Source organism: Heteronotia binoei, chromosome 3 (genome assembly GCF_032191835.1).
Source record: "Heteronotia binoei isolate CCM8104 ecotype False Entrance Well chromosome 3, APGP_CSIRO_Hbin_v1, whole genome shotgun sequence".
NCBI classification, from domain to species: Eukaryota; Metazoa; Chordata; class Lepidosauria; order Squamata; family Gekkonidae; genus Heteronotia; species Heteronotia binoei.
The window spans coordinates 110,174,847-110,319,025 of record NC_083225.1 but is presented as its reverse complement, the minus strand read 5'-3'; positions in this window follow the sequence as shown (position 1 = coordinate 110,319,025).

Genomic DNA, 144,179 nt, shown 5'->3' with positions numbered 1-144,179 from the left:
TCACTGTTCTGACATTTCTTGCCTGTGCACCCACTATGCCTCTGGATCCTCAAGTTAAATTTTTTTCACAAATGTGACCAGCAGCCATTCATATACATTGGAGAAAGTAAAGGTATTAATTTGGTGGTGATATAGGGCTGAGGACTAATCCTGTTCTTTCCCAATGAGGGCCCCAACCACTGAAAACTCTTTACTCCATGCTGATTCTATTTTTTTCTACTATATTGGTTTGTGATAAAATTCTGAATGGTACAAGAGGTCATCAATCAAGAAGGCAATATGGATCACCAACTGCACTTAGTATCTCCCATGTCAAATGTTCAGAGCAAACATTTAGTCTGCACAATGGATTTTCATCATTTAACTATTGCATGACAACCAATGTTATGTAGTGGTTAGAATGTTAGATTAGGATCTGTGAGACTCAATTGGGTGGACAGGCTACGTTCTGTATCTCCCTAAGAACAGCCAGTGATAGTGGACAGAATGTTGAGAGTGGGAGTTGGAAAAACAGCAGTTGCAAATGGCAGGAGTTAGCAGCAGAGGACCTGACAGCTTAGGAATTGGGTGGGAGAAGGGAAAATTATTGTCAGAGTTGAACTGTGAAGAATAGCTGCTTGGAGCTGGTGGAAAATAGTGCATTAATAACTAAAGAATCCTAATTATAGGAATATGACCTTAATTTAGAAGTTCAATTGAATGGAAATGTTGTTACTTATACTGTACTTTCTTCAATGTTTTGTTCATATCATAAAGAAAAGTTTCTTGTTTGGATTAAACCTGTGGGCTTCATGTCTAAGGAAAAGAAACACAATTTAATATCTTGTCCATATACATATAGGATATGAATAAATAGTGACAGTGAGTGATTGAAACAATATTTGAACCCCAATTCCAGTAGATGTGTGAAGACTTATCATTAAAGGGGGCTGGGCTATCCTTTCTGTAACTGAGAGAATCAAAGATGTGAAATGGTCATGGTTCACTGTATATTTTAAAGGAGACAGAAGAGTAGCTTGTGATATCCTGATCTACATATAACCCATAACCCAAGAGAGAGTTTTACGAGGGTGTTAAGTGGTTTGTGTGAGTGGACAAGAGGTGTGACACCAGGTTCAAATCCCCATACTACCATGTAGGCTTGCAGGGTGATCTTGAGCCAGTCATGCCTTCTCAGTCAAAACTACCACACAAGACTCTTGTTGTGAGGATACAATGGAGAGGAGAACAATGTATGCTGATTTGGGTCCCTAGTGGTAAGGAACATAGGCTATAAATGAAAGAGATAAATATAAATAATAGATTTGGCAAGATAAGTAACAGTTGTAATACACTGTGATTATTAAACAAAAAAAGAAAGTTTGGTAAATTAGGTAAGGGAGTTGTCATTCTGCAGACCTATCATTTGTACTTAACACTGTTTTACTGAATTGGCCAGCTGGAGCCAGAGAGCTGAGAGGGAATGTAGTGTTTGTTTATTTACTTCATTTTGAGTTGACTTTTCCTGCTTGCAAAAGTAGTATTTATATAGGAATACTTCAACACCTGACAATTCTGTTTGCTGATTACAACTAGGGGTGTGCAAAAAAAAAAAAAATCAGAATTAATTGGATTAGGAAATATACAGAGCCAAAATATTTGGAATACCGTATATTTCTGAATGCCGGTATTTGGAATAGCCATATATATGGGAGATATACGGCTATTTCCGAATATACAACCCAATTATACCCTATGGGCCATTGAAATCAATGGTAAAATAGGGTATATTGGGAGCCTCCTGGAGGGAAGGGGGCTTGGGGGAGAGCTCCCAAATTTGCAGTAGACCTGCAGGGGACTCTTCTGTATGAACCTCCCAAGTCCCAAAAAGATTGGGCCAGGGGTTCCCATTCCAGGGGCACCCAAAGAGGGTGCCCCTATCCCACCATGATACCCTATGGGCCATTGAACTCGATGGCAAAATAGGGTATAATCACAGGCTACTGAGGGGCAAGGGGTTTGAAGGAGAACCCCCAAAACTGCATGGAACCCTCAGACTCCAAAAATAGCTCTATAAAACCTCCCTCACACCAACCAGAGGTAATTAAAAAAACCCAAAAACGTGATGGAAAGAAACTTAACTTTTAACACGCACACACCCCAAAACCAGAAACAGGAAAAGGGACAACAGGTCAGGATGCAAAACCAACAACAGATTCAAACAACTCACTGAGAAAAGGTCAAGCAACTCAACTGTTAAAAAACTGATGTTTTAACAATGAAAATTAGGCAAAACAGCCCCCCCCCCAAGAACCAGAACAGAAAAGGAACAACAGCAGCACAACACAGCAGCAACAAATCAAACAAAGAATCCTTTTAAAACAGTAAAAAACTTGACTTTTAACAATACAGGAACTTAACCAACCCCTCCCCCCAATAAAACCCTTCACCCTAACCCCAAGAAATCCAAGCCATCCAAATCAGGAAAAGTAAAAGGACACTGCACTTTTAAAAGTCCTCTCACTAAAGTGGACTTTAGTCCAACCCCCCCACCCCAGGCCCCCACCCCCCAGCAGAACCCCCTAACCCCAAATAAACTACCCAGTACCCACCCACTCAAATCTGGATAAGTGAAGGGACTCTGAGTCTTAAAAAGTCCTTTTACTTTTATCCTAACTAAAATAAAAACAAGAACCCCAAGACTGTCTTACCTTAGACGTCTTCTCTTCTCCAGGCAGGTCAGGCAAGAGAGCAGCAACAGCTGAGGCCAAGGGCCAGCACAGCACAATCTCTCTCACACACCAACACCAACACAGCAGCAATGGAATGGAGTCCAGCCAGGTAGACTCTTTAAAAAGGTTCTCTGGCCCTATACAGAGCAATTTCAAAAAATACCACTACTCTGTGATTGTCCAGAGAACAGTAAACAAAAGAACAACAATGTTGTTGATGGCTGGGGGATTAGCCCAGCCATCAGCTACACAACAGCCCTGCAAAGCATGCATTTGCAATGCATTTTGCAAATGCATGCTTTGGATTGGCTGCTGGGGCTCCTCTTCCCCTCCCTCCCTGATCCCAGGGAGGCTATGGGAGAGCCGGGAAAAGGCTTCCAAAGGCGGGAAAGGAGGCAAGCAGCTTCCTTGAGGCTGCAGAAACTCCTTTCCCACCTTTTACATTGAGTTCCGTATACTTTCGAATATTAATTCGGAAGTATACAGGGAGCCGTATATGGCTCCCATATAATGGCTTCTAATTGGATTTGGAAGTATACGACGCCGTATACTTCCAAATCAGGGGGTATTCGGTAGTCTATTTGGTTCAGCCGAACCAAATGCACACCCCTAATTACAACCAGGGCAATAGTTAGCATTTCATATGCCAGTATGTAAGTCAGCATACCAGTCAATCAGCAGTAATCATAAATAAAAGGACTTACTATTTGGTGTTTGTTTATACCTGTGTTGTCAATTTTATTTCACATGTGTTTTTTGCATAGTGGAGACATATTTCCAGGCCTCAGATTCAGTGGGAGCTCACAAGAGCACAGCTCCTGAACCTTTCTGAGAGTTCCACCTCCTCCTTCTGAGAGTTCTACCTCCTTGTCCATTGAATAGTATTGCAGCTGCATAAAAATTCCTGGATGAGCTCCACCACCTATTTTTCTACATATTTCCCTTCCCCCACATCAATACCATCCATGACTCTTTAGTAGAATCAATTTCACCTACTTTGCAGATTTAAAAGCAGTTACAAGGCTGAAGGAAATGAAGCTGCTCTATTGCTACTTGAGTTGGAAGGCAAGGAGATCCACTGTTCCTCTCACATATAATCACAGATTGTCAAAATGGTATGTCCTCCAGCTAAAGGTGTTAACCAGGGCTTTTTTGTAGAAAAAGCCCAGCAAAAACTTATTTGCATATCAGGCTACTGTCAAGCATGCTATTTCTAAGTGCTGGTTTATCCATACCTTTCTTCTCTTCCCCCCTCCCTTCCACCCTGTAGATGCATAATAAATCCCTCTGAAACCAGGATGTTTAGTGTAACCTTGTATTAATGGTGTAAAGTGCCTCTCCCCGAGATTCACACAGCCATGTCTTATCAGCTAGCAGAGAATGTGTGAGAAATGGAGATGTTAGCATTCCTTAGTCATGAAAGAGATACTAGTGAGTAGTCTTTGAACCTTCAACCCAATTTGCATCTTTATGTTATTCTTTTGAAGTTATCTGTAACCCTGCCTTTTGAAGTAGTCTATAAGATACTATTCAATACAATGTTGAGTATTACTTCCAAGGAAACCATCCTTCGAACAAGTCATAGAGTTTTCAATAAAGCAAGTCTTTGATTAAAAACAAAAGCTTGATTATTGAGAAATATCGATGCTTGACAGCTACACTTCCTGATGCCAAGTCAGCCAGAACTGTGTTCCTGTATGTTTCTGCTCAAAAAAAGCTCTGGTGTTAACTATGGTACTTATATTTCTTCTTTATATGCTCTTGTGATGTACTGAAACTGTTATATGATATTTGCATGTTGATGTTTCCTTTTACTGTTGTAAGCTGCCCTGAGTCCACTTGCAGGATAGGGCAGGGTATAAATAAAAAAATTAAATTAAATTAATCTGTAATTTTATGATGAGCTGCAACAAACACCTGTTTTAGAAAACAATTATTGTAACTTATGGATAAATAATTGATGAAATCGTTTAATTAGCATTAATTACAAATACATGAGAGAGAAACCTGAAAGATTGCATCCAGATATGACCTGATATGAGCAAGAATCTGATAAATTACAGAAAGTAAATGGTAGAATTAATATTCTGGATGAGCTGGAAGAGTGTGCAAGCTATGAACATTTTTTTTAAAAAAAATCTTATATTGTAATAATTTTATTTTTTTAAAAAAAGTTAATATCAGTGGAGAATGCTATATAGCATGTCAAGTCATAAGAAGCAAAGAAAAATTAGATTTTACAGATATTTTATTATTTCAGCAGAACATCGACAGATTGCTGTTATGGACAATTTTCAGGGAAATAAACATAATCAGTTTGATATTTAGGTGGTAATTTCTTGTATGATAGCCATTTTTATATTTATCATTTTAACCAAAGGGGCAAAACACTTTTGATTTAAGTTTCATAATGATTGCTGTGGTGTCTACTGCACTGTAACTTTTTGTGTCAACTTTATCTCAGAAGAAAGTATATCAGAGATTCCATTCCCATTCTTGCATTTTGGAAATGCTAAGTCTGTTAACAGCTATGTGTTTGCTATAATTATAGGTACAGTAATGCATTTGTAAATATGGAAACATTTAATGAAGAATTTATATTATTTCATTTATATATTGCAGGACCATCTTCTTGTCTCACTCTTACCAGTTCAGTGGTCACCCAAACAGGTTTTTCTCTTAACATGTCAGGCTCCATTCCTCTTGGCTCTATTTGTAACTAAGAAATGAGTGCCTACCCTCTTCAGTATCTCATTTCCTCACAAGCTGAATATATTTGAAACTAAAAGACAGAAATAGTATTTTAAGTCTGATTTATTTATATATTTGCACACTTATTTTCATATGATGATGACAATGATTACCTTCCCTTCTCCAAATTCAGGGCTACAACAGTGTACCTCTGCATGCAAAATGTTCCTCCAGTTTGAGGCTATCTCCTTCACTACAATGGAAAAGGAATCTCTTTCAAAAGGATTCTACTTGACCATGCAGTGAGGTAAACACCAGAGGTCCTTTTCTGAATAACTGATTTCAGATATTTCTTGTGGGGAGTCCTTTTATAAATTCCTAAATGGTGGGTTAATCTTTTCTCACGTTTTCTACTGCTTGTTGATACTGCTGGATTATGTATGATCGTTAATTAGTTATTTTATTATTTATTATTGCTGATATCTATATTTGTTTTAAAAATAATTTTTTGTGAACTGCCTTCTGTTGGAAAGATGTTTCGAATAAATAAATGACGCATAAATAAACACAATTCCATACTGGACAATAATTTCTGTATTAAGTAAAATGAGCATATTTTAATATATGCGCATTTTAACTTACACTTCCAAAATAACCCTCTTCAATTTACTTATTTATTAGCTATCTCAATAATATAGCTGTACCCCAAAATAACGTTTAGGTTATGACTGTGTATGTAGTTAAAATATTGTTCATAATTACTGTTAAGCAAGCTTAAACAAGCCAGTTTGGTGTGAGAGCCAGTTTGATGTAGTGGTTAAGAGCACAGATGCTGATCTGGGAGAACCAGGTTTGATTCCCCACTTCTTCACATGCACTGGTATGATCTTGGGTCAGTCACAAATTCTCAGAGATGTTCTCTTAAAGAGCAGTTCTCTCAGAGTTCTCTCAACACCACCTACCTAACAAGGTGTCTGTTGTGGGGAGAAGAAGAAGAAAATAGATTATAACTCCAAGTGAACAGCAGGGTATAAATCCTATCTCTTCTGCTTAAGAGAATGAATGTAAAATGTATATAAAAGAGACGGTTAATTAGAATAATTTCCAGATGATGGGATGATAACAGGAATCCTGACATAAAAGCTACCCTTCATTTAACATGTGTGCTGGCTCCTAATTGTTCATGTATAGTTTACAATCCCGCCCTCCAGTGTTGCAAATATCACAGTAGACAAGAGATCTTATGTTATTAAATTATTTCTGAGGTACATCTTCACAGCTAAAGAGGGATGTGAAAACATTTTACACTGGAGAAACTGCAATAAATCTCTGCAAACAAAATATGATGAAGAAACAACACAAGCATCAGAAGAAGATAATGTGATGTGGTTTTACTAGTTTAATATGAACAAGAAATTGGTTGTTCACTGCAGAAAAAATATCACTAAAATAAGAAACTGTATCATATCATGGAGAAAAAAATGCACTTTGTTAGAATTCAAGTTGTTTTTTCTCATAATTTGTTTCCACTGGCCATAGACATGCAAGTTTTTAAATCTTTGATTTTGTGCAAACATGCTGTTGAGTTCGATCAGCACTCGTGGTGCAGTGGTAAAGCCGCAGTACTGAAGTCCTAAGCTCTGCTTACGACCTGAGTTCAATCCCGGTGGAAGCTGGTTCAGGTAGCCAGCTTGAGGTTGACTCAGCCCTCCATCCTTCCAAGGTCGGTAAAATGAGTACCCAGCTTGCTGGAGGGGGGAAATGTAGATGACTGGGGAAGGCAGTGGCAAACCACCCCTCTGTGTGCGTGTGTGTATGTGTACCCCTTTATGGTGGCAAATGGAGCACCCTGATTGGTTGGGACTGTGCTGCATCAATCTTTAGCCTATCAAATCATTAATTAAGGTATGTTACATACTTTTGGCTGAGGGTGGGAAGAAGGGAAACAGCCGCAGAAAGCCTTTCCCCAATTGGCTGAGGGCTTCTGGGTCTTCCTGGTGATTGTGTAAAAGGAAGAGAAGCAAGCAGAGCCCCTCTGTTTGTTTGGAGCTGTTCTATTTTCATTTTCTTCTTCGTCTTAAGAAGTTGGTTGAAATACAGCAGATGGTTACATTCAGCAGTTCCAGTGAGTAAACAGTTCCAGTGAGTAAATTGCCCCAGTGAGATCACAAAAGTGTGTGCTTGTAAACTGTGTTTATTTGGCTGCTTGTAAGTGTGTGCTTGTAAACTGTGTTTATTTGGCTGCTTTGTGTGTGTTCACTTTCATTTAGTGGAAGTATAGTCAGCTGCCGGGGGACAAGGTAATGAAGACTGTATTCAGGGGAATGGCATTGTTGTATTTTTATTTGGGGAGGATGGAAAAGTCTTCTGGCTCCACCCCCAAAGTCCCTAGGTATTTTTTGAGTTGGACCTAGCAACTTTACAGCCAAGCTTGGTTGTGTTAGTAAAAGGCTGAAGGAGAGGCCCTTTCCAGACCTATTTTGGCCTTTGAGGAGAACTCATTAGGGCCAGTTCTGACCAATAATCCCTCTAAACTATGGAGTCTTGTGAGCAAAAATTCTGCTTTGTGAGCTATTGACATTAAAGTTGTGAGCTACTGCATAAATTAGTTTGCTCTGGGACCCTTTTTCCTGAGCTAAGACAAAAATGTGTGAGCCAGAGGCTAACAAACACTAACTCAGCTTAGAGAGAGCACTGATCTTGACTAGGGCTCCCAGTTCCAGATTGGTGGGAAATTCCTGGAGTCTATGGAAGATTTTGTGGTGGAGTCTATGGAAGCCAGACTTTGGGGAGGGGAAAGGCCCTAGCTAAATAGAATGCCATAGAGTCCACCCTCCAAAGTAGTTATTTTATCCAAGGGGAAAGAGATCTGTCATGATACCAGGATATCTTCAGTCTCCTCCTGAAGGTTTCCTACTCTAGGCCTGGTAGCACCCTCTAGGTTACTTGATGCCACCTGACTGGCATGACTTAACTAGACCTGGCTGTTTGCTCCTGTTCAGAAAATACAAAACAAAACAAAAACTTTGTGATGTACTGGCTAACAATATTTAGTAAAAGATTTTTCAAAAGTCATTTACATCCTTTTAAACACATTATAAAGAAGTTAAACTTTACAAATTGCAAAGAAAAGTCCATCCAATGAGCACCTGGATGTAGTCTCATTTCATCAAAACTATCCTTCTGGAGTATTTATATTTTCTTCAAAGTTATCAGCTTCTTATTACAATTCAGCCATGCCTTAACATCTCTAAACAGGTGCAAAAGCCTTCTGAATTTAGCTGGCAAAATGTTTTTCAGAACCTCTTTATTTTCTTCAGAATTTCTCATCCTGGAATAAACCATGGTGATGATAGTGAAATACAACACAAAGCTGAATGGAAGTGAATAATTTTTTAAAAAATTGATTCTTGATTTTTATCAAGAATTTACCACTCAATCTCACTGAAGTGTTTATGTTTATACTAGGAGCAAGCCAGTTCTAAACCTCTTCCCTAACCAGATGCAAAAGCCTTCTGGATTTGGCAGGCCAAATGCTGTCTGCATTACATTTATAATAGGAGCCAGCAATTCCTGAACCTCTTTTCTAACCAGATGTAAACGCCTTCTGAATTTTGATGGCAAAATGTTCTCAATACCACTTAAGTGTTTAATTTAGGAGCAAGCCAGTCCTGAACCTCTTCTCTAATGAGATGCAAACGCCTTCTGAATTTTACTGGCAAAATGCTCTCTTCAAAAAGCTTGAAAACTAACTCTACTTAAAGAAAACTATTCTAGATAACCCCATGCAGCTATGTCTTGGATATCTCTTTCTTAAAGCTATAAGATACAGTGATGTCGTAAAGATTCAATGATATAGTAGGATTCATAAATGGTGTTCCTACTGTGGAAGCTGATTGGCTGATTTTGGAGCAGTCACAGACTTTCAGGCTAACCTACCTCATGGGCAGTGTTCCCTCTTAGCTGAGTTAGTGTGAACTAGCTCACAGTTTTTTAGGCTCTGTCTCACACATTTTTGTCTTAGTTCAGGAAAAATTGCTCCAGAGCAAACTAATTTATGCAGTAACTCACAACTTTAATACCTGTAGTTCATGAAGTAGAATTTTTTGTTCACAAGACTCCACAGCTTCAAGGAGCATTGTTCACAGGGTTGCACAGATCAAAAAGGTGAGAGGAAAATGATGTAAGCTGCTTTGGTCCCCATTGTTGAGAAAGACTGGGAGGGGGAGGAGATGGAAAGCTGAAGTCAGAAGGGCAGATAAAGGTAGGTTGATGGTTGGTTGGGAAGGAAAGAGGTTGGGAAATTCTTGGAGATTTGAGGGGTGGAGCCTGGTGAAGTTTGAGGAAAAGTAGGAACTCAGACAGGTACAATGCCATAGGCTCCACCTCCAAACCAGCCAATTCCTCCTGGGGAACCATTCTTGCCAATCTCCAGCGGAGGTCTGGAGATAATAATAATAATAATAATAATACATAATAATAAATCGGAGTGGCTTACAACATATAAAATTACAATTTATAATATAAAACATCAATACAGTTCAATACATAATTCATAAATAAAACCAACACAATTAAAACCATCATTTGCAATTAAAATTAACATTTTCGGTGCTACATCTCAAATACCTTCCTCAGTGGGCGTGGAGGATGGATATAGTAGATTATATCTACTGCAGGTCTACATTAAGCCTTCATTTAGGCGAAGGCCATTTTAAAAAGAGTGGTCTTGCAGGCCCTACAGAATTGGTCAAGACTCCGCAGGGCCCGCACGTCATTCAGTAGTTGATTCCACTAGTGCGGAGTGACAATCGAAAAGGCCCGTTCACACGTGCTCTTCAATTTGGCCTCTTTCGGCCCGGGGATTGTTAACCAGTTCTTTCCCCCTGATCTCAGTACTCTCTGGTGCACATATGGGGAGAGACAGTCTCTAAGGTAAGCAGGCCCTTCACCATATAGGGCTTTAAAGGTAATGACCAGCACTTTGTAACGAACCCAGTATATAACTGGCAGCCAGTGCAGCTTGCGCAGCCCCAGTCGTATGTGCTCCCACTTCGGGAGCCCTAGTAACAGCCTAGCCGCCGCATTCTGCACCAGCTGCAGCTTCTGGGTTCGGCAAAAAGGCAGCCCCATGTAGAGGGTGTTACAGTAATCCAGTCTCGAGGTGACCGTTGCATGGATCACTGTTGCCAAGTCATGATGCTCCAGGAAGGGGGCCAACTGCCTCGCCCGTCTAAGATGGAAGAACGCAGATTGGCAGTGGCCGCTATCTTGGCCTCCATTGACAAGGAAGGCTCCAGTAGAACCCCCAAGCTTTTGACCCTGTCGAAAACTGGGAAGGGGATTTCTCTTCCTAGAGCACCATGACCAAGCTGGCCAAGCACAACAGGCATGCTGGTTCTGGGTCTCCCACCCAGATGCCAGCTTCCCTGCCACAGAACACACAATCTACAGATGCCAGCTCTCCAGCCCTGCCCCAAACAGCACAACTCTCAAACAAGAGAAGCAGTGGACTACACCTAGCTCCACATCATTCTGTGTCTGACAAAAAGCAAGAAGCATTTAGACTTATCTTGAGTGATGGATGGTTGGCTGGTCCAGGCTCTTTTGTATTACCCAGGGTGCACCACGAGGAGGCGAGCCAGAGTTGCACCCCAAATAAGGAAGATCACTGGGAGGACCTCAGATTGTGTGAGAGGAAGGGAACCATTCCTTCTCTCTCAGCTGAGCAGCAACACACCAGCTATCACTGCCCCATCAGAGGGACCTCAGCATTGGTATGGCTGCTGGCTGCCTGTCATCATCACTGGCATCTCTCTCTTTCTTCCTCCTGCCCCTGAAAAAACACTGGGTTATCCTGGCTGGGCCTGTGGGTGCTGTTGGTTACAGTTGGGGGCTGCAATGGCCCTTTCAGTATTATTAGGCATGTGTGGATGGGGACTGGGGAAATTTGGATTGCTTTGCAGATTTTAAATCAGCATTCACTTTTGGTTTGGGGATGGATGAGGGGGGGGGGTGCACTGCCAATCAATTTGTGAGTGAGTTTTTGGGCTGTCTTTGGATTCTAGTATGTGTTTAGTGGGAGAGCGTTTTACAATCACCTTCCAAGCGTGGGCCAAGAGTAGATGCAGGCACAAGTAGGTGCTCACTTCATTCACTCTCAAAGTCTACATTCAGGGAGCCGAACAGAGGCAAGTTGACCTTCAGGAAGACCAACTGCTCAACTGTCCAGGGTTGCAGGCAATTGTGATGTGGGCAATATTGCCCATATGCGAAAAGACATGCTTGCTCTGCATGCTCGTCGGTGGGCATGAGAGAACGCCTTGGCCATGGAGGATAGGGCCGGCCAGACTCCCTCCTTATCGACCCAGTAGTCCAAAGGAGACATTTCCTGCAACTCGTTGGGCTCCGAAAGATAGTCCCTCACCATCGCAGAACCCATCTCCACTCTCAGGGGCCTACCGTTCCCAGAGGGGCCAACGAGCTGCCCGATGAGTGCCACCTCAGCACTCTTTTTGGCGTGAGTCTGGTGGGAAACACTGCCTAGCCAAGGAGGTTGGGGATGAACAGCAGTGGAAGTGGCAGATGAGGAGCTTCCACTCCCCCTCCTCCTCAGCTACCGGCACTGGGCCCACCCTGACTCTGCAGTGCTCGACCTTCTGGGAGAGCTCATCTCACCAGCGATCGAGCCCGTTGACCAACTGGGCAATTGTTCCCTTAAGGCACGGGTCTAACATGGTCGCTATCATGCAGACCTTATCCTGGGTAAAAGTCTGAAAGTAGGCCTCAAGCCCTTCCTGTAGCCTAACAACCAGAGTGCGCACCTCTGGAAGAACGTCTGCACAGCCTTGAGCTGGCACTAGAAACGAGGCCAGGTCCTCATGGGGACAACCAATGTGATGCTCGCTGTGTCAGACGAGAGCATTTCTGTGTAGGTCTTGAAGGGCCCAAGAACCACCACAGTCTGAGAAATGATCACCCAATTCTCTTGGGTGAGACGGTTCTCATCCCAAAAGACCCTCATCTCAGAGAGAAAGGCATCCAGGGCTGCTCTCTGCTCCACCATGCGCTCCAGCATGGCACAGGTGGAATTCCAACGTGTGCTGACATCACCGATCAGGCGGTGCCCTGGCACGCCTGTCAGTGTTTTTTTCTCATGCAGCAGATACGAGTCCGTATTGCTGCATGAGACGTGACCCGTGATGTGCCAACCCTTCTGGAGCAGAAGACGATACTCATGGGTTGTGGCTAGATACCGACGATCCTGGCTTTTTGTCTGGCCTAATTTGTCCTTAACCACGAGGTGGAGAAGGTGGGCCATGCAAGGAAGGCGTTTTAGGCCCTGACGCTGGACAGCCTTGAAGTTGGAGCCACCATCAGTCACCACGTAGCCCATGGCTATGTCCCTGCCTACCCAGACCTCTAACCGCCATGAGAGGATGGCTCCAAGAGTGTCCACCGTGTGCAGCGCATCGACTGCTTCAGCGTGCAGCAAGGCCCAGTGTAAGATGGCCTAGCGGCCCTGACCCTACTTACCACTGCTTCCACCCCCACCCTGCAGCTCACTGGTTTGCCTCCAATGCACAGTCAGGGAGCGATACCCCTTGAATGCATGTTGGGAGCTCCAGATATCTGAGGTAAAATGAACAGTCTCCCCGACAGCACGGGACGAATGTTCCTTCACCACAGATCTGGTCGCCCTGAAAACAGATGGCACAATGGTCCTGCTAATGGTGGTTCTGCCAGGAACTTTGTACTAGGGCTCCAGATAAGAACATAAGAACAAAAGAGAAGCCATGTTGGATCAGGGCAATGGCCCATCCAGTCCAACACTCTGTGTCACACTGTGGCCAAAAAAATTATATATATATACATACACACACTGTGGCTAATAGCCACTGATGGACCTTTGCTCCATATTTTTATCTAACCCTCTCTTGAAGCTATCTATGCTTGTAACCACCACCACCTCCTGTGGCAGTGAATTCCACATGTTAATCACCCTTTGGATGAAGAAGTACTTCCTTTTATCTGTTTTAACCTGACTGCTCAGCAATTCATCGAATGCCTAAGAGTTCTTGTATTGTGAGAAAGGTACTTCTTTCTATACGTTCTCCAACCCATGCATTATCTTGTAAACCTCTATCATGTCACCCCGCAGTAAACATAATAGAGGAGCCCCAAGCGTTTTAACCTTTTTAAAGAGCCCCAAGCGTTTTAACCTTTCTTCATAGGGAAAGTGTTCCAACCCTTTAATCATTCTAGTTGCCCTTTTCTGGACTTTTTTCTTTTCTTTTCTTTTTAAATTTTTAAGGTTTTATTAAGAAGAAATAATACAAGTAAAAGAAGAGACAAAGAGATAAGATAAAAAATGAACATAGAATACATAAACAATCATCTCTCGCAAACCACAAACAAGATAGATACAAACAATCAACTGTGATCTAACATCTAACAACTAACATCTACCCAACCATACACACTGGGAGATGGAGAGAGTTAAGCATCAAAAAAGACAAAGGGGGAAAAACCCCATAGTTACTCCGATCCGACACATCTGCTTTTAACCCATTTATAAATAGGGTCCCATTCCTCTTGACATTTTTGCACATTACCGTTTCTTAATCTTGTGGACATTAGGTCAGATTCTGCGGCTACCAACAATTTGTTAATAAATTCATCTCTATTGGGAGTTTTCCCATTTTTCCAATATTTGGCATACAGAATTCTAGCTGTGGTAACTATATACAGTAACAGTTTCAATTTAGAAAGAGGCAAGCTTTGTCTACAGATATTTAACAAATACAATTCCGGCACATGGTTAATTTGCATTTTTAAATTTTTTTGGATCCAAATATTAACTTGTGACCAATATTTTTTAGCATGTTTACATTTCCACCATATATGAAACAGGGAGCCTTTAGCTTCTAGACATTTCCAACATTTGTTGGAGTATGTGGGATAGATTTTTGCCAACCTATCCGGCGTAAGGTACCATCTATAAACCATTTTATATAAATTTTCTTTCAGTTCTGCTGGTTTCATCAGTTTTATGTTACGCTTCCATAGTTTTTCCCATTCTTCCAAATCTATGTTGTAACCAAAGTCCTTCAACCAACGTATCCATGCTTCTTTCACAACCTCGTCCTGCATCTTAATTTGAAGTAACCAGTCATATACTTTAGAAATTATCTTCTGTTTGGATTCTAGTATAAGATCTAGATCAATTGGTGTGTTCGTGAAACCCTTTTCTTTATCTTTACGAAATCTTGACTTAAGTTGGCACTGGAGCCACCAACTTAACTTAGGAAGCTCCTCCTCAATCAGCTCATTCTGGCTGTTTAACAAGAAAGCATAGTCTTGTAAGATGTCCCAGTTGTACAAGTTTGGATGGGTCAGAGCTTCTATCGGAGATAACCACCTTGGAGTATAAGTATAATGTACTTTAATTTCTTCCCAGGTCTTGTACAAAGATCTTCTTATTTCGTGTCTAAGGAACCGGCCAGTTTTAATAGGAGCATGATACCACATATAGTTGTGCCAGCCTTCCCCCAGGCCAGCACCCTCAATAGTCAATAATTTTTTATTGTCTAGCTTGCACCAGACTCTCAGCCAAGCAATACAACAAGCTTTGTAATACAAGTTCCAGTCAGGTAAGGCTAGACCACCTCTTAGTTTACTATCTTGTAAAACTTTCAATTTGATTCTAGCTTTCTTGCCTTGCCAAATAAACGTCTTGGTCATAGAGTTGAGTTGTTGGAAGAATAATTTGGGTAAGATAATTGGGATTGTTTGAAACAAAAACAAAATTCTTGGAAGAATGTTCATTTTTATTGTAGCAATCCTGCCTAGTAGTGAAATTTGTAAGTCTTTCCAGTTGGTTAAGTCATTGCGGATTTCTTTCAATATTTTTTCATAGTTGTCTCTATATAAAGACTTTAAATCGCTTGTAAGCTGAATTCCCAAATATTTTATCTTTTTTTCATGCTTGAAGCCTGAAAGTTGCTCTAATGTTTCGATTTGATCTTTTTCCATATTTTTCGTTAAAATTTTGGTCTTGGCGACGTTCAATTTAAATCCGGATACTTCTCCAAACTCTCTTAATCTTTGCTTTAAAGAAACTATCGAGGAAGAGGGTTGTTCCAAGGTAAACACAAGATCATCCGCAAACGCCATAGTCTTAAACTCTATGTTGTTTATTCTGGTTCCTCGTATTTGAGAATCTTCCCTGATCTTCTTAATCAACGGTTCTAGTGTCAGAATGAAGAGCAAAGGGGATAACGGACACCCCTGTCTGGTACCTTGTTCTATCTCTATTGAGTCAGTCATTACTCCATTAAAGCTCACTTTTGCAGCCTGCTTTGAGTAAACCGCTTCAACCATTCTGGAATATCTCTCACCACAACCGACTGCAGACAATGTCGCTTTAATAAAATTCCAGTTAACATTATCAAAGGCCTTCTCTGCGTCCACAAAGATGGCGGCAAGTTCTTTGTCAGGATGTTCTCTATAGTATTCAAACGCGTTCAATAATAGCCTCACATTCTGGTTCATTAATCGACCTGGAACAAAACCAGTCTGATCTTCATGAATTAAACCAGCAATTACTTTCTTCAACCTATTTGCTAATATAGCTGCGTATATCTTGTAATCACTGTTCAAAAGCGAAATTGGTCTATAATTTTTAATTTCTAAAGGATCTGTACCTTCCTTATGAATAAGCGTAATTAAAGCTTCTTTCCAAGAGTCTGGGATCTCAGCTGTATTGTAGGCATTCTCAACTACTTTCTTGAAGGGTAGCAATAATGAATCTTCGAAGGCTCTAAAAAACTCAATCAGGAGTCCGTCCGGACCTGGAGTCTTGTTACTTTTTTGAATTCTGATTACGTCCACAATCTCCTGTATTGAGATGGGATTCTCCAAACTTGCTTGCTGTTTTAATTGCTTCATTTCTACCCCCTTTATATAATCTTCTTGTTTTGGCAAATCAATCCTCTGCTTTTTATAAAGATTCCGATAGAAATCTTGAATAATTTCTTTCATCTGGGAGTTTTGAAACACTTCCTCCTTAGCTTGATTTTTCAACATTTTTATAATCTTTTTCTCCTTCTCCTTTCGCAGCCTATAAGCCAACCATCTACTCACTTTGTTGGCATTTTCAAAATAGTTTTGTCTTGCCCACTTCAATTTTTTCTCAATTTCTTCCGCCAAAAGAGTATTTATTTGATGTTGAATAAAGGTAATTCTAGTCTTCCTCTCCCCGGAATTTCCCGTTTTCTATTGTCTCTCGCAATACTTCAATTCTGTTATAAGTTCGTTGTAGACTTTCCTTTGTTCTCTCTTTCTCTCCGTTGAGTATCCGATCGCAACTCCTCTAAAAAAAGCCTTAAAAGCATCCCAGATAATTGGGATTTTCGTATCTTTTTCCACATTGAGTTTAAAAAATTCCTGAATCTCTTTTTTGGCCGCATCCAAAAAAACGAGTCTCTTTTAAAATTTGTAGATTTAAGGACCACCGAGGACTTCTTGGCTGTTCCTGTAATGTCAACACAATTGGGTTATGATCAGCATAAGACTGAGGAAGAATATCAGCTTGGTTAACAGACAATATCATACTCAAAGATATCCAAGACATATCTATTCTTGACCAAGATTTATGTGCATGAGAATAAAAAGTAAAATCCATTGTGGTCGGGTTTTTTGTTCTCCAGGCGTCCACTAAATTTAGTTCTTCTGCCATCTTCAAAAAGGAACTAGGTAGTAAATTCTGGTTCTTCTTCTTTTTTCGGGGATCATCATATTTTTTGTCCATTTTAATATCAAATATTGCATTAAAATCCCCAACAATACAGTATCTATCCGAATTAAGTTCTCTAAGCTTGAGATACAGATCTTGGTAAAATTTCTCTTGATTTTCATTTGGAGCGTAGATGTTCCCCACGATTGTTTTGAGGCCATTTAGTTCCAATTCAACAATGATAATTCTTCCTTGTTCATCCGAGTATAAACAATTCGACTTAATGTGGTGAGATATAAATATAGCTACCCCCTTCTTCTTTTTAAGAGGATCGCATGATGAATATAAAATACCTAATTTCTTGTTTTCCAAATACTTCACATTATCTCTCCTAATGTGGGTTTCTTGCAGGCAAATAATTTGCGCACCAGATTTAATCAATTGTTGGAAGGTCCTGTTTCTCTTGCCAGGTTCATTTAAGCCATTAACATTCAGGGAGAGAATCTTAGTTCCCAACTTTGAGTTCATTTTGCCAGGTCAATACTATCAGGTATCTTGGCTAAGTCTTTCTTGCTCTGAAGTCTGGTTTTAACCTTCTCACGTTGCTTTTTGGGAGACTCACCATCAAAAGGATTCTTAGCACCTTCTTGTTCTTCTCCTGACTCAGAACCATTTCGCTTCACACAGTCTTCCCAAAATTCTTCCATTTTTGCCTCGGTAGTGATGTTATATCTCTTAGCTTGATATGTAAAAAATAAGCCTTGTGGAATGAGCCATCTAAATTGAATTTCATGTTTGACCAGCCAGGTAGACAATTTCTTGAATTTAAATCTCCGCTGTCGCACACTCCAAGGTATCTATTTCAAAATTTTAATCTTGGTTCCCTTCCAGTTCATTTCAAACTCTCTTGCTTTCCGCAAAATTCTCTCCGTAGTTTCAGGGCGGATGAACTTTACTTGAACTTCCCTGGGAAGTTTAAATTTCCTTATATAGCTTGAGGATACTCTTTTGGCCCAAAGGATGTCCTTTGGTCCTTCTTCCAATAAATCTTCATCATCCACTATCAGGATATCAGTAATTTTACTAATCAGATCTTCCTCTTTCTCTTCTGGTAGATTTTGAAATCGAAGAATAGTTGCGGCTTTTTCCATTTCAAGCCTCATCACACGATCTTCCAACTCCATCAATTCTGTTTGGTTTTCTCTAACTATATTACATGTTCGCTTATCTCGATCTTCCATTCTCTCAACCTTGGCAGTTAAGTGATGAACTTGTTGCGTGTTGGCCAATAATTGTTTTTGGAATTCTGCCAGCTGGTCATTAGTTTTTTTAATCTGGCTCATCAAATCTGTTTTCATCCCGTCAAGAGCTTCTTGGTTCTTTTTAAATCCAGCTGTAACAATATTCTGCAATTTTTCCAAAGCATCATGGTTGGCAGAGCCTGGGGCTACTTTACCTCCCCCCGCCGGGGGGGTACCTTGTGGATACTTTTTAATCTTGGTTTCTGTCATGTTAAAATACTGCCACGTCCTAATACCTTTAACCCAATTTTGAGATTGCCAACCCTAGGGAATATATACTGCAATGGTATTCACAATCAAAACAATGGATTTGCAAGTTAAATCAACTATACCAAAATTCAAACTCCCCACCCCACAAAAAGGGAACACAATAGAAAGCAACGGAGATTAATTAAAGTCAACAGCAATTCAATTAATTAAAGATTGCTAGAAGATTGCTAAATAAAAAAAAAAACAGCCATTAAAATTATGAACACAGTCTTATCTTATTTTATCTTCTCTCTTCCTTCTTCTCTCTTCCCTTTCCAATTCTTTCTTCTTCCAAATCCCCAGTCTTAATGTCCTGGTCACTAGTAGTAAAGATTGTAAACAGTGTCCAGTATCCAAGAATTTGTCTTTTAATAATATAAAAACCAATTTAGTCCAAGCAGCTCCAACACTCTAGTTATCTGGTCTTCTGAAATTCCTAAAAGAAAAAAGTTATTATATAATCCACAGGTCTAGCGTCTGTCTCAATGTCAATTTCACTGTCTGTCTCTGTCTCTGATCTCTGTTCTTGGGATGACAGTTACAGTTACAGTTATAGCACTAGGACCCAGAATCTTCAGTAAAGTGCAGCCGCGGCTAAGCCGCTCAGAACTGCTACTTTACCCTTTAGATTGTGGCATAATCATCCCGGAAGTACTCCAATCAGAAGACAAAACAAGCCCCTTCCAAAACACAGCCCCTTCCAAAACAAAATATAAAAAACGTAAACAAGTAAAAAAAAATCAAATCAGCACAGAAGCCAGAAGAAACGAAGCGGAGCGGAAAAGAATTAAAGCGCAAGGGTCTCACACAGCCTTTAGAATGCGAACACCTCCAGTGCTTCAGACCCCGTCCGCGTCCGCCATTACAGGGCGCCCTCTACTCCGGTCCAGTCGAATTCCCCACACTTCGCACGAGACGCCGACTGCAGCGGCGGCAGATGCCGATCCCGCAAGGGCGGAAACACTTTTTACTCCCTCACTCTCTCACAACTTCACCTCCAATGCTTCACAGTAACATCAATCCACTCGACCTCGGCTTCTGCGTGCTTCCCCTCGATCACTCGCCCAAGCACCTTTCAGCCGTTCGCTCCTCCGGCAGCATTCACAAGCCGCGCCTCCGCTCCACGCCACACAGACCGTCAGGAATAAACACCACAGTTCTCCAAATACGCTTCCAAGGTAAGACGACTCTACTAAAGTAGAACGCTAGTGGGTATGGTATAGTTAAAGGAGATTAACGGTATCTCTCCAATCTCCCTCTCCGGCGGCACAGTTGGGCACCGAAGTGTTGGGAGGGTAATGGCCAGGAGGAAGCTGGCTCTGGGTGAGGAACCTCCATTCCTCACTCATGTCCAGAATGCCCCCCAGGCTTCGGAGCATCACCTGACAGCTCCTTAAGAGGTGCCTCCCAGCCGGGAAGCCCCCTCAGTTACCCCCCAAACAGAGTTCCCTCCTCAGACAAGGAAAAGAGCTCCGCGTCACCCCGCCATCTTGCCGGAAGCCTCTCTGGACTTTTTTCAATGCTATAATATCCTTTTTGAGGTGCGGTGACCAGAACTGCACACAGTATTCCAAATGAGACCGCACCATCGATTTATCAGGGGCATTATGATACTGGCTGATTTGTTTTCAATTCCCTTCCTAATAATTCCCAGCATGGTGTTGGCCTTTTTTATTGCAATCGAACACAGTCTTGACATTTTCAGTGAGTTATCTACCACGACCCCAAGATCTCTCTCTTGGTCAATCTCTGCCAGTTCACAACCCATCAACTTGTATTTGTAGCTGGGATTCTTGGCCCCAATGTGCATATAGGGCTTTAAAGGTAATAACCAGCACCTTGTAATGAATCCGGTACACAATTGGAAGCCAGTGCAATTTCCGCAGCCTCAGCTGTATGTGCTCCCACTTAGGGAGTTCAAATAACAGTCTGGCTGCCGCGTTCTGCACTAGCTGCAGTTTCTGGGTTCGGCACAGGGGCAGCCCCATGTAGAGGGCATTACAGTAGTCTAACCTTGAGGTGACCGTTGCATGGATCACTATTGCCAGGTCGTCGCGCTCCAGGAAGGGGGCCAACTGCCTCGCCCGCCTAAGATGAAAAAAGGCGAATTTAGCAGTGGCTGCTATCTGGGCCTCCATTGACAAGGAAGGCTCCAGTAGCACCCCCAAGCTCTTGACCTTGCACGCTGTTTTTAATGATGCACCATCAAAAACTGGTAGGGGGATTTCCCTTCCCAGACTGCAATGGCTCTGTCTTCACTGGATTCAACTTCAACCTACTCAGCCTGAGCCATTCTGCCACAGCGTGCAACGCTAGGTCAAGATTTTCTGGGACGCCGCCAGGCCATCCATCCATCAGTAGAGCTGGGTGTCATCAGCATACTGGTGACAACCCAGCCCATATCGCCAGGCAATCTGGGCAAGGGGGCGCATGTAGATGTTAAACAACATTGGGGAGAGGACCACCCCCTGAGGCACCCCACAATTAAGTGGACGCCTCTTGGACAGTTATCCCCCAATCACCACCCTTTGTCCCTGACCATCAAGGAAAGAGGAAAGCCATTGCAAGGCCAGCCCAAATCCCCGCATCGGCGAGGCGGCAGATCAGTAACTGATGGTCGACCGTATCGAACACAGCCATTAGATCTTACAACATCAGCACCGCTGAACTGCCTCGATGCAGATGCCGCTGGAGATAATCCACCAGGGTGACCAGTACTGTCTCCATCCCATGGCCCCGGGCGAAAGCTGGACTGATGGGGATCTAGGACAGAAGCGTCATCCAGACTCTGCAACTGTAACACTACTGCTCTCTCAATAATTTTGCCCAAAAAGGGCAAATTTGAGACCAGCCGGTAATGTGCCAATTTGGTCGGAACTGATGTAACCTTTTTCAGGAGAGGGCTGACCACAGCCTCTTTAAGAGGCATTGGAAAAAGTCCCTCCGAGAGGAATCTATTCACGATGTCCCATATAGGACACCTAAGCTCTCTCTGGCAAGCTTTAATTAGCCAGGAGGGGCACGGGTCCAGATCACAAGTTGTTGGGCGTACAGTAGAGAGGATTTTGTCAACTTCCTCCAAGCTGAGTGTGTCGAAGCAATCCAGGACTGGACCAGAAGACAGGCATAAGGCCTCAAGTTCACATACTGTATTCAATGTGGTGCGGAGGTCGTGGCAGAGCAACATGATCTTATCTGCAAAGAATTTCGCAAAAGCCTGGGAGCCTATCTCTAATTCCTTAGCATTTGGCCTGCTTTGCGGCAATGTTGTAAGATTTCGAATCGTCCTAAACAATTGCACCAGGCATGAATTTGCAGACGCAACCTTGGCCGCAAAGTAAGTCTTCTTTGCCATCTCATAGGACCTCATAAACTCTCTATAACATGTTCTAGTCGCTTCGTCTTGAGTACGCCGCCATTGCCTCTCTAACCGTCTGAGTCCTTGTTTCAGCTGTCGCAGCTCTGGGGTATACCACAGGGCCAGCTTAACGTGAGGGCACAGATGGCGTCGAGGTGTGATCTCATCAATGACTTTGGAGAGCTGACCATGCCAGGACTCAACCAGATCATCAAGAGAGTTGCCAGGGGGCCAGGGATCCCATAGAGCCATTTGGAACTGTTCAGGATCTATCAGATTCTGCGAGCGAGCCAAAATAAGCTCACCACCCAAACGGGCTTGGGGTGGAACATCCACATGAGCCTTGAGGGCAAAGTGGTCCGACCATGGCACCGCCTCCGCAGTAATATCGTCCACCAAAAGAATAATGCAAAAGAATAATGGACACAAATCTTACATTAAAAAAATGTCAGAATCCCCTAACCAGTAGGAGAACACTTCAGTCTACCAGGACATTCCATCAAGGACTAAAAGGTCACCATAGTTCAATAGAAACATTTCAAAAACAAAATCCAACAGGAAGCTGCTGACATGGAATTCATCTGTAAATTTGATTCAGTCAGACTTGTATTGAATAAGGACATTGGATCTCATTACCAGAAGCAGCTTCCTTTCCCTTTCAAGTATTCCATTAAGATTCATCAATAGAAGGAAATGGGCAGCTTGGATTGCACATTCTACATTTTTCATGGCACTCACTTTCTGCATCCACTCCCCCCATCTCTTATCACCTTTATCAGGGGTGTTCAATGGTAGCTCTCCAGATGTTTTTTGCCTACAACTCCCATCAGCCCCAGCCAGCATGGCCAATGGCTGGGGCTGATGGGAGTTGTAGGCAAAAACATCTGGAGAGCTACCATTGGCCACCCCTGACTATATATCTCTGGCTATTTTCTACATACCCTCTGTGCATCTGACGAAGACAGTTATGTTTCTTGAAAGTTTATATTACAATAAAATTTGTTAGTCTTAAAGATGCTACTGGATTCTTTATTAGTCTACAACAGACTAACATGGCTAACTCCTCTGGGTAATTTGCTGTAACCTGGTATTAAAGATAAAATTAGTTTAAAAGCTACTGAGGAAGAATCAGCATAAATTTTGTAAGGGACGATCTTGTCTCACTAACCTTTTAGAGTTCTTTGAGGAGGTGAACAAACATGTGGACAAGGGGCATTCAATAAATGTTGTTTATCTAGATTTCCAGAAATCTTTTGATAAAGTTCCTCATCAAAGGCTCCTATGCAAACTCAGCAGTTTTGTGATAAGAAGACAAGACCTCTTGTGGATTAGAAACCAATTAATTAACAGGAAACAGAGAGTGAGTATAAAAGGGCAGCTTTCTCAGTGGAAAGTGGTAAGCACTGGGGTACCATAACGCATGGTTCTAGCTCTGGTGTTTTTTATCTTGTTGTTGCCCAAGGACTATGAGTTTCAGTAATCCCCCATGTTTACAATGGACTCTAATGGACTGCCAGTTATGTGACATGCCAATTATGGGCAGCTGGCCCTTTGAACTGTTGCCATGCTGACCAAGCCAGGCTCAGAGAAACCCCTGCTTGGATTACTACACATCTGGTAGCTCTTGCTCAGAGAGCCATGAGGACTCCAGATCATGCTTCACCTCAGCTGCATAATCACTGAAGACAGAGAACTGCAACCCCCATCTTCATGGAGACACAAACAGCTACACACCAAGGGGAAGCAAAGCTCCTGGAGGTTTCCAAAAGGACAACATATTTTCCTGTTTCAGCCATGAAGGAGCTTCTGCTATTCCACATTCTGCACTCCAGTGTTTTTGTACAAGCTTTAGTTATGTAAATGAAAACTACCAAGCCTAAGACAATGGAGCATATGCAGCATTTGCGGATGAACAAAATACTCTTCCTGCCATCTATTCGGGAAATCATTTCTGTCAATAAATCCTCATTGGATCAATCTTTCACAATCAGCCAGATCCTGTCACTCATCTCTCATCCCAATTCCTTTGTTTTCCCTATGTTTCACAAAAAGGGACCACAAAAGCAAACATTATATTCTAAATTGCCCAACATAGTTTTCTTTGTTTTAGCATGTGATCCACTCAGAGAAACTATTATCACTCTCTAGGTGTCTTTTGTCAAATGTATTGGGAATCATTAATCACAGGTTCCTGCCTCAGGTTATGAATTTGGCTATTTAAGCCAGGCCCTTCTGCCATTCAGTTCACCCTAAAAATATATTAAGAGTGTAAATAATTATGATACAGATCATTCATTCACTTTAACTATTTAATAAACTGGCTGAATAGTGCATTCATGAAGGGCGCCAGTGACAAATCATTCCAAGAATTTTTTGAAATAGAGCTTTTTAGTGCATTCTTAAAAGAAACATAGCCCCATAAGAAACCCCAGATTTCAGAATTATGAATTCTACTCTAGTAAACATTTATGGTTACACAGGCCCCAGAAACTAGGAAGAAGTTCAATGGAGGAATTCTTGGGAAGGATCCCTAATCTCTCACAAAAGTACAGCAGAATCTGCAGCAGCTGCACTTTCTAGTTCTTTTTAGAAAAGCCGTTATAGTAAAACTATTATAGCACTGATACAAGTTTTCAGTGTAAATAAGTCTTAAAAATCAGATCCAATTACTGGCTAAATGATCATAGTTGAATTGCTGGGTACTTGCACACACCAAAGATTCAATCACTTAAATAAATAAAGGTAAAGCATGCTGTGGTAAACATAAGAACATAAGAGAAGCCATGTTGGATCAGGCCAACGGCCCATCCAGTCCAACACTCTGTGTCACACAGTGGCAAAAAAATTTATATATACACACACACTGTGGCTAATAGCCACTGATGGACCTGTGCTCCATATTTTTATCTAAACCCCTCTTGAAGGTGGCTATACTTGTGGCCGCCGCCACCTCCTGTGGCAGTGAATTCCACATGTTAATCACCCTTTGGGTGAAGAAGTACTTCCTTTTCTCCGTTTTAACCTGTCTGCTCAGCAATTTCATCAAATGCCCACGAGTTCTTGTATTGTGAGAAAGGGAGAAAAGTACCTCTTTCTCTACTTTCTCCATCCCATGCATTATCTTGTAAACCTCTATCATGTCACCCCGCAGTCGACGTTTCTCCAAGCTAAAGAGTCCCAAGCGTTTCAACCTTTCTTCATAGGGAAAGTGCTCCAGCCCTTTAATCATTCTAGTTGCCCTTCTCTGGACTTTCTCCAATGCTATAATATCCTTTTTGAGGTGCGGCGACCAGAACTGCACACAGTACTCCAAATGAGACCGCACCATCGATTTATACAGGGTCATTATGATACTGGCTGATTTGTTTTCAATTCCCTTCCTAATAATTCCCAGCATGGTGTTGGCCTTTTTTATTGCAAATGCACACTGTCTTGACATTTTCAGTGAGTTATCTACCACGACCCCAAGATCTCTCTCTTCGTCAATCTCTGCCAGTTCACACCCCATCAACTTGTATTTGTAGCTGGGATTCTTGGCCCCGATGTGCATTACTTTGCACTTGGCCACATTGAACGGCATCTGCCACGTTGACGCCCACTCACCCAGCCTCAACAGATCCCTTTGGAGTTCCTCACAATCCTCTCTGGTTTTCACCACCCTGAGCAATTTAGTGTCATCCGCAAACTTGGCCACTTCACTGCTCACTCCCAACTCTAAATCATTTATGAACAAGTTAAAGAGCATGGGACCCAGTACCGAGCCCTGCGGCACCCCACTGCTTACCGTCCTCTACTGCAAAGACTGCCCATTTATACTCACTCTCTGCTTCCTATTACTCAGCCAGTTTTTGATCCACAAGAGGACCTGTCCTTTTACTCCATGAATATTCCTGCTCTGGCCTGCAGGCCCGGTGCCACCCTGCCATCAAAGGTTTCCTCAACACCTGGAGAGCCTTCTTTCTCTCTCTGATACCCTCTGACCACCACCTGACTTTTGTAGGAATTGCTTGCTGGAAGGGTCAGGACTCCCAGCTTCCCTTCCAAGTTCTGAGGACTTGCCTCTGTGTCTCCCACTGCCCAGTGTCTGGTCACCTTGGGGCCATTTACTGCCTTGCGCACTACTGGGGAAATAGCTGCTTACCAACAGATGCTTCCTCTTTTAAAATAGTGTATCAAGGATGGTGGAAGTCTATATGGTACAGAGAACCACTACCAGCATCAAAAGTTATAAAATTATTTATTAAAAATGTTCACAATCATAATCTTGTGAGAGCCAGCTTGGTGTAGGTGGTTATGTGCATGGACTCTTATCTTGGAGAACTGGGTTTGATTCCCCACTCCTCCACTTGCACCTGCTGGAATTGCCTTGGTTTAGCCGTAGCTCTCACAAGAGTTGTCCTTGAAAGGGCAGTTTCTGTAAAAACTCTCTCAGCCCCACCCACCTCACAGGGTGTCTGTTGTGGAGGAGGAAGATAATGGAGATTGTAAGCCGCTCTGAGTATCTGATTCAGAGAGAAGGGCAGGGTATAAATCTGCAATTCTTCTTCTTCTCTTAGCACAGCATCAAATTGAACAAGGGATTAAAAAGAAAAGGGTAAAACTCAATTCCTCTGTTCCTCCCTCTATACATGTCCTATCTGTTGTTAAATATTGGATTTAGCTTAGTTTAGAATGTTATAAATCTTTCTTCAGCTTTCTAGGACAGCACACGGAAATGACCACGTCCTCCAGACTTCAGTTAAAAGTTCTGCCTGCTCTGATGGACTCAGCACAAAAGAGATCCTTCTCCTTGCTCCCAGGAGTTTTATTACCTATCTTTTACCATCCACTGACCAGGTTAGGCTGGGTCAAAGAAGCTTTTCCTGAGTTCTTCTAGTCTTAATTCCTCCAAATCTCCTTCTAGTCCTTCTAGTCTTAATTCCTCCAAATCTCTATTCCCTGTTTGGGAGGAGAGGGGAGAGTGGACCATCCTATTGTCTTTAGCTGGACCTATTAATATTTCTTAAGAGCTAGTTGAGGTGAGGCTGGAAAGCCACTGAACTGACTTCTCCCTTCCTGTCTGTTTTTAAACTTTTAAGACTTCCTGATAAAGGTTTTACTTAGGTCAGACCTCTACACAAAAAAATTATTTCTTCACACATACCTTAATGCCAGTTATGGCTTTCTACCAACATAATCCCCAACAAACCAGTCAGGAGCTGCTTCTTCAGTTTTGTTTCAAGGTTAGTCAGGCACAGCTGACTTCAAACCAAATACTGTCAGGCTCCCTGATCTAATGCAACCAACCCTTTCCTGCTCCTTACAGCTGCTGAACTAGAGATGTTTTTTCCACATGAATTTTCCATCATAACTTTTCATTCAAAAGTTCAATTTAAACAATTCTCAAGCTTAGAAAAGACTTTTTAAAAAAAACCCAAAAAAACCCAACAACTCTCTGTCACATTTTAAGAGTATGAAACCCACTTGGGAAATACAAATGTCTTTTAATACATCTTAAAATAACATGAAGATGTGCATTATAGCCACTTAAAAAGAATATACCACTACACAAAAATGTGGATTTCCCCAATAAACTCTAGAGAAAGAATAACATTTACAGTTTACACCTACATATTTATTGCAGCTTATTAGAGAGAAGTAAATATATAGCTGTGAGGGGGACTCCTTTATTCCCAGAATGTTTATTGAGCAGAATGGAATTGCTGGACTTTGTCATATATTTTGTGTTTTCCATTCTGCTGGGGGGAAAAGTATTGAAGCTCAGAAGTGCTATTTAGAAAGGTAGTTGGTATGTGCCTTCCTGTGGTTCAGAGCCAGTTTGGTGTAGTGGTTAAGTGTGCGGACTCTTATCTAGGAGAACCAGGTTTGATTCCCCACTCCTCCACCTGCACCTGCTGGAATGGCCTTGGGTCAGCCATAGCTCTGGCAGAGGTTGTCCTTGAAAGGGCAGCTGCTGTGAGAGCCCTTTCCAGCCCCACACCTCCCAGGGTGTCTGTTGTGGGGGAGGAAGGTAAAGGAGATTGTGAGCCACTCTGAGACTCTTCAAAGAAGAGGGCGGGATATAAATCCAATATCTTCTTCTTCTCTAAGCTGCAGAGTCTTATGAGCAAAAATTCTACTTTGTGAGCTACTGGCATTAAAGTTGTGAGCTACTGGCATTAAAGTTGTGAGCTACTGCATATATTAGTGCGCTCTGCAGTCGTCCTTCCTGAGCTAAGACAAAAATGTGTGAGCTGGAGGCTAAAAATCTGTGAGCTAGCTCACGTTAACTCAGCTTAGAGGGAGCACTGGTTCAGACCACACATGATTACTCCTAATCACCAATTCCTGTTGATAAATTCATAGGATATCTGTTTGTCTGTCTGTCTGTCTATTTATATTTATATCCCACCCTTCTCGTGAATGGGCTACTAGAGAACTGTAGTAGGAGGCTGGTGTTAAGCTAAGATTCTATAGGACATGTAAGAAAGATACAAAGTTGAACAAGCCAGAAACCCAGTTTAATTTATTATAAAAGAATAAACATCACATGGAATAAAGCTCTACGCAGCTAGGATCCACGTATCTCAGCGACCGTCTCTTCCCATATGTGCCCCACAAAGCTTTGTGCTCAGTTGACCAACATCTTCTGGTTTTCCCTGACTTGAAGGACATCCAGCAAGCCTCAGCTAGTGCCACAGCTTTTTCAGTCCTGGCCCCAGTCTGGTGGAACAAGCTCCCAAGTCAGATCAGGACCCTGTGGGATCTGTTACAATTCTGCAAGGCCTGTAAAATGCAGCTGTTCTGCCAGACTTTTTCCTGAGACAGCGGGCCTACAAATTCTTCCATTTTTGGCCTCATTTACCAGTAGCCCTGGCCTTGTGATCAGCAGCCAATACCTATCAACACCACTTGGAAGGGCTTACCAGAACATCACTACCAAGGCAACACCTTACTCTGGTTCGCCATTACCATTTCAATTTTAACTTTCTGATTGTATATGGTTAAATTTGATATTGCTTTATTGTCACAATATATGTGACCTTGTAACACACTCTGAACCTGCTTGCAAGGAGGGAGGGTTATAAATTGTAGAAAAAATAGTTAGTCAGTTAATTAGTTAGTTACCAAAATTCACCTTCAGGGCTTACTTCCTGAAAAAAAAAAGTGTTTTTATGATTGTACTGTTTGCATGCCAAAAATACGGAGGGTGTGGCTCAGTTGTAGTACACGATTAGCATGCAATTGGTTCAGTTAAATTTATGGTGTCACCAATGAAAGGATCTCAGCTAGCAAATACTGCCAAAGACCTTTCTCTACCTGAGACCCTGGATAGCTACTTTCAGTCAGTCAGTGTTAGAATTGTACACATGGATACATCCAGTCCAAATATATTAACACAAAAAAAAGAATATTGGTATTTCTTTGTATATTTGGATTTCTGGAGTAGTAGTGGGGATTCTCAGGAATGTCAGTTTCCAAATCCTGTATATTTCCATACATATTCAGGAATTTCCAGGGCCAGCATTTTAATGATTCCAGGCTCCCCCCACTTCAGGCTTCCCATGCAAAAGCAACAATGCTTCCAGTCAGCATGAATCTCATCCAGACTCAGGGTGGTAGCTTCTGACTGGAATGTATCTCTCCTGTCCCAAAGAATGTGGCTCAAGTTGGCACAACTCTTGTTGGTTTGCAGTTGACAGCTTTCAAAGACACAAGCCAGGTCCAAAACACAGCAAAGCTGCTGGTGCCTCTCTTCAACTTCCCCCAAGTTTTAAAAAGGTTGGACCAGGGGTCCAATTCTATGACCCAAAGAAGGTGCCTAAACCTTCCATTACCTTTCTGAGTTCACTCATAAGAACATAAGAGAAGCCATGTTGGATCAGGCCAACGGCCCATCCAGTCCAACACTCTGTGTCACACAGTGGCAAAAATTTTTTATATATACACACAAACTGTGGCTAATAGCCACTGATGGACCTCTGCTCCATATTTTTATCTAAACCCCTCTTGAAGGTGGCTATACATGTGGCCGCCACCACATCCTGTGGCAGTGAATTCCACATGTTAATCACCCTTTGGGTGAAGAACTACTTCCTTTTATCCGTTTTAACCTGTCTGCTCAGCAATTTCATCGAATGCCCACGAGTTCTTGTATTGTGAGAAAGGGAGAAAAGTACTTCTTTCTCTACTTTCTCCATCCCATGCATTATCTTGTAAACCTCTATCATGTCACCCCGCAGTCAACGTTTCTCCAAGCTAAAGAGCCCCAAGCGTTTCAACCTTTCTTCATAAGGAAAGTGCTCCAGCCCTTTAATCATTCTAGTTGCCCTTTTCTGGACTTTCTCCAATGCTATACTATCCTTTTTGAGGTGCGGCGACCAGAACTGCACACAGTACTCCAAATGAGACCACACCATCGATTTATACAGGGGCATTATGATACTGGTTGATTTATTTTCAATTCCCTTCCTAATAATTCCGAGCATGGTGTTGGCCGTTTTATTGCAAACGCACACTGTCTTGACATTTTCAGTGAGTTATCTACCATGACCCCAAGATCTCTCTCTTCGTCAGTCTCTGCCAATTCACACCCCATCAACTTGTATTTGTAGCTGGGATTCTTGGCCCCAGTGTGCATTACTTTGCACTTGGCCACATTGAACCGCATCTGCCATGTTGACGCCCACTCACCCAGCCTCAACAGATCCCTTTGGAGTTCCTCACAATCCTCTCTGGTTCTCACCACCCTGAACTATTTAGTGTCACCCGCAAACTTGTCCACTTCACCACTCACTCCCAACTCTAAATCATTTATGAACAAGTTAAAGAGCATGGGACCCAGTACCGAGCCTTGCGGCACCCCACTGCTTACCGTCCTCCACTGCGAAGACTGCCCATTTATACTCACTCTCTGCTTCCTATTACTCAGCCGGTTTTTGATTCACAAGAGGACCTGTCCTTTTACTCCATGACTCTCAAGCTTTCTAAGGAGCCTTTGATGAGGAACTTTATCAAAAGCTTTCTGGAAGTCAAGGTAAACAACATCTATCAGGTCTCTTTTGTCCACATGTTTGTTCACCCCCTCAAAGAAATGTAACAGGTTAGTGAGGCAAGATCTTCCCTTGCAGAACCCATGCTGCGTCTTCCTCAATAACCCGTGTTCATCAATGTGCCTACTCATTCTGTCCTTGATAATGCTTTCTACCAACTTTCCCGGTATTGAAGTCAGACTGACTGGCCTGTAATTTCCCAGATCTCCTCTGGAACCCTTTTTAAAGATGGGGGTGACATTTGCTACCTTCCAGTCCTCAGGAACGGAGGCAGATTTCAATGAAAGATTACAGATTTTTGTTAGAAGATCCACAAGTTCAACTTTGAGTTCTTTCAGAACTCTCGGATGTATGCCATCCGGACCCGGTGACTTATTAGTTTTTACTTTGTCTATCAGTTGTAGGACCTCCTCCTTTGTCACCTCAATCTGACTCAGGTGTTTCAACACCCCTTCCAAAATTAGTGGTTCTGGGGCGGGCAAAAAGTTCTCATCTTCCACAGTGAAGACGGAGGCAAAAAATTCATTTAGCTTCTCAGCCATTTTCATATCCTCCTTCAGTAATCCTTTTACCCCATGGTCATCCAAGGGCCCCACTGCCTCCCTGGCTGGTTTCCTACTTCTAATATATTTGAAGAAAGTTTTATTGTTGGTCTTTATGTTTTTTGGAATATGCTCCTCATAGTCCCTTTTTGCCTGCCTGATCACAGTCTTGCATTTGATTTGCCACAGGCTGTGTTCCCTTTTACTAATCTCACTTGGACTGGTTTTCCACTGCTTAAAGGAGTCCTTTTTACCTTTTACAGCTTCCATTGCTTTCTTTGTTAACCACGCAGGCCTTTTCTTATGCCTGTTTGTGCCTTTCCTAACTTGTGGTATGTATTTTATCTGAGCTTCTAGGATTATAGTTTTAAATAGTGCCCAAGCTTCCCCAAGGGTTTTGACCGTATGTACCTTTCCTTTCAGTTTCCTCCTCACATGCCTCCTCATCTCAGTGTATTTACCCCTTTTAAAGTTAAACGTGGTTGTGCTGGTCTTTTGGGGCAACTCTCTATTTATACAAACGGTAAAATCAATAACATTATGGTCACTGCTCCCAAGAGGTGCTATCACTTTTACATCTCTCACCAAGTCTTGGGCATTACTTAGGACCAAATCCAGGATCGCCCCACCCCTGGTAGGTTCTGAGACCATCTGCTCCATAGCACAGCTATTGAGAGCATCTAGAAACTCAGTCTCTTTCTCTCTACCAGAACACATATTGACCCAATCAATCTGCGGGTAGTTAAAATCACCTATTACGACACAGTTTTTACATTTAGCTGCTATCTTTAAGCCTTCCATCATATTATAATCGTCCTCTCTCTTTTGATTTGGTGGGCGATAACAAACTCCCATAGTTAAATTTCCTTTTGGGCCCTCTATTTCAACCCAAAGCATTTCTAAAAGTGAATCTAATTCTCTGACCTCAGTCTTACTGGACCGTATATCCTCTCTGACAAAAGAGACGGTCTCCACTTGTCCCCAGCTGGAACCAAGCTGCTGGCGCTTAAAATGAAAAAGGTGGCAGAGCAGTTTTTAAACTAAATCTTGGGGGAAAGCCGACAGGAGGTGAAATGTCTCTGGTTCGAGAGGACTCATCTCAAAGAGATGAAGGGTTAGCTGTTACTTTTCTACCGGGTAATGGATCAGAGTTGTCCACGGAGAGGCTAACAAACATTATGGAGTGTCTGTCAAAGTCTCAAGGCAGCAGGAGGAAGGTTGCAGGCCTAACTTGCCTGGGAAATTATAGATGTTTGTATAAAAATGCTAGAAGTGTTCAAAGTAAAATAGGTGAGTTGGAATGTTTAGTGTTGGGGGAAAACATAGACATTGTGGGAATTTCAGAAACTTGGTGGAATGAGGAGAATCAGTGGGACACGGTGATTCCTGGATATAAGTTATATCGAAAGTATAGGGAGAGAAGGGTTGGAGGTGGGGTGGCTCTGTATGTTAGAGAGGGTATACAGTCCAGTAAGACTGAGGTCAAAGAATTAGATTCCCTTTTAGAAATGCTTTGGGTCGAAATAGAGGGCTCAAAAGGAAATTTAACTATGGGAGTTTTTTTGTGTTTTTTTTAAATACAGAAATTTATTGTAGAGAAAATAGTATACAAAAAGGAAAGAATAAACAAGACAAACAAAATTACAAACAACCCTAACAAAAACACAAACAAAATACATTCCATGCAAATCAATGCGCAATTCAATGATCACAGTGCGTTCTTGATATTTCGATGTGCAGAACAATCAAAACACAACAATAAACTAACCACTACTAACCACAACTACTACAAACTCATGCACACTGGGAGATGGAGAGGATTGGAAAAGAAAAGAAAGGATTGCTATTTCTCCATGTCGAAACCTCTACTTTTAACCCATTTATAAATGGGGTCCCATTCCTCCTGACATTTTTGAATATTGCCATCTCTTACTCTTGTGGACAATAAATCAGATTCTGCGGCATCCAACAGCTTATTAATAAATTCATCTCTATTGGGGATTCTGTCATTCTTCCAATACTTGGCGTAAAGTGTTCTGGCAACCGTAACTATATACAATAACGGTTTTAGTTTTGTAACAGGTAAGTTTTGTCTGCAAATATTTAGAAGATACAGTTCTGGCACATGATTAATTTGCATTTCCAAAATTTTCTGAATCCAAATGTTAACTTGGGACCAATATTTTCTGGCTTCTTTACATTGCCACCATATATGATACAATGATCCTTTAGCTTCTCGACATTTCCAACATTTATTAGAATATGTGGGATAGATTTTAGCCAGTCTATCTGGTGTGAGGTACCATCTATAAACCATTTTATATAAATTTTCTTTGAGATCTGCTGGTTTTATTAGTTTTAAATTCTGTTTCCATAATTTTTCCCATTCTTCCAAGTCTATGTTATAGCCAAAGTCCTTCAACCAGCGGATCCATGCTTCTTTAACAACTTCATCCTGCATCTTAACTTGAAGTAGCCAATCATATACTTTAGAAATTATCTTCTGTTTAGACTCTAAAATAAGGTCTAGATCAATAGGCTTATTCGAAAAGCCCTTTTCCTTATCTTTCTGAAACCTTGATTTGAGTTGACACTGAAGCCACCAGTTTAGTTTAGAGAACTCTTCCTCAATCAGCTCATTCTGGTTGTTCAACAGATAGGCATAGTCTTGTGGGTTATCCCAGTTGTACAGGTTAGGATGAGTCAAGGCTTCTATCGGGGATAGCCACTTTGGAGTATAAGTATACTGCATTTTAATTTCATCCCAAGTCTTATATAAAGATCTTCTTATTTCATGTCTGAGGAAACGACCAGATTTCATAGGAGTATGGTACCACATATAGCTATGCCAACCTTCTCCTAGACCTGCACCCTCAATAGTCAACAGTCTTTTATTATCTAACTTACACCAGACTCTTAACCATGCGATACTGCATGCCTTATAGTACAGATTCCAATCTGGGAGAGCTAAACCACCTCTTAATTTGCTATCTTGTAGAACTTTCAATTTTATTCTGGCCTTCTTACCCTGCCAGATAAAGGTCTTGATCATAGAGTTGAGTTGTTGAAAAAATAGTTTGGGTAAAATAATTGGGATTGTTTGGAACAAAAATAAAATTCTTGGGAGGACATTCATTTTTATTGTAGCATTCATTTTTATTGGAGTTTGTTATCACCCACCAAATAAATAGATTATAATATGATGGAAGGATTAAAGATAGCGGCTAAACATAAAAACTGTGTCGTAATAGGTGATTTTAACTACCCACAGATTGATTGGGTCAATATGTGTTCAGGTCGAGAGAAAGAGAATGAGTTTCTAGATGCTCTCAATGATGGTGCTATGGAGCAGTTGGTCACAGAACCTACCAGGGGTGGGGCGATCCTGGATTTGGTCTTAAGTAATGTCCAAGACTTGGTGAGAGATGTAAAAGTGATCGCACCGCTTGGCAGCAGTGACCATAATGTTATTGATTTCACCATTTGTATACATAGAGAGTTGCCCCAAAAGACCAGCACAACCACGTTTAACTTTAAAAGGGGTAAATTCTCTGAGATGAGGAGGCATGTGAAGAGGAAACTGAAAGGAAAGGTAAATACAGTCAAAACCCTTGGGGAAGCTTGGAGGCTATTTAAAACTACAATCCTAGAAGCTCAGATAAAATATATACCACAAGTTAGGAAAGGCACAAACAGGTATAAGAAAAGGCCTGCATGTTTAACAAATAAAGTAATGGAAGCTGTAAAAGGGAAGAAGTATTCCTTTAAGCAGTGGAAAGCTAGTCCTAGTGAGATTAATAAACGGGAACACAGGCTGTGGCAAATCAAATGCAAGACTGTGATCAGGCAGGCAAAAAGGGACTATGAGGAGCATATTGCAAAAAACATAAAGACCAACAATAAAAATTTCTTCAAATATATATTAGAAGCAGGAAACCAGCCAGGGAGACAGTAGGGTCCTTGGATGACCAAGGTGTAAAAGGATTACTGAAGGAGGATAGTGAAATGGCTGAGAAGCTGAATGCATTTTTTGCCTCCATCTTCACTGTGGAAGACGAGAAGTGTTTGCCCGCTCCAGAACCACTAATTTTTGGAAGGCGTGTTGAAAGACTTCAGTCAGATTGAAGTGACAAGAGAGGAGGTCCTACAACTGATTGACGAATTAAAAATTAATAAATCACCAGGTCCGGATGGCATACATCCAAGAGTTCTGAAAGAACTCAAAGTTGAACTTGTGGATCTTCTGACAAAAATATGTAATTTTCATTGAAATCTGCCTCCATTCCTGAGGACTAGAAGGTAGCAAATGTCACCCCCCCCCCCATCTTTAAAAGGGTTCCAGAGGACATCTGGGAAATTACAAGTCAGTCAGTCTGACTTCAATACTGGGAAAGTTGGTAGAATCCATTATCAAGGACAGAATGAGTAGGCACATTGATGAACACAAGTTATTGAGGCATACTCAGCATGGGTTCTGTAAGGGAAGATCTTGCCTCACTAACCTGTTACAGTTCTTTGAGGGGGTGAACAAACATGTGGACAAAGGGAACCCAATAGATGTTGTTTACCTTGACTTCCAGAAAGCTTTTGATAAAGTTCCTCATCAAAGGCTCCTTAATAAACTCGAGAGTCATGGAGTAAAAGGACAGGTCCTCTTGTGGATCAAAAACTGGCTAATTAATAGGAAGCAGAGAGTGAGTATAAATGGGCAGTCTTCACAGTGGAGGACGGTAAGCAGTGGAGTGCCGCAGGGCTCAGTACTCTTTAACTTGTTCATTAATGATCTGGAATTGGGAGTAAGCAGTGAAGTGGCCAAGTTTGCAGATGACACTAAATTGTTCAGGGTGGTGAGAGCCAGAGAGGATTGTGAGGCATTCCAAAGGGATCTGTTGTGGCTGGGTGAGTGGGCGTCAACGTAGCAGATGAGGTTCAATGTGGCCAAGTGCAAAGTCATGCACATTGGGGCCAAGAATCCCAGCTGCAAATACAAGTTGATGGGTTGTGAACTGGCAGAGAATGACCAAGAGAGAGATCTTGGGGTTGTGATAGATAACTCACTGATAATGTCAAGACAGTGTGTGATGGCAATAAACGGCCAACGCCATGCTGGGAATTATTAGGAAGGGAATTGAAAACAAATCAGCCAGTATCATAATGTCCCTGTATAAATTGATGGTGCGGTCTCATTTGGAATATTGTGTACAATTCTGGTCACTGCACCTCAAAAAGAGTATTATAGCATTGGCAAAAGGCAGAAAAGGGCAGATAGAATGATTAAAGGTTTGGAACACTTTCCCTATGAAGAAAGGTTAAAACGCTTGGGGCTCTTTAGTTTGGAGGAACGTCGACCGCGGGGTTACATGATAGAGGTTTACAAGATTATGCATGGGATGGAGAAAGTAGAGAAAGAAGTCCTTTACTCCCTTTCTCATAATGCAAGAACTCGTGGGCATTCAATGAAATTGCTGAGAAGTCAGGTTAAAATGGATAAAAGGAATTACTTCTTCACCCAAAGGGTGATTAACATATGGAATTCACTGCCACTGGAGGTGGTGGTGGCTACAAGCATAGCCAGCTTTAAGAGGGGATTGGATAAAAATATGGAGCAGAGGTCCATTAGTGGCTATTAGCCACAGTATGTGTGTATATACACACACACACACACGCACATATATTGGCCACTGTGTGACAGCGTGTTGGACTGGGTGGGCCATTGGCCTGATCCAACATGGCTTCTGTTATGTTCTTATGTTAATTTTACTTTTAAAAAATGGTTTACCAAGTTCAAACATGAAAATATTGCGATCTTTCTTCTGAAGTTATGGCCAATCATTTGTAAATCTCAGTCAAAGTAACTGAAAAGAAGCCTAACCTAAATGTGTAACTAAAAAGAAAAATACTTGGATTTAATCTAGCATGCAATTTATGACATTTGAAGTTTAGGAAAATATATATTAGCATGAAATATTGATAAGTTATGGAATCGGGGAGGGGGGGGAGTCAGGCACAATTAACTTTTATTCAGATAGAGGGCTTAAACCAGGGAACTCTGCATAGGATAACATTGTAAAAAGTTTATGTATTTAAGCCCCATGCATTTCAGTGGGAATTCAGCATGGTTTGCACTCTGTTTTTCTATTACCTTCTTAATATAGATGCAGATGTTCCATTAGTTCAGCTTAAAGGGATATGCAGTCATAGCGTGACCATATTGTTTTGCATGCTGATAGTATAATGTATCCTTGGTTTCTTAAAGATTGTTAAGGATTCTTTAGTTGCCGAATTCACAATTAGAATAAAGTATACCATATCTGATTAGATTAAGTTAATACTGCAACCAGAGATCAAGACAAAATCCATGAAGTAGTCAGTTGATATTCTATACTATTTGGAATCATATTCTGATTGTCAGAAGGAAAGATTATATTTCTGTGTTAAAAGTAACTGGAAATGTAGTCATTCCCCACAGAGAAAGACTGAGATGGCTTTCCAAATCTTGCTCGCCAGTTTGAGTTAATGGATTTGAGAAGGGATTACATATTTTATTCTGGGATGAACATAAAGCTGTCTTGTCTGCATGAAAAAGATGAGGATGTTGCTGCTTGAGGGAAAAATCTGTCTGCTTTTGCAGGAACGATCCACTGTAGGAAAAAGTTAAGTGGGGATTACAAATGGTCTCCAGAAAAAGCTAAGAAGCAACTAAGCACCCTAGGATATAAGCAAGCATATTTTAAACACAAGACTTTGGCATGGTTGTGGAAGAAGCTGACCTGTTTGATATGACAGAATTTTCATCTGAATTTATAACCAAAGGACTTTTTGGCTCCCAAATACAGGATACAGGAATTTGCAAAATGTGCTTACACTGTTTTAACAGAGGCTGTTCAAAAGCAATGGGAGCAATGTTGCAGCTGGAGATATAAATAGCAGTTAGGCAGCATTAGAGGCTGCCAAAGGTTTATGGATGCATTTTCTTTGTGAGAGAGTATATTTTGTGACATGGCAGACACAAGGTGGAACATACAGCTGACTGTTTTATATAAATTATTTTATTTGAATGTATTATATGTGGATGTTCATTGGCCATTACTTTGTTAGGCTGATGACTCAGAATGATTAACTGTTATTTCCTGAATGTGTACTGATTGTCCTCTGATAGCTCTATTGTATATTCTAGATTGAAGGTGTCCCCTCACAGCTGGGGAAGGAGTATACGAATAGGGGGTGGGGAGAGGACACAGCAGTTTGAATTTAGGAGCAAGCTCAACATGATGTGGTCACATCCAATGCTTCCTCTAAGCTGCAGAGTCTTGTGAGCAAAAATTCCACCTTCTGGGCTACTGGCATTAAAGTCGTGAGTTATGGCGTAAATTATTGTGCTCTGGGGATGTCCTTCCTGAGCTAAGACAAAAATATGTGAGCTGGAGGCTAAAAATCTGTGAGCTAGCTCATGCTAACTCAGTTTAGAGGGAACTGGTCACATCTACTTTGGACCAGAAAGAACAGTCCACACCCACCCTAGGTGAACTAATTGTTCATTTTCATGTCTTCTCTGCAGTCCCATATGGGACTGCCTGAGGGCAGGCCTGCCACAGAGAATTAACTACATGCTAGAATTCATCAACTACATGCTTCTCCTCCCTTAATCAGAGGAATGGCCTATTTTCCCTCCCAAATGGTCACCTGAAAACAACAACAAAACAACATCATAATCAACAAAATCACAATAATGTTACTCTGTGGATGGCTCAGGAGAACTGAGGGAGTGTGTGGAACTCCTACCCAAGATTACATGGCTGTTTGGGTGGGAGATGCTTTATTGATGTCTGGTTGGGAGGGGCTCCTTCAACTCTGTTGCTGTGCTGTGAAGAGTTCTTCTGGCAGCTAGTCTGCAGCTGCGCAGAACCCCACACATCATTCAAACCAAGTTAAAATTCACCTACAATACAAAAAAATGCATACATAAAATGGCAATTATATATTTAAGTAACTATTATAAAAACACAGTCTCTTGTTTTCCCCCGTGAAAAGGGAATGACCCTGGTTAGTGCTGCCACTGGAAGATCTTGTAGAAATAGAGAGAATGTAATTATATATGTGTGTGTGTATGTTTGTATGTGGGTTCCATATTATTTTATTACATTTTCTGCAATTACTTATTTGTTCATTTTAAACTGGAATCAGCTTTCTCTCTCCAACAATATCTGGTACTTAGGAGCTCACTATTTAGCTAACACATCTAATAGTTACATTGCATCCTTTAATTGATTAACATTAGCTAGATTTCACTCTCTGCCTTTTGTACCCGTGCTGCCAGCAACATCTACCGAGAAGTGATTTCAACAATGGATTGCAAGATTGCAAAATTAGTTGAGTTCATAAGAGCACACAGAAGCATTTTAGTAAGTCAATTCAAAAATCTTACAGACTACTCCCCCCTTTTTTATTTTGTGTTTCATAAAAATGGAGAGATTATTGCAGCAGTATATGAGCGCTGAGACAGTGAGAAAACAATAATCACATGAAATAGACAAATTTAATTGGACACATTTCAACAGCATCCCAATCAATCAGCTTTCAACTGATTAGCAGGACATGAGCTAAACTAGTGGGTGTTTGTGCATGCCTGTCCAGGCAACCCTGACACATGTGCCAAATGCTAGATTGCTGGCTCATTTTGCAAGCAGGACTACTAGGACTGGCAGAATGGCAGGAAAAAAATGAGCAAGGCTTATGCCAGACATTATTACATAGACCTGTGCAACTACCAGCTAGACAGCCAGTATGGATCTGGGTGACTCAGGGTTGAATCCCCACTCTGCCATGGAAATTTGTTGTATGACCTTGAGTTAGTTGCAGATGTTCAGTCTAACTTACATCATAATGTAACAATAAAATGGAGAAGAAGAGAACAATGTAACTCACTCTGGGTCACCACTGTGCAGAAAGATGGGGTATAAATGAAGGAAATTAACATATGGAGCAGAGGTTCATCAGTGGCTATTAACCACAGGGTATTGATGGCACTCTCTGTCCAGGGCAGTGATGCTCTGTATTCTTGGTGGGTTTTTTTGGGGGGGAGGGCAACAGTTGGAAGGCTTCTAGTGTCCTGGCCTCACTGATGGACCTCCTGATGACACCTGGGGTTTTTTGGCCACTGTGTGACACAGAGTGCTGGACTGGATGGGCCATTCGCCTGATCCAACAAGGTTTCTCTTATGTTCTTATGAAATAAAGCAAACTTTTGAGATGCTGGCAACACAACTATAGCCTGGTTTGCTCCCAGTATGTCTGATCACAATAGTTAAGATTGAGCAATAGGGATGGTGGCTTATGTCTTGTCACCACCACTTTCTAGTGAGTGTTATTCTGTAACAGCAAGGAAGGATTGTAATTCAGTGCTACAAGGACTAAGTCATTGTCCCTTGGGCTTTCACATTCATAGAGTCAACTTCACCAATATCTCAAGAGTATGCCTGAAGCCCATGCATCAAGCTCAAAAGAGAAAAACAAAACAAAACAACACAAAAAATAAAGTAGGAATGAGATTTTTTTTTGTCTTAAGAATTCAGGTGTCTCAAAGAATTACATGTGATAGGAAAGACATTTATATTCTCTCTTGATTTAGTTATATTATTCTGTCTGGTCTCCATTTCTCTTATACCATATTTGCTAGGTTGGGGCAGCAGATTCTTTTCTTGTTTTGGCTTCCCCCCCCACCCACCCAGTGAAGACAGTAGCAAAGAAACTAAGTGCAGTATAGACTGACTTTTCCCCTCATTTACCTTCTATTTTGCACTCTACTGTTAATAACATTCCACTATTCCAATGTAATTAACACTGAAGAAAATATTCTCATCTTTTCTTTCAAAGCATCTATTGTTCTTAGGAATTCAGCTTTTGGAAGAGCTGTAATCCAAATAGGTAGTATATATTTCTCTTGTCACCATCAAGGCAGTGAAATGCTGTCAAACTCATCTTAATTGCACATCAGTTCTAATTATTACACATTTAAAGGGCAGGGAAAGGATGACAAATGTCAAGCCTTGCTATCCTTTCCCACTTCTATGTTCACTGCTGACCATTGCCTCGGGTAAAGTAAATGCAGTTATCACCATGGCTTTTTTTTTGTAGAAAAAGCCCAGCAGAAACTTATTTGCATATTAGAATACACCCCCCTGATGGCACCATTGTTTCCCACAGGGCTTTTCTGTAGAAAAAGCCCAGTTGGGCGTTATTTGCATATTAGACCATACCCCCTGATGCCAAGCCAGTCGGAACTGCATTCCTATGTGTTCCTGCTAAAAAAAAAAAAAAGCCCTGGTTATCATGCGTCCTTTTTCAAATCCAGCCCTTATTTCCCAGAATGACACAATATCTGAACTCTGATTAGCAGAACAATGTATGTTCTGTCTCAACTCAGAGGCTACATTTGTGATGGGGCACCCGTGTTTGCCTTGCCAGAACAGCCTTGTTTAGTTTTTTTAAAGGAATAATACCGAGAGCATTGTCATTCTTGCAATCACAGAGAATCTTTTAAGTGGGAGAGAAGTGCATTACTTTTCTCTTAGCACTCTCATCAGTAATTATGAGGGGTGGCAGGACAATAGTCCCAATGTGACCAGGAATGTCAGGTTATCACAAGTTTTTGTCCCTACCTCAATATTAATTCATTTTTTTTAAATCATCAATTTAATCCTGCTGAGTTTCATGGGACTGAGCCACTTGTGGGAAGGGCGGGATACAAATCATAAATAAATAAATAAGCGATTGTGATGCAAATGACACACCAGAGTGCATAGATCAAGACTCAATTACATTCACAGACAAAGAACACAAATGATGTTCATTATAACCAAAACTGGTGCATTGCCATACATGAGACTTGTGGATAAGAGCAGAGGAGCAAGAGATGCTGTGACACTTATGGCAATGTAAGGACACATCAGCATCTCAGTGACTGGGAGAATGTGGGAAAGGTTCTCTTCTTTTGATGGAGAGCACCATTTACAATGGACATGAGAAGCCTGCTAGGACTTTGATGTGTTAACACTATGTATTAAGACCAACAAAGTTTTATTCAAGGTATAAACTTCCATGTGCAAGCACATTTCTTCAGATACTATGAAACAGAATTTCCTCAACCATTATATATAGAAAGAGAGAGGGTGAAGGGGTTAGTTGCCAGAAAGGGCCGATTAGAGTAAATACATAAACAGAAACAAAATTACCAGTCCATACATATAGGTAGATGGAGAGCAGGAAATTATCACACAGCATAATGAAAATTCAAGGGTTAAACAGGGAAAATAAGCTGTTTATATGGTAACTGTCGCACCCCGAGTGCCCCTCCCAGTCTCCCGGTGCAGCCGTCGTCCCTCTACCCCGGGCAACCCCTCCCGGGTACTTTGTGGGCGTTCCCCGAAGGTCTTAGGAACAGGGGTGGGAGCCAGGTTCCTTCACCATGGTCCCCTGTTCCCCTTCTGGCTGTGCAGTGGCTCCTGTCCCTCTTTCTCTGGAGGCAGCCTCACTGAGCACCGGCCAGCTCCTCCCTGACCTCCTGCCTCCCTCTCTTTTATCCTCCCATCCCAGTCCTCCCCCCCTCCTGGGTTCCATCCCTCTCTGGCTCCACCCCCCTTCAAAGCCCTGGATGCCCAGGAGAGGCGTGCCAGGGCTGGGCTGCCTGGGCATGTCTTGGGCGTCCTGGGCCTCTGCAGCTTGCCAGGGTGCGGCGTCTCTTGCCGCCGTGGGTCAGGCGGCCCTCCTCCTCTTTGCCCGGCACTGGGCTTGGCTTCTCCCTCCTGCTGCCCGACATCTCGTTCCGGCCATGCTCCTCGGACCCGGAGACGAGCGCGTCAGCTGTGGGGTGTTGCTCGGGCCACCGTTGGGGCTCCGACGGCCCAGGTGAGTGGCGGGGCCGCTATGGGGGTTTGGGGAGGTGTTGGAAACTCTCTGGACGGTGACGGGGGGGACGGCTGGTGAGCAAAGGGGGGTTCCCTTCGTGCAGTCCTCGCCCAGGCCGGGCGGGACAGCAACCATATGTTTGGGTTCAATTCTGGGGCAAAATAGTGAAGGAAATGAATATATCAGAATTGGAGATTAATATATATATTTAATTGAAGAATGCTGAACATAATTAATTGAGACACTGCCATCCATCTCCTCTCAAGCACGGAGGCAACTTTACATCTTCTTCTTTGCAGTGGGGAGATTGGCTGTACAGATTTATCTCCCCTGTCCCCAGACCAGATAAATACTTTTCAAATCATACTATTCATTACATTGCATTACGATGGGCAGCCCAATCCAGACATACGTGGCAGGCAGCTGCTCGGGTGTGGGTGGACCTACAGTGCCGCTTGTTGGCTTCCAAAGAGGAGACGGTATGCCACACTGAGGGAGGGAAGAGGGGCCCAAGAGAGAGAGAGAACCCATCGCCATGGTGATTCCACCCAGGTGCATGCCATTGGCCCACTGCTGAGGTGGGGGTGGGGGAGACGCAGACTCGCGTGGGACCACAGAATTGGCCAGCCCGTTGTGCATGACCGGGCGAGGGGGTGGAAAGCCTGTGCCTGAGAGTCCGTCAATCCCCTCACTCCCTTTTGCTGTCAGAGACTCAGCCAATGGCAGGCTGGTGGCCAGGGGCATGCGCGGACAAGCAGGAAGTGCCAAGTGCAGGAATTCCCTGTCCTAGACAGCGGCTGGAATGCATGTCTGGTAGCAGCCAGACCAAGTCTAAAATAAATAAATAAATAAATAAATAAATAAATAAATAAATAAAAGATACCACCACTACCCGAAGATCCTCCCTAGTGTTGCCCTGCTGCCACCCCTCGCTATGTGCAAGGAACACCTCCCCTAGGGGCTGCAGAACTCAGAGTGTGAGCCGCTGGGCATGCATCCACTTCAGCAAACCACCCCCCAAGTGCCCAGCGCATAGTATCCCTGTGCAGTCAGGTAGGCCGTCAGCCCGGGCAGGCTGAAGGGTGGCACCCCCCCTCCCCTGTCCAGCCACATGGGGGGGGGGCAGCGTGACACCTCATAGCCCATTCCCCACCCCCAAAACCAAGTCTGCCCACCCTCCCAGGCACTCCCTCAGGGAGGTCACTGATGGGGGGGGAGGGTTGCCCCGGGAATGTGCAGCATATGCCAAGCAGGAGAGACAACAGAGGGCACAGCTCAGACTTTATTTTTCCAGAAAAGAGTGAAGCAGTTTTCCTGGTGTGCGCTGTGCAGTCTCACCTTGGACAGGGCTCCGCTCCGAGCAGCGGGCAGAAGCTGCTGAGGGAGTGGGGGGGGGGTGGAGTGGCACACGTGGAAGCCTCTGTGTTGGAGTCCCACCTGCAAAACAGAGACAGAGATCAAGAGCACCTGCAGGGGCAGCAACTGGAAGAGCAGGCTGCGTTTCAGCCGGGCACTCTCTTAAAGGGACAGTCTCTGACCCACCTCCCCACAATGGGGCAGCTGCCACACACACAAGCCCTGTGCCCCACCAGGGGTTGGGAATGTGGCAGAGGGAAGACCAAGGGAAGGGAGCAGGTGGCAGCACAGGGGAGCAAGGTCAGAAGATGCCCCCTGCCGGAGCCCACTGCCTTTTTCAAGTGCCAAAGATGCTAGCACACCGAGCAGTCAAGAGTGAGGGGAGGGGGAGGTGGGGGGGCAGTAGAACTTACCCAGCCATGGGCAACAGTCCTCGCATGCAGAGCCTCCAGGAGCCCGGAACCTGTGGAGACCTGGAAACAAGAGACCTCTCTCTCCCCCTAGCAAGTCACAGATACTGTCAAAGCAATGTGCCTTTCTGTCCCTCACTCTAAGTCCGTATGGCCAGGAGCTCGCTGGCAGAGCTTCCCGCCACATGCTCCTCTCCCTAACAACTGAGTTGTGCAAGGCCAGAGCAGAGGTATTTCTAGGAGGGTGGAGACTACGATTGGGTGCTGGGAAGGGGGCTCGTCAGCCCGAGGTGTGAGGGGATTGGCGAGGCAATCACGCCACTCCCTAAGGGGTTTCCGAGCTTCTGCAGTGGCGGAGGTGACCTTTGTTTTTGGTATCAATGAGCACCTATGGGTCACGCCATCGTTTTTGCTGGTATAAAGTTGTGCCTCTTGGGGGTGTCAAGTCTGCTGTATTTTGGTCAAGCTGCATCCTAACATTGGTTCAGAAGTAAAGGGTTCTGGGTAAACCACACTGAACATCGAATGCTGCTAGCTAACTTTCCTCACCCCCTCACCGTCCCTTTGTTGTGTAGCCTGCTTTGAAATGGTGATATGGGAACAAGATAGTAGAGCCTTCTCAAGCCGGGTGTCTGTGGGAGTGTGAAGGTGCCAAGGCCTCAGCTTGGGAACGAAGTAGTAACATCCTGATGTGAATATACACTGCATAGAATGCCCCTCCCTTAGGAATCCTTTTGATCTATACCTTAAATGCTTGGTTAATGTCTATGTACCCCAGTCCTTCAATCTCTATCATGGTCTATAGTTCTGTCTCCAATAAACTAGTAACTTTGTTTCAACCAAAGTCTCGTTATTGAATTCAGCCGACTTGACATTTTGAAGGCCGCAGGCTCCCACCGCCAAAGAGAGGGCGTGCGTCCTGGTAGAGGAGGTGCACCATGTCCCGAACGCCTACCGTGACCTGATGGAAGTGTTTAGCGAGCGGGAGGCCAATCAGCTACCCCCCCACCGGAACACTGACCGTGCCATAGAGCTGATCCCTGGGGAAAGTCTGCCCCGGGCCAAACTCTACCAGATGGGTTGGGCCGAGAAAAAGGAACTGCACAAATTCCTAGACCTGAACTTGGAGAGGGGTTTCATTAGACCCGCTACGGCCCCCCACGCGGCCCCTGTACTGTTCAGGAAGAAAAAGGACGGATCGCTTAGACTTTGCACTGATTTTCGCGGGATAAACGCGATCTCGATGTCCAACGCTTACCCCATCCCCCTCATCAAAGACTTGCTGAACACTGTGTCGGGGGGGGGGGGAGATTTTTACGAAACTCGATTTGAGAGACGCGTACTTCCGAGTGCGCATCAAAGAGGGGGATGAATGGAAGACGGCGTTTAACACTCCAATGGGGCAGTTCGAATATTTGGTCATGCCGTTCGGGTTGCAGGGGGCTCCAGGGGTGTTCATGAATGTCATAAATGATGTGTTGAGAAAATTTCTGTACAAGGGGGTGGTGGTGTATCTGGATGACATCATTATTTATTCTCAGGACGAACAATCTCACGTGAAATTAGTAAGGGAGGTACTGAGCACCCTGCTAGAACACCAGTTGTATGCAAAGTTGTCAAAATGCGAGTTCCACCACACCAAATTAGACTACCTCGGGTTCCGAGTGTCCAGCGAGGGGTTAGCCATGGATCCCGCCAAGGTGCAGGCAGTACTAGAATGGGCCCCCCCGAGGACACGTAGACAGCTCCAATCATTTCTCGGGTTTGCAAATTTTTACAGGGTGTTCATAGAGGGGTTCGCCCAGATCGCCCTGCCCCTGACTGAGCTCTTAAAGACGAAGGGGAGAGGCGAGGATGCGAAACGACCCAGGGCCAGGCTAAACTGGACGCCCCACTGCCAGTCCGCGTTCAACCGGCTCAAGCAACTTTTCACAAGCGAGCCGGTCCTAAGTCACCCCGATGAGCAAAAGGCCTTCGTGGTGCAATGCGACACTTCTGACATTGCCGTAGGAGCCATTCTCATGCAGAGAGATGGGGAGGGGAAACTACGACCCTGTGCCTATATTTCACGGAAGTTCTCAGACGAACAACGAAACTGGTCAGTGTGGGACAAGGAGGCATTCGCAGTCATGTTTGCATTAAAAACCTGGAGGTCATGGCTAGAGGGAGCTAAGGTGCCATTTGAGGTATGGACAGATCACAAAAACCTTTAGGCACTCACAGGGAAAAGGAAACTGAGCGAGAAGCAAATCAGGTGGGCAGGATTCTTTTCCAAGTTCGATTTCACCCTAAGACACATCCCGGGGACCTGGAATTTCCTGGCAAACACTCTGTCCAGACTCCCACAGCACGAAAGCCAGAGGGAGGAGGTGGTTGACTCGCTAATATCCCCCATGCAAGTGGCAGCTATGGTCACTACCCGCTCGCAGAAGAAAAGGGAGCTGGAAGGGATCAGTCGCGATCGCATCGCCTTAGAGACCGAAAGGGAGGGAGGAGGGCGGCCTGAGGGGGTGCAGAAGGGGAAAGATGGGTTGTGGTACAAAGGAGAGAAACTTTACATCCCGATGCCCCTAAGGAGAGAGATCCTGCAACTCTGCCATTCGTCCAAACTGGCGGGGCATTTTGGCTATGTAAAAACCTTGCACTTAGTGAATCGGCAGTTCTGGTGGCCATCCCTTAGAAGGGACATGTCGGAATTTGTGACAGGCTGGCCGGTGTGCATAATGGCGAAAAAGAGGGGGGGAGCCTCCCGGGCTATTACAGCCACTGGAGACAGCCAAACACCCTTGGGCAATTGTGTCCATGGACTTCATAGTAGAGCTCCCCTCTTCAAGGGGGAAAACAGTGATCCTGGTGGTGGTGGACACATTTTCAAAGCAAGCCCATTTCATCCCTTGCACACAGCTACCCACCGCGAGGAAACGGGCGGCTTTGTTCTTTGATCACGTGGCAAAACACCACTCAATCCCCGACAAAGTCATTAGCGACCGTGGGCCTCAATTCGTTGCCACCTTCTGGCGGGAGTTCTGTAAATTATTAGGGATGGAGCAGGGGTTGAGTTCAGCTTACCACCCCCAGACTGACGGACAGACAGAGAGAGTGAACGGGTTGCTGGAACAATATTTACGATGCTTCGTGAGCCAACGCCAGTCCGACTGGGTAGACCTACTCCTGTTTGCAGAATATGCTTACAACAACAGCACTCATAGCTCTACCAAAGCCTCCCCCTTCTCAACCGTCTTTGGGTATGAGGGCAAACCAATCCCTATGCTGCCTGGGGGGGGAGACCCAGGGACATCCTCAGCCTTTGAGCAATGGTGGCAGGGACCCAGCCAGTGCTGGCCGGCCATCCAAGAGAACTTGAAAGCGGCCAAGGAGGCTTACAAGAGACAGTATGACAAATCCCATGTGCCAGTTTGGGATTTAAAAGTGGGGGACTCAGTATTTCTGTCAACGAAAAACCTACCCCTCTCCCAACCTTCAAAGAAGCTAGCTTTTAAGTTCCTGGGTCCATTTAAGATCAAGCGAGTGATTAACCCAGTGACGGTAGAGCTAGATTTGCCTCCTGCACTTGGTAAAGTCAACCCTGTGTTTCATTGCAGCCTGCTCCGCTGAAGTCCAGAACCATCCAGTTGGCACCCTCAAGCACCAGCAGCCCTCCCCCTCCAAGGGGGATGCCGGAGCCTACCGGCCCTAGAAGCCCTGGACTGTAAACGGGAACAGCTCCTTCCCCGTGCCCGTGCCGCGGAGGGAGCTTAAGGGGGGCAGTATGTCAAGTCTGCTGTATTTTGGTCAAGCTGCATCCTAACATTGGTTCAGAAGTAAAGGGTTCTGGGTAAACCACACTGAACACCGAATGCTGCTAGCTAACTTTCCTCACCCCCTCACCATCCCTTTGTTGTGTAGCCTGCTTTGAAATGGTGATATGGGAACAAGATAGTAGAGCCTTCTCAGGCTGGGTGTCTGTGGGAGTGTGAAGGCGCCAAGGCCTCAGCTTGGGAACGAAGTAGTAACATCCTGATGTGAATATACACTGCATAGAATGCCCCTCCCTCAGGAATCCTTTTGATCTATACCTTAAATGCTTGGTTAATGTCTATGTACCCCAGTCCTTCAATCTCTATCATGGTCTATAGTTCTGTCTCCAATAAACTAGTAACTTTGTTTCAACCAAAGTCTCGTTATTGAATTCAGCCGACTTGACAGGGGGGGGGGGTGTCATAGGCCAAACTGCTCAGGAAGCCGCCTAAGCCTGGCTGCGCCCCCAACTCCACCCCCTCCTCCACCTGAATGCCATGCTCTGCCTCACTTCCACCCACTCTCGGGCGCAGCCCTCAGGCGCCACTGCCCTCGGATGGAGCGGCCCTCAGGCAGCCCCCCAGCCCACGAAACTCCCCTCCGCTGTGGTGGCGCAAACCCTTCCTGCACCCACGTAGTGGCTCATCTGCTTCCAAAAGACTTTCCGCCTCCGGATTGCACTCACACTGTTCTAATTATTATTCCAAAAAAGAGATAAAATAATGGCTCTTCTGGGAGATTGGTGAGAATACAGATGTAAGGGTTGAATGAGGTAAAACCCTGTGTCAAAGGATAAATGGAAACAAATCTGACATCATGAATCACAAGACTGAGAAACATGTAGGAGAACACTTCAGCCTTCCAGAAAATTCAGTGGATGACCTCAGAGTAGCTTTTTTGATTGTAAAGGGACTTCAAGAACAGACTAGACAAGAACAATCAAATCTCCAGGATTTAACAGGAATATTGGTTTCGTATATCAGCACCAATGTTCCTTCTAAACTCCAAAGTGTTGTGAGCAAAAAATTCTACCTAGTGAGTAAAAAAAACCCCTAGTAGTATTAACATTGTAAGTTTACTTTTGACTATCACATCAATTAGATTTTAGAAGATTATTTCCATAACCTTGTAAAAATCTCTGAATGAATTCTTTTAAACTATATTTTAAGGAGGAGGAGGAGATTGGATTAATACCCTGCCCTTTATTAGCCGACGGAGCCTCAGAGCAGTTTACAATCTCCTTTCCCTTCCCCAACCCACAACAGACACCCTGTGAGGTAGGTGGAATTGAGAGAGCTCTCCCAGAACTGCTCTTGAGCAGAACAGCTCTGTGAGAACTTGTGACTGACTCAAGGTGCATGTGGAGGAGTGGGAAGTCAAACCTGGTTCTCCCAGATAAAGAGTCCATGCACTTAATTACTACACCAAACAGGCTCTCAAGAATAATTTAAACATTTTAAAAGAAAACGGAATCAAGTGAAGCTTATTTACAGAAAATATTGTCCTCTATGGAGATAGATCCTTCCCCTTTGCCCTATATTGTATACCTGGACTCTGGAGAACAGGTCTACCCTCCCCTTTGCTTTGTATTGGTAAACCTGGCCTCAGAAAGTCACCCTGTGCTGAGCTTTAGAAAGCATACCAGCACTTGAGGTGGGGGGTGGGGAGGGACTCTTACAGTCTGCTTTGGGTTTTTTGTAAAGTGAAATATGACAAATTTACAGGTCAAGTATAACAGAGGTGGATAATCACTGCCAGAACCCTGCCTAACTAACAAACAGAAAGTTGCTTAAATGTTATCAACCTGCCCAAACTACTTATTCACTCAAATATTCATATCCCACTTTTATTGTGACTCAAGGCAGCTTACAAATCATACTGAAAAGAAGCAAAAATCCATTTTTCTTGCTCCATTATAGCCTATGGGGACCATTATATTCAATGGTCCCCATAAGCTATAATGAAGACTCAAACCGGCGATATATGGAGTTCACAGGGGGCTGTTTTTTGAGATAGATGCACCAAATTTGCAGCATATCTGGTGGTGCCCCCAAGTTTCAAAAAGATTGGACCAGGGGGTTCAATGCCATGGGCCCCAGAAGGAGATGCCCCCATCCTCCATTGTTTCCAATGGAGGGGAAAATGGGTGTGAACTGGAAGCCAAAACTTCTGAAAGCCAGCTAAAATTTTGTGTCAATGCCCCCTAGCATAGCTTAGAGGGAAAACTGCTCACAATATATGCTAACCTCATTCAGCCCTTATAATTGTATTTTCACCAGTCCCCCTGAAAGACCTTTCATTCAGCCCTTACATCTGTATTCCCACCGATCCCCCTCTCTCTTTCTATATGTAATGGTTGAGGAGATTCTGTTTCACTGTATCTGAAGTGTGCCACTGGACTCAAACTTTGTTCTACCTTCTGTATGTGTGTTTATGTGATTTGTGTTGTTCTAGAGATTTATTTGTTTAGACTTATATTCCACTCTCCCCACAAATAGGCTCAGAGCAGATTGTGTCATAAATTTTAAACCTTCATTTTATTACAAAGTTAGATAAGTAAATACAATCAGGGCTTTTTTCTGGGGGAACACAGCCAAATGGAGTTCAGGAACCTCTTTGTGGAAACAAAATTCACAAGAACTGTTTGAAAGTTCATAAGGGGCACCCTCGTGCTTCTCCTTCATTTCCCTGACACCTCTTTTTCCAGAAAAAAAGCCCTGGAATATAATATATAAAACAATGTTTTTTATAGAATATAGAATATATAAAACAGTGTTTTTTTTAAAAAAAATCAAGTAATATAAGTCAAAACATGTAACAGTTTGTAGAATAAGTGTGGAATTCCAACTGGAACACTTAGATCCTGATATCAACTAAATCTAGGCTGAATAATGATGGAAGGCTTCAGTTTATTAACCCGCTGATTTACTTAGTACCCTGATTATTAATTTGTTGTTTCAGTTATACCTGTCTTTATCCCCAATGGCAACCCAAGATGGTTTATATCATTCTGATATTCTCAGTTTTATTTTTGCCATATTTTTAAAAACCCTCTCAGCCCAACCCATATCCCTGTGCTAAAATAAAATATAAAAGAGGTCATATATTATGCAAATTCTTAGACCCATTATATTTCTGCCAGCCCCTTTCATATTTATACATGCTGTTTCATATCCCTCAGTTCCCTGACAGAACAGAGATTCTGGGGCAGTGTATGTGGCTACTCTTATCTTATAATAGCCAATACCAATCCTAAAGGAGCACTACCAATTCTAAATCAGTGTCATATTTGCCTCATGGATTTCATTTATATGAACACACAACAATGACACACATGTTGAATCCATCCTTATATTGAATCCATCCAGGTCAATATTGTCTACTCTACTCAGACTAGCAGAAGATCCCCAGGATCTCAGGTAGAGGTCTTTGTCACAACTTACCGCATGGTCCTTTTAACTGAAGTGCTGAGGTTTGAACCTGGGACTTTCTCTGTGCAAATCAGAGGCTCTTCCACTGAGCTACAGCCCCTCTCTCAACCCAACTTTTGTCACATGTTTCAGTCTACTAGCCAGGCCCGGTGCTGGCCTTTCCAACACCCCAGGCCGAAAGCAAGCCCCTGCCCCCTTTGAAGCAGGGGGCAGGAGGGCTGCGCAGAGTGCTGGCGGGGATCATCTTCAGCTGTGCAGTGGTGGGCTGTGTGTGCTCCCCGCCAGTGCTCTGCATGGCTCTCCCACCCCTACTTTGAAGCAGAGGGTGGGAGGGCTGCACGGAGTGCTGGCGGGGAGCGTCTTTGGCTGTGTGGAGGTGGCGGCGGCAGCCCCCAAAGAGCACCCCTGAAGAGCCGGCGCCCTAGGCAACTGCCGAATGTTGCCTACTGGATGCGCCAGCTCTGCTGCTAGCTATGAATTTAAAAGTATTTTTCTCTCTGCCCATTTAAAAATAATAAAACTGTTCCTTTCAATAATAATAACATGAGTCATATAAATCCTTTACTGCAAACCTAGGTTAGTTCCATCATACACATCTTACATTTGCTTCTACTAGCTATTTTACTGAATGTTGTGATATCTCCAGTTCTCATTAAAAGTTGGCAATTCTTTCATGTCCTTTTTCTGTTATCCTTTTCCCTGAGGGTGTTAATGATATTTAAAAGAATTACTTTGTTAAAATTGATTTCTGTGTATGCATTGATTTATATATAAGTTACCTCAACATTCTAAGAGCAGAGGCTCTGAAATTGTCTCTAGAGTCAGCTGTCCTCTGCAAAATGATTATTCACATAAGTGGCATACACACATGTTTGTGTATACGTCACAAAAATATATTTAGCATTTTATATTTTACATCAAAAAAAGTTAATACAACCCCTTCTGAAGAGGGAGGCAAAATCATACATGCAGTTATTTTGATTAAATTGAAACTTTTTTCTTTTAAAAGATGTATTCCACATTAGCCTTTATCCTGGTCTCATTCTTGACTGTTGAGTTTGTGCAGGGCAGGGAACATGCAGCCCTGCTCCAGAACTGCCAATGCAAAATCCGGGGGAAAGAGCTGCCGTGAAGAACTCCTCACAGAAGAGAGGCAAGTGCTAAATGTGGAATCAGTTAAACATTTTAGGATCACCAAAACAAAGAACTTGTTGGAGCCAAGAATAAGAAAGCTAAAGGGAGTCTTGCTAACTAGGAAGCTTTGCAAGAATCAGTACTGGTATCCTACCTTGGGACCTCAAAGCAAAGCAAGAGAAGGATAAAAACAAGTGTTTACATTTGAATTTAAGATTTTTAAACTAAATCTTGGGGGAGAGCCGACAGGAGATGATATGTCTCTGGTTCAGGAGGACTCATCTTAAAGAGATGAAGGGTTAGCTGTTACTTTTCTACCGGGTAATGGATCAGAGCTGCCCATTGAGATGGTGACAAATAGTATGGGCTGCCTGCCAAAGTCTCGAGGCAGCAGGAGGAAGGTTGCAAACCTAACTTGCCTGGGAAATTATAGATGTTTGTATATAAATGCCAGAAGTGTTCGAAGTAAAATTGGTAAGTTGGAATGTTTAGTGTTGGGGAAAAACATAGACATTGTGGGAATTTCAGAAACTTGGTGGAATGAGGAGAATCAGTGGGACTCGGGGATTCCTGGATATAAGTTATATCGGAAGGATAGGGAGGGAAGGGTTGGAGGTAGGGTAGCGCTGTATGTCAGAGAGGGTATACAGTCCAGTAAGACTGGGATAAAGAATTAGATTCCCTTCTAGAAATGCTTTGGGTTGAAATAAAGGGCCCAAAATGAAATTTATCTATGGGAGTTTGTTATCGCCCACCAAATCAAAAGATAGAGGATGATTATAATATGATGGAAGGATCAGAGATAGCGGCTAAGCATAAAAACTATGTCGTAATAGGTGATTTTAACTACCCGCAGATTGATTGGGTCAATATGTGTTCAGGTCGAGAGAAAGAGATTGAGTTTCTAGATGCTCTCAATGATGGTGCTATGGAGCAGTTGGTCACAGAACCTACCAGGGGTGGGGCGATCCTGGATTTCATCCTAAGTAATGCCCAAGACTTGGTGAGAGATGTAAAAGTGATCGCACCACGTGGGAGCAGTGACTATAACGTTATTGATTTCACCATTTGTATAAATAGGGAGTTGCCCCAAAAGACCAGCACAACCATGTTTAACTTTAAAAGGGGTAAATTCTCTGAGATGAGGAGGTATGTGAAGAGGAAACTGAAAGGAAAGGTAAATACAGTCAAAACCCTTGGGGAAGCTTGGAGGCTATTTAAAACTACAATCCTTGAAGCTCAGATAAAATATATACCACAAGTTAGGAAAGGCACAAACAGGTATAAGAAAAGGCCTACATGGTTAATAAATAAATAATGGAAGCTGTAAAAGGTAAGAAGTATTCCTTTAAGCGGTGGAAAGCTAGTCCTAGTGAGATTAATAAACGGGAACACAGGCTGTGGCAAATCAAATGCAAGACTGTGATCAGGCAGGCAAAAAGGGACTATGAGGAGCATATTGCCAAAAACATAAAGACCAACAATAAAAATTTCTTCAAATATATTAGAAGCAGGAAACCAGCCAGGGAGGCAGTAGGGTCCTTGGATGACCAAGGGGTAAAAGGATTACTGAAGGAGGATAGTGAAATGGCTGAGAAGCTGAATGCATTTTTTGCCTCCGTCTTCACTGTGGAAGACGAGAAGTGTTTGCCCGCTCCAGAAGCACTAATTTTGGAAGGTGTGTTGAAAGACTTCAGTCAGATTGAGGTGACAAGAGAGGAGGTCCTAAAACTGATTGACGAATAAAAAATTAATAAATCACCAGGTCCGGATGGCATACATCCAAGAGTTCTGAAAGAATTCAAAGTTGAATTTGTGGATCTCCTGACAAAAATATGTAATCTTTCATTGAAATCTGCATCCGTTCCTGAGGACTGGAAGGTAGCAAATATCTCCCGCATCTTTAAAAAGGGTTCCAAAGGAGATCCGGGAAATTACAGGCCAGTCAGTCTGACTTCAATACCGGGAAAGTTGGTAGAAACCATTATCAAAGACAGAATTTGTAGGCACATTTATTAACACAAGTTATTGAGGAAGATTCAGCATGGGTTCTGTAAGGGAAGCTCTTGCCTCACTAACCTGTTACAATTCTTTGATGGGATGAACAAGCATGTGGACAAAGGGGACCCAATAGATGTTGTTTACCTTGACTTCCATAAAGCTTTTGATAAAGTTCCACATCAAAGGCTCCTTAGAAAGCTCGAGAGTCATGAAGTAAAAGGACAGGTCCTCTTGTAGATCAAAAACTGGCTAATTAATAGGAAGCAGAGAAAGAGTATAAATGGGCAGTCTTCGCAGTGGAGAACGGTAAGTAGTGGGGTGCTGCAGGGCTCAATACTGGGTCCCATGCTCTTTAACTTGTTCATTAATGATCTGGAGTTGGGAGTAAGCAGTGAAGTGGCCAAGTTTGCAGATGACACTAAATTGTTCAGTGTAGTGAGAACCAGAGAGGCATTCCTAAGGAATCTGTTGAGGCTGGGTGAGTGGGTGTCAATGTGGCAGATGAGGTTCAATGTGGCCAAGTGCAAAGTAATGCACACTGGGGCCAAGAATCCCAGCTACAAATACAAGTTGATGGGTTGTGAACTGGCAGAGACTGACCAAGAGAGAGATCTTGGGGTCATGGTAAATAACTCACTGAAAATGTCAAGGCATTTTGTGATTGCAATAAAAAAGGCCAACGCCATGCTGGAATTATTAAGAAGGGAATTGAAAACAAACCAGCCAGTTTCATAATGCCCCTGTATAAATTGATGGTGCGGTCTCATTTGGAATACTGTGTACAATTCTGTTCACCGAACCTCAAAAAGGATATTATAGTATTGGAAAAAGTGCAGAAAAGGGCAACTAGAATGATTAAAGGTTTGGAACACTTTCCGTATGAAGAAAGGTTAAAACACTTGGGGCTCTTTAGCCAGTTTGGTGTAGTGGTGAAGTGTGCGGACTCTTATCTGGGAGAACCGGGTTTGATTCCCCACTCCTCCACTTGCACCTGCTGGAATGGCCATGGGTCAGCCATAGCTCTGGCAGAGGTTGTCCTTGAAAGGGCAGTTGCTGTGAGAGCCCTCTCCAGCCCCACCCACCTCACAGGGTGTCTGTTGTGGGGGAGGAAGGTAAAGGAGATTGTGAGCCGCTCTGAGACTCTTCGGAGTGGAGGGCGGGATAGAAATCCAATATCTTCTTCTTCTTCTATCTTCTTCTTGGAGAAATGTCAACTGCGAGGTGACATGATAGAGGTTTACAAGATTATGCATGGGATGGAGAAAGTAGAGAAAGAAGTACTTTTCTCCCTTTCTCACAATACAAGAACTCGTGGGCATTCAATGAAATTGCTGAGCAGTCGGGTTAAAATGGATAAAAGGAAGTACTTCTTCACCCAAAGGGTGATTAACATGCGGAATTTACTGCCACAGGAGTGGTGGTGGCTACAAGCATAGACAGCTTCAAGAGGGGATTTGATAAAAAAAATGGAGCAGAGGTCCATCAGTGGCTATTAGCCACTGTGTGTGTGTGTGTGTGTATTTGTCCACTGTGTGATTCAGTGTTGGACTGGATTGGCCTGATCCAACATGGCTTCTCTTATGTTCTTAAGTATAATGATTCCTTTTTGTACAGAAACACAATAATAGTAAGCTATGCTTACCATTTACAGCTTCTCGCAATCCTCTTGTCTCAGCAGGTGAAGAGGTGGGACCAGGAGCATGGCAGGAGATTGATCCCTAAGCTGCCCCAACACTGGAATTGGCCGCAGCAATGGTGCAGAGCTATGGTTTTTGCACTTAGAAAAGCAATCCCCCCCCCCCCACTATCCACCATACCCTGGGACTCCAAGGTGCACAGGAGGCCAACAGGAAATATTGCTTGCACCCATTGTTCCACAACCACTTTCCAACATCCTACTCTCCATGGCCACTGCCACTAATATAAACCCTGTTCCATGAGCAGCTGGCAGCTCCAATACCAAATCACATCCCATGAGACTACTCATTTATTTGATTTATTTCCTACCCCTCTCCATCAATGTGGAACTCAGGGTGGCTCACATGTTTTTTTTTTTTTTTTTTTAAAAATACAACTGAACCATTAATCTTCAATATTAAAACAGATTAAAGCAGTTACGATCTTAACCTTCTCCTGGTACATAGAAGTATTCCAGAAAGAAAACATTGGGCAGAACAATAGCTGTGAAAAATAAAAGGATTAGATAAAGGCCTGTTGGAACGATTCCATCTTACATGCATGGGGAAGCTTGGCAGGTACAGCAGCGCACATTTCTCCTCTAATAAGGCATTTGTCATGGAGTAGCCAGGCCCCGAATTTGTGTCTACCCACCACCAGCCAGCTCCAGCTCAGCAACCAGACAGGAAATGGCAGCCTGCTGTGGAAACACAGCTGAGAGGCAGTGAGGTACTGGTGTCATCCCCTGATCCAAGTCAGGGCCAGCTAACCCTTCTATATACTCCAGAATCCCCAGGTTTGCAAGAACAACACCAGTGCAGGTGTAGAGAAAATTTACAGTCCAGGTGGAGGTCTGCTCATCTGAAAGCTCAACATGTTTCCATTGGATGCTGACCTTCTGCTGCTTCTGACCTACATTCCCATAAAACTGACCTTAGCCTGCTCAGACAAGACTCTGTTAAACTTTGGCATCTTGCCTCTGATAGCTGACTCCAGTTAACCGCCTGAGTTAAAGCCACGTATGCTGGCACATGCCTGAAGCAGAACAGTTTGAAGGGAGCTATTTATTCTTCAACTGACCTTGCTGCTCAGAATCAACTGTTGTAGACACAATCTAGCAGTTAACTTATACCTTAGCCCTGTTGCAGTATCAGTCAGCTCTGGTGCTGGTGCCTGCCCATTCCTCCCCCTGGGAAATGCTCCCAGAGAAGTTTAAAGGAAGTACCAAAGAGTACCCTATTTTCTTGGCACAATGTCAGCTCTATATGGAGCTTTGAGCATGGGACTTTCCAGATTATAAGACCAAGGTCTGTTTCATAATGAGCCTCTTGAAGGGGAAGGCTGCCAAACAGCATCCTTGCTGCTCATGAACTCTCTGTTCCAAAACAATTGTCCTGACTTTGTGGTACAGATGGAGGTTGTTTTTTCAGACCTTTAGAAGGCTGAGAAGGCCAACTGAGGTATTCAGTACCTGGGCTTACTACACCACAGTATTCCAGTTGTTGGCACAAGGTCTAAAATGAAATGAGACTGTGCTCATGGACCTGTACCCGGAGAGGTTTTCAGGGGATGTGCTGTGTAAAGTTGCCTGAGCTGAGTGCCTTATGGATTTCCAAGCCTTTATATTGCTCTGTTTATGCATTAATGGCTGCTTGGATAGCTGGAAGCAGACACATGTGGAAGCATACCCTCAGACTGAGAGCCAATGACTGGTTCCAGGTTGCCCTTCTCCAACAGGTACTGTGGCTGAAGGTGCTTCAGAAGTTCCTGGTCAAGAATTTGCAGAGGGGCTCCATTCATCTGGCTACATCCCCAACCTTGTTGCTGTCTTGTTTGTAAAAAAGAAATCCAATGATTACACCTGTGTAGTGACTATGAGGTGCTCAATTGAATCACTATTAGGGACCACTATCCGCTGCCACTGATCTCATAGCTTCTGGGTTGGTTGTGGGAGGGAGGGTACATCAAGCTGGATCTTTAAGGAACTTACAACTTGGTGTACATAAGTTTCAGAGACCATGAAATGGAAGACTATGTTTGGTACCCAGTATGGTCAATATGAATATCTGGTTATGCCATTTGGGTTGTGTAATGTCCCAGCCATGTTTCAGCATTTTATTAATGGCACTTTCTGAGACTTGCTGAATCACTTTGTCATAATCTACCTTGATCACATTTTGATCTTTCAGAACCTGACTGATTGCGCTTAACATGTGTGGGCCATCCTGCAATGCCTCTGGCAACATGGGTTGTATACCAAGCTGGAGAAATGCATGTTTGACCTGGATGCTGTGTAACTCCCAGGCTACCTCATCACCCCACAAGACATAGAGATGGCCCCTCAAAAGTTGGAGGTAGTACTGTCTTTGAAGGCACCGTGGAATCAGAAGGACTTTCAACGGTTCCTGGGCTTCAACAAACTATTATCAATAGTTCACTCTGTTCTTTGCTTCCCTAGCTGTGTCCCTTACCAAGTTGCTATGGCCCTGATAATCTTTTCATTGCTCAGCAGGAACTGGAAATCTGGTTTGCAACTGAACTGCTGCTATGCTATCCAAATCCAAGCTTACCATGCATGGTTGAGATGCCTCCGGTGTTGCAATCGGTGCCATGCTATCCTAGCAAGAAACCCCCACCAGACCTTGCAGCTCTTTTCCTACTATTCACAACAACCCAGCACCTCCAAGGAAAAACTATGCCATCTGGAAGTGGGAGTTAATGGTGATTAAATCAGCTTTTGATATCTGGCAGCACCACCTGGAAGGTGCCTGACACTTGTTGCAAGTTCATGCAAAGCATCGTAACCTTGAACAACTGAAAACTGCCTGCCAGGCAGATTTGGTGGTCCCTGTTTTTCTCCCGGTTTAATCACTTATACCCCAATTCCCAGAACAGAAGGAGTATAAGGGCAGCTACCCTCTCCCAGAAACTAGAGTTCAATTCTGTAGTGCTCAAAGGACAGCCCCTGACCAGGGTACTGCCACCTGAAGTGTTTGCTGCCATACGTCCCATGACTCTGCTCCAAGAGTGAATCTGGGAAGAGCAGCTGCATGATCCCTTCTCCATAAAGATGCTCCAGTGCCTCCAGGATCTTGCTAAGACAGCACACATGAGATACAGAGAACAGGCATGGATGTTGATGCACCAGTACTGAGCTTATGTTCTGTCAGAACCTTATGGGCTGAAGTCCTGCAACTAGCTAATGACTAGGAATGTGCAAAAAAAAAAAGGTATTTCTTGGGTTCACATATACCAAACCCAGATAAATCTGTATATACCAATATTCCCAAATCCCAATATTGGGAAATAATTGCTTAATTTCTTTAGCTCAGTTCCCTCCCTGAGGCATGCTGCAGCAGTGGCAGGCCTCAGCAAGGGAAGAGAACATATGTTTCTTTAAATACTTTCCCTTCCCTTCGTGATGTATTCCACCACCATGTGACTCAAGGAGGGAAGAGAAGGTTTTATTTGTTTGTTTGTTTATGTATTGCACTTGTATCCTACTGTACTGACCAACACTCCCTGAGCAATTAACCCTACAATATGGCCATGCCCCTCTAGTATTAATATAATCCAGGCTACTATGAGGCTGATCCATAACAACCACCGGGATGCTGTGCATGCTGACCATCTCTCTCTCTTCATGGTGCTACACAGTAACTACCTGGTCTATTTGAGTTTCAGCTGGTGCAGAACTGCTAGAATGGCAATGAACAAGGTGTTTGTGGGGAGGAATGGGCAGAAGGTTGTAGTACCAGCACCTGTGGGACTTGAGGCCCTATTCCCAGCCCTTAGCACTCTAGCTAGTGTGCTGCTCTGTGCGATCATGGTAGGGTGTGACAGGGTGACCAGAGGCAGTTCTATGACTGTTCACCACTTTGTTTTCTGGCACAAGGTGATGAAGCATGTTTGTTTCATGGGCCATTTGCACAGATGGAGCTTTTCATTCTGAAGCAGCTTGGGGGTGTATGCGTGCCTTCATGACTTAGGGTATTCCCTATAAGAGGGTATTCATGGTACTGAGGCTGTGAGTATGCTGTGATTACACCAGTCATGGTGGATGGTTGCAATGTTGAGGTCCTTTCAGGTGGGTATGTGGGCTTGCAGCCATGTTGCACCCTCAAAAAATTCTCCCCTTTTCCAACTGCTCACTCCTACCTTTCCCTCTGCAGGCGACTCACTCAAAAGAGAAGTTGGTGCTGGGATGTTGTGTTCAGGGACTGCCAAGGTAGCTGGTTTGCATGCCATCTTGCTGGTTGCAAAGCCAATTAAGGAAAAGGACATTACTATTACAGTAAGTCTGTCAGGCACCCAGGCAGCTGCAACACTGTCACCCGTCCCATGGAAATAGAGGAGATTGAGGCCAGCAATGGGATAGTGAGGAGGGAAAGTAGTTCTGGGAGAAAAGCCTGGCTGTGAACTCACACGTGGACTGGTGGGTTTAGTTGATTGGGTTACTCCCTCCACCAGCACGGTCACTGTGATATTTTCTGCCAGTGTTGTGGAACTTTCTTTCACCCAATCCCCTTCATGACAGGCTGTGGATACTGGATCAGCCATCAGCTGTAATTTGTCATCAGGGAACTCACAAGACAACTGGCTGCAGTTAAGACATCTTAGTAGGTAGACTCAAATGATGTGGGGCTGCAGGGGATAGGGAGGCTGGTAAGGCAGCCCTGCATCCCGGGCCAGCCCTGGGTGCTGTGACCATTGCAGTCCCTGGTGTGGCTGGGGACTCAGAGTTGATGCTCATCCAGTGCATTCCCCACCCCCTCATTTGTGAAGGCAGCAATTGAAAGAGAGTGATTGGAGATGAGGGATGCTCTGTCCTCAGGTCTGCAGTGCTTAGAGTCTTTCAGAGGTTCAGGTGATTACTACTGGCCCATATGAATATAAGTGTAACAGGTGTCCATTTGTAATGTAATGTAATGTAATGTAAAATTTTATTTATATCCCACCCTCCCCGCCGAAGCAGGCTCAGGGCGGCTAACAGCATTTCAGGTAAACAATAGTAATAAGAACATTAAATTCACATTAAAATTCACATTAAAATCAGTCAATAATCAATAATTAATTAAAACATTCCTAAGTCAACATTGGCGGTAAGCGTTACTAATCTGGCGGTAAACATTAATTCAGTTATTGGTGAACGCCTGTTTGAAGAGGGCGGTCTTGCAGGCCCTGCGGAACTGGTCTAAGTTCCGCAGGGCCCGCACCTCCTCTGGGAGTTGGTTCCAGAGTTGTGGGGCCGCAACAGAAAAGGCCCGGGTGCGGGTGCTTTGAAGTTTAACTTCTTTTGGCCCAGGGATATTCAGTCTGCTTTTCCCCACTGACCTCAGTGCTCTCTGGGGCTCATATGGGGAGAGACGGTCCCTCAGGTAGGTCGGTCCTTGGCCATATAGGGCTTTAAAGGTTATGACCAGCACTTTGTACTGGATCCGGTATACGATTGGCAGCCAGTGCCATTTGGGGGCTAATTGTGGACATATCAGTGATACTCAATGAGTTTGCATTTTTTTACCTACCTGCACACAAAAGTTGCAATAAAAATGAGGAATGGGTTACAGGAAACGTCTCCTGGGCCTGGAACAATAGCCTTCTGAGTGGAGTGATAATTCCTGGGAATAGAATGACCATCCGTAGGCCCAGGTAAAATACTCTGGGATTGGAATGTCAGCCCACAGAGTGGAGTGGGCCTAGAATCATTGCTTTGGGGCTGTCATTTGAGTTGCAAAACATTTATGCTACTTGTCGCTTGTTTTAGTACATCTTCCCCCAGCTTTCTATTTATTCAGTCATAAAATAGGGAGGGAGGGAAAGGGAACTGCGGCTTACCTCTAAAGTTGATTGAAAGGTTCTGATGGGAAGAGAGAAATGTCATTGTTTGAGAAATCTGTAGAATCAAGGGTAAACACAAGCACACACTGCCTGCTAGCAGCACCCATAGCTGAAAACAATACAGATTTCTGTGGAGAGGGTAGTTTAATTTCACTAACAATCCTGCATTCTTAATACCATCCCAGAACATCATGGTAATGACCCAAAACAGCAAATTTTCATGTATATTTTCAACTCAGGTATTTCTTCACTCCTATAAAGGAGTGAGATGTCTGGTTAGCTTCTCCCTTCTCAGGGTGGTCCTTTCAGAAAATAGGGTTTTTTTTTACCAGTGTCCCCTTGAATCTGCTGAAGTTTCATAGAAGATGTACATCACTGCAAATGTTGTGCCTCTCCCTCAAACCTCTCCTCCAAGTCCCCATACATTATACCCTATGTTTTGCCACTGACTTCAATGGCCCATAGGGAACAATGGTGGGATGGGACTCCTGGTTCAATCTTTCTGAAACTTGGGGGTTCAGTGGGGGAGAGGCTCCAGCAGATGCCCCGCAAATTTGGTGCCTCTCCCTCAAGCTTCTGCCTCCATAGCCCCCATACATTATACCCTATGTTTTGCCATTGACTTTAATGGCCCATAGGGTATAATGGAGCTGAATATTCAGGAATAGCTGAATATCTTTCAAATCAGATTCGTACATTTGATTTGATTTTGGGGATATTTGCCCCCCTGAATATTTTTGCCTCTGAATACCCTGAATACAAATTTTGTTGAATTTTTTTCCACATCTCTAAATAGAATCTAATTGAGTGTAAGATGAACAAAGTTTGAGTGCAGTGGCACTTTTAAGACCAAAAAAGTTTTATTCAAAGTATAATCTTTCAAAGCCTTTAAGCTATTCTTCACTCCAACAGCAGGGAGACTTTAACTTCAGAAGGAAAAGGTGAAAGAAAATCAAATATCAAAAATTCTGAGAGAGTCCAAGGAGAAACTCCTCTCTTGGGCAAGTGTAAAATTAAATGAAGTAAAGTAAAGTGAAGGAGTCTGCTCAGCCCATTTCCACTCAACTACCCAAAAAAGGGGTAGAGGGAAGGAGCAAAATGTTGTCAACGGTTAGATAAGGTAATCCATTCATTTATGACAGAAATGTGTTGTGCTACATTTCTTGCTCAGACACAATAGATGCACTGAGTGTCCAGGTTTTGTTTCCACTAGACTTACATTAAACTAAGCCTTGTATGTGAAAAGTAAAGGATTGGCTTTATCGGAGTCGTGTTCATTTAAATAGGTCTCTCCTTTTTGCATATCTATTACTCTCACAAAAAGAGTTTTCAGCTAATTGTTATATCTGTCACTTGCTAACTCTGTTTGCTAAATTACAAAGTCATGCTGAGCGTGCTGCCAGACACTTCTTTTACACACACACACACACACACAATCTTACATTAATTGTTTTATCTGGTGCTTGCTAAAAGTGTTTCCAAAATTATATCTTTCATTGAACTTACACCAAAACCTGCTCAGGAAACAATTAGTAGCTGCTGACATATTTTGTGGTACAGTTTATACACATTTGATTGCATGGGAAAGTCTGATGGATAGAAGTACAAATAATACAGCTGTCAAAAAAAAACAACCCTAGTAAAGTGTTGCCCAAGGCTTTCATAAGAACATTCATGTTATTGGACAAACATCATTTCAGAGACATGAACCTGAAAGCTGTTCTTCCACATGTTTGGTATTTTTTAAATGACTGCCACATTATAGTTACTGTAATTTGAAATTTATCCTAGGGCAATAGTCTGTGTCTGTACTCTTGTGATCCAGAAATGCACTTGAAATATAGACTACTGGAATCTATAAAGCTGCTAATCCACTGAGGGTTGATTGTAAAGAGAAAGGAGAAAGAATAGCAAAGCAGTAGGGTTTTTGTCCATATGTGATTCTTTTCTAATGATATGCTTGGAGTATATTCAGAACTAGTGGGAGACACAGAGCAGAGTATGTTTGGATTTCTCAACCCTGTTGTATTGATATGAAAAAATCTATTTCAGTTTTTCACATCCTATTTAAATCTTTATACAAACCAAATATTTTCTCTCTTTTTTTTTTTTAGGGATGTGTATCTCAGGAAAAAAAAGAAATTGGTATTTTTTTTCAATATGAATTTTGGGAAATTCATAAATATTGGTATTTCTGGGGGGCTGGAATGGTTGTTTTTCAAGCAAATGACACCATAATTTGAGGGAACTAACATAATGATGACATGCAATTTTTTTGACGCATCCCTTCCTGTATGTAAAAGATTTTGCTACTGTGATGCACACCCTGGTAACATCTAGATTAGATTACTACAGTGCTCTCCATGTGGGGCTTTCCTTGAAGACTGCCTAAAAGCTATAGTTAATGCTTACAGCCAGAGTTTTGATTGGAATGATTCATAGGGACCATATCACTCCAGTCTTGTTTTCTCTATACTGGCTTTCATTTTATTCCATGCTCTATTCAAAGTGCTGGTATTGACCTTTTAAGCTGTTTACAGAAGGGGACCAACAGACCAGAAAAACCATCTTCTCCCATATGAACTTACAAATTCACTCCACTTCAGTGGCCCTGATTTGATTGACTGGACTTACGAGGATAGAAATGGGGCAATCGGAGGGCTTTCTCAAACATGCTAGGGTTGCCAACCTCCAGATGGTATAAAACAATATTAATACCATGTAAAAATTAAAGATAACTGTAATGAACTATATATTCAACAACACTTTTTGTCTCTTATTTTACTTGAAATTGACAAATCCAATAGTAAATTCAAGAATCTCTCCATGAATAAATCCAAGAATTTTAACATCAAGAATCCAAATATGACTAAAAAGTCCATAAAAATCACACATTTCTGAAGTCCACAAATAATTGTCACCCAATTATTGATTGCAGCAACAGCTGTCCAGCTTCCATTGAAGGTGAAAGGTGACAATATGCGTCATAGGCTTCAGTTCCTGTTTTTTCAGGTCACTTGTAATTAATGTGGAATCACTACTTAAATTAATATTCATGCAACACTAAATTGTCCTGTCAATAATGCTGGCAGTAAAGTTATCTCTTTGTGGACTTCAGAAACGTGTGATTTTCATGGACACTTTAGTCATATTTAAACTTTAATAGATTCTTAAGTTGATATTAATTATTTGGATTTATTTCAAATAAAATAAGAGACAATAAATGTTGTTGAATATATAGTTTATTACAGTTAACTTTAATTATCATGCCATTAATATTGTTTATATTCCTTGCACTGTGGTTTCCTGTGTTTGGTTACTTTCATCTCCACTGTATTTGTATGACAATTGCGTTCGTTTAGGGCATTTTTTCTGTGAACATTCAATAAATGTGACCCCAACCTGTAGTTTGAAGTTTTACACTCTAAGCTGAGTTTGCTGAAAATGGAGCTCAGACTGTAAGCCAACAGTCATGCCCACTGTCTATAAAATGTATATTGCTATGTTCATGGTGTGAAAATAGTTAGGCAACTGCTGTGTAAAAGTCTAAGCTTTGCATCGGTGCCTTCAGTATATCTTGAAATATACTGTCTGCTTGGTAATTATCAGGGAAAGACACTTGGGGAAACATTTTTAATCAAAGAATTTTGATTAGTCTAATCACTGCTCTACAATGAGGATACAGTGAAGATCTTGCCATGATCTAATTTAAAACCTTGGGATTCATGGCTAAGGGATACAGCAAAAACGTTTCTTGGAAATAATGACACTGTTGTGGCTGCAGAATGAAATTTGCAAGATGAAAAGTGAAAATATGAAAATGTGAAGTACCTCGAACATAGAAACAATTGAACTAGACTACTCTCTGTTTTCCAAGGCAAACAGATGCTAGCACAGCTAAAGCTGCCTCCAGTTTTGCATTTTTGGCCATGACTAGTCTTTCTATAGGACTATTATTTATGATTCTGTTTTGCTGTTTGCGTCAATTCAGAAAGAGCGAGTAATATCCTATGTACAAATGCCAAAAGTGTAGCAGTGTTAGTATGCTTCAGTATGAGGACAAAATAAGTGATATCTTGAACCAAGATGTACAACATGAAGTACTCTGAAACATGGATGGACAATTGAGTCATTTTTTTCCTTTCTACCCATACATTCTTCAGGCTACATCAAACAGAAACAGATAATAGCAAGGAACTTGACACATGGGCCAAGGAACTTGCCCAGGCTTGTCTGACTGCATAAGGTATCCTCCAGGCTAACTCCTGTCCCCACCCCGTCTCCTCCCCTCCACCCAGCAATGGAATGTGTGAAATAATGGGTTTGCTGGTTAAGTATTTCTTATTCCTTAATCTCTGGCTAGCAACTGCTTATGTCCCCTACCACACCTAAACATCTTTTGTGTGTTCCTGTGCTAATGTGCAAAACTATTGTGCAAAGCCCCTTGTTCCTTCCTGTATCCTCAGAGTATCGAGATGAAATTAATGACAATCATCAATCCATCATGGCTCTTCCTAATAACCATTAAGAGCCATTCTCTCTTTTTGTTTTAAACTGGGAATCTATTCAGAGCACCCAGGAAAGCCCATCTACGATGGTTGTTGTTCAGTTGCACAGTCGAGTTCGACTCTTTGCAACCCCATGGACAAAGACATACCACGCCCTCCTGTCTTCCACCATCCTCTGAAGTCTGCTCAAATTCGTGTTTGTTACATCAGTAATGCTGTCCAGCCATCTCATCTTTTGCCATCCCCTTCTTCTTTTGTTCTCTGTCTTTCCCAGCATCAGGATTTTCTCCAGTGAGTGCTCCAAAGTATTTGAACTTCAGCATCTGACCTTCCAGGGAACAGTCAGAGTTGATTTCCCTTAGGACTAACTGATTGGATGTTCTTGCAGTCCAAGGGACTCTCAAGATTCTTCTCCAGCACCATAGCTCAAAAGCATCTATTCTTCTGCGCTCGACTTTCCTTATGGTCCAACTCTTACAGCCATACATTACTACTGGGAATACCATCACTTTGACTATATGAACTTTGGTTGGCAGGGTGATGTCTCTACTTTTTATTATACTGCCTAGGTTCGCCATAGCTGCCCTCCCAAGGAGCAAACGTCTTTCAATTTCATGGCTATAGTCACTAGGTTGGCCTCCTCCATAGAACAGATTTTGGCAATAATTGTTCTAAACTCCAACATTCTGTCTGATTGAAATAAGCAGAGTAACTCTTTGTCAGTTTGGGTAGTCCATTTGATTCTTTTAACAGAGTTCTGGGGAACACTATCAGGGGGTAGAGGTATTGGCATATGAGTTATAAGAGAGTTGCCATGAAGTGTCAACAGGAGGGGCAAATGGTCACTCTCAGTGCGGATTCCAATGAAGAAAGAGCTAACTAGTGGGCATAGATCTGAGGAACAAAGGCAATAATCGATAACACTACTATCTCTTGTTGAGGAGTAGGTAAATTCATTTGCATTTGGAAAACTGGGTGACCCATTTAAGATATTAAGATCGTAAGTAATACCAAATTCCATAAGTTGTAAACCAAATTCCATAAGTTCCATATTATATAATGTGTCTTTAGAAATTTGTATGTCAGCAAGGGGTAGGGGTAAGTGATCAAACCCTTCAAAGCCTAAAGGGGAAATAAGATTTTGGTTACTTGGTCCTATCCGTGCATTCATATCACCCATTATAAGAAGTGGGGTACATGGGAAACATTTAAGCAAAGAAAGAATAAAATCAGATAATTTGTTCCAATTACTCGAAAGCATTAAATTGTCCTCAGGTGGAGGAAGATAGACATTGACCAGAATCAGCATAGAGTTGGTTAAGTGAATTAATAGAGCTTGTGCTAGGGGAGGGGGAAAGTAAAGTAAAGTTAGTCCAGCTTTAAATCTGTCCCTGGAAGCATTTCTATGAGCAGCAAGGTTGACTGGAAGAAATCCAGGAATTCATTTGCATTTGGAATGTTGATTTCTAATTCTGACCAAGTTTCTTGAAGTAAAATACAATCATAATGGGTAAGGAGATCAATAAAATCAGGATCACATGATTTATTCAGCCAGCCGGCAATATTCCGAGATATGAGGTGAAGATCTCTAGTTGGAGGCTTTTCAGTCAATCCAACTCTGTAATTTGGTTTTGCTGTTTTTGAGAGTCTTGATATATACACCCATTGGTAGATGAAAGGCCAGATGGTGTAGAATTAGAGGTCAAGTTGTCAAAAGTAAAATTGTTCTGAAGAAATTGGTTGGAGATTATAGGAGTGCAGGATTCTTTTTGATCTGAATTCCTTAGTAAGGTGTCCTGTGAAATTTCTATTTGATTATTGGGGATCTCATGGATTTTCTTTTGGAATTCAGTCTGTTTTAATACAAGATTTTCCCTCAATAGATCCAGTCTCTTTAGGATATTCTGTTGTTCTTGGGCTTGGAGTGATTGGAAGTGATCTCTGATATTATCTTCCAGAATATTATTTCCTGCTACCATGTCCATAGTTTTCTCAAAATTATTAGACAGGAAAGGGCAGTTGGTTGATTCAGTTGGATCTTCCCTATTTGAATTATTGTTATCAACCTTTGTAGTCAGGGGATAATTCTGTTGAGTTGGACACTTCTTAATGGGAAGTAGTGAAGAGATCATCTCGTTCTTAAAAACACGGGATAGGAAGATTCCCTTAGATGTCAGATAACCTTTAGATCGTAATAGAAGCTGAGGTATATGTGTTGAATTAAATGATAATATCACCCTCTGAGTCTGGGCATTGCCACTCTCAAGATCCACTTTTAGTAGATCAATCTGGCTCATTTCCCTTGGAAACAGTGTTTTCAAATGTTTTCTAGTTAGTTGCATAGTATTCCATGCAGGGCATCATCCTCTGTAGTTGCAAATAATTAGGCAAATTTTATTTGGAGTGAGAACCAATTTGTAGGGTTTTGTTAAGTTCTTACTTGGTGAAAGAGGCTTATCATATTCCTTTGACTGTAATTAATTGGCAGATGGGGTGCCCCATTCCAAGGTGCTTCTTTTAAAAGTTAGCTGCTCAATAATGTAGTCCATTTTATTATGAAGTAGTTTCAATTGGCTGCAGATGAAATCTACTGTTACAGCTATTAAATGTGTTATGTTAGAGAGTTCTCTGCAGCCCATTTCAAAACTGTTGCTTTCAGTAGAATTTGCTTCCTGTAACTCTGTAGCCAAACCAATTTGTACTCCTAACTCCACCTGTAATCAATGGTTTGACTCAGAATGCAGCATTATGAAAAAACTTCTCAGGGACTCATTAAGAACTTTTAGGCAAGACAATAATTCCTGCAACCTAAAAATTTACTCTGTACACAAGGAGATATATCATAGCCTTATCACCACAACCCCCCCCCCCCCCAGTTTTATAAACAAAAATGGGACCATTTGCTGAATACAATTAAAACCAAAGACTGTAAACTATACTGGCAAACGGTCTCTGGTTACTTGAAAAATAATTCAGCCCTGGTTGTGATTACACCTACTCAAAAATGGGTTGATTATTATTTTGAAATATTTAATGACCAAAATATCTCAATAGAGTGCAGAGAAGAATTTACCTTTTCAACCAATTCAGAATGGCCTCCTGTGAGTCCCAAAGAAATAATTGATTTAATCTCTGAATTGAAGACTGGTAAGGCCCCTGGTCTAGATGGGATTCCAGCTGAACTCTTTAAGAAGTATGTGGACTGGTGGGCTACTCCACTGGCAAACCTATTTACTCTTATTGACCATATTGGAAGCATCCCTGAGTCCTGGTTAAGATAATTAATATGCCCAATATACAAAAAAGGTAATTTGGCTTCCCCTGGAAACTATTGCCCAATCAGCCTACTTTCCATCTCATGTAAACTGTATTCTAAGCATCTTGAATGTCACCTATTAAGTTGGTTAACCAGAGAGAAGATAATTGGTCCGAAAAAAATTGGTTTTCTCAAAGGGAAATCTGCAATTGATCATTGTTCCATCCTTGCCTTCATGGCAGATACATATCTGAAGCCTAAAAGAGGGAAATTGCATGTAGCCTTTATTGATTTAAAGGGTGCTTTCGACTCAGTCACCAGAGATCTGCTATGGGAAAAACTTAAAAATCTGGGGATGAAACCACGCCTACTTTTCTTAATCAAGAAACTACATGATGCTACCTCAGGTGTTATTGAAGTATTCCCTGATGTGCAACTCTCTTCCAATTTCCCAATTACTAAAGTAGTAAAATAGGGCTGTGTTCTTGCCCCTTATCTCTTTAATCTGTTTCTGAATGACTTGAACCAACATATGTCTGCTGTGAATGGCCACCCTTCCTTCTTAGAACAATTAGCAGTGCCCTTACTGCTATATGCTGATGACACCATTATTCTTTCACTTACCAGAATTGGCCTCCAAAAATACTTGAAAACCTTTCATCAATACTATAGATTGAATACTGCCAATTAATTATGAAAAATCAAAAATCCTGTTTTTTTCAAAGAGCTGGCAACTATGTAAATGGTACATTGGTACAGAAGAAATCAAACAAGTGAAGGCTTACAAGTATCTGGGAATTACCTTTAACTACAACAGTAGATGACCAACGCATCGTAATCTGTAAATTTAGTAAAATGTTCTCTGGTGCAAATTAAAAAGTTCTATTTCTTAGGAGGTAACCAGTTCATTCCAGCAACTCTGAAAATTTACAATGCCAAAATCCTTCCTCAGTTGCTATATGAAATACCTTTGTGGTTTGGAGCTTTTAGTCCCTGCGTGGAGAATGTGCAATCATCATTCTTCCGTCAGATTTTAGGTGCTCCCAAACGTGTCCCCTACTTATCCATTTGTGCAGAGCTAGGTTTACATCTAGAAACCAGAGCCTGGATTATGGCTTTTAAATTCTGGCTAAAAATTCATTTCAGAATGGATCCAGGAAGTTTACTATACTACCTGATGAAAGACAGGCACAGCATTACTTGGCTCTCTACATTTACCCACGAACTACAAAAACTTGGTATTGAGGTGGACACTCTTTTCTTATGTGATGAACTATATATTTTAAGAACAATGCAACTAAGGCTTATGGATCACGAATACCAAAAAGTGTTCCCCTCACATCCCCCTGTTTGCTCTGCAGCCAATCTAGGTATATTCCAAAGACATGGGAAGATAACTTATTTTTTTTCTTTAGATTCCTCATTCCATCGTCGGACTTTTACTCTGGCACATTTAAATGCCTTCCCATCAACAGTTCAATTTGGTAGGTTTAAACAGATACCTCTCCAACATAGATTATGTCCATGTGAATTAGGAGTCCTTGATTCTATATCCCATATTATTTTAGAATGTCCTTTCCTGGCCTCACAACATAGGCAATTTTTAGCTGAATACCTCCAACACAATTCAGCCCCCTTCCCAGCCGAGCGGTCCATCGACTGCTGAGGCTGGGGGCCGTCCATTGCCTCCCCGCGCGGATGAGAGGCAATGGTTGGTTCCCTGGAGGGAGGGGGCGAGGAACGGCCTTAAGAGGCCGTCCCCGCCCCCTAGCATGCAGTTAGAAATCACTCTCGGCCGGATCAGTCACCTCACAGGCTGACTGTGGGCCGTCGAGAGCGAGGCATCGTCGTCGGCATGTTCCACACGGCTGGGAGCAGTGGCGTTTGAGGGCATAGAGGCTCTTCACAGCGTGGACGGCTGGACATCGGCCCGGGCGTCTCCGAACGACGCGTGCAGCCTTGCGGCGGCGATAGCTTCCGCTGGGCAGTGTGAGCCCCTTGCTCCCCCCCTTTTCGCCTCCTCCCCCCCCCCGGTTAAGGCCTGGGAAAGGGCTAGCCAGCGGGCTTTTTAGAAGGGGTTGCGGCGGCAGCGGCGGGGAGGCGGCTCGGGCAACCAAGCCCTCCATTCTCCCCTCCCTCCCCTCTGGTTAAGGCCTGGGCAGGACGGATTGTGAAGCGGGCCGACAGGCTCTTGCGGGCCAACGGGCTCTTCAGGACAGCGTCGGGGAGGCAGCGTGGTCAACCGAGCCCTCCATTCTCCCCCCTCCCCTCTGGTTAAGGCCTGGGCAGGACTGATTGTGAAGGGGGCTGACGGGCTCTTCAGGAAGGATTGCTGCGGCAGCGTCGGGGAGGCGGCGCTGGGCTTTAAGGGGCTCTTTATTTGAGCTAGCCCATCCCCACCACCACCACCATTCTCGCTTCTGTGGGCCTTTGTTAGGCCAGATAGAGGTGGGACTGGTTGTTTGGCTAGGTTGGTGGGGTTGTGTGTTTGGGAGAACATAGGCCTGAATTTGGGGCCTGGCTTAGGGTGCCCTTGGAAGGGACAGCTGCAGGTGGTGCTGTATTGTTGCAGGCCCACCTCCCTCCCCCACATACATTCCTGTGCTATTTACCAGTGAGGGCTTGTACAGGGTGTAGTTTAAAAAAAATGGGGCCTAAGAAGGGCCAGGGCAATAAAAAAGGAAAACAGCCGGCTAAGCGTCCTGCCAAGAGACCACCCCCAGAATTGCCCCCGCAAGAAGAAGGGGATGAGGCACAGACTCGGCAGGCCATTATGGATCAATTGTCAGCCTTGGAGGAGGCGAGAGGTTTGGCTGGCCCTTCTAGGAGGGCCACCGGCCTTTTAGGGTCAGGTAGGGCAGCCACCATCTCCTTTCAGAAGGAGGTGCTGGCTTGGCTTTCTGTTTTGCAGGGAGTGGAAGGAAGCAGTGGCGTGTCAAAGGAAGGATTGCTGCAAGAGGAGGAGCAGGGGGAGGAGCCTGATGCGGTGGTGGTGGTGCCGCCTGTGGGCGAAGGTAAGTTACCCGTGCTACAGCAGGGAGTGGCATGGCCATGGGGCCCGTGGGGGCCCAATGTAGCTTCTGTTTCTAGGCCGGTGGGAGGAACTCAGGCTGTAGGGGCGAATTATTTGGGGGCGGTGCCACTTATGGGGCGGCAGGTTGCCCCTAGTTTACTGCCGCAGACAGGTACTTCTACTTCAGCTCCTACGCCTGAGAATACTTGGTCACTGTGGGGTCTAGCGCCAGGGAACAACAGTTATGGGGGTGGTCTTGGGACCAGTGGCCAGGGGCCGGCGACGGGTGTGTTACCATGGGGATGGCAGCAAGCCCCGTACACATCTTTACCGTGGTCTGGGCAACATGGTGCGATCTGAGGGTTCCCACCTCACCCACCTGTTCCCTACAGTTCTTTGGACTTCCATGCCCTTGGGGATCCTGCCATGCCCTTGGGTGACCATCTTACCGCTGTGACCAGGGAAAAAATCCTTAAAGGCGAATACGTGGACGTATTTAGTCTGCTTTATAGGGAGTTGGAGAAAAAAATCAAAGGACGAGCTTGACGAAAAAGATAAAGAGAAGCTCAAGCGTCGTAAAGTAGATAGAACATGGGCAAATTGGCTGCCCGGTTTTCTCATTTATGCGGGTGTTATTGCTAGGGCCCAGCCATGGAGAGCAGCACCGTTGTTCCAGTACTGCGACATTATATATCGGGCATATAATGACTTTGCTGGCGGGGTGTGGCTCCAGTACGATGAACAGTTCCGCATGCGGGTGGCAGTTAATCCGTGTCTTCAGTGGAATCAGATTAACCAGCAGCTTTGGCTGCAGCTTATGGCGCCTGCAAAACCAAATGTGGGGGAGCGATCTGACAGTGGCCATCTAGTTCAAAAGACAACAGGAACAACCTTCACTGGTGCCCGTGCAGCCGCGGGGCAGTCGGTTCAGCCACGGCTGCTTTGCTGGGAGTTCACCTCCCAAGGCTCGTGCGCCAGGAAGGCCTGTAAATATAAGCATGAGTGCCCAATTTGCGGAGGTCCTCACGCCTTCACGGCATGTACCAGATCAAAACAAAGGTGGCCTAATAAGCGGACAGCTGGCGGGACCGGGCAGCACCCTGCAAAAGGGTCCCAGCCCCATTCGGCTGAGGGTTCTTAGGCAGTTGTTAGATGTTTACCCTCATTCGGACGATGCGCGTTACCTGTTCGAGGGGTTCTCATTTGGATTCAGAATCCCATATGAAGGCCCCCGAACTCCGTTCTTTTCCGCCAATTTACGTTCAGTTAAGGGTTTGGAACGCATTGTGAGGGAAAAGATTAGAAAAGAGTGTGCTGAAGGTAGGGTGTTAGGCCCGTTTAAGTCCTCCCCCCTACCAAACTTGCGGGTGTCCCCCCTGGAAGTGGTGCCTAAGAAAGCAGCAGGTGAATACCGGTTGATTCACCATCTTTCTTATCCCAGGGGTCGATCTGTAAATGATGCAATCCCATCTGAGCTATGTTCGGTAAAATATACTTCTTTTGACCGAGCGGTACAGATAGTTCGGCGGTGCGGATTTGGCACTGAGTTGGCAAAGTGCGATATAAAATCGGCTTTTCGCCTTCTCCAAGTGCATCCCAGGGACTTTGAATTGTTAGGTTTTGAGTTCGAAGGGAGTTATTATGTTGATAGGGCACTGCTTATGGGGTGTTCAGTTTCCTGCGCCACGTTCGAGCGTTTTAGTTCCTTTTTGGAATGGGCATTACGCTTTAGGACGGGGATTCAGGACACCGCACATTATTTAGACGATTTTCTTTTTGTGGCCCCGGGGGTTCTGGGCAGTGCCCTTTCTTGTTAACGGCCTTTGTGGAGTTGACTAGGGAATTAGGAGTACCGTTGGCTGCTGAAAAGACTGAGGGCCCAGCCACAGTTCTTACCTTTTTGGGCATCGAGCTCAATACGGTGCGCCAGTTTTCATGGCTGCCCGAGGACAAGTGAGTGAGCCTTTTAGCCCGGGTCCGATCAGTGTTGGTTAAGCGTAAGGTCACCTTATTGGAGCTGCAGCAGCTCATGGGCCATTTGAACTTCGCTTGTAAGGTCGTGGCTCCGGGCAGGACCTTCTTGCGGCAATTCTGTGACGGAATGGTCAACCTGCGCTTGCCGCATCATTTTACCCGTGTTACGAAGGAGATGCAGTAGGACCTTATGGTCTGGGAAACATTCTTGCACGACTTCAATGGCATCTCTTTCTGGCGCGGGGATATGCAGCTCGAGGCCGAGTTACAGATAGTTTCTGATGCCGCCGGTTCCATCGGTTTCGGGGTCTATTTTAGGGGGCACTGGTGTGCCGAGCAATGGCCACGAGATTGGTTGGGTTCCGAGTTGTGCCGGAACTCGACGTTCCTGGAATTTTTTTCCGATCGTCGTCGCCGTTTTCCTTTGGGGCGAGGCTCTGGCCAATTGCACGGTGCACTTCTGGTGCGACAACATGGCCGTTGTTCATGTTGTCAATAGACTAACATCTAAGTCACCTGCAGTTATGTGGCTCGTCAGGGCGTTTACTTTACGCTGTTTGAAATTGAACATTTTGTTTTTGGCTAAGCACGTTCCTGGCATTTGTAACGGGGTGGTGAATGCTCTGTCTCGCCAACAGATGGACCGTTTCCATCAATTAGCCCCTATAGCAGCGCCCGCCTCATGGCCTCACTGGATCTCTATAGTTCAGTCTCTTCGGAGTATTTTACTTGTTTATTTGATGGGACCACAGCAGCTTTGTTTGTTCTTCCCACAAAATATAGGCTCTTGAGAACTTTAACATAAACCACAGATTTATTGTAACACAAAGTTCTTAACTTGGGGATATGGGAGATATTTACACAGGCTAATACATTGTTCAGTTGTTTCAAGCTTTACATTCACTTTGTCTTTTGAGTCTTTCACAGTTACACAGATCACAGTTTCCCTTTAACTCACTCTCCACCTCTAGCCAAGGTCTGGCCTCTTGGGATTGATGTGTCTAGTCTCACCCCTCGACTGGAGTCTCTCCTCTCAGCCCTTCTGGTGTCTCAGACCCACATCCACTCCCTCAACCACCTCTCTAGATCTTCAGAGTTGTTCCTAGGTGTTTGTGACCGTTCAGGTCTTAACTGACTCACACACACAGCCCTCTTGGCTGGTTTTGTCGAGCTTGCAGTCTCTGGAAGACTTTCCCATCTCCGCCTCAAGCTCCTTCACAGGATCAGCTGCCCTCTCAGCCCTTCTGGCAGGCTCGAACTGACCCTCTCAGTCTCTGTCAGGTCCCCACTGACAGACTTCTCTGACAGGCACCTTCTCTGTCAGAAGCCAACTCACTGAACGACTGCCTCAGCAGTTTCTCTTTCTCCACTTCTTTTCCCTCCCTGAGAGCTCTGAGCACTTTGCCCCCACCCTCAGGTCACCTGACGCAGCCCTGTGCATCTTCAGTTTATGGTTAACCCATTGCTTTCCGTCACAGCCCCGGAGGCCGACCTGTTGCCCGAGCGCATCCCGGCGGAATTATGGCAGATTGGAGGGAAGAAGTGAGCCGGGCGATACATCTGGCCATAGCGCCCAGCACTAAAAGGTCGTATGACCGGGCGGCTAGCCAGTTTTTGATTTTCAGAAAGGGGGCAGGATTACCGGAGGTGTGGCCCGTTCCTGTTGAGCAGTTGTTGCAATTCTGTGCGCATCAGAAATAGCGGGGTCTGTCAGTTAAATCTATTAGAGGCCAGATGGCGGCCCTGGCTTTTCTCAGTAAGGCCAGAGGGCACAGCGATGCCACTAAGGATTTTCGCATAAAAAAAATGTTTGAAGGATGGTCCCGTGAAGCGGGACCTAGGGTCGATGGGAGGCAGCCTATCTCGCCATCTATTCTTAGGGGGCTTCGTGCTTCTTGGGCCCTTGTTTGCGGGTCAGCTTATGAGGAGGCACTCTTCCACGGTGCCTCATTGACGGCCTTTTTTGGGGCCTTTAGAGTATCCGAGCTGGTAATGCTCTCCCACAATGATGTTTCCTCAAGGGCCCTGCAGTTTAGGGATGTTACTTTATTCAGCGACTGGGTGGAGTTCAGGGTCCGTCGTTCGAAGACGGACCAGAAGCAGCATGGCTGCACTGTAAAGATTGGAACTTGCGCTGAACGGGAGTTATGCCCAGTGGCGACAATCAAGCATTACATTGAATGGCGTGGTGCATCTGACGGCCCCTTTTTCCGCCATGTCGATGAGGCCCCCTTGACAAAGTACCAATTTTGGGCCATCACGAGTCGCGCCTTGCAACATTTGGGCCTCGGGGGTCAAAAATTTGGTACCCATTCCTTCAGAATCAGTGCGGCTTCTACAGCCGCAGCACTGGGATATGGGGGAGAGGATATTCGTCGAGTTGGGCGTTGGAAGTCTGGGGCTTATCAAGCTTATATCAGGCCTTTGAGGTCGTAAGGCTGGTTTTGTTAACCTCTATAGTCTCGGAGAACGTTTGCTGTTGGTTATGTTATATTACTGTTTACCAGTTCTAATAGTTTTTTCTTCTAGGGGCTGTGGCTGGCGGTGAGAGGAGGAGGATCCTTATATGTGGCCACAACATTGTGTTTTGGGCGGCACACCAGGCCTGAAGGACGCCGATCGGTTCACAGCTGGGCCTGAGCAACAGAGCTGTAATCACATGGCATGGCCGCCGTGGAATGAGGTGGCCCGGGCTCCTGCCTCTGTTGTTCAGGGACCTGGTTGGCCCTCCTCCGCAGATTCTGGTAATGCATTTGGGAGAGAACAACCTGGGTCTGATGAAGGGCAAGGCCCTTTCGATTCAGGCCCAGTTGGATCTGGCTTTGATCGGTAAAGGTGGCCGGGTGTCCTTATATTGTGGTCGGCCATGTTGCCGCGCCGTGTTTGGCGGACAGCATGGGACCCGGCCGGTTTGGAGCGCGCTAGAATAAAGGCCAACAGGGCCTTGCGCAAAGCCCTCTATGGCGGGCTTGGGGGTTACGTGCCCCATCCTTTGATTCAATCTAGTATGCCAGAATTATACAGAGATGATGGGGTCCATCTGTCAGAGAAGGGCAACGAGCTATTCTTAACCGACTTGCGGCAAGGGCTGGTTCAGGTTTTATAGTGTGGGGTACAGCGGCCTAAGCAGAGGCTTGGCACTGTCCATGGCAGTTTGTGGTTGGGATTATGTTTTGGGGATTGGTGAGCTCCCGTAGCATCGCGCCATTTTGGTGCATGACTGCCCTGGGGGACCGTAAGCTGTACGGCCCAAGGTTGGCTCCAGGGAGTCTGTGGGATCCCAGCACACGGTGAGTGTCCGCATCCCAGGCTGCACGGCTGTGGGGATGGCGGAGCTCGGGTGAGCGGTGATCAAGTTGCCGGGCCGGCCGGGTCTGAGCCATTGTGTTGGCTCATACCCGGGGCTTAGGGGGCTCACCCAGTTTCAGGTCAAGGAGGTGGTCGGGTTGACCCCTGGCTTGATCTGTCCCCATATTTTGCCCTTGCTGTTAAGTTAATAAAGTGGCCCTTCAATCCAATTTGGTGTCTGTCTCGTTATTCCGCCTGGGGGGGCAATGTATTTACTAAAAGGAAAACTCTAACCTACTTTTTGGAAGATGTTAATCCCCACATCACTACATGTGTTGTGAATTTCTTAGTAGAATCCTATAAAATTAAATCTAGGCATACTTCTGTATTTTAATTGCTGGGTGTCTACTTTTGATTAGTATTATTGGCTGCCATTTTAATTGACTGCTTTATGTATTGTTCTTACTATACTTCAGGCCTTTGTACCTACTTTTGCTTCTGAATCATGATTGCTTTTATGCCAATAAAGGTCTGAATGGAACTGAAGAGTGATCGTGGATCCCAGAAATGTGAAATCTGTCACTACTTCTATGTCTTCCCCTTCTATTTGCCAAGGTGTGATGAGGCTGGATGCCATGATCTTAGTTTTTTTTTATTTTGAGTTTCAAGCCTACTTTTGTGCTTTCCTCTTTCACCCTCAACAAGAGGTTCTTTAGGTCACTTTCTGCCATTAGAGTAGTGTCATCTGCATATCTGAGGTTGTTGATGTTTTTCCCGGCAGTCTTAATTCCAGTTTGTGCTTCATCCAGGCCAACATTCCGCATGATGTACTCTGCATATGCATTAAATAAGCAGGGCGACAATATACATCCTTGTCAAACTCCTTTTCCTATTATAAACCAATCAGTTGTTCCATATCCTGTTCTGACCGTTGCTTCTTGACCCTTATACAAGTTTCTCAGGAGACATGTGAGGTGGTCTGGTATTCCAATCTTTTTAAAGACTTGTCACAGTTTGTTGTGATCCACACAATCAAAGGCTTTAGCGTAGTCAATGAAGCAGAAATAGAAGTTTTTCTGGTACTCCTGTGCTTTCTCCATAATCCAACGAATGTTGGCAATTTGATCTCTAGTTCCTCTACCTCTCTGAAACTCAGCTTGAGCTTCTGGTAGTTCCTGATCTACATACTGCTGAAGCCTAGCTTGTAGGATCTTTAACATGACCTTGCTGGCATGTGAAATGAGTGCAATGGTGCAATAGTTTGAACATTCCTTGGCATTGCCCTTCTTTGGGATTGGAATATAAACTGACCTTTTCCAATCCTGTGGCCACTGTTGCATTTTCCAAATTTGTTGACATAATGTGTGCATCACTACGATAGTTAACTCAATCATATTCCAGAAGTGGATCTCCACCCCTCCAAATTCTATACAACCTGGGAGCAAACCACACTTCCCTGTTCAATCTATGGGGACATAGACAGGTTGCACCCTCATTACTTTAGATAAGATGGGGGTATGCACAACCATCATGCCATGTCCAAGAGACTCGTTACTTTAAGTAATGAGTCTCTTGGACATGGCATGATGGTTGTGCATACTCCCATCTTATCTTTTCCATGGACATCAACACCAATGAATTGGTAAATATCACTTTTGTAATAATTCCTAAAAGTGTCTATTTCTCATCCCTGATTTCCTTAGCCTCTTGATTGTGTGTATTGTGATTGCTTATGTGTGATTGTATTCCTACATATTTTCTAGTAAACATTTTAAACTATTTTAAATCTAGAGTTTTCTTTCTCATACTGGACATTCATATTATTGGTGTGAGAATCCTGCTCCAAAATAGCTCTACCTAAGTCTACCTCTTGCTAATTCTTCCCCCCCCCCCAATCAAATAGGAGACCCCAGCAATTCTGGTAGCACAGCCACCACATTTTGGACTAACTGAAGTTTCCAAACAACTTTCAAATGCAATCCCATATAAAGGTGATAACCGTAAATAAACATGGGTTTGAAAAGAGCACAGATTTCGGCAGCCAGACCATGATTTTGGGAGTACTACTTTAGTTTGTGATTAGTTGCAATACTAAGGTGGCTGCAAACAGCTATGTGTTTGCAATTTATTACCAGGACAAGACCTGGCACTTTAGCACATGTGAAAACTGTCTTAGCATGGCACTCAAGATGAATTTTGACAGAAAACACTGACATCTTCAGATTAGGAGCACACCTTACATGTGTCAGAGAAAGTTTAATAAAGGTAAGTTTTTCAGTTGATTGTATTTGAGTGGAAGTTAACAGCATACATAAGTCCAATCATTTTAAATGAAATCTCAAGGAAATGGGAGGTCTTGAGGAAAGGAAATTTTGAGCCATTGTAAACTGGATTGGATTTTAGAACAGTCAGGATCCATTTAACAATGGGCTCGAAGATCTGAATTAGCACATTTGTTTTATGAAAATCTCTCAAATGAAGATTAACATCATGAATATGAAAGCAATCCTAAATATGTTTGCAACTATGAAACTAGATGGAGGTGCAAGACACCCTGTTCTCTGATGATCAACCTCAAATTCTGTGCATGCCCCCATCCTGGCAGTTTTGATAGATCCACACCTTATTTATATTTATACATCTACATTTAATTTACAAATGCTATACACATATACCATATAAAAAAACCTACAGTCTGTTCCTTTGAAATGACTTAAATTCATGACTTGCTGAGCCTATAAATTCTGCTTTTTAATCAATTAAATTACAGACTATTACAGTAATATTAGTCTCCTTTTTTCTCTTAAAATGTCAAATAACTAGCCTGGAATCTGGTAATGGAAGATAAATTTGATTGCCCCCCCCAAGTTGGAATAAAGAGACGGACACAATTAGATTGGTGAAACTATGGGCCACTTTTATTAAATAATACAGCAACGGCAAGGGCAACTGAACTGCGGCCAGGTCAGGACCAGGGGTCTCCTCAGACCGCTCCCCTGCCTTTTTCAGTGGGCGAGAGACCCGGCCCCCCAGCCGGAGCTGTGAGCCACAGCTCCCATTAGGCAGGCCCAGCAGGGAGGCTCACACCGGAGGGCCCAAACACCAGACGCAAGTCTCAGCGAAAGGCACCCATCCAATTGAGTCTCCAGGACAGTCTGCATTCACACACCTCGGGCCACACCAAAGGTTGATCCTGCCAGACCCCTAACTCCCCAAAAGGGGGAGGCTACCAGTCCTCTCCAGGCCGCATGGTGCCATAAACCCTGTAAAAACCTGCCACAACTAAGGCCAAGTCTCTACTTAGGGCTTAGCACCCACAGAAAGGCCCAAAGCCAACACAAGCCCTTGCCGCAAATCCCTCAGGAAAAGCATATTACCCTTTTCAGAGAGATGCACCCCATCCCCTCTGTAGAGGTCGGGACATTCCTTAGAAATATCCGGATGGGGCAAATAGTGGCCCAAACCACCCTCCAAAACCTTGCGAATCTCCTTATTCGCTCTGTAACGAGCCCTTTCTAACCCCACAGGATTCCAGGCACTGCACCACACCAAGCGCGGAATCATGGCCGACCAAACTATAATGGTACCAGGCCATCTGTTCCTTATGTACCTAAAATCATCTCGGGCCTTCAAGATCAACGCCTTGCCCTTAATCAGCTCGAGATCATTCCCTCCCAGGTGAACAATCAATACCTGTGGAGGAGAGCCCCCACACCCATGAAACAAAAGGGGGAGCAAGCCAGGCCACTGAAGACCCCGGCGCCCCCTCCATTCTATCATAACATGTTTGCTGAGCCCCAGCTGAGAGCCAACAGCAGTTCTGGGAGCTTGATGTGCCACCCAAAACACATAACTGTGCCCGCAGATGAGAACTCTGCTTCTCTGGCCAGGAACAACAGCATCTAAAAGGAAAAAACAAACAAGTTATATGACCCGAACCTTAAACTACCCTGGCTCCTAACCAAACTTATTAGCGGAGCAAAGGGTGAATATAGCCTTTGTAGGCCTGAGACCGCCAATGGCCAAGGTGTTGAATGGATGAAGTAGGATAACCCAAGGCAGCAGCTGTAGAGGCCGCACCAATTCTAAAGGAATGGGTACCAAACCTCACTCCAGACAAACCCAACAAGGCTAAAGCCTTTGACGTCATGGCCCAAAATTGATGCTTTGTCAGAGGACTGCCTCCAGCATGACAAAACAGCAATCCTTCGCAGCCTCCCCGCACAGCCAAGTAGTCGGCCACTGCGGAAACTGGGCAAAGCTCCACTTCCGAACACGGACCCAACTCTAGCACAGTCCCCTTGCCCTCTTGATCCGTTTTGGATCGCCGGATAGTAAGGACTGCCTTACCCCCCAGCAACTTAATATCCTTCAATAATAACGCCCTACCTGAAACATCACTCTTGGAGCTTGCCACCAGTTCACTAACCCTCAGCGCCCCAAAAAAGGCCACTAAAGAGGCTGCATGGAACAAAACTGCCTCAAAATGAGATGCACAAACTGTGCTCCAAACCCCTTTCAAACCCCGAAGAATCTCAGGAGACATAGGGGTCCTAGTATCAGGCTTAGGCCCAGCCTCCCTGGACCACCCTTCCAGCATCTTTCGAATACGAAAATCTGCTGTTTCCTCTTTAAACCCAAATGCTTTGCTAGCGAAGGCCAGCGCAGACATGCGTCCCCGAATCGATCGCACGGCCAATCCCTTACCGTTTAAGGAAACACAGTAGTGGAGCAACTGCTCCACTGGGAGGGGCCAAACAATGCAATACCCTACCTCAGCCCTAAAGTCCTCAAACTGCCACACAGCATGCTCATAAGACTTCCTGGTGCTAGGTGCAATGGCTAAGCCTATCGCTCTGCAGGCCTCAGCTCTCCAATCAGCCATAGCTCCTGGGGCATTGGTGCCGCATCCAGATCGGCGTCTGGGGCCAGCTGACGAAACCTCTCCATCTGTTTACGAGAGAGAGCGTCAGCCACCTCGTTATTCACCCCAGGAACATGCTTGGCTAAAAACAAAATGTTAAGCCGCAGGCAACGCAGAGTGAAGGCCCTCACCAACCTCATAACCCGCTGCGATTTGGACGAAAGGGAATTAATAACATGAACAACCGCCATGTTATCACACCAAAAATGAACAGTGCAATCACTCCCCCACAGCCAAACCGCAACTAAAATAGGAAAAAATTCCAAAAACGTGAGGTCGCAGCTCAAACCGGCCTGCACCCGCGACTCCGGCCACTCTTCCATGCACCAATGTCCACGGAAGTAGACCCCAAAACCCAATGACCCAGCAGCATCTGACATGACCTGAAGCTCAGCCTCGAGCCTCATCTCCTCTCTCCAAAAAGAAATCCCATTAAAGGATTCCAAAAACTCCTGCCCTATCCTGAGATCCTCCCTCATGCTGCTAGTAACCCTGGTCCTGTGCTGTGGCGAGCGAAGGCCCGCCATAGCGTCACAGAACCTGCGAAGAAAAGGCCTACCCGGGGCAACCACTTTGCAGGCAAAGTTAAGGTGCCCCACCAGCTGCTGCAGCTCAAGCAACGTAACCTTCTTTTTGCACAGGAAGGAATTAATCCTTTACTTCAAGTCCTGCAGCTTCTGATCAGGAATCCTAGATGACTGCTCTAAAGTCTCTAGCTCGATCCCCAGAAACACAAGGCATTGGGCCGGGCCCTCAGTTTTTAACTCGGCCAATGGCACACCCAACTCAGCAGCCAATTCAATAAAGCCAGCTGCATTAACTTCATCATCCCCTTCCTCGTCAGAAGACGAAGGGGGCGGCGGAGGCCTAGATGGAGGCTTAGGAGCCTTAGGGGCAGGCTGTTTCCCCTTTGACTTTCCACTGCCTTTGCGACCCGACATGCTCACTAAAGAGGACAGCACACAGCAGAATTTCTTCAAATAGATTAACCAACCCAAAGGCAAGCCAGGGAATAAAGGGCCAAAACCCACCTTCAAATGGCCACCACCCCAGTAGACTCTAAAATGGCCACCACCTCAACACCTCATAAAATGGCCGCCCCAAGAGCAACGTGTGGGGAAGAAGGAGCAAGGCCAAAATGGCCACCAAGCACCAGGGAGAAGTACAGGACCTCAAAATGGCTGCCCCAAGCACAAGGTATGGGGAAGAAGAAGCAAGGTTAAAAAATGGCCGCCAAGCTCCAGTGAGAAGTACGAGCACAAGCACCCCCGAACTTCTGCCAAATAGCCGCCGCTCAAAACGGGCACCCCGCCCTGCTGCTCACCACAGCCTTGGCCAAATGGCTACCTACTCCCCTGACAGTATACAGGGCACCAAATGAACTGCTTTTTTCTAAAAGCACTGCTACTAGAGCCCTTGTAAGGAAGCCTCCCCCAGCCCAAAGGGCACCCAGTAATTGCTCTAAAGATAAAAAATGCTCAGGGCAGATAGCAACCCCCTCGCATTCAAACTGTGGCCAACAATGATCCCACGACGCGCTCCACTTCTCTCCAATGACCGTGCGATGATCAAGCAGCCTCCCGGCCCACACAGCCACTGCTCGCACCAAGAGCATGCTAACACGCTCCCAGCCCTCCAAAAACGCCGAGAGGACTGCCTCGGCAGCTAACGGGGCTTCAATAGTAACCCTGAAGCCCCGCCCCCTCGAGATGCGCTCGAAGCGTGCCGAAGCGTCCGCTCTCCCTCGGGGGGGGGGGCAAAATTTCCCCATACGCCACGCCACGATGTGGCAGGCTCCTGGAGGCTCCAATCTCAAGAAAGATTTAATGACATTTTCCTACTCTTATTGCCAACAGTGCAGAACAAAGATTTTTCAAGGCATGTTTTTTGAATACTTTGTTTTCTAATAACCCTGAAAGGGTATACTGTAATGATTTTATGTAACTGCATTTGCACCAAATATTTTAATAAAGTTTCATGGTGTTTTCAGATGTTTAATCAGCAATTTGGAGCAAAATGATTTACAGCACAGTTTCATTAAAAAACAGGTAAGTGTTCACAAATTGACCCTATGAGTAGGCCGACCCTTGTTCTTCAACTCAAATTCTTAACCAATTAAAGTGGTATGTCCTTATTATTGTGGAATATTTTCTTTGACTTGTATCGACATTCTATTTTGCTTCTGAAGTAACACAAATATATCATACCCAAGGCATGAACTGGCAGCCTAACCAGCTGCCTCCCCCCTTCTAGCCCTTTTAAGCATACTGATTTCTCCTTAATGCTCTGACATTTTAATGAAAGAATGTTTACGGAGGGTTATTATAGTGTATTAAAGTGGCTCTCTCCCAGATGACCCCCCCCCCCCCGGGCTACTCGGTCTTTCATCAATCGCGGACTAGCGGGCAGGGGGAGGGGGGCGTTATTCATACAGGAGGGTTACTCCTTCCGGGCTCTCCCGGCCCCAAAGATCGAGGGTATTGAATGTGCGGGTCTAGCGTGGGATGTCGGAGAGGGGTTGGTGATCTGGCTGGTGTACCGTCCACCTAATGCACCAGCCAGCGCCTTACCATCCCTGATGGAGGCGGTGGCGGGCTGGGCATTGGAGTATCCAGGGCTTATGGTCCTGGGTGATTTCAACATCCATGCTGATGACATGGCCTCCAATCAGGCGATGGGTCTGGTGTCGTCCATGGTGACTCTAGGACTCTCTCAATTTGTTACGACACCCATGCATCAGGTTGGACACACGTTAGACCTGATCTTTGCGTCCAGGATTTTGGTGAACGATATCGCGGTAGAAGCGGTACCATGGTCGGATCACCTAGCCCTCAAGGCCCGTATGGAGACACCGCCTCAACCCTGTATGGGCGGAGAGCCTATTTTGGCTCGTCCGCGGAGCCTAATGGACCCGGAACGGTTCCAAATGGCCCTGTGGGATGTCTGGCCCCCTGGTGATTCCCTTGATGACATGGTGGAGTCCTAGCAAAACTGGCTATCCAGGGCAATCAATGAGATCGCACCTCAACGTCCTCTGCGCCCCCATGTGAGGCTGGCTCCATGGTACACCTTGGAGTTACGCCAGCTGAAACAAGGGCTCAGACGACTAGAGAGGCAGTGGCGGCATACTCATGATGAAGCGACGAGAACATCCTACAGAACGTTTATGAGGTCTTATGAGATGGCAGTCAAGGCCACGAAGAAAGCTTACTTTGTGGCCAGGATTGCGTCTGCAAATTCGCGCCCAGCACAATTGTTTAGAATAATTGGAAATCTTACTGCACTGCCTCAAGGCAGACCAAATGTGAGATAATTAGAGATAGGCTGTGAGGCTTTTGTGAAATATTTTGCAGATAAAATTGTGTCGCTCCGCCAGGACCTGCCTATCACATTGGATAGAGTACAGGAATTTGAGGCTCCGTGCCTGTCTTCTGATTTCATTCTGGATCGCTTCGACCCACTCAGCCTGGAGGAAGTCGAACAGAATTCTCTCTTCCGCACGCCCAACAACTTGTGATTTGGACCCTTGCCCCTCTTGGCTTATTAAACCTTGCCAAAGGGAGCTTAGATGTCCTTTACGGGACATCATAAATAGATCCCTCTCTGAGGGGCGCTTTCCAACACCCTTGAAAGAGGCTATGGTCTGTCTGTTGGAGCAAGAATCTACATAAACCCAGTCTGACAGCTACAGTATGACAGCTGGTGATCTAGCTGCCAGGCTAGGTCACAGTGACCTGATCAGCAGACCGGCTTGAGCCGGCAGAAGCCAAGTGATGCAATCTGCTGAGTCAGCATGGCCAGGATTGGCTGCTTGGACTATATATGATCTGTGTGTGCATCACACAGGTCTCTCCCTGTGAGATGGTGGTTAGGCGAAGCACTTTGTCCGTGGAGGTGATATTGTATAGACTGCACAAGAGAGCACTTGTCGTGTATATATGTTAATACACCTTTTGGCACTAGTTGCACGTGTCTGCCTGATTTTCTTTCCTGAAGCCCTGTGTCGGGCAAGTCATCTCCCTCACTCTGCTACTCCCGCTCCGACAGGGTTATGGGCCCAGGGCGGTTCCGCTGCGCGGAGGAGAGAGTTGAGAGTTGAGCTGACTGTGAGTTTGGAAAGAGCCGGAGGCGAGGAACGCCGGTGAAGGACCCAGAAGCACCACCGTTCTCTGTTTGAGAGCCAGAGGGACGTCGGCAGCCAGCTGTGAGGAGGAGTCGGCACGATGGCTCAGCAACAGCTTGGAGTAGCCGTTGAGAAGCTCACCTCAGCCAACTACGCGGTGTGGAGCCTGAGAATGCAACACTACCTCAAGCGTGAAGGGCAATGGCTGTTCGTGAGTAACCCCCCTGCTGACTTATCTCCTGCCGAGACTGTGTTATCGGATAAGGCACTGGCCAACATAGTGCTATCTATAGGAGATGACCAGCTGGTTTATGTGCGAGGGAAGGACACTCCCAAGGCTGCCTGGGACGCGTTGAGTGCGGTGCATGTTAGCACCACTGCTGGTTCCCTCATGGCCTTGACAAGGAGGATGTTCCGCACCGTTATGCCGGCTGGAGGGTGTGTGAAAGATCACATCAAACGGCTAACGGACTGTTTCGTTGAGCTGGAGGCAAGAGGCAAGACTGTAGCTCCAGACGACAGAGTGTACATTTTGCCGTCGTCGTTGCCACCTGAGTACACTCCCCTGATAACTTCTCTGGAGACGGTGGACGTAGCGACCCTGACCATGGAATACGTCTGTGCCCACCTGCTTGACTTCCAAGAGAGAATTGCGGCCGTGAGCTGTCCGGGGGTGTCGGCCGGGCAGCGTGCTGTTATCGGTGTGTCCGGGAAGACAGCCAAGAATGAGCCAGCTTTTGCTGCTGGCAGGCGTCCGAAGGTGGAGGAAGTGGAGCCGACTGCGTTTGCAGTCCGTCGCTGCTATGGATGCGGGTCGTCGCAGCACCTGCTCCGAGCTTGCCCTGAGAGGGAGAAGAGGCGGGGGCGTGTGCGGCGAGAGCGGAGGACCGCCAGCCCGTGTGAGGAAGCAACCCGGCTGGTCACGTCTGCAGTAGAGAGCACAGGGTCTGCTTGGATTTTAGACTCCGGGGCAACGAGTCATCTCTGCTGCGAGAAGGAGTTGTTGAAAAACATTGACAGTCCTGAGCATAAGTATGTGAGATTGGCTGATGGGACCACTGCCAATTCTGTTTGCTCAGGCAATGTGGAATTTCCTGCACTGAAATGTATGTTGCAAAATGTGTTGTATGTACCCTCACTGCAGTCTAACCTGTTGAGTGTTAGCACACTGTTCGACCAGGGATACCAGGTGAGATTTGAGAAAACCTGCTGCAAAATCCTGGGAGGTGGGGGAAAGTTGCTTGTGACAGGAAAGAGGGAAGGTAAACTGTATGTGGTCCAGAGTGATTGTGCCCAGGTGGCTCAGGTGTCGAATGAGCCTGTGCACAATAATTGTATACATTTGCTCCATAGGAGACTTGGGCACTGCGGATTTAGGGCGTTAAAGAAAACCCTGGAGCTTGTGCCTAGTTTGAAAGTAAATCCTTGCAAATGTTACTTGGATTGCCAGGTCTGCAAGAAGACCAAAAGCAAGGCGTGTGCTGTTGCTAAAGAAAGCTCAAGGGAAAGCACACGAGCCCTGGAACTAGTCCATTTAGACGTTATTGGCCCATTGCCAAAGAGTCTGTCGGGGAGGAGATACTGCTTGGTGGCCACCGACGACCACACGAGGTACGCGTGGGTTTTCACCATGGTGCATAAGTCTGAGGTGTATAAGACATTCACCAAGTGGGTCAAAGCAGTGGAGAGACAATTAGGGGTTAATCTCCTAGCTGTACAAACCGACAGAGGGGGGGAATTCTTATCTAACCAGATGAAACGTTGGCTGGAGAACAAGGGCATTGCCCACCGTCTGACGAACCCAGCAACGCCCCAAGAACATGGGCTATCCGAGCGAACAGGCGCCGTGTTACAAACATTAATGCACAGCATGCTCGAGGATGCAAAGCTGCCAATTCGTTATTGGGCGGAAGCGATGCATTGCTCGGCATACGTACATAATAGGGTTTGGTGTAAGCCTGTAAATGATTTGCCTTATAAGCGGCTATATAACCACTGCCCAGATTTGAGCTTTCTGAGGGTATTTGGAACCCAAGCCTGGGTGAATATTCCTCTGAAACATAGAAGGAAAGGAGGTGACCGGGCAGTGAGCCTAACCTTTCTGGGCTACCAGCCAGAAACCAAATCATATCGCTTTTGTGATAAGCGGGCGAAGCTAACCTTTAGTAGGTCCGCTGGATTTAGTGAGTCCAGCTGGGCAAGATTGCACTCTACGGAAAGAGACCTGGGAATGCTGCCAAGTACTGATAAGAATGTTGGAGCGCAGCCCAGAAGCCCAGCCCAGGAGGTGGCACCCAGTGGGGCTGGAGAAGGTGAGCCGAATCCTGGCAGAGGGCCACGGGTGTCTGCCAGGTCCACCAAAGGCCAACGTCCCGCTAGGTACAAGTGTCCCTATGTCACTCTGACTGTCAATCCAGACCCACCCGGATTTGAGGAAATGTTAAAAGAAAAGGCTAAGAAATGGAAAGCCTGGGTGGCAGAGTGCGAGGCAAGGGAGAAGGAGGCTGAAGCCAAGCGTCTGAAAGAGCTGGCTGAACAGGAACACGATGATGTGTTTTACAATCATGATGAGTTCCTGAACGAATTCCGGAAAGGGTTCCGAGCTACGTAAATATGAACTGTAATGTTGCTGGTGGACATGTATGTAAACTGTGTAAAGTGTTTTGGTGCACTGGGTTTAAATAGATTAGGAGGTGTGTTGGAGCAAGAATCTACATAAACCCAGTCTGACAGCTACAGTATGACAGCTGGTGATCTAGCTGCCAGGCTAGGTCACAGTGACCTGATCAGCAGACCGGCTTGAGCCGGCAGAAGCCAAGTGATGCAATCTGCTGAGTCAGCATGGCCAGGATTGGCTGCTTGGACTATATATGATCTGTGTGTGCATCACACAGGTCTCTCCCTGTGAGATGGTGGTTAGGCGAAGCACTTTGTCCGTGGAGGTGATATTGTATAGACTGCACAAGAGAGCACTTGTCGTGTATATATGTTAATACACCTTTTGGCACTAGTTGCACGTGTCTGCCTGATTTTCTTTCCTGAAGCCCTGTGTCGGGCAAGTCATCTCCCTCACTCTGCTACTCCCGCTCCGACACTGTCCCCTCCTGAAAAAAAGTACAGCAGACCCGGCCGAATTGGCGAATTACCGACTGGTCTCTAATTTACCGTTTCTTGGTAAAATCATTGAGAAGGCAGTGGCATTGCAGTTGCAGGGTTTTCTGGATGACGCTTCCATCCTAGACCCTTGCCAGTCCGGCTTTTGCCCAGGTCATGGGATGGAGACAGTGCTGGTCGCCTTGGTAGATGACCTCCAGCGGCATCTGGACCGAGGCGGCGTGGCGGTGCTGATGCTATTAGATCTATTGGCCGCATTCGATACGGTCAACCATCAGCTACTGACCCGCCACCTCGCCAACACAGGGGTTAGGGGACTGGCCATACAATGGCTTTCCTCCTTCCTCAAGGGACGGGGACAAAGGGTGGCAATCGAGGGTGAGCTGTCCCAGAGGCACACACTAGATTGTGGGGTGCCGCAGGGAGCAGTTCTCTCCCCAATGCTATTTAACATCTATTTGCACCCCCTTGCCCAGATTGCCCGGAGTTATGGGCTTGGGTGTCATCAATATGCAGATGACACCCAGCTCTATCTGCTAATGGACGGCCGACCTGACTGCGTTCCAGGGAACCTGGACCTGGCATTGCAGGCCGTGGCAACTTGGCTTAGGCTGAGTGGGCTGAAGCTGAACCCGACGAAGACAGAGGTCCTTTCCGTGGGCCGCAGCACCCTAGGGAGAGAAATACCTCTCCCGGTTTTTGACGGTGTGCCACTGAAAGCGGGTCAAGAGCTTGGGAGTTCTACTGGAGCCTTCATTATCAATGGAGGCCCAGATAGCAGCCACTGCCAAGTCGGTGTTTTTTCATCTTAAGCGGGCAAGGCAGTTGGCTCCCTTCCTGGAGTGCCAGGACCTAGCAACAGTGATCCATGCAACGCTCACCTCAAGATTGGATTACTGTAATGCCCTCTACATGGGGCTGCCTCTGTGCCAAACCCGGAGGTTGCAGCTGGTGCAGAACGTGGCAGCTAGGCTGTTATTGGGGCTCCTGAAGTGGGAGCACATAGTCGGGGCTACGCAGACTGCACTGGTTGCCAGTTACTTACCGGGTTCGTTACAAAGTGCTGGTTATCACCTTTAAAGCCCTATATGGCCGAGGACCTGCCTACCTGAGGGACCGTCTTTCCCCATACGAACCCCAGAGAGCACTGAGATCAGCAGGGAAGAACCAGCTGGCTATCCTGGACCAAAGGAGGCAAAACTACAAAATACTCACACACGGGCCTTCTCTATCGCAGCTCCACACCTATGGAACCAGCTCCCGGAAGACGTGCGAGCCCTGCGGAGCCTTGACCAGTTCTGCAGGGCCTTCAAGACTACCCTTTTCAGGATGGCCTTTGCCGGCTGAGTGACTGATGCTAGGTGACTTCTATCACCGTTATTTTTATGAACAGAATTAGCACCTGAAATGTATCTGTATTTGCATTTGTTTTAAATTGGAATGTTTTTAAGATTAATGTGATTTTAAACCTTTTTATAATTATATGGCTATGTTGTTAGCCACCCTGAGCCTGCTTCAGCGGGGAGGGCGGAATATAAATAAAATTTATTATTATTATTTATTATTATTATTAAAGCCAAGTTCACTTTTTTATATAGCTATTTGTATATTATATGGATTATCTCTTTGTTCCCTTTTTACATTTTTTCAACAGAATTTATAAACATAGCTCATTTTACATTGTAAGAATTCTATTGTTGTCACTTTTCTTATTCCTGCAAAGCTTGGTAAAAGATCTCTGGGGTTAAAAAATGTCAGCAAGGTGTTTTATTGCAAAGGTAAGCATCAGTACCCACTATGCTTGGGAAAAGCTAGTACTCAGAACTCTGATTACAGCCAATGTCATGTTGATATTCTGCCTTTTTCGATATTTTGCCTCTTTTGTCCTGAAATGATTCTCACTGACACATTGATATCACCTACTATTTAGACCTATGAAACTACACTTACTGAGACAATGAATCTGAAGCATTTGGACATCCAAAATGGCTATATTAGTCTTGACTTAAGACTCAGTTATGATCTAATGACCCGCCACCTCAGCGACATGGTGATTCATGGGACAGCCTTGAACTGGTTTGTCTCATTTCTTCATGTTCAGGGACAGAGGATGGCACTTGGGGAGAGGGTCTCAATGTGACACCCTTTGGTGTGTAGTGTACCTCATGGGGTAATCCTTCCCCAATGTTACTTAATATCAATATGTACCCCGTTGCCTAGCTGATATGGAGCTTTGGGTTTGGATGTCACCGAGCTGTATCTGTTGATGGACAGCTGGCTGAATACCACTCCAGATAATTTGGCCAATAGCTTAGAGGCTGTGGTTGGTTGGGTTGAAGCACAGCCAGTTGAAACTAAACCCATCAAAGACAGAGGTCTTGTGGCTGAGCTGAAAAGAGGTTGGGTTGGGATGCCAATTTCTAGCACATGATGATGCGCCATTAATATCAAGATCACTTGTGAACAGCTTGGGAGTTCCTGTTCCGGTTTTGGCTCAGCAAGGCAGGGGATTCGTAGCTCTTGCAAACTCCCTGAATTGAGCAGATCGAGGGGTGTCTGGACATTCAGATATCCAAAGGGACCCCTGGAGGGGGAGCCCTGACAGCATGGGATGAGACGTTTCCACGGATTTCGTCGGGGGGGGGGGGGGTGAAGCCTGGTTCTTTGTCTATCCTGAAGCCTCACTGCAACAATCGCCATTTTGCATGGCACTAGCTGTGTCCACCAGTAACAAAATATTTCTTTCTAATCGTCTTTCTACTTCAACTAACAAACTATACCTTGCAAGTAAGTTTATTTGGGAATGCAAACTATCAGGTAAAGTCCTATTATAAACCAAATTTGACTGTTCAAAAAAGAGGGAGGAGGCTAAAAGACCCCCCCCACACACACACACACACAAGAAAGGCTTCTAAAATTAAAAGAACAAGCTTATAACAACTGTCTTTATTTCAAGTAAAAAGGAAAAAAATGAGTATATAGTTGTGGACAGATCTGGTTGAAAGTTAAATAAGCGATAATTGGACTACCAAAATCTCTCTCGGCTTGGCTTCGCGAATGAAGATTTAAGAAGGGTGCAATAGTCCACGTTTGCTGCAGGCTCGCTGGTGGCTGACAAGACCAATGTGGGACAGGCAGGTCCGGCAACAGCAGCTGCAGGGAAAAGTCTGATTTAGGGTTGGTCCTGTAGCAGTGCGATTCTTCCTCAATCTCCTTTTGTCCTCAAGACCAGCTATGCGTGCGTTCTCAAAGGAAGAGACAGCCTGGTGGATGGTGTGCCTTCATGCTTTGCGATCTGAGGCTAGGTCAGACCACTGGTGATGGTTGATGTGACAGGTGCTAAGGGATTTCTTCAAGGAGTCCTTGTACCTCTTCTTTGGTGCCCCTCTATTTCGATGGCCGGTGGAGAGTTCGCCATACAGGGCAATCTTGGGAAGGCGGTGGTTTTCCATCCTAGAAATATGCCCTGCCCAGCGCAGCTGCGTCTTCAACAGCAGTGCCTCGATGCTGGTAATCTCCGCCCTCTTGAGGACTTCAGTGTTGGTCACAAAGTCACTCCAGTGGATGTTGAGGATGGTGCGAAGGCAGCGCTGATGAAAGCGCTCAAGGAGTCTCAGGTGATGACGGTATAAAACCCACGATTCGGAGCCGTAGATGAGGGTTGTCATCACAACCGCTTTGTAAACATTGATCTTTGTGCCTTTTTTCAGATGCTTGTTGCTCCACACTCTTTTGTGCAGTCGGCCAAAGGCACGGTTTGCCTTTGCCAGCCTGTTGTCAATCTCCTTGTCGATCTTGGCATCTGAGGAGATGATGCACCCCAGGTAGCTGAACTGCTGGACTGTCTTCAGAACTGATTCACCCACAGTGATGCAGGGAGGGTGATAATCTTCCTGGGGTGCAGGCTGGTGGAGAACTTCTGTCTTCTTCAGACTAACTTCTAGGCCGAATAGCTTGGCAGCCTCTGCAAAGCAGGACGTCATATGCTGCAGAGCTGATACCAAGTGGGAGACGAGTGCAGCATCATCAGCAAACAGTAGCTCTCGGATGAGTTTTTCCATTGTCTTGGAGTGTGCCTTTAGTCGCCTCAGGTTGAACAGGCTGCCATCGGTGCGATAGCGGATGTATACACCATCGTCATCATCTAGATCTACTGCGGCTCTTTGAAGCATCATGCTAAAGAAGATCGTAAAGAGAGTTGGCGCGAGAACGCAGCCTTGCTTTACCCACGTGCCTATTGGGAAGGGCTCCGAGAGGTCGTTGCAGTGTCTGACTTGGCCTCGCTGGTCTTCGTGTAGCTGGATGATCATGCTGAGGAACCTTGGGGGACATCCTAAACGTTCCAAGATTTGCCACAGGCCTTTCCTGCTAACGGTATCGAAAGCTTTGGTAAGGTCGACAAAAGTCACATACAGAGCCTTGTTCTGTTCCCTACCAAAATACTACCAAAATACTAAAGCATGATCAAAGGTGGAAGGTGACTTTATATGAGAAGAATTGGATTTCTGGATTTTTAGCCTGGCACTTTGAACCTACTTTCTGATTTCTACTATTGTACTGATTATAAGTGCAAGGAAAATGATTCACCAAACAGAGAGTAATAATTCAAGATATTTTATGGCTACAATTCTTTCCATGAGGCAAGGAATTGGTCTTTTAGCAGAATTGGTTAAGGAGCAAATGGGAAAACTCCTGGAAAAATTTGAAAATATGGAAAACATGCAAGACCAGTGTTATCAAGAAGCACAAAATCTGCCTCAGAACCGAGAAAAAATGGAAAGACAATGGCTTGAGACGGTGTTGCCTGATCTTAAAATGGAAGCAGAAAAGGTACTTATGCAAGAGAAAAGGATCCTACAGTTCACTGAGACAAAGGAAGGGGGGAGTAACTTCAACCCGGCTCCAAAGCTTTTTGTAAAAATGTTTAAATGAAGGGGAAAAATCGGTTGATGCAATCTATAGTCTCATGACAAGCCCAACAGGGATTAGATCTACAATCTGCAGTCTCATGACAAGTCCAACAATGATTAGATCTTGGAAAAATTTTAAGAAGAAGAAATTATAATCTTTTACTATGCAGTGCGTTGATACTATTGATCTGATGTAATATCTTGGAATGGATATTCTGATTTTTTAATTAGGAGATTTACATTTTTATATGAATTAAAAGGGAGAGACAATAAGATCATTTTTAATGGGCATAATATTTTGGGACTCAATTTTGAAACTTGTTATTATTTTGAGGGATTCTTCAAATCTAAAGCAGGACTATTTAATATTTTATTTTTTAAATTGAATGGGTAGCTTGTTTTGGCTTGCTGTGATTTCTTGAAAATCTCAAAACCATAATGAAGTTAAAAATATATATTGTTAAAAATGAGGGTTTTTAATAACTATAACGACTTGCAAAATCTCTTAAAATTTAACTACATGCTAAGATAAGTCTAAAAAGTTAAGCTATTTAATTAAAATTTGAACTATTGTAGTTAGGATTACTTATATACATACATATACAGGTATGCACAAACATATAAGAAGGCATATGAAAGGGAATATAAAGAAACTGTGTACGTACCTTGATTATTTTTGCTCTCTTTTAGAATGCTAGATGAGGAGGACCCCTATCGTTTATCATAAGAATATAAGAGAAGCCATGTTGGATCAGGCCAATGGCCCATCCAGTCCAACACTCTGTATCACACAGTGGCCAATACACACACACAAACTGTCGCTAATAGCCACTGATGGACCTCTGCTCTATATTTTTAACCAATCTCCTCTTGAAGCTGGCTATGATTGTAGCCACCACCACCTCCTGTAGCAGTGAATTCCACATGTTAATCACCCTTTGGGTGAAGAAGTACTTCCTTTTATCCACTTTAACCTGACTGCTCAGTAATTTCATTGAATGCCCACAAGTTCTTGTATTGTGAGAAAGGGAGAAAAGGACTTCTTTCTCTACTTTCTCCATCCCATGCACAATCTTGTAAACCTCTATCATGTCACCCCGCAGTCAATGTTTCTCCAAACTAAAGAGCCCCAAGTGTTTTAACCTTTCTTCATAGGGAAAGTGTTCCAAACCTTTAATCATTCTAGTTGCCCTTTTCTGCACTTTTTCCAATGCTATAATATCTTTTTTGAGGTGTGGTGACCAGAACTGCACACAGTACTCCAAATGAAACCGCACCAATGATTTATACAGGGGCATTATGATACTGGCTGATTTGTTTTCAATTCCCTTCCTAATAATTCCCAGCATGGCGTTGGCCTTTTTTATTGCAATCACACACTGTCTTGACATTTTCAGTGAGTTTTCTACCACGACCCCAAGATCTCTCTCTTGGTCAGTCTCTGCCATAAGAGAAGCCATGAATTTGTAGCTGGGATTCTTGGCCCCAATGTGCATTACTCTGCACTTGGCCCCATTGAACCTCATCTGCCATGTTGATGCCCACTCACCCAGCCTCAACAGATCCCTTTGGAGTGCCTCACAATCCTCTCTGGTTCTCACCACCCTGAACAATTTAGTGTCATCTGCAAACTTGGCCACTTCACTGCTTACTCCCAACTCCAGATCATTAATGAACAAGTTAAAGAGCATGGGACCCAGTATTGAGCCCTGCGGCACCCCACTGCTTACCGTCTTCCACTGCGAAGACTGCCCATTTATACTCACTCTCTGCTTCCTATTAATTAGCCAGTTTTTGATCCACAAGAGGACCTGTCTTTTTACTCCATGACTCTTGAGCTTTCTAAGGAGCCTTTGATGAGGAAATTTATCAAAAGCTTTCTGGAAGTCAAGGTAAACAACATCTATTGGGTCCCCATTGTCCACATGCTTGTTCACTCCGTCAAAGAACTGTAACAGGTTAATGAGGCAAGATCTTCCCTTACAGAACCCATGCTGAGTCTTTCTCAATAACTTGTGTTCATCAATGTGCCTACTCATTCTGTCCTTGATAATGGTTTCTACCAACTTTCCCGGTATTGAAGTCAGACTGACTGGCCTGTAATTTCCCGGATCTCCTCTGGAACCCTTTTTAAAGATGGGGGTGACATTTGCGACCTTCCAGTCCTGAAGAACGGATGTAGAGTTCAATGAAAGATTACATATTTTTGTCAGGAGATCCAGAAGTTCATCTTTGAGTTCTTTCAGAACTCTTGGATGTATGTCATCTAGACCTGGTGACTTATTAGTTTTAAATTCATCATTCATTTGTAGGACCTCCTCTCTTGTCACCTCAATCTGACTCAGGTCTTTCAACACAGGAGTGGGCAAACACTTCTCGTCTTCCACAGTGAAGAGAAAGGCAAAAAATGCATTCAGCTTCTCAGCCATTTCCCTATCCTCCTTCAGTAATCCTTTGACCCCTTGGTCATCCAAGGGCCCCACTGTCTCCCTGGCTGGTTTCCTGCTTCTAATATATTTGAAGAAGTTTTTATTGTTTGTCTTTATGTCTTTTGCAATATGCTCCTCATAGTCCCTTTTTGCATGCCTGATCACAGTCTTACATTTGATTTGCGACAGCCTGTGTTCCCTTTCATTAATCTCACTTGGACTAGCTTTCCACCGCTTAAAGGAGTCCTTACCTTTTACAGCTTCCATTACTTTGTTTGCTAAAGATGCAGGCCTTCTCTTATACCTATTTGTTCCTTTCCTAACTTGTGGTATATATATTTATCTGAGCTTCTAGGATTATAGTTTTAAATAGCCTCCAAGCTTCTCCAATGGGTTTGACTGTATTTACCTTTCCTTTCAGTTTCCTCTTCACATGCCGCCTCATCTCAGAGAATTTACCCCTTTTAAAGTTAAACATGCTTGTGCTGGTCTTTTGGGGCAACTCCCTATTTATACAAATGGTGAAATCAATAATGTTATGGTCACTGCTCCCAAGCGGTGTGATCACTTTTATATCTTTCGCCAAGTCTTGGGCATTACTTAGGACCAAATCCAAGATTGCCCCACCCCTGGTAGGTTCCCTGACCATCTGCTCCATAGCACAGTAATTGAGAGCATCTAGAAACTCAATCTCTTTCTCTCGACCAGAAGACATATTTACCCAATCAATCTGCAGGTAGTTAAAATCACCTATTACGACACAGTTTTTACATTTAGCCGCTATCTTTAATCCTTTCATCATATTATAATCGTCCTCTATCTTTTGATTTGGTGGGCGATAACAAACTCCTATAGTTAAATTTCCTTTTGGGCCGTCTATTTAGACCCAAAGCATTTCTAGAAGGGAATCTAATTCTTTGACCTCAGTCTTACTGGATTGTATACCCTCTCTTACATACAGAGCCACCCCACCTCCAACCCTTCCCTCCCTATCCTTCCGATATAACTTATATCCAGGAATCACCTTGTCCCACTGATTCTCCTCATTCCACCAAGTTTCTGAAATTCTCACAATGTCTATGTTTTCCCCCAACACTAAACATTCCAACTCACCTATTTTACTTTGAACACTTCTAGCATTTGTATACAAAGATCTATAATTTCCCAGGTAAGTTAGGCCCGCAACCTTCCTCCTGCTGTCTCAAGACTTTGGCAGACACTCCATAATGTTTGTCACCCTCTCAGTGGACAACTCTGATCCATTACCTGGTAGAAAAGTAACAGCTAACCCTTCATCTCTTTGAGATGAGCTCTCCTGAACCAGAGACATTTCATCTCCTGTCAGCTTTCCCCCAAGATTTAATTTAAAAATTGCTCTGCCACCTTTTTGATTTTAAGCGCCAGCAGCTTGTTTCCATCTGGGGACAAGTGGAGACCATCTCTTTTATACAGCTCTCGCTTTTTCCAGAAAGCATCCCAGTGCCTAACAAACTTAAACCCTTCCTCCCTACACCATTGTTTCATCCACACATTGAGACTTCTAATTTGTGCCTGTCTCTCCAGCCCTGCACGTGGAACAGGTAGCACTTCTGAGAAGGCTACCTTGGAGGTCCTTATGTATTGAGATGTCTGCTAAGGATATAATCCACTGAGAGCTTTTTCTTTCTTTCTTTCTTTTTTCTTTTGTATTCCAGAAAAGTTAGGAGTGCAGCTTGATGGAAGTGAGATGAATTCTTATAGATCAAGGGTTCTTTTCTCAGTTTAGTGTGAATTCTGGGAACAATTAGGGAGGGCGAGTTCTTGCCCTGTTCTTTGTTGTTGGAGATGAGTGCTGTAAAAACTCTTCTCCCTTTATTTTTTTTCTCTTAGAAAATTCACCCTATTTGCTTGTTAAAGAGAGCTAGCTTTTCAAGTAGGTTGCTAAAGTTATCAACATTTGCTAATAAGACATGCGCATCATAACCGTACCCATTTAATTCAAAGCCCTTTCATGGTTAATAAGAAGCTGTTTTTAGTTTTGTTAACCTTGAGACTCCTTTGTAACTTAGATAAGAGAAACGTTGCCAATATACAGCTGCTGTTGCTATATACAGAAACTTCTTGCCTAATAAGACAGTATTGAAGACCAGAATTTGAACTTTTCTCTTTTCTTTTTCTTCTTCCTTTTTTGTTTTGTGTAGATTAAAGATATATAGATGTGGTTTTGTATGAGCACAGATATGACAGATAAAAATCCAGAATTTCCCACTAAATAGTAGGATTTTATAGTATATCAAAAAGTTTGTAGACTTTAAAGGTAATATGTAATACTTTTGGGTATTTGCAGGTATAACGAATTATACTTTTTTTTCTTTCTTGATGCCGTAATAAATGTAATCTGCTCTTTTATTTTCTGTACCTTATCCCTGATCCTTCCCTCAATTCCCCAATCTTCCCTGTTAAAACTTAATAAAACGTGTTTATTCAGGTGAACAGCTTGGATGTGTTTCTAGATGCCTCCCTCTCAATGGAGGCTCAGATTTCAAATGTTGCCAGACTGACATTTCTTCATCTGTGCCATATCAGGCAACTAGCTCACTTCCAGTCACATCCAAACTAGATTACTGTAACTCACCCTTGAGACTGACCCAGAAATTCCAATGGTTCCAGAATATGGCAACAATTTTGGGCTATATCAACAGAAGCATAGTGTCCAGATCACATGATGTGATGGTATTACCTTTCTCTGCTCTGGTAAGACCTCACCTGGAGTATTGTGTTTAGTTTTGGGCACCACATTTTAAGAAGGATATAGACAAGCTGGAACAGATCCAGAGGAGGGCAATGAAGGTGGTGATGTTTAGCCTGGAGAGGAGGCCGCTGAGAGGTGATATGATCACCATCTTCAAATACTTGAAGGGCTGTCATATAGAGGATGGTGTGGAATTGTTTTTTGTGGCCCCAGAAGGTAGGACCAGAACCAATGGGTTGAAATTAAATCAAAAGAGTGTCAGGCTCAAAAGTAGGAAGAACTTCCTGACTGTTAGAGTGATTTCTCTGTGGAACAGGCTTCATCGGGAGGTGGTGGGCTCTCCTTACTTGGAGGTTTTTAAACAGAGGCTAGATGGCCATCTGATAGCAATGAAGATCCTGTGTATTTAGGGGGAGGTGTTTGTGAGTTTCCTGCATTGTGCAGGGGGTTGGACTAGATGACCCTGGAGGTCCCTTCCAACTTTATGATTCTATGACTCTATATACTTACAGGCATACCATTTAAAGCCCACATACATCCAATGTTCCACCAGCTGCTCTGGCTCCAAGTGGATTATTGGATAAGGTTCAAGGTTTTGTTTTTAAACTTTAAAGCCCTATATGGTCTGGGATCAACATATCTTTGTGACCATCTCTCTGGGTTTGTCCCCCAAAGAGTATTGTGCTCTATGGACAATAAACTCATGGAGGTCCCCAGCCCCCCAAAGTATTCATTTAGCCTTAACCCATGCCAGAGCCTTCTTGGCTCTGGCTCCAGCCTAGTGGAATGCCATTCCAAAAGCAAACTGAGTCCTGGAGAATTCTATGCAGTTCCAGAGGGCATGCGAAATAGAGATATTATGCCAGGCCAGTGGTTGAGGCAATGAAGTTCCATCTTAATTGGCCTCCCCCAAGCCCCTTCTCCACCATCTATCCTGTTCATTGTACTAGCTTTTCCATCAACACAAAGTCTGTAGAACCTCACTTTTGAAAAATTATGTTACTCTGTGCCTTATATTGCCATCTGATTTTATCTTCATCGATAACTGTTTTTAACACCTAACCTATGGCATTATTTTTAACTTTGCTGTTACCCACCCTGAGCCTGCTGCACAAGGGAGGGAGGGTTATAAGTTCAATAAAATAAATTAACAAATATATTTGAATCTTTGCCTCTTTCAGAAGGCAGAAGATGACACAGAACACATCTCTCTCCAGAATATTACTGCTTATAAATTCTGAGGACTTGCAGTTTCAGCAGAACACACACAAGTCTATAGTAAGTTCCAACAAGACAGTGATCCACAAGGAGTAAGGATATCCTCTAATGTCTATTGAGAATTAAATGGGGGTCAGTGATTTTTCTCCTCTCTGCCACCTCCTCCATGATATTTAGCTGAGTCCTTGAGGTGTTCAGGCAAATTTTCTTATGCTGAATAGACTCCAGCAAAAAAATGAAGACTCCCCTGGGTGCTCTGAAACTTTCTGCCAACTATCATTATAAATATTGTGCATGAAGTTAAAATATGTTTTTAGGAAGTAGCAACATGGACAAGAGTAGCTACTAGACAATTGTGGAGATCACCATCTTGAGGAGTTGAACATACTGTGATATTCTGAAAAAAAGTATCTTAGAAAATCTTTGCTTATCATACTCTGAAATGCATGCTGAATATGACACTTTAGTTAACACATCTTTAATGTATAACATTTTATCAAAATTGTCATGGCCTAATGAAATTTCAGTTTTTTATATGATTGAGTTGAAAATTCCCCCTTCCTCAAAAGTGATTAAGTACCAGCCACAGAAGAGCAGCAGAATCCTAAGAACATCAGTTTATAAATAGAGTTTCTAAACAGGACTGTCAAAATATATCTTGCTGCTTTTCATTTATATGCAAATAGTATGGAATATGTCTTGAATTTAGCTCAAATAAACTGCACATTTATATATGACATATGCAAATAAATACAGGGGTTGTTGTTGATGATGATGATGGAGAAGTGACTATCTATTAGCCTTAAATCTAAAAAATGTAATGTTCAAAATATTGGTTTGCTTTTCTTCTTCAGTCTTCAGAAACATTCTGTCCCCAAGGACCAGGCCTTGGATTCAGCAGGAGCTCACAGGAGCACTGCTCCTGAACCTTTCTGAGAGTTCCACCTCCTCTTTCCCGCCTTGTCCATTGTATAGTAAGTAGGTGCAGCTGCATAACAATCCCTGGATGAGCTCCACCACCTATTTTTCTACAAAACGACCTGTTCCAAGGACTATAGTGAGAATTCCTTCTCCAAGCCAATCAACAGAGTAGTAGGGGCTTCAAGAGCCACACAATATGTGTGAAAGAGCCACATGTGGCTCCATGAAATTGACATGGGGTGCGGAAGGAGGGGGAAGGATGCTGGGGAGCGAGCAAACTAGGTGGTTGCCTAGGGCACTGGCAGGGCAGCAAATTCAGCCTTCCCCCACTCCCCCCTAGGCAAACGCCTAGTTTGCCCACTCCCCAGTGTCCTCCCCCCTCCCTTCCCCACCCCATGTTGATTTCAATGCCGGAAGGGGCTCTAGTGCAGCATTCCTGGCTATCCAAAGGTTCCCCCCCACACACACCAATCAGGTGGATCTGATTGGTGGGTAAAACAGCGCAGCTGCGCTCCCTGTCTGTCAGGACCAGTGTCCTGAAAGGGTGACACTGCTGCCACTGACTCCTCCCCTCCCCACTTCCTGGATGGAGTTACCATTCTTCCAACAAGCAGAATGGATATATACCCCCAGCTCACATGCAGCATTTTTCACTTTTCCACTGACAGTTAGGCAGAGAGAATTAGAAGCAGAGCAGAAAGGGAACGGGAAGTAATTCCTCATTGTGAAAACAGTGTGTGTGTGTGTGGGGGGGGGGGGGTTGGGGTGTTTACTCAGGGCTCTGAGGCACCTGTCCTGCTCACACTGAGCAGAGGGGCTCTGTCAGTGGGTTCCTTGGCTGTGGACCCACACTCCCCCAGTGGGATTTTTGAATTTTCAATTTCTTCTCCACTCCTTTGCCCTTTAGACCCTCAGATCCTTGACTTCCATTACTCTGGGCAACCCCCTGCCAGGCTTAACATTAACAGCTGCCCTTGCTGTGCCCTTTGTGATGTTTTTCCATTTTTCCATCTCCTCCAGTTCCAGATCTCCTGTTGAGTCCTCCCCTTTTGCAGTCTGGATCCTAGGATTCTCAACATCTACCCTTCTGTGGGCATCCTCCCCTGCTGGGCTTAACAGCATCAGCTGTCCTTGCTCTGTCTGCCCCTTATCTTGTTTTCCCCACAGTTTGTCATCCCCAGGCTTCCTACAGGTTACCCCTTTTGCACTTTAGACCCAAGGATCCTCAGCTTCTATCTCACTGGGCACCCCCCTGCCAGGCTTAGCATCTTGAATCATAAAATTGGAAGGGGTCTCAAAGGTCATCTAGTTCAACCCCTTGCACAATTCTGGAAATTCACGACGACTTCTCCGTACACCCGTGTCCCCTGCTCCATGGCCAGAAGATGGCAAAAAAAAAAAAGTTTAGGAGCCATGCTTAACTGGCCTGGAGAAAATTGCTTTTTTTACCCCAAAGTGGTAAACAGTGTTTCACTGGGTGTGTAAGAAAGGGAAATGTCAATTGCCACTTTGGCATCAGAAAGGATGGGACATAATTAGTTGTCCTTGCTCTGCCTGCCCCTTGTCTTGGTTTTTCACCTTTTCACTTTCCAGGCCTCCTGCAGGCCTCACCCTTTGGATCTTAGGATCCTCAACTTCTGTGCCTCTGGGCAACCCCCCTGGGGCTTAACATTATCAGCTGCCCTTGAAGTGCCTGCCCCTCATAAGAATATAAGAGAAGCCATGTTGGATCAGGTCAATAGCCCGTCCAGTCCAACACTCTATGTCACACAGTGACCAAAAAAACCAGGCACTATCAGGAGATCCATCAGTGGGGCCAGGACACTAGAAGCCCTCCCACTGCCCCCCCACAAGCACCAAGAATACAGAGCATCACTGCCCCAGACAGAGAGTTCCAACAATACACTGTGACTAATAGCCACTGATGAACCTCTGCTCCATATGTTTATCCAATCCCCTCTTGAAGCTGTCTATGCTTGTAGCCACTGCCACCTCCTGTGGCACTGCCACCTTCTGTGGCAGTGAATTCCATGTGTTAATCACTCTAGGATCCTCTCTAGAAGAATGCAGACAGGTGACCCATCTGCAGCAAGAATCTCTATGATAAGGAGGAGGCAGATCTCACCCCCCAAGTCAATCCTCACCAGACTTGGGCAGGTAGAAGGGCATCCAGAGAAGGTTTGTGAGTTGACTGTAGCTAATGGATGGCCATTCAACATGCTTTTCCTGAACCTGTCACTATGATTTCCCCAGAGACCACTTTCCTGGGTACACCTGCTTTGTGGGCTGTAACTTGCCCTCTCAAATCTACTCCTCACCAAACATGGAGTGCAGGGAGAAGAGAGACATCTTGATACTCACTTGGAGGTTGGCATCCCTAGCTCATGGGGGAAGGTGCATTCTACCACATCACAAATCTCACAAAATGAACTGGTTTGGTAAATGGGAAGGTTCATGAAGTTTCGTGAGACCCCACAAACTGCAAACTGGATAAACCTCCATTTTCCCAGTTCATGCCCATTACTGCTCAAGACCTCTACCACATTACTGGGGAAGTGAATAGAGATATACAAAGATGAGTGTAATCAGCATATTAATGCCACCAATTCCAAAACTATCATAGATAATAATTCTCTATGGAATTGGCCTAGTCTGGCTTTCCCATTGGGTGCGGCATGCACTCCATTAGTGATTGACCATGAACCTTCAGTCAATCGCTCTCCTGTGCCATTCTCTGGCTACGCTCCTCTCCCCTGCACACTTCTGGACCCAGAACATACAAGAATTGGGCCACAGGGGAAACTGCTAGGCAGTAGCTGTTGCTAGGCAACTGATCTTGCTTCTGTCAGTAAACGGCAACCGAGCTTGGTTCTCTCAGTAAAAGGCAGGGGGAGGCCCTTTCCAGGCCTCTTTTGGACTTTGAGGGAGAACTCATTGGGCCCAGTTCTGAGTAGGGCTGCCAGTTCCAGGTTGGTGGGAAATTCATGGAGATTTTGTGGTGGACTCCATGGAAGTCAGAGTTTGGGGAGGAGAGACGCCTCAACTGAATATAATGCCACAGAGTCCACCCTCCAAGCAGTTATTTTCTCTTGGGGGGGGAGAGATCTGTTGTCTACAGTTCAGTTGTGATACCAGGAGATATTCAGGCTTCACCTAGAGCCTGGCTGCTATGTCTGCCTGCTTGCTACTGCTGCTGGGAAGGAGATAGAGTTGCCAACTTCAGATTGGGAAATTCCTGAAGATTTGAGGGGTGGAGCCTGTAGTGGGTGGGTTTGAGGAGCAGTGAGACCTCAGACAAATACAATGCCATAGATTCCACCCTCCAAATCAGCCACTTCCTTCTGGGGAGCCATTATTGCCAATCTCTAGGTGAGGGCTGGGATCACTCAGAATTACAACTGCTCTCCAGATGGCAGAGATCAGCTCCCCTGGAGAAATTGGCTGCTTTGCTGGGTGGAATCTTTGTCATTATACCCTGCTGAGGTCACTTCCCTCCTGTTTTGGTCCACACTGTGATTTCAGATTTGTCACAGACTTTCAGCCCAACCTACATCACAGGACTGTTGTGCAGATCAAAATGAGGAGAGGAGACTGCTTTGGTCCTCACAGGGTGGTTGTGCAGTTCAAAAGGGGAAGAGGAGAATTATGTAAGCTGCTCTAGTTCACACTGTGGAGAAAGAATATACTTTTCCTTAGTAGAGGCTGCAGAGAGGAGGAGAGGAGATGGAAAACTGAAGTCAGATCAATTCTCCTACAGAAAACAGCTGCCTTGGGTGGATGGGAAGACACCATAGTTGAGGAAAGTGACTGCCTCCATCTGGCTAATAGCCACTCATGGACCTCTGCTCCATATACCACGAATATCACAGCAGCTTCTTTTCTGTAGCCAACTTTGTTGGGATTCAAAAAGCAGCTTCTCTTTCAGTTGCAGCCAAATAACTTGAATCCATCAGGGAGATTAACTATTTGTGTCAGAATCAGATCACATCTTCTCCCTTGCTGCTTTTAAGATTCTTCTAGTGTTTTTTTTTTTAATTTTATGAATTATCATTCAGACTTTACTCTCAAAGCAATCCTTTATTTCATCCAGAGTCTCCTAATATGCTCTCAATTCCACCTCACCAACTCTCCTACATCATCTGCTCCCTTCTTGTTATCTGGACCAGAGCTTCCTTTCTCGGCTTTCACATCCAGATGTTTTACCCTCAAAGTCAATTGCTACCATACCCAGAAATGAAGACACCAGACAAAATGGCATAAATTTAACTAGGATTTATTCACAGAAATCTCAACTTAGTGAATATTAAAAGGACTCCCTGTATAGGGGGGGCTCCCTAAGAGGCTAACCCTTGGATTTGCCAGCATTTGGACAATCCTCTCAAGCGTTGAGGTCCAAGCACTGAGGTAAACCCTCACCAGCCCTCAGGGACCAAGAAACCACAAATGGCTGGCTTCAGTGCCGCATCTGCGGATGCTGCAGGCTGCTTGCCCGTTAAAGAAGCAGCAAGTCCCTCACTTGCACAAACACTGACAATCCCTCTGGACCTCTTTCTATAACCCGACCCTACAGCAACAAATGTGAAGCAGGCAAAAAAAGGTCTCTGATCCCAGCCAATCGGATAGGGACCCAAAAAATTCCTGCTTGGCCCCGAAGCGACCAGCTAATCTCACATGGTTGCCACAGCGAGGGAAGGGCGGGGAGCTCTGCAGAAGGAATGGCGTGAAAAAGCCGCTCATTCTCTGCCCTCTTCTCATCAGCGCTGCTGTCACTCTTAATAGCCACACAAAGCTAGCAGCATCTGATTTAGAAGTTTGTACTCAATAACAACTGTGTCGTTTGCTGCAAAGGCAAAAACCCGGTTAGCCCTCCCTCCCACCCACCTCCGCTTAGTGGACCCAACTACCCTGTGGGTTGGGATGGTTGTGACCCTCTCCACTTGCTGAACGGGCATCATGTTTGGAGGTTCATCCTCAATAGCCAGGCAAGCCTACATATGCTCAGTTTGGAGGTTCACTATCAATAGATACAAGACTAGAAACTCTTGGGACTAGCTAAGCTGAGGGTTGGTATGGGTGCCCCCTCCCCCTCGCCAACCGGGCCTAGCTAAGCTGCGGGTTGGGTCAATGGTCCCCTCTCCCCCCACCCCGCTGAATGGGCACAGAAAAACTGGGAATTGGGATGGGCCCCCCCTTCACCTGTGCTGATGGGGTTTACCTAAGCTGAGGTATAGGGCGGGTGCCCCCTCCCCATCACTGACTGGGCCTAGCTATGCTGAGGGTTGAAATGGTGGACCCCTCCCCCCACCAAATGGTTGGGAAAGGGGCTCCCCCCCAACACACACACACACACTGGAAGATTTAGATAAGCTGAGGTTTGCGATGGTTCTCTCTTCCCTCCCTTGGGCTTGGGATTGGGATGGTGTCCCCCTCCCCCTGCCGAACAGGGATAGCTGAAATTTCAGATGGAGGGCCCTCCTCCTACTGACCAGCCCTCCCCCACACCAATCGAGCATACCTGGAACAATCATGTCGTAAGCTGAGGGCAGGGATGGGGCCAGTCTACTAGAGGGTTGGAATGGATGCCCGCTCTGCTCTTTGGAGAGGCCTAGCTATGTTTACGATTGGTACCATGGTCCCCTCTCCCCCGTCGAACAGGCATAGCAATTCTGAGGATTGGGACAAGGGCCCCCTCCAAGCTGCTGAACGGGCATAGCTAAGCCAAGGGTTGGGATGATGTCCCCCCCCCCCCCCCCGCTGAACGGGCATAGCCATTCTGGGGATTAGGACAAGGGCCCCCTCCAAGCTGCTGAACAGGCATAGCTAAGCCAAGGGTTGGGACAGTGTCCCCCTCCCCCCCCCGCCGAATGGGCATAGCTGAGATTTAGGATGGGGGCCCCTCCTCCTACTGAGCAGCCCTCCCCCCACCGACCGAGCATACCTGGAACAATAATGTCATTTGCTGCAAAGGCAAAAACCCAGTTACCCCTCCCCGCACAGCTTACTGGGCCCAACAACTCTATGGGTTGGGATGGTGACCCACTCCCCCTGCTGAATGGTTATAGCTATTCTGAAAACTGGGACCAGGGCCCACTCCAAGCTGCTGAATGGGCATAGCTAAGCCAAGGTTTGGGATGATGTCCTCCCCCCCCCCCCGCCGAACGGGCATAGCGATTCTGGGGATTGGGACAAGGGCCCCCTCCAAGCTGCTAAATGGTCATAGCTAAGCCAAGGGTTGGGATGATGTCCCCCTCCCCCCGTTGAACGAGCATAACGATTCTGGGAATTAGGACAAGGCCCCCTCCAAGCTGCTGAACGGGCATAGCTAAGCCAAGGGTTGGGATAGTGTCCCCCTCCCCCCCCCCGCCGAACAGGCATAGCTGAGATTTAGGATGGGGGCCCCTCCTCCTACTGAGCAGCCCTCCCCCCACCGACCGAGCATACCTGGAACAATCATGTCATTTGCTGCAAAGGCAAAAACCCAGTTACCCCTCCCCGCACAGCTTACTGGGCCCAACAACTCTATGGGTTGGGATGGTGACCCACTCCCCCTGCCAAGCGGGCATAGCTATTCTGAGGGTTGGGACAAGGGCCCCCTCCAAGCTATCAAAAGGTCAAGGTATGTCAAGGGTTGGGACGGTGTCCCCCGCCCACCAAATGGGCATAACTAAGCCAAGGGTTGTCTTGATGTCCCCCCCCCCCACTGACCAGGCATAGCTGAGGGTTGCAATGGGGGCCCCTCCTACTGCTGACCATCCCTTCCCCCCCGCCGACAAAGCATACCTGAAACAGTCGTCATCTGCTGCAAAAGCAGAAACCCGGTTACCCCTCCCCACAGCTTACTGGGCCCAACTACTCTGTGGGTTGGGATGGTGACCCACTCCCCCTGCTGAACAGGCATAGCTATTCTGAAGACTGGGACAAGGGCCCCCTTCAAGCTATCAAACAGGTATAGCTAAGTCAAAGGTTGGGACGGTGTCCCACCCCCTACCCACCACCCCCACCAAACAGTGATAGCTGTGGGTGGGGATGGGAGCCCCTCCTCCTCCTGACTAGCCCTCCCCCACACCGGCCAAACATAACTGGAACAGTTGTCATTAGCTGCAAAAGCAAAAACCCGGTTACCCCTCCCCCCCACCTTACTGGGCCCAACTACTCTGTGGGTTAGGATGGTGACCCACTCCCCCTGCCGAATGGTTATAGCTATTCTGAAGACTGGGACAAGGGCCCCCTCCAAGCTGCTGAATGGGCATAGCTAAACCAAGGGTTGGGATGATGTCCCCCTCCCCCCCCCCGCCGAACGGGCCTAGCGATTCTGGGGATTAGGACAAGGGCCCCCTCCAAGCTGCTGAATGGGCATAGCTAAGGCAAGGCTTGGGATGATGTCCCCCCTCCCTCCTGCCGAACGGGCATAGCAATTCTGGGGATTGGAACAAGGGCCCCCTCCAAGCTGCTGAATGGACATAGCTAAGCCAAGCGTTGGGACAGTGTCCCCCTCCCCCCGCCGAACTGGCATAGCTGAGATTTAGGATGGGGGCCTCTCCTCCTACTGAGCAGCCCTCCCCCCACCGACCGAGCATACCTGGAACAATCATGTCGTTTGCTGCAAAGGCAAAAACCCAGTTACCCCTCCCCGCACAGCTTACTGGGCCCAACAACTCTATGGGTTGGGATGGTGACCCACTCTCCCTGCTAAGCGGGCATAGCTATTCTGAGGGTTGGGACAAGGGCCCCCTCCGAGCTATCAAAAGGGCATAGCTATGTCAAGGGTTGGGACGGTGGCCCCTGCCCACCAAATGGGCATAACTAAGCCAAGGGTTGGCATGATGTCCCCCACCCGCTGAACAGGCATAGCTGAGGGTTGCAATGGGGGCCCCTCCTACTGCTGACCAGCCCTCCCCCCGACAAAGCATACCTGAAACAGTCGTCATTTGCTGCAAAAGCAAAAACCCGGTTACCCCTCCCCACAGCTTACTGGGCCCAACTACTCTGTGGGTTGGGATGGTGACCCACTCCCCCTGCTGAACGGGCATAGCTATTCTGAAAACTGGGACAAGGGCCCCCTTCAAGCTATCAAACAGGTAAAGCTAAGTCAAAGGTTGGGACGGTGTCCCACCCCCTACCCACCACCCCCACCAAACAGTGATAGCTGTGGGTTGGGATGGGAGCCCCTCCTCCTCCTGACCAGCCCTCCCCCTCACCGGCCAAACATACCTGGAACAGTTGTCATTAGCTGCAAAAGCAAAAACCCGGTTACCCCCCCCCCCCACTTACTGGGCCCAACTACTCTGTCGGTTAGGATGGTGACCCACTCCCCCTGCTGAATGGTTATAGCTATTCTGAAGACTGGGACGAGGGCCCCCTCCAAGCTGCTGAATGGGCATAGCTAAACCAAGGGTCGGGATGATGTCCCCCTCACCCCCGCCGAACGGGCATAGCGATTCTGGGGATTAGGACAAGGGCCCCCTCCAAGCTGCTGAATGGGCATAGCTAAGCCAAGGGTTGGGATGATGTCCCCCTCCCCCCGCCGAACGGGCATAGCGATTCTGGGGATTAGGACAAGGGCCCCCTCCAAGCTGCTGAATGGGCATAGCTAAGCCAAGGCTTGGGATGATGTCCCCCTCCCCCCGCCGAACGGGCATAGCGATTCTGGGGATTAGTACAAGGGCCACCTCAAAGCTGCTGAACGGGCATAGCTAAGCCAAGGGTTGGGACAGTGTCCCCCTCCCCCCCCCCGCCGAACGGGCATAGCTGAGATTTAGGATGGGGGCCTCTCCTCCTACTGAGCAGATCTCCTCCCACCGACTGAGCATACCTGGAACAATCATGTCGTTTGCTGCAAAGGCAAAAACCCAGTTACCCCTCCCCGCACAGCTTACTGGGCCCAACAACTCTATGGGTTGGGATGGTGACCCACTCCCCCTGCCAAGTGGGCATAGCTATTCTGAGGGTTGGGACAAGGGCCCCCTCCAAGCTATCAAAAGGGTATAGCTAAGTCAAGGGTTGGGACGGTGGCCCCCGCCCACCAAATGGGCATAACTAAGCCAAGGGTTGTCTTGATGTCCCCCCCCCCCCCGCTGAACAGGCATAGCTGAGGGTTGCAATGGGGGCCGCTCCTCCTGCTGACCATCCCTTCCCCCCCCCTGCTGACAAAGCATACCTGAAACAGTCGTCATTTGCTGCAAAAGCAAAAACCCGGTTACCCCTCCCAACAGCTTACTGGGCCCAACTACTCTGTGGGTTGGGATGGTGACCCACTCCCCCTGCTGAACGGGCATAGCTATTCTGAAGACTGGAACAAGGGCCCCCTTCAAGCTATCAAACAGGTATAGCTAAGTCAAAGGTTGGGACGGTGTCCCACCCCCTACCCACCACCCCCACCAAACAGTGATAGCTGTGGGTTGGGATGGGAGCCCCTCCTCCTCCTGACCAGCCCTCCCCCACACCGGCCAAACATACCTGGAACAGTTGTCATTAGCTGCAAAAGCAAAAACCTGGTTACCCCTCCCCCCCAACTTACTGGGCCCAACTACTCTGTGGGTTAGGATGGTGACCCACTCCCCCTGCTGAATGGTTATAGCTATTCTGAAGACTGGGACCAGGGCCCCTTCCAAGCTGCTGAATGGGCATAACTAAGCCAACGGTTGGGATGATGTCCCCCTCCCCCCCGCCGAACGGGCATAGCGATTCTGGGGATTAGGACAAGGGTCCCCTCCAAGCTGCTGAATGGGCATAGCTAAGCCAAGGGTTGGGATGATGTCCCCCTCCCCCCGCCGAACGGGCATAGCGATTCTGGGGATTAGGACAAGGCCCTCTCCAAGCTTCTGAATGGGGATAGCTAAGCCAAGGGTTGGGACAGTGTCCCCCTCCCTCTTGCCGAACTGGCATAGCTGAGATTTAGGATGGGGGCCTCTCCTCCTACTGAGCAGCCCTTCCCCCACCGACTGAGCATACCTGGAACAATCATGTCGTTTGCTGCAAAGGCAAAAACCCAGTTACCCCTCCCCGCACAGCTTACTTGTCCCAACAACTCTATCGGTTGGGATGGTGACCCACTCCCCCTGCCAAGCGGGCATAGCTATTCTGAGGGTTGGGACAAGGGCCCCCTCCAAGCTATCAAAAGGGCATAGCTAAGTCAAGGGTTGGGACGATGTCCCCCGCCCACCAAATGGGCATAACTAAGCCAAGGGTTGGCATGATGTCCCCCGCCCCGCTGAACAGGCATAGCTGAGGGTTGCAATGGGGGCCCCTCCTACTGCTGACCAGCCCTTCCCCCCCCCGCTGACAAAGCATACCTGAAACAGTCGTCATTTGCTGCAAAAGCAAAAACCCGGTTACCCCTCCCCACAGCTTACTGGGCCCAACTACTCTGTGGGTTGGGATGGTGACCCACTCCCCCTGCTGAACGGGCATAGCTATTCTGAAGATTGGGACGAGGGCCCCCTTCAAGCTAATGGGCATAGATAAGTGAAGGGTTGGGATTGTGTCCCCCTCCCCCCTGCCGAACTGGCATGGCTTAGGGTTGGGATGGGGGCCCCTCCTCCTACTGAGCAGCCATCCCCCCACCACCAACTGAACATACCTGGAACAGTCATCATTTGCTGCAAAAGTAAAAGCCGGTTACCCCTCCCCTCCAGATTACCGGGCCCAACTACTCTGTGGGTTGAGATGGTGACCTACTTCCCCTGCCAAATGGGCATAGCTATTCTGAAGACTGGGACAGGGCCCCCCTCCAAGCTATCAAACAGGCATAGCTAAGTCAAGGATTGGGACAGTTCCCCCCCCCCCATTGCCAAGCAGGCATAGCTCAGGGTTGGGATGGGGGCCCCTCCTCCTACTGAGCAGCCCTCCCCCCCCAGACTGAACATACCTGGATCAGTCATTATTTGCTGCAAAAGCAAGAACCCAGTTACCCCCCCACACACACTTTCTGGGCTCAATTACTCTGTGGGTTAGGATGGTGACCAATTCTCCCTGCTGAATGGGCTTAGCTATGCTGAGGGTTGGGATGGGTGCCCCTTCCTCGGGCAGACTGGGCATAGTTATGCTGAGCATTGGAATGGGGGCCCCACCACCTCACCGATCAGACTCCCCACCCCCGCACTGACCAAGCATGTCAAGCTTGAACAAGCATGTCAGCTGCTTCAAAGTGGGGGGGGGGAACCTGGTTGGCCCTGAGTTACCCTGAGGGTTTGGGTGGATGCTTCCACACACACACACACACACACACACACACACACACACACACTGGGCAGGTTTAAATAAGCTGATGGTTGGGATGGGTCCCCCCTCCCTCCCTCCTGGACCAAACTACTCCAAGGGTTGGAATGGGTTGCCTAGCTAAATGGGCTTAGCTAAACTGAGGATTGGTCCTGTGGCCCCCTCCCCCCACCCCGCCAAATGGGCATTGCAAAGCCAAGGGTTGGAATAGGGACCCCTCCCCACCTCTTTCTTGGCCTAGCTATGCTGAGCATTGGGATGGGGGCCCCATACCCCCACACCTGGCCTCCCCTCACTGACCGGGCATACCTTGAACAAACGTGTCATCTGCTGTAAAGGAAAAAACTTGGTTGCCCCTCCCCACAGCTGACCCAGTCTAGTTACCCTAAGGGTTGGACAGGTGCCTCCTCCCCCGCATCCCCCTGCACTGGACAGGTTTTGATAAGCTGAGGGCTGGGATGGGGCCAGTCTACTAGAGGGTTGGAATGGATGCCCGCTCTGCTCTTTGGAGAGGCCTAGCTAAGTTTACAATTGGTACCATGGTCCCCTCCCCCCGTCGAACGGGCACAGCGATTCTGGGGATTGGGACAAGGGCCTCCTCCAAGCTGCCGAACAGGCATAGCTAAGACAAGGGTTCGGATGGGGTCCCCCTCCCCCCCTGCCAAACGGGCATAGCGATTCTGGGGATTGGGACAAGAGCCCCCTCCAAGCTGCTGAACGGGCATAGCTAAGCCAAGGGTTGGGATGGTGTCCCCCTCCCCCCGGCCGAACGGGCATAGAGATTCTGGGGATTGGGACAAGGGCCCCCTCCAAGCTGCTGAATGGGCATAGCTAAGCCAAGGGTTGGGACAGTGTCCCCCCCCCCCGTCAAATGGGCATAGATGTTAGAATGGGGGCCCCTCTTTCTACTGAGCAGCCCTCCCCCCCCCACCAACAACAACAACAACAAATTTTATTTGTATCCCGCCCTCCCCGCCGGAGCAGGCTCAGGGCGGCCTGAACCGACCAAACATACCTGAAACAGTCGTCATTTGCTGCAAAAGCAAAAATCCAGTTACCTCTCCCCTTGCTGAATGGGCATGGCTGAATTGGGATGGGGGCCTCTCTTCCTAACAACCAGGCCTCCCGCCGCGTCCCCCCCCCCCCGGCACTGCTGACTGAGCATACCTTGAACAATCATGCCATTCTCAGCAAAGGCAAAATCCTAGTTCTTCCCCCTGCCCTGCTAACCAGATATAGCCACATCAAGGGTTGGGACAGGTGCCAACTCCCTACCACACCAGGCCTAGCTACACTGAGGGTTTAGAAGAAGAAGATATTGGATTTATATCCCGCCCTCCACTCTGAAGAGTCTCAGAGCGGCTCACAATCTCCTTTACCTCCCCCCCCCCCACAACAGACACCCTGTGAGGTGGGTGGGGCTGGAGAGGGCTCTCACAGCAGCTGCCCTTTCAAGGACAACCTCTGCCAGAGCTATGGCTGACCCAAGGCCATGCTAGCAGGTGCAAGTGGAGGAGTGGGGAATCAAACCCGGTTCTCCCAGATAAGAGTCCGCACACTTAACCACTACACCAAACTGGACAGGACTGAGGTTCATCACTTGCCCCAGCATCTGTCCTTACCTCTGCAGAATTCCTGGGCCACTCCATCTCTTCACAAGGGATTCAGATGGATCCACATAAAGCTGAGGCCAGCCTTTCTTGGCAGCCTCCTTGTGCCCAGAAAGATGTTTGCTTCAAGTTTGCAAATTGCTACCAGTGGTCCATCCCCAATTATCTCAGCTTCAATGACACAGTTGTTACAACCAAACAACTCATTCTGGTGAATTTCTGAAGCCCAACAGACCAGCAGACATTCCAGACCCTAGCTAGGAAGAGGGTGTCAGGGTCTGCCTGGTTCAGCATGAGGAGTCCTAAGACAGAGGAGGACAACCTGCCCCCAAGCTCCTCCTTGACAGACCCTAAAAGCAAGCGGACTCTCCAGTACCTCTCTGAGCCAGCACCAACACCACCCCTGAGCCAGCAGGCCAGGAGGTCCCAGAACCAGAGCAGCCACAATTTCCAGCAACAGAAATGGCAAAGGCCCAGGAACAAGGCATAGACCAGGTGAGAGAGCATGCATTAAAGTTGCCTGTGGCCTCTCCTCTGCTAAGAAAGTTCTAGGAGAGACAAACAAATCACACACACACACCACCCACCGGGTCTGGCTAACTTCAGGTTTGGGATGGGTGGCCCCCTCCCCCCTGCCGACTGGACCTGGCTTCCCTCAGGGTTGGGATGGGTGGCCCCCTCCCCTGCCAATTGGGCCTTGCTACATGGAGGTTTGGAAAGATGGTCCCTTGCCAACCACCTTTGGCAGTAGGACTCACTTCAAGCAGAACCATGCCTTGCCAGCTCCTCTTGCAACCCAAACTTCAGTCCACATTTCCTCCCCAAATAGGGTTGCCAAGTCCAATTCAATAAATATCTGGGGACTTTGGGGGTGGAGCCAGGAGACTTTGGGGGTGGAGCCAGGAAACATTAGGGGTGGAGCCAAGATCAAGGCTGTGACAAGCATAATTGAACTCCAAAGGGAGTTCTGGCTCTCACATTTAAAGGGACAGCACACCTTTTCAATTCCTTCCTTCCACAGGAAATAATGAAGGATGGGGCACCTTCTTTTGAGGCTCATAGAATTGGACCCCCTGGTCCAATCTTTTTGAAACTTGGGGGGGTATTTTGGGGAGAGGCACTAGATGCTATACTGAAAATTTGGTGCCTCCACCCCAAAAATCAGCCCCCCCCCAGAGCCCCAGATACCCACGGATCAATTCTCCATTATTTTCTATGGGAATAAATCTCCATAGGGAATAATAGAGTTCCCAGCAGACATTTCCCTCCCCTCCCCCCACTTTCTGATGACCCTGAAGCGAGGGGAGGGCCTCCAAACCGGGAGATCCCTTGCCCCCACCTGGGGATTGGCAACCCTATCCCCAAAACTGATAATACACCTCTCTCCCAATAATAATAATACACCTGTCTCTCCTGATGGAACTTAAAGGAAAAGCAATAAAACAGAGCCATTCCAATATAACCAGAGAAGCTGAGATTGGCTCTTTAGCCAAGCCCATGCACCACTTACTCAGCACATCCACCACCTCCTGAGCCCCAACTGTGCCCCAGAGAGCCAGCCAAGAAGTGATATCACAAAAGAGGATGTGTCACTGTTACTCGGGCAACCAGGATCAACCCTTGGCCCTGTCTGGACAATGACACAAGCATCTAGAATCTCTACTCAGGGGTGTCAAACGTGTAACCCAGGGGCCAAATCAAGTCCCTGGAAGACTCCTTTCAGGCCCCTGAGCAACTGGCTGTCATCTGCTTCTTTCTCCCTCTCTCTTACCTCCTGTATAACAGCTTGCTTTGCAAGTTTTTCTCAATCACTCAGGAGCTACAGAGCAAAGCCTCTATTTTCAACATTGGTTGAGGCTCCTCCCTTGGGGAGGAAGGCGTGGAGCCAAAGCTTGCTTTGCCAGGCTCTCAGCTGCACAACAGAGCTACAGAGCCAAGCCTCTCTTCCTTCTATTGGCTGAGTCTCCCTCCCCACCTGGTCCCCTGGGGAAGGAAGGAAAGAGCCAGAGCTTCCTTTGCCCAGTCCCTTAGATCCCATGGGAGAAATACAAAGAAAGCACCTTTGAGACCAATTAATGCTAATGTTTTAAGCATGTTTTATTTTAATTTTTTTAAATTGTTAATTGTGTTTGTCTGTGTCCTTTATAAAGTTTATCTCTCTGCCACCTAATCTTAAATAGGTACACACATGGCCCGGCCTAACATTGCCCAGCCTGACAAGGTCTCATTTAGGTCAGATCTGGCCCTCATAACAAATGAGTTTGACACCCCCCCAGTGGTTCCTTATCCATGTGAAACATTTGATGCATCTTCTCCATGTTGGCTTCAGACTCAGGATAGTTTGTTTTCAAGGCCTTGAGGTGACAGAAAGTGGCCATTATTTGCCCTCATCCAGATTGCCTCTTATTGAACAAACGGCAGTCTAAAACGATTTTATATCTTTATTTGTTAAAACATTTATATCGCACTTTCCCTCAGGGTTCAAAGCAATTTACAATAATAGCTTTAAAAAAAAATCAGTTAAAACCAAATAGAAAATTACAAACCCCAAATCGCTCCCTCCTCCACCTCTTTAAAGATGCCTGCCATTTCCAACCCCCTGAAAAGTGATCTCTTCCAACATGGCTGATGAAGAAAGAATGCTCCAGGCCAGTGTTCCCTCTACGCTGAGTTAATATGAGCTATGTTGTGTACTGGACCTAAGTGAAGACTGTAATGGGCGTTCCTGCCAGGCTCACTGGAGCCAGACGAACGGAGCTTGGGGACTTGGGTACAATGAGCAGCAGGATTCAAATCCCTGCTGCCCTGCACCAATCACAGCCCCCAGCTGGTTTGAATGATCCAATAACGTGCTTGCGCGGGAACCCAGAGTTGTATATAGTTGGCCCCGTGGGCCCAGTTCAGCTGTGTTAGTAGAGCAGCCTCCACCATGCTGTATCTAATAAAGAGCTGTTTATCACTGCTACGTCTCATCAATGCTTAGAACCCACTATAAGCTAGCTCACAGATTTTTAGCCTCTAGCTCACAGATTTTTGTCTTAGCTCAGGAAGGATGACCCCAGAGCATAATAATTTATGTAGCAGCCCACAACTTTAATGCCAGTAGCCACAAAGTAGAAATTTTGTTCACAAGACTCTGCAACTTAGAAGGAACATTGCTCCTGGCCTGTCTTTGGTTGCCTCCAGCAGGAAGGATCTCTTCTGGCTTCAACCATGAAGCAAGGGGTCAGAGAAAGAGGGGAGGAGGAAGAGGAATGAGAGGAAGAAAGGAAGTCAAAGCAGCAAAAGGGTTCGAGTGATCTTGGATCCAAGCCAAGGAAGCCTTGGCTAGAATTCAAATGTGGAAGTCTCCAGGGTGCCAAAAGACCTTCACTTCCTTTAAAAAAGGGGTGGATGTGTGTGAGTCACCAGTCTCCAGGTGGGGCTGGAGTTTTACAGGAATTACAATGGATCTCCTGACAACAGAGATCAGTTTTCCTGGAGAAAATGGCTGCTTTGAAGGACAGGCTCCATGGGATTATATTCTGCTGCGCTTTCTTCTCCCCAAGCCTTGTTCTCCTCCAGGCTCCATATCCAAATCCCCAGGAATTCCTCAACACATAGAGCTGATAACTGTCAGGGGGAACCTGGGGAAGGGGGAGGGAGACATTTAGGGTTGCCAAGTCCAATTTAAGAAATATCTGGGGACTTTGGGGGTGGAGCCAGGAGTCTTTGGGGGCGGAGCCAGGAGACTGGGGGCGGAGCCCAGAGCAAGGGTGTGACAAGCATAATTGAACTTCAAGGGAGTTCTGGCCATCACATTTAAAGGGACTGCACAAATTTTTAAATGCCTTCCTTCCATAGGAAATAATGAAGGATAGGGGCACCTTCTTTTGGGGCTCATAGAATTGGCCCCCCTGGTCCAATCTTTTTGAAACTTGGGAGGTATTTTGGGGAGAGGCACTAGATGCTATACAGAAAATTTGGTACCTCTATCTCAAAAAACAGCCCCCCCCCCAGAGCCCCCGATACCCATGGATCAATTCCCCATCATTCCCTATGGGAATCGTTCACAGAGGTGCATGATGCTTCCCCCGCTGGCCAGCTGGCTGGGGGAGGGGGGAAGCCTGTAAAACTGGGGGATGTGGTGAGTGAGTGGGAAGACAGCAAGGGTGGGGGGACTCACCCAGAGCCTCTTTCTAGAGCACATTGTATTTCCCTTCACAACAGGCCTTATTCCTAGTGAATATATATCCTAATGATTTTACACAGAGATTGAATAGGATGTGGGATTGCACTCAGAGGAAGCTCACAGGACAAATCTCACACTGATGACAACTGGTCTTCAACCCAGTTTGGTTCATAAAGATTTAACCCACTACAAACCATATCTCTTAATGTTCCTTTCTCTGTCTAAATGTCTTAACAAGGTGGTGCAGTCTTCTTAGCAACATGAACATCTCAGTAGACAAAGCAATCTCTTCTGAGGCCAGTTTCCACTCCTTCCCACCTGACAGAGGCAATTGGTATTTAGCTGAGTCAATTTAGTGTTAAAAATGAAGCAAGGGATTAAAATTTCCACCAAACCAATATGTGATATACCAATATGCACCCATATAAACTGGGCAATAGATTGCCTTCAAGTCTATCTGGTATCTGGAAAAATTCTGGAAACATGCGTTGCATAATAACTTCTATAGTTGATAACTAAGTGGATCTCCAGAGAATTCATATGACATAAGTGGTCCTCAGCACTAAATAGCTTGAAAAATAGGTGTAGATAAATTAAGAGGCATGGAAGGAAGTGTGGTAATAGAAAATTATAAAAAAAAGATGAGGATGTACCACTGCTTAGAAGAATGAGTTAGAATAGGTGTCTTCCCCCCCCCAAGAGTCATTACGGATAATAAATGCATGCTATAAAACCATATCACACCTTTCACTATTAAACTAATTCTCTGGATAAGTGAGTAAAAGTCTACATCTGCTAAAGGTCTAATTTGCAGCACTTTGATGTCAGAGAATTTCATTAGGAACTGTTAATAAATGTCTCTTAAAGTTTCTGACACTGGCTAATATATTCTGAGCCCCTCACCTACAGCTGTATTTTTCCATTTCATCTTTTATCTGTGGTAAGGTGGGGGGAGTATACAATGGCCCATCCAGTCCAACACTCTGTGTCACACAGTGGCCAAAACCCAGGTGCCATCAGGAGGTCCACCAGTGGGGCCAGAACTCCAGAAGCACCCTCCCATTGCCCCCCAAGCACCAAGAATACAGAGCATCACTGCCGCAGACATAGTGTTCCATCTATATCTTGTGGCTAATAGCCACTCATGGACCTCTGCTCTATATATTTATCCCATCCCCCTCTTGAAGCTGTCTATATTTATAACTGCCACCACTTTTTGCAGCGATGAATTCAACATGTCAATTACTCTTTGGCTGAAGAAGGACTTATTTTTATCTGTTCTAAGCCTATTGCTCATTAACTTCATTGAGTGCCCACAAGTTCTTGTACTTCAAGAAAGGGAGATAAGTATGCCTCTATTCCATGCATAATTTTGTAAACCTCTAACATGTCACTTTTCAATTGTTGTTTCTCCATGCTAAAGAGTCCTAACCTCTTTAACCTCTTTTCACAGGGAAGGTGTTTCATCCCCTTAATCATTTTTAGTTGCCATTTTCTGTACCTTTTCCAATGCTATATCTTTTTTGAGGTGTGGTGACAAGAACTGTACATAGTACTCCAAATGAGGAAGCACCACAGATGTATCCAGGGGCATTATGATACTGGCTGATTTGTTTTCAATCCCCTTAATAATAATAATAATCCCCAGCAAAGCATTTGCCTTTTAAAAATTGCGGTTGCATACTGAGTCAACATTTTCAGTGACTTATCTACCACAATTCCAAGATCTCTTTCCTGATTAGTTACTGCCAGTTCAGACCCCATCAATGTATATTTATTGTTAGGAATTTTGGATCCAATGTGCTTTACTTTGCACTTGCCCACATTGAACCTCATTTGCCATGCTGATGCCCACTCTTCCAGCCTTGACAGATCCCTCTGGAGAACCTCATAGTCATAAGAACATAAGAGAAGCCGTGTTGGATCAGGCCAACGGCCCATCCAGTCCAACACTCTGTGTCACACAGTGGCAAATTTTTTTTATATATACACACACACTGTGGCTAATAGCCACTGATGGAGCTGTGCTCCATATTTTTATCTAAACCCCTCTTGAAGGTGGCTATACTTGTGGCCGCCACCACCTCCTGTGGCAGTGAATTCCACATGTTAATCACCCTTTGGGTGAAGAACTACTTCCTTTTATCCGTTTTAACCTGTCTGCTCAGCAATTTCATTGAATGCCCATGAGTTCTTGTATTGTGAGAAAGGGAGAAAAGTACTTCTTTCTCTACTTTCTCCATCCCATGCATTATTTTGTAAACCTCTATCATGTCACCCCGCAGTCGACGTTTCTCCAAGCTAAAGAGTCCCAAGCGTTTCAACCTTTCTTCATAGGGAAAGTGTTCCAGCCCTTTAATCATTCTAGTTGCCCTTTTCTGGACTTTCTCCAATGCTATAATATCCTTTTTGAGGTGCGGCGGCCAGAACTGCACACAGTACTCCAAATGAGACCGCACCATCGATTTATACAGGGGCATTATGATACTGGCTGATTTGTTTTCAATTCCCTTCCTAATAATTCCCAGCATGGCATTGGCCTTTTTTTATTGCAAACGCACACTGTCTTGACATTTTCAGTGAGTTATCTACCACGACCCCAAGATCTCTCTCTTGGTCAGTCTCTGCCAGTTCACACCCCATCAACTTGTATTTGTAGCTGGGATTCTTGGCCCCAATGTGCATTACTTTGCACTTGGCCACATTGAACTGCATCTGTCACGTTGACGCCCACTCACCCAGCCTCAACAGATCCCTTTGGAGTTCCTCACAATCCCTCTCTGGTTCTCACCACCCTGAACAATTTAGTGTCATCCGCAAACTTGGCCACTTCACTGCTCACTCCCATCTCTAAATCATTTATGAACAAGTTAAAGAGCATGGGACCCAGTACCGAGCCCTGCGGCACCCCACTGCTTACCGTCCTCCACTGCGAAGACTGCCCATTTATACTCACTCTCTGCTTCCTATTACTCAGCCAGTTTTTGATCCACAAGAGGACCTGTCCTTTTACTCCATGACTCTCAAGCTTTCTAAGGAGCCTTTGATGAGGAAATTTATCAAAAGCTTTCTGGAAGTCAAGGTAAACAACATCTATTGGGTCCCCATTGTCCACATGCTTGTTCACTCCCTGGTTTTCACCACTCTGGTGCTCACAGTGCTCACAGTCCTAGTGCAACACTCTAACCAGTTTCAGAGGCAGTTTGGTGTAGTGGTTAAGTGTGTGGACTGTTATCTTGGAGAACCGGATTTGATTCCCAACTCTCCCATATGCACCTGCTGATGTGACCTTGAGTCAGTCACAAGTGCTCACAGAGCTGTTCCTCTCAAGAACACTTTCTGTTAGAGCTCTCTCAGCTCCACCTACCTCACAGTGTGTCTGTTGTGGGGAGGGAAAAGGAAAGGAGATTGTAAACTGCTCCAAGACTTCTTTGGGTAGTGAAGGGTGGGATATAAATCAAATCTCCTCCTCCTTCTCTTCTTATTACAACATACTGGCTGTCTTTAAGTGCACCATAGGAAAAAATGTTTTCACCATCCTAAAAAATTATGGTGCATATGACTGTAACATTCTCTGGATATGTAAATAAAACATTTTATGTTGTCTGTGGTAAGTATGGGGGGCCCTGACCTAGATGGTCTGAACTGTCCTGGATGACCCAGGCAAGAGAAATCTTGTTAGATCTCAACAGCAAATCACCTCTGAATTTCTCTTGCTTTGAAAAGACTACAAGGTCACATTAAGACAGCTGAGACTTGACGGTACTTACCACCACCAATTTGGGTAAGGGAAATGACTTGAGTGGCCAAGTAAGTGAGCATGTATGAGTGTGTATTAGGACTGGTGTTTCTCAAAAAATGTTTGAAAGTACATGAAGAGCACCCATGTGTTTCTCCTTCATTTCCATCTTGAGAGTTCTAGCAACTCTTTTTCCAGAGTGCGGGGGTGGGGGGGGGAGCCTTACACACAATGACCTCAATCTAATTCATAATAGAAAGCCATGACCATGCACAGTAAGCCTGATTCATATTTGAGAATGAACATTGTACAGGAAACACAGTTGCCTAGATTACTATCTTTATAAACTTATATCCATAAGAATGCAGACCAGCAAGAAGAACAAGACAGAAGAATTACTATGCAACTGGTTCTGAGAGGGTGAGGAAATACAACAGAGAACCATAATTAAAGATTGCTGCAAACAATTTGGATAAAGGATATAACAAACAATTTCAGTGCCATTTCAGAAGCAGCAGCATTTGGGAGCTTTTCTACAGGCAAGGAAACAACTGTGATCTCCTGAAGATTTCCAATTGTGGTGGGTGTACAAAATTCAATTGAATAATAGTAAGTCACAACCATTGTGCCTTTTAATTTACTAAACTGAAGAAATGGGATCAAGGGGAGAGATGTCAACAGAAATAAGGAAATTTGAACAGCAGGACACACCATAAATATTCAATTGCATGAATTGAGCAGAGGGTGGCTACTACCTTCTCTATCATTACCTAGAGAATGCCAAACACCTGACTAATCCTATTATAGGAAATAGAATAATATCAGTCAACATGTTATTTCGTTGATCAAATAAGTGGCTGAAAAGGATTTTTCCCCACTAGGCATACCTGCATGAATTGCTTTCTGATTTCAGTCCATTCTTTTTAAGAGGACGTTTTCCATTAGATACAGACTTCTACTTACTGCAGTCTGCTTGCTCAATCGCACAGAGTCTTAAGTCTAGACAAAGCACACTCCTTTATATCACAATTTCTATGACATATTTCAATTAGGGGGAAATAACTTTTTCAAGTCATTTCTGTAGTTTAATTGTAGAACGTTTATGTGGTAGAATAAATATAAACAGAAATATTGTTGCAAGAGACATGGCATCAATGCTGAGGAAGATGGCTGCTTGATAGAACTGGTCTCTTCCCTAACCTCCCCTGAACCTCTCTATTTGCATACAAAACCAGAACAATAACTATCAAATTATGAGCAAAGGAAGTGCAGGGAAAGCGTCCTCCAATCCTGCCAGCGGTAAGGCTATATCTTCTTTCTTCCCCAAATACTCTGCTGACAAAAATTCTGAGCCCGAGTCCTCTGAAGAGAATAATATGGCAACGGAAGAAGGGGCTGTGGGCCCGATGTTCCCACCTTCTCCCTACCCAACACTGACTTCTCTTTTGGCAGCTATGAAGAGTCGCTTATCAGACACTATGGCTGCACTAATAAAACCTCTGACTGATCAGTTGTCGGAATTTAAACAAACACTTAACACTGTGCATCAAACAGCTGAGGGAGCGAGAGACCTGGCGCTTGCCTTAAAGGACGATGTTCGCGTGCTGCAGTCAGAAAATGGTGCCCTCAAAGGCCGTGTATTAATGCTTGAACCTACAGCGCACCAGAATAACATGAAATTTCGCAGCTTTAATGAGCAGACCACTTTAAATACTGACATTGTTCCATTTCTTTCTAAGGAGCAAATTAGATGTTACCGATGAAGTGTTCCCGATCATTTCCAAAGCCTATCGCTTAGGGCAATTTAACAATCCAGCAGGGGGCTGCAGAATATTATCGCTGTTTTACCTGATGATCATGTAAGGAAAGCTTGTTCTAATAGCCACCTGTCATTTAAAGGAGATCCGATCTCAGTTTACCAAGACCTTTCCCCTGATGTGCTTAACCAATGCAGGAGCCTTAAACCCATTATAGAGGCATTGCAGCAGGTTCACATCCATTACCAGGGGAAGATTCTTACATGGCTCCATATTTCCTTTAAGGACAAACTTTATCATGCAGAGGATTTAGCATCAGGGTTTGCTTTGCTCAAGTCCCTATACATTAAAGTGCCTGTGGATGTTCCCAAGTTCAACCAAAATGAAGTTGCCCATCTTCCTCCTCCTCTAATGAGGGATAATTTTGCTGTTGGAAAGCTATGTAAATTTAACAGGATACTCTAATATTTTGCCCAGAATAGTTCTGCTTATTCAGTCTTTTTGTTTGTCTTTACCAATGATTATTCAGTTTTATCGTGTTCTGTCAGCTTTTACTATCGAGGTTTGGGGGGAAAGGGGGTGGTGTTTGAAAGTTACCTCTGTTACACTAATAGTCTCCAAAAGATGATTTTTTCCCTGTAATTACTGGGGGTGTTGATTTGGTTTTTCCCTGGGATTACGTAATACCAATCTAAATTACCAATCTAAATTACCAATCTAAATTACATATACCTAGAGCTTTGCATACTTCCAAGAACTACTTTTTGGTTTCTTTGGTGTAAATAATTGACATATACAGCTTGCTTATTTCTGAGGTTTAATAATAGCATTGTCTTGGAACTATTGGTACATTGTCAGACCCAGAGTCAAGGAAAAGACAGTTGAAGTTCAAGATCTTTATTCCAGCTTCATGGGCATACACATGCGTTGTCGGAACTGACCTCTCTGTCGGTCCCCCTTATAAACCTTGCTCTGACCGTTATAATTCAAGTCAAAGGGCGCCAAGCAAAAGTGGGGGTTTTGCGTGGGGTTTTTGCTAAGCTCTCATCACCGCAGGTGCCCACTATTAGTTCATGATTCGCATCTCCTCCAGCTCTTTGACTTTGTTTACCTAGCAACTAGCCAATTCCCAGACATGCCATCCTCCCTCCAAATAAGCAACAAGTTACATAGCAAGCATAGCAAGCGCAGCATAGCATTGAAGCACAGCATAGCATTGTACAATTGAATACACATGACAAGAGGAACAAGATGGAGTGACTCTTGACATTCTGCCCCCCTAAGACCCCCTTCCCCTGGCTTATTAGGATGTTTGTCGTAAAAGTCTTTAATTAAAGCTTTACAGTTGGTATCTTTGGAACTGACCCATTTGGCTTGACTTAATGAAAAGTGAGTCCATTTGATGAGATAAAACAGTTCACCATGTTTGATCTTGGCATCAAGGATTTCCTGTACTTCATGATGAATCTGACCACGAACCAGAGTCGGGTGTGGTGGTTTCATCTGGGAGTGCCAAAGCGAGGGTCCAGGGTCCTTCTTCAAGTAGCTGGCGTGGAAACAAGGGTGGACATGTTTAAGGTTTTTTGGCAGTTCCAGTTTGACAGTTACCTTATTTATAATCCTTTTGATTGGGAAAGGTCCCAAATATTTCATCCCCATTTTTTTACAGTTTTGTGCATTAGGCAAGTGTTTGGTCGAAATGTACACCTTGTCTCCCACTGCTAAGTCCCAAAGTTCAGAGTGTTTTTTATCATATTGGGTTTTGTAGGCTTCTTGCACACTCTGTAGTTGCTTATTAAAAATCTCCCAGCCTCCTGCTATCCCTTGTCACCATTCAGTAAAGTCTGTGGGGGCTGACGAGGGAAGGGCAAGTTCAGGGAACGGTTTGCTTTCATATCCATACACCGCTTGGAAGGGGCTCACTTTAGTGGTGCTATGCACACTGTTGTTGTAAGCATACACTGCAAAGGGTAGCAGAGTCACCCAATTATCGAGTTGGAAGGACATATAGCAACATAAACTGTTCAAGCACCGTGTGGGTGCTTTCTGTCTGTCTGTCTGTGGGTGGTAGGTGGAACTCAGCCCTTGCTCCATTCCCGCTAGTTCACAGAGGTGCGACCACAATTTGGCAACAAATTGTGGGCCGCGGTTGGAGACCACCTTAGCAGGGAAGTCATGTAGCTGAAAGATGTGCTGGTTAAACAACTGAGCCAGCTGTTTGGCCGTGGAGAGTTGCTTACATGGCATGAAATGAGCCTGCTTAGAAAAAGTGTCCACTACCACCCAGATCACTGTCTTCCCCATCGAGGGAGGTAAGTCAGTTATGAAGTCCATGGACATGCATTCCCAGGGTGCAAGGTGGGGGGAAGAGGTTGCAAGTGCCCCGGCAGCAACCCCCCTCTTTTTTGCCATGATACAGGTGGGGCACTCTGTTGTATATTCTCCCACATCCTTACGTAAACCTGGCCACCAGAATTGTCGCTGAATCCAATGCACTGTCTTTACAAACCCAAAATGCCACCCCCAGTTTGGAGTCGTGCACCCTCTGGATCACTCGCTTACGTAAAGAGGGGGGATACGAAGAGTTTCTCCCCTCGGCGCCAAACCCATCCTCCGCTATTGTTAATTATAAATCCTCCTCCAGGGGACTATCGAGGAAAGCTTGTTTCAGTTTAGTTAGGAACCCGTCAGGGGGCTCCCTTTCCTTCTGGCTCTGCGCACGCGTGGTTACCAATGCATTTAGTTGGGAGGGCATGAACAATGAGTCACTAACTTCCTCCCTCTTGCTATTGTGTTGAGGGAGGCAGAACAACGTGTTCGCAAAAAAGTTGTTTTTTGGGGATGTGCCCCAGCTTGAAATTGAACCGCCGAAATAGCCCCACCCACCTTATTTGCTTATTGTTGAGGTTGTGGGTGGCAATGAGGGCAGCCAATTTTTTATTATCTGTCCAGATTTCAAATGGTTCCCACACCCCCTTCTAGGTAGTGTCTCCACTTTTCTAGGATCAGTTTGATGGCGGAGGCTTCCTTGTCCCACACTGACCAGTTACGTTCAGCCGGACTGAACTTTTGAGACAAGTATGCGCAGGAGTGCAACTGGCCATCTGGCTCCTCCTGGAGTAACACGGCTGTGCAGGTGACATTGCTCGCATCGCATCGGACCACAAGCCTTTTGTTTTCATTGGGGTGTATTAGGCAGGGCTTGGAGGAGAACCGGGCCTTAAGTTCATCAAACACCTTTTAGCATTCCCCCATCCACAGGAGGCTAGAGCTACCCTTAGTGGTTTGCGGCCCCTTCCCCTTGGTTTTCAACAGTTCTGTGAGGGGTAGGGTGATCTTGGCAAAGTTATTGATGAAGCCCCTATAAAATTTGCGAACCTGAGGAAACTCTAGAGTTTTTTACGGGTTTGAGGGGGCTCCCACTCCACCACGGCTTGTACTTTTGTAGGATACATTCCCAGGTCCCTCGTGGAAATGCAGTATCCCAAAAAGTCAAGCTCTGTCTTGTGGAACTCACACTTGGACAGTTTGGCAAACAACTTGTGCTCATACAGTGTCTGCAGCATCTCCCTTACCAACTAGATGTGTGAGGGCAGGTCTTGTGAGTGTATCAAAACTTCATCCAGTTAACAGACCATGCCCTTATATAGGTATTTATGCAATACTTCATTGATTACTTTCATGAATACCCTTGGTGCCCCCTTAAGGCCGAACGGTATGACCAAGTACTCGTATTGGCCAAGGGGTGCGTTGAAGGGTGTTTTCCACTCATCCCCCTCCTTGATGCACACCTGGAAGTAAGCATCTCTGAGGTCAAGTTTAGTGAAGATTTTCCCTTGGGACACCTTCTCTAAGAGATCCCATATGAGGGGGAGGGGGTACGCATTACTCATGGAAATCGCGTTCAAGCCGTGAAAGACAATGCAAAGCCGTAAACTACTGTCTTTTTTCTTTCTCAATAGCAGCGGAGCAGCGTTTGGGGACTTGATGTGTTGGATGAACCTCCTAAGCAGGTTGAGTTCCAGGAATCTCTGTAATTTCTCCCTCTCCCCCCGACTCATTGAATATAACTTGACTTTGGGAAGTGACTCCCACTTCACCAGTTCAATAGCACAGTCAGTGGATCTGTGGGGGAGAAGTTCATCCGCCTCCTGGGCATCAAACATCTTTTGCAAGTCTTGATACTCAGGGGGCAAACTGGGCACTTCAACTCTGGTGACGCAAAGTTTCTCAAGCTGGGGAGGGGGGTGCGAGCCCCATTTTTTATTCCTCCAGTGACTCTCACACACCGAATCCAAGAAGTAAATGGCACTCCTGCTCCATTGGACCAGTGAGTCATGGTACGCCAGCCACTCCAGGCTGAGGATGGCTTGGAACTTGGCAGTCGGGGCGATAATGAACTTGCAAGGTTCCCAATGTTCCCCCACCCCAAGGCACACACTTCAGTCTCCGTCCTACATGGCTTCCCCTTCATTGGGCTCCCGTCCATTTGCTCAAATACATACGATTCTTGAAGGGGCCCCGTTTTTAATCCTAGCGCTTCCACCAAGCTGGGGATAATAAGTCTTTGGAGCAACCTGAGTCCAGTAGGGCCCTGATGCAAGAAAATCATTTTGTAACGGGGTTTACTAGTGTTATGGGTACATAATACAAAGTCCCGGATAATCTCACTCGTGGTGGCGTGGCTGTGGCTCTGACCTGCTGTTGTGTGCTCCTCAAAGCAGGTCTGGGTCGTTTCCTGGCAGCTGGGCCTCTTCGTCCTCCTCCTCGGACTCCTCAGGGATTGGCTCGCAGAAATGCAGCACCGCTGACTTGGCCTTGGCCGTTGGGGCTCCGGTGTCGCCAGTTTTCTTCTTAGCCTCTGACTTCAGGGGTGTGGAGGTCTGCGGCTCCTTCAGCTTGCTGGGGCATTCGCTGGCGATGTGATTTCCCTCCCCCCAGCACTTGAAGCACAACTTCACTTTGGCTCTCCAGTCACCTCCTCACGTGAAAGCTGTTCAGGGGCACGCTTGGATAGATTGGGTCGGGGTGTCTTCTCCCGAGCATCTTTTGGGGGGGTCCCTTGTTGCTTCTTATGGAGGGCAATCATCTTGTTGCGATGCTCTATTTTGCAAGCTAGCTGGGTCCACCCAACCAGATCTTGTGGCTTCCCCAGTTTCAGAGTCTCTCCACATATGTGAGAATTGAGGCTTCTCTTGAATTGTTCATTCCTGGCCCCATTGTCCCATTGCTGAAATTCGGAATTCAGCGCCCTGAACTCGCTGAGGTACTCTTGGACCAATCCAGCATCTTGCTTCAGGTCTTGTAGGGCCGCTATCACGTTAGTCTCCTGTAGAGGGTCTTCAAAGTGGCATCGTAGAGCCCTCAGGAGGTCCGTGGCTGAGTTCAGCGCAGGGGATCGCCTCTAAAATAGGGTGACATACCACTGGGCCATAGCATTTGTGTGTGTGATCACTCCCATTACAGGACATCTCCCTCTGGGGGTCCCTAGAATCCTAGAAGGTTAATGGGGCAGCCTTGCACTTTTTGGGTGTGCAGTTCATAATTTAAACTGTGTGTGTGGGGGGGTGGCCTGTCATGTAGCCTTTCCCTCCCATTCATCTGTGGTCTGCTGCTTTGACCACATTATTGTCAGGCTGGGCCCCCTACCATTGTTTTGTCTGCAAAGATTGTGCTTGTGCAGCACTCCCAATGCCCTCCCTCCTCCCACAGTCCACAACAAACACTAACACCTAGGACACACAAAATGGATGAGCATTATTGGAGGAAACCTGGAACAAGGCCTAGCTGCCCCCCAAAAGCCCCTTTAAACAGGTGAGCCACACTGAGCAGGCTGTCCCCACAGCTCAGGTGCTTAAATGAAAAACAACTGTGCTGTGGGGGCAGACTGGCCCTGCAGCTCAGCTATTTAAAGGGGCTGTCTCCAAAGAAAGCCCCTTTAAACAGCTGGACTATGGGAGCAGGCTGCCTCCATTGCTCAGCTGTTTCAGGCATGAACCTCACAAACCTGGTTTGCCCATGAACCATAAACCATACCAAACCACGTTTTTGTGATTCATGTCCATCCCTATTTACCAATATAGCTTTACCAAACAGAACTTACCATATAGTTATGTTATTCCTAAGGATGCTTTGAAATTCTCCCTCTTTCCTATTCCTCCCCATCCTACCTGGTGAGACCCTGATCCAGTTCTCAAAGCTGTTCTCATGTCTGATTTTATATTCTGCCCACATTTTAATCCCATGCATTGTTGACACAGAGTTGCAGCATGTCTCTTGAAGTCAATTTTAAGCAGATGTAGAAAAATTCTGATCTGAAAAATGAAATCAGCAAGTCAAGATCAGGTGCATTAGCAATGTGTTTTCTTATGGAAGGAACAATACAAATGTAACAGCATGCATACAAACACTACTTTCCCTCACTTAGACGCACCTATAGGTTGCATTTTCTCTTACACATGCACAGACAGGAAGCATACTGTATTCTCTAAAGTATATAGGTTGAACACATGGCAGTTGCTCAGTGGTAAGTAAAAAACTTTCTTCAACTTTTGTAAAATGTAATTGGAATCACATCCTCAGCTGGCTGAATGCCTATTTGATGACTATGTGTGTTTATCAGTGGGCTTGGTTGTATGCTGCACGCTCCAGTGGGCGTTCTTTGGGATACAGCATCAGCAAATACAGCAGCAGAGATACGCTCAGTCACCTGGAGGGAATGGTACGTGAGGCATCAGGGCTCGTGTTTTCTGCTGTATGTCCTCCCAGCCATGCCAACCATACTAACTCAGGAGCCATCCTTTGCTGACCAGCTAGGCAGTCAAGAGGTGCTTTAAGCCAGATGTTGCAAATATCTGGGTGTCATGGATGCTGCCTGGGAACTTGGTCACAAGGTCTGTGAAAATGTCTGGTGGCCACAGGAAGCTTGAACACTCAGGCTGTAGAAATGGTAGTGATTATGGTAGCCTTGCAGCTACTCTTGGGGGGTAAATTTGGGCTATGCGCATGCAGACCATGGCCCCTGCCACATTGTGGAAACTTTTGAATGATGTGAAACCTGCCCTGATAGGTGCAAGTTCTCCCTCCTTGATAGGGAAGTGCACATGCTCTTGAAAATATGCCAGGGTGGCATCCAGAAAGCCATGTTGGGAGTGGCTAGTAGAGGACTGTGACATCTTAAACACCTCTGTGATGAACCCCTGCAGGGATCCAGTGGCTAGGAATCTCAGGGAGAGCAGGATTTTTTGCAAGATGGAGATGGCCTAGGCAGGAGGGGCCCTGGAGGTCAGGACCAAGCTCCTCTCTCTAGGCCTGAATGACAGGTCTGTCTAGAAGAAACTGGTGCTGTCCAAAAGATAAAGGATGCTGCTGTAAGCCTGGTACCGATGGGCACAGCGCCCACTCCACTGTCATTGTGCCTGCCAGACACAGAGCATGGGTAGCGAGTGAATATGCCACACTCTAAGCATGGAAAGAAAGGGCAGGAGGCAGAACCATCCTGGGCACGCCTGGCCTGGCCCTATGGAAAAAGGGGACAGAAATCATGAAGATCATGACCAGCCAGAACCACAATTATACATGTGGCCACTTCCCTTTTCCCTCCAGACACTACCTACCCCTCTCCCCATGAACGGCTTATTGCCCCATGCTCACAGCCATCTCCTGGAAGATGATGGCTATGGAATGAGCATGGGGGGTGGGGCATGGCAAAGGAATAAGCACATTCCTATGGTGGATTCACCTGTGTATGCGTGGCATGGCTACTGGAATATCTGGTGGCAAGGATGGCCATTGCTAGCAGAACTGGATTGCGGCCAAGAAGGAACTGGTGCATAGGTTGGTGATGGAACATGTGAGTGTTGCCCTTGCCACTGTCAGGAGCTGCTGTGCCACTACCCACGACAATGCCTTCTGGCACATCTTCTAGAAAATAAAAGCCTGGATTATGGCTTTTAAGTTCTGGCTAAAAATTCATTTCAGAACGGATCCAGGAATTTTACAATACTACCTGATGAAAGACAGGCACAGCATTACTTGGCTCTCTACATTTACCCACAAACTACAAAAACTTGGTATTGAGGTGGACACTCTTTTCTTATGTGATGAACTTTATATTTTAAGAACAATCCAACTAAGGCTTATGGATCATGAATACTAAAAAGTGCTCCCCTCACATCCCCCTGTTTGCTCTGCAGCCAATCTAGGTATACTCCAAAGACATGGGGAGATACCTCATTATTATTTTTTTACTTTAGATTCCCCAACCATCATCGAACTTCTACTCTGGCACGTTTAATGCCTTCTCATCAACAGTTCAATTTGGTAGGTTTAGACACATACCTCTTCAAAATAGATTATGTCCATATGAATTAGGAGTCCTTGATTCTATATCCCATATTATTTTAGAATGTTTTTTCCTGGCCTCACAATGTAGACAATTTTTAGCTGAAAATCACCAACACAATGTATTTACTAAAAGGAAAACTCTAACCTACTTTTTAGAAGATGTAAATCCCCACATTACTACATGTGTTGCAAATTTATTAGTTGTTGCTATTGTTCAGTCGCACAGTCGAGTCCGACTCTTTGTAACTCCATGGACAAAGTCACACCAGGCCCTCCTGTCTTCCACCATCCTCTGATCTGCTCAAATTCGTGTTTCTTACATCATTAATGCTGTCCAGCCATCTCATATTTTGCCATTCCTTTCTTTAATGCCTTCTGTCTTTCCCAGCATCAGGATCTTCTCCAGTGAGTGCTCCTTTCTCATTTGGTGGCCAAAGTATTTCAGCTTCAGCATCTGACCTTCCAGGGAACAGTCAGGGTTGATTTCCCTTAGCACTGACTGATTTGATCTTCTTGCAGTCCAAGGGACTCTCAAGATTCTTCTCCAGCACCACAGCTCAAAAGCATATATTCTTCTGCACTCGGCCTTCCTTATGGTCCAGCTCTCACAGCCATAAATTACTACTGGAATACCATCGCTTTGACTATACCGACTTTTGTTGGCAGGGTGATGTCTCTACTTTTTATTATACTGCCCGGGTTCGCCATAGCTGTCCTCCCAAGGAGCAAACATCTGTTAATTTCATGGCTACAGTCAGATCTGCAGTGATCTTGGATCCCAGAAAAGTGAAGTCTGTCACTGCTTCCATGTCTTTCCCTTCTATTTGCCATGGTGTGATGGGGCCGGATGCCATGATCTTAGTGTTTTTGATGTTGAGTTTCAAGCCTATTTTTGTGCTCTCCTCTTTCACCCTCAACAAGAGGTTCTTTAGGTCCTCCTCACTTTCTGCCATTAGAGTGGTATCATCTGCATATCTGAAGTTGTTGATGTTTTTCCTGGCAATCTTAATTCTGACTTCTGCTTCATTCAGGCCAGCATTCCACATGATGTGCTCTGCATATAAATTAAATAAGCAGGGTGACAATATACATCCTTGTCAAACTCCTTTTTCTATTATAAACCAGTCAGTTGCTCTATATCCCGTTCTGACTGTTGCTTCTTGACCCTTATACAGGTTTCTAAGGAGACATGTGAGGTGGGCTGATACTCCCATCTCTTTAAGGACTTGCCACAGTTTGTTGTGATCCACTCAATCAAAGGCTTTAGCATAGTCAATGAAACAGAAATAGATGTTTTTCTGATAGTCCCATGTTTTCTTCATAAACCAGCAAATGTTGGCAATTTGAACTCTAGTTCCTCTACCTCTCCGAAACCCAGCTTGAACTTCTGGTAGTTCCCGATCTACATACTGCTGAAGCCTAGCTTGTAGGATCTTTAACATGACCTTGCTGGCATGTGAAATGAGTGCAATGGTGCGATAGTTTGAACATTCCTTGGCATTACCCTTCTTTGGGATTGGAATATAAACTGAACTTTTCCAATCCTGTGGCCACTGTTGCATTTTCCAAATTTGTTGACATAATGTGTGCATCACTTTAACAGCATCATCTTTTAGGACTTTGAACAGCTCAACTGGGATACTGTCATCTCTGCTCACTTTGCTGTTAGTAATGCTTTCTAAGGCCCATTTGACTTCACACTCCAGGATGTCTGGCTCAAGGTCAGCTATTTCTCTGCCATGGTTGTCAAGAACATTGAGATCCTTCTTGTATAATTCTTCTGTGTATTCTTGCCATCTCTTCCTGATCTCGTCTGCTTCTGTTAAGTTCCTACTGTTTTTGTCCTTTATCATGGTCATCTTTGCACGAAACGTACCCTTGATTTCTCCAGTTTTCTTGAAAAGCTCTCTTGTCCTTCCCATTCTATTATTTTCCCCTATTGCTTTGCATTGTTCCTTCAGGAAGGCCTCCTTATCTCTCCTTGCTGTTCTCTGAAAATCTGCATTCAGTTGGGTGAATTTTTCCTTTTCACCTTTGCCTTTCGCTTTCCTTCTTTCCTCAGCTATTTGTAAAGCCTCATCAGACAGTCACTTTGCTTTCTTGCATTTCTTTTTCTTTGGGATGGTGCTGATTGCTGCCTTCTGTACGTCATGAACCTCCATCCATAGTTCTTCTGGCACTCTGTCTATCAACTCTAGTTCCTTAAACCTATTCTTTACCTCCACTGTATATTCATAAGAAATGTGATCAAGGTCAAACCTGAATTGACTAATGGCTTCCCCAGTTTTCTTCAGTTGAAGCCTGAATTTTGCAATGAGTAGCTCATGACCTGAGCCGCAATCAGCTCCAGGTCTTGTTTTTGCTGACTGTAAGGAGCTTCTCCATCTTTTATTGCAGAGTATATAATCAATCTGATTTCTTTGTTGCCCATCAGGTGATGTCCATGTGCAGAGTCACCTTTTAGGTTGTTGGAAGAGGGTGTTTGCTATGATCAGTTTGTTCTCTTGACAAAACTCTATTAGTCTTTGCCCAGCTTCATTTTGTTCTCCAAGGCCAAACTTGTCAATTGTTCTGGTTACCTTTTGACTTCCTACTTTGGCATTCCAGTCCCCTATGATTAGGAGGACATCTTTTTTTGGTGTTAATTCTAGAAGGTGTAGATCTTCATAGAACTGGTCCACTTCAGCCTCTTCTAAAACAGTGGTTGGGGTATAGACTTGGATTACTGTGATATTGAATGGTTTGCCTTGGATATGGACCATGATCATTCTATCATTTTTGAATTCCTTGGTAGAAGCCTATAAAATTAAATCTCTGCATACTTCTGTACTTTAATTGCAGGGTGTCTACTTTTATTTAATATTATTGACTGCCATTTTAATTGATTGCTTTATGTATTGTTCTTACTATACTTTAGGCCTTCATACCTACTTTTGATTGTGAATAATGATTACTTTTATGTCAATAAAGTTCGGAACTGAACTGTGCGTTCTGGCACATGGCTGTGGAATGGGTGTCTGCCCTCGGACATGCTATCCAGATGGAGATACCCACTCAGAATTGCTGGAACAATCCCTTCAGCGCTGCTCAGAAGCCTCTCAGGGCCAAAGGTGTACCTTAGAAACATATGATGGAGTAGGCTGCCAGAAGCTGAAGATATCATGAACTGGGTTGTGGGTGGCTGTGACACTGAGATCCTATGTGATGGGTGTCATGGTTTGACCTAACACCTGATGGCTGCCACCAGCTGTGGGAGCCAAGGTCTGCCATCTACTGCCTCCCACCAGCCCCCCACTATCCTAACCAATGTCCCTCCACCTAACAGGCAACTCACAGGGTGGGAACGCTGCCATGGACTTGACCTCCAAGGGCATCAAGGATGGCCCAGGATGGCAGTAGGAGTTAGAACAGCTGGGTACAGATTCCTGCCCCCATGGGGCAGGAGGACTCCACAATTGTCATACCCCCACATCCACATCCAGGATACCCCTATAACACCCCTGAAACCTCTTGCCAAGGACCTCACCCACATGCTTCTACTGAAGAGAAGATGAAGCTGAGTGACAGGGAAAAAGATCAAGGCACTAAATCTCCCAGGCTGGGTTCTGAGGGAGGTGAGACAGCTCCAGAGGGTGTAAGGGCTCAGCAGCTACCTCAGAGCTCCTGTAGACTGATTGCTATTTCCCCGTTGTGCCCAGGTGCCTATTCCTTGATGTTCACTGGTGATGTTGTGGACTGACTACATGCCCCGGCCCCAAGGAGGCATATAGCAATGTCCGCCTCTGTAATCCTGTGGAGGCTTGGCAGGAGGCAACACAGAGGGTGGGCTCACCGTCTTTTGATGCCAGTGGCCCTTTTCTGATGGACAGGACAGAGTGGGGTGGATGCCCTGACCCAGCTGTCATTGCTCCTGTTGGCCCTGCGGGAGAAGGAGATCTGGACTCCTTGCCTGGGGCCCACATCTGGCACAGCTCATCCCATCCACCTTTTCCTCCATGTGGGCAGCAATTAATTAGGGGAGGCTAGACAGCTGTTTGAGTGGCAAGACGCCTTTGCCTAGGGATAGCAATGGATGGAGGGTGTTAACTGCTGTGGTTAAGAGTTTTTAGCCCAATTTGTGAGAGGGTATTGTTAACTAAACCTCTGGGAACACCCCTTAGAAACAGAGAAACAACAGACTCAGGAGTCCTCAAATACATGGCTATTTATTCAGAAGTACTTGCTAATACATAGTTCTAAGATCAGAATCCAATTACAATTCAGGAATTTCATGGAACAGTTACAATGAATACATAGCTATCAGTCTAATGTCCCATAATGTCTTGCCTGTTGTCTTTTGTAAAGCAAAGCTTAAGCAAAGCCAGTTTGGTGTAGTGGTTAAGTGTGTGGACTCTTATCTGGGAGAACTGGGTTTGATTCCCCACTCCTCCACTTGCACCTGCTGGAATGGCCTTGGATCAGCCATAGCTCTGGCAGAGGTTGTCCTTGAAAGGGTAGCTGCTGTGAGAGCCCTCTCCAGCCCCACCCACCTCACAGGGTGTCTGTTGTGGGGGAGGAAGATAAAGGAGATTGTGAGCCGCTCTGAGTGGAGGGCGGGATATAAATCCAATATCATCAATATCATCAGCATCAAAGTTTACTTAGTTCATTTCTTGCAAAGCATGGTAGCATCTCACCTTCCGATTCTGCCTTCAAAGGATGAAGTGGGGAATCAAGACCTCCGTCAGGCTTGTTCCGATTTTCTGGTCTATTACCCCTTCCTTTTATCTAAATCTCTGAGTGCTCAGATCACCCAATTCAGCCAGTCTCATGTGATGGGTCAAATCTTTGGCTCTGAAATCCATTACTCATCATACCACAAATCCCCTCCATGTCAAAACTAGATAATAAATGTCATCTTAACTTTCCCTTCCAAATGTTATCATAACTTTGAGGGGTAATGTCTACAATCTTTCCCCATCCTTACTTTGGCCCTACTTCATATTGCTAAAGGGGGGCGTGGCGTCGGCGTGAATGGCGACAGACGCGTGAGGCTTTAGCTCCCGACCCGATCTCCTCACCCTCCCTCATCGACGCAGGTTTTTATATCCTATTTCTTATCAGACTATGGGAAAATCGTCCCATAAAAAGAATAACTCATCTTTAGCTAGTGCTCAGCTTCTTAAATCCTTTCTGGACTCCAGCTCACAATCTGATCGCTACCTGTCAAGGCCGCACGAAACGTCAAATATGGCAGATGGCGCTGCTAGTCTGCTTCCCTCAGCAGATCTCCTCACAGTGAAAGAATTCCATAATACCCTGAGCTCATTTCAGTCAGAAATGCTAGACAACATGGTGGCTATACTCAAGCCAATTACAGATCAGATCAGCTCCTTACAAATCACTTTACAAGAAGCCACAGCTAACTCAGCGTTAGAAACAGGCCTTACTAATCAAGAGGAAATCCGACATCTTCAGAGGCAAGAACGCTGGGCCACAGACAAAATTCTGGCACTAGATAACAAAGGGCGGGAACGACATGTTAAGCTGAGAGGCTTTGAAGAACACGAGGAAGGAACCTCAGACCTGGCCAGCTTCCTAGTATCGTGGTTTTCTACAGCCCTTCAGCTGGAGGACGGCATCGCTCCATACATTGTTCGTGCTTATCGACTGGGTTCAACCTTCTCCTCCCGCTCCCACAGCTCCCGAGATGTCATCATTGAACTGGCTAACATATGAGTTAAGAAAAAGATCCTAGACACTGCCAGAAACCTTAATGGTCTTCCCTATAAGGATAAGAAAATATTTGCTTTCCCAGATCTATCAGCAGAAACCCTGCAGAACAGGCATTTCCTCAAACCTATTGCTCAAAAGCTGGCTGCAGCAAGCATCCGCTATAGATGGTCGCCCTCAGGCAGACTTGTCGTACATCACCAAGGGAAAAGCTGTACTATTGAAGACCCTGAAGCTGGTTTGTATCTACTTCAGTCGCTCAACATAGATGTTCCGATGGAGCTGGATCGTAAGTCACAAAAGCGAAAATGGACCTTCGTGTCACCGCCTAAGGATCGTAAAATCTCAGCCCGTTCGCATGAACCAGCCCAGGCTCCGGACTCTATACAGTCACTGCAATCAGTAAACTCATCATAAACCTGCGTTATTATCTTATGTTATCTTACTTTAAAGCTTTGTCTTATATGTTAATTAACATCTGAGGGAGGGTGGGGGGGGTGAGGGTAGAGTGGGGCTTGGCTCTCCAGCTCTCAAGAATGAGGGGAATGTGTAGTGGAAGGGTACAAGGTCCCCGGTCTCGGGTGGTTTCCTGGGACCCACGGGTTTTCCCCATGTGCTGGTTACTGGTTCTGTTATTTAATGTATCCGATGGGAGTTCTGTCCCCCTGCAGACATCTTTCCAATCTATCTTTGACCATCATTTATATACAGAGGGGACAGAGAAAGGGGAAGGGGGGAGGGGGTGGGGATGCGGTACACTTATTGCTGTTACTTGTATTATAGTGTTAGATATGCTGGTTACCACTTATGTTGCTACTCTAGTACGCCATCTGCTGTTCAACTAGGGATACCACATGATTGTCTATTAGTTCTGTACAGGTTTCTTTGCCTTTTTTCTAGTTCTTGTTTGTTTGACTTGACACTGATGCAGTTCATTTGTCCTAGGAACAAAATGTATATGCCTTCATGTTTTATGGGCTTGCTTTTTGGATCAGTGGCCCTTTTTCGCCTGTGCTCGTCATTTTTCTTTCTCAAAGGCCCACCAAGTTGGCTTAAACTAATATTACTATTTAGCCCTGCTATAGCAATTAGTACCTTTCCAATATCCCATTATATTCCCGCAGTAATCATAGATTGGGACATTGTCCTACATTCACTCACATACAAACCATCCTTTTTCATAGTCATGAGGTCTCATACTGCATTTCCCTGCTATGGATCTTACATTGTAATTGTCTATCGTCTCCGTCCTTTGTCCCCGACGGGAGACCTAATTTATAATCCATATATTTTGACCTAAATGGCCCCAGACCTAAAAATCTTTTCGCTGAACTGTCGAGGGCTTAATAGCAAAATCAAATCTAGACGCATCCTCACAGGGTTAAAGAAACGTGCTCTAGACATTATCTATCTACAAGAGACACACTTACGAAATGACATTAATCCCCTATTCCGCTCTGCCCATTTTCCTGTGTCTTTCACAGCCTCTGGTTCCTCTCATGCCAGGGGGGTTGCCATTTTACTCTCACGTTCAGTTCAATTTTCTTGCTTGGCCTCTGAGATAGATGAACGTGGTAGATTTCTTTTTGTTAAGGGTAGACTCAATGACGAAATCACAACCCTAGCTGCCATTTATGCGCCTAATTCGGGACAACTAGAATTTATCCGGGAGATTATGAACAAATTAAAAGCTTTTCAGGAAGGCCCTTTAATTATCGGAGCTGACTTTAATTTCCTTATGGACACTCGGCTAGACAGAAAATCGGAACATTCACCTCTCCACTCCCCACCCAGACGAGGCTTTTCCCCCTCAGGCTTGCATAAAATAATGTCAGAAATGGGGCTTACAGACTCCTGGAGGTTTCTCCATCAAAATGAGCGGGACTTTACCTACTTTTCTTCGCAGCATCAAACTCAAACGCGCATTGATTATATCTTTATTTCTGATTCTCTTTGTAATGCTCTTGTAGATGCCTCAATTGAACCAAAACTCTGGTCTGATCACGCGCCAGTTACCTGCTCTATTAAGAAAACTGTACAATATGACCGTAGCTTTTCCTGGAGACTTGACAATTATTTATTATTAGATAAAGAACTTTTCAACCTAATCGAACAGGAAATTAAGGAATTTTTTAGCCACAATCTTTCTGACGACATCCCTCCCCAAACAGTCTGGGATGCGTGCAAAGCCTTCCTAAGAGGCAAAATTATTGCATTGGCTGCCACCCCAAAAAAGAAAAAACAACATCTTATTAACCTCTTGACTGCGAAAATCAAAGATCTTGAACTCCAACATAAATGTACTTGCAACAAAAAAACATTTCAGCACTTGCAAGAAGAAAGGAAAAGGTTAGAGGCCCTGGATACTCAAAAAATCAAACGTAATCTGCTATTTACCAAACAAGCCTTTTGTTATCGGGGCCCAAAATTTCATAGGCTTCTAGCGTGGAAAGCCAAACAGCAAGCCACCAACCTGAATGTGAAGGGTCTCAGAAATCGCGAAGGCATTGTATGCACTTCTTCAAAGTCTATTTTAGATATTTTTAGTCAATTCTACTCTTCTCTATACCAATCTAAGAACCCACCACCTGAAGCGATCTCTGAGTTTTTTCAATCCGTTACTACACTCCCCACTTTGCTAGAAGCCCACAGAAAGTGTCTTGACCGCCCCATTGATGAGCTGAAACTTGCTGAAGCCATCAAATCATTGCGCACAAACAAATCGCCGGGTCTGGATGGCTTCACTTCTGAATTTTATAAAGCTTATACTTCTACATTATCTTCCTACTTACTATCTCTTTTTAACTATATTCTCGATTCTGGCTCAGTCCCTCAGTCTTGGAGTCTTGCCAAAATTATTGTTTTACACAAAAAAGAGAGAGATGAATTAGACCCCAAGTCTTACCGACCAATATCTCTTTTAAACACCGACTACAAACTTTTTACTAGCATCTTAACAAGGCGACTGAATAGTTTTATGGCAAATTATATTGCTTCTGATCAGTCGGGTTTTATCCCTGGTCGTGACTTAACTGATGTCACCCAAAAAACACTGAATTTGATTCATCATTGCAAAACCAAAGCTGTTCAGGATACCTGTATCCTATCTATAGACATAGAGAAGGCCTTTGACTCGGTCGAACCTCTCTACCTGCACTCCTTACTAGAAAGAATGAATTTTGGTCCCAAATTTCGTACTCTTATTGACTCCCTCTATCTCTCTCCTTCAGCACTACTTCGGATTAACAACTTAAACTCAGCTATTTTCAGTCTGTCTAGAGGCACACGGCAAGGCTGCCCTCTCTCGCCCCTACTATTCGCTCTTGCAATTGAGCCGTTGGCCATCAAAATCAGGAACGATGCTCGCATCCATGGTATTCTCGTGGGGACCGAAGCTTTTAAAGTTAGTCTCTTCGCAGATGATATAACCTTGTATCTTACCAACCCTTCCTCGTCACTTCCAACAACTCACTCTCATCTTTCAGACTTCGCTATCGCCTCAGGCCTCACCATAAACTTTGATAAATCTCTCTTGCACCCCATTACTCTATCTTCTACCTCTATTTCTTTTATCAGCAAGCACTACCGATACAAATGGGTTAAAAAATCTTGGAAACACCTTGGTGTTCACATCCTGTTAGACTTCACTACTCTCCCAACCGTTAACCAGACAGAAATTTCCAAATCTATCAATTCTCTCCTATCCCACTCGGGGAAAAATTTTTTCACCCTTTTGGAGCGCATCTATCTAATTAAATCATTAATTCTACCTAAGATTGTGTTCTATTTACGGGCGGTCCCTCTGTGTGTTCCAGCCTCTCTGCTGCATAAATGGCAATCCCAAATAAATGAATTTGTGTGGCAGCATCGGAAGCCAAGGCTCAATTTTGCCTCAAGTAGACGGCCTATTTCGCTGGGTGGATTAGCTGTCCCAGATATTTCAAATTACCATGATGCTATTATCCTCACTAATTTGGTGAAATATTATAGGTCCTCCTACGTGGCAGACTGGAAGTCGATCGAGGATTTTTATCTCAGGGCCCCCTCT